Source organism: Mus musculus, chromosome 3 (assembly GCF_000001635.26).
Source record: "Mus musculus strain C57BL/6J chromosome 3, GRCm38.p6 C57BL/6J".
Taxonomy (NCBI): domain Eukaryota; kingdom Metazoa; phylum Chordata; class Mammalia; order Rodentia; family Muridae; genus Mus; species Mus musculus.
Window position 1 is genome coordinate 32,221,290 of NC_000069.6, and position 113,231 is coordinate 32,334,520.

The 113,231-nt window shown below is 42.2% G+C and overlaps 1 long non-coding RNA gene, 1 other non-coding gene and 1 pseudogene across 3 annotated transcripts; 1 reads left to right on the forward strand and 2 right to left on the reverse strand.

Moving 5' to 3' along the window:
* Positions 1-16,241: 16,241 nt before the first annotated feature.
* Gm42201 lies at positions 16,242-105,018 on the reverse strand. Of its 2 annotated transcripts, XR_880745.1 has the most exons (5): positions 104,891-105,018; positions 72,016-72,159; positions 57,893-57,973; positions 18,028-18,245; positions 16,242-16,315 (listed from the first exon to the last, which is right to left on the reverse strand). It is a non-coding gene; the product is annotated as a predicted gene, 42201 (long non-coding RNA). The 2 variants fall into 2 exon arrangements; XR_880747.1 differs by lacking the exons at positions 16,242-16,315; positions 18,028-18,245; positions 104,891-105,018 and adding an exon at positions 53,296-54,081 and having other exon boundaries at positions 72,016-72,870.
* On the forward strand, positions 39,044-39,819 carry Gm37770 (annotated as a pseudogene).
* On the reverse strand, positions 83,862-84,007 carry LOC115489828. The gene has a single exon (XR_003954780.1). It is a non-coding gene; the product is annotated as a small nucleolar RNA SNORA48 (small nucleolar RNA).
* Positions 105,019-113,231: the final 8,213 nt, after the last annotated feature.

Here is a 113,231-nt window from a genome sequence, read left to right on the forward strand (position 1 = left end):
TCTTACATCCTTAGCCATCAGGGAAATGCAAATCAAAACTATTTTGAGATTCTATCTTACACCTGTCAGAATGGCTAAGATCAATAACACAAGTGACAGCAGATGCTGGCGAGGATGTGGAGAAAGGGGAACACTCCTCCATTGCTAGTGTGAGTGCAAACTTGTATAACCACTCTGGAAATCAATATGGCAGTTCCTCAGAAAATTGGGAGTCAATCTACCTCAAGATCTAGCTATATCACTATTGGGCATATACTCAAAGGATGTTCCATCCTACCACCTAGAAACTTGCTCAATCATGTTCATTGCAGCTATACTCATAATAGCCAGAAAATAGAAAAAAATCTAGATATCCCTCAACAAAGTAACAGATAAAGAAATTGTGGTACAATTTACACAGTGGAGTATTGCAAACCTGTTTAAAACAATGACATCACAAAATTTGCAGGCAACTGGATGGAACTAGAAAAAATATCATCCTAAGTGAGGTAACCCAGACCCAGAAAGACAAATATGGTTTGTATTTGCTTATAAGTGAATACTAGCCATTAAGTAAATGATAACCAAGATGTTAGGGATCCCTGCTATTAAGGTCACAGCCCACCTCCTATGAGTAGATGGCCCTCTGAGCTCTGTCCAAAATGGGGGACTCCCTTTCTCTGCCTGACCTTACCTGGAGAGTGTCCCCCAGCACAGGTGCCCAGCCTTGCCTGAAAATTAACCTTGTGCAGAGCTCTCTGCAAGCACTGAATAAGCATACAAGCTCCTCTCTGGCTTCCCACCCTCATGATAATTAGGAATTATGACCAATTAGCCCTTTCCACCTATATCCCTAAAAGCCCTCATATATCCTATCCCTGGAATAATAAAGTAGATTTATCTCTCTGCAGCAGTCTCCAGAAGTCCTTCTGTCATACTTGCAAGCCCCCTGAACCCTGCTGTCACCTCTGCTCTCTGTGTCCTTGCAGCCAGAGGCTAATTACTCCTGGGGAGAATGGAGACCCACACTAAGCTACAATCCTTGGATTCATAGAAGTCAGGTAAAGAGGAGCAATCAAGGGGGGACACATAGATTTCCCTATAAGGGTGAAATAGCATAGATTTTATGGGAAGACTAAGGGAAGATGCGGAAGGGAACAGGGGGGATCAGGTGTTGGGAGATTAGGTAAAGAGAGAGCGTGTGGGGAGAGATGGCTGGAATTGGGGTATTCAGGAGTTGGTATGGAAACCTAGTGCAAAGGAAAGTTCCTGGAATGTATTAAGACAGTCCTAATGAGGATTCCTAGTAGTGGAGAAAAGGAGTCTCAACTGGCCATCTCTAGTCACCAGGCAAGGCTTCCAGTGACAGAACTGGGTTGCATTCAGTTGAGTTCTTGTTTAAGGGAGTTTCACAGAAGTTCCCAAACAACCAGGCTACTGCTCAGACAAAGGGTTGGTCTCCACAAACTGACAGCCCCATTGCCAAGGACAACACCCACACAACTCATTGAACATGCAGAAGGAGATCTGGTGCCTACATGGAGCCTTTACCTCTACATTCTAGTCTCTTTGATTAAGGAAGGTACTCCATAAGCTACTGAGAGAAAAACTTGGATACCAACCCAGCTACAAAAAATTTCACCTACAACCCGGCCTGCCTGCAAAACATGGTACGACAATAGTGGCACAGAACTTGTGGGAGCAGCCAACCAAGGTCTAGTATGATCTTAGGCTCACTCCAAGGCTCACTCCAGAGACTTAAACAGCAAGCACATGACCCACATGTATCTTCCCCACGTCCTCTGTGTAGATATTATAGCCATTAGATTAGTATTTTTATAATACTCCTGGAGACTGTGAGAATGAGTGGACCTCTGACTCTCGTGCCTGCTCTTTGCTCTTTCCCTCCTGTTGGGTTGCCTTGTCCAACTTCAATATGATAGCTTTGGCTTCATCTTGCTATATCTTGTTTTGTGTTTGATTTTTATATCTTATAAGTCTGCTCTTTCTTAATTAAGGATGGAAAGGAAATGGATCTGGAGGGGGAAGGAGGTGGGGAACAACAGTATAAGAAGAAGGAAAGAAAATAATAATCAGGGTATATTGTATGAGAAACAAAACTATTTCCAATTAAAGGGGGAAAATGAATTATTAAAATACAATGAAGCCTTGAAAGAAAGAGATAGACAAGGAGACAGAGACAGACATACAAAGAGAAAGACGAAGGCAAAGAGAGAAAGGTACTGCCCATGGAATTAAAGAGTCTAAAGGCAAGTTTCATCCCTGTGGGTTTTCCTAGGACTGGCCCCAGCCCTAGTATTGCCAAGTAGAGTATCACATAGATCAGGTTGCTGTGTACAGAGGAAAGGAGATAGGAAGTCAGAAGCCTGCTCTAGGCCCCCAGTTTCTTTGGGGAAGAAAGCTCTGAGGATTCCTGTGTTCACTATTTTTTTCTCATCATTGTGATCAAATATTTGATAAGAAACCTGGGGAAGGAAGAGTTTATTTGAGATCCCAGTTGAAAGGTACAGTTCACCACCACAGGAAAATTATGGAAGCGAGACTGAGAGGAGCTGGTCACATTGCCTCTGCAGTCAGGAAGCAGACAGAGTGAACATTGGTGCTAAGTCAGTAAAGATCTAGAATTCTTACAATGGTACCAGCACATTGAAGGTCTCTCTCCCCTCCAACTCAATCTGGAAACTCAGGGCCAGAATTCGTTTCATGGTGATTCTGAATCTCATCAAGTTGGAAATGAAGATGTACCATCAGCACAGCCCTATCTACTACCCCACATGGAGAAGGGCCCCATCCCTGTACTGAAACCCATCTGCCCATCATAGATGAGAATAGACTGTTCCAAAAGCTTCTCTCTTTCCTGAACAGTGTCAGGAACATAGAAACATCAGTCAGGAAGCAGATGCTCACTGGCAAGCAAAACTCAGAGTACCCCACCTAATGTGTAGTAGGTGTTGTGGTCTGGGAATAGCTGCACAAAACACTCAGACACTGATCTCAGTCAAACAGGGATGGTTTATTGAATGCTACACCCCAAGACTGATCAATCAGGGACACAAATCAGACTCCGGAGCTGACACCTGACCTTGCGCTAAAAATTCTATTGGGCTTTTAAGCCTGAGATCTACAAATATCTGTGCCATGCAATTTCACCAATCAGGATTTAGGGATAGGGGACTTCCTTAGAAACATGTCTTTCTTGTACACTTATCCTGTTCCCTTTGGTTGGGATACTCAACTGTGGCAGGGGACTTGCCTTCTATGTAACAGTCATGTCTTAACTTGCCAACCATATGTCAGTTACCCGAGTACATGTCTCTTTCTGCCAAGTAGGATGACAATTCCCAGGGAGGTCTCAGGAACTTAAACTTTACTCAACCCCTACTCAAAATGGAAGTCTTATTCCAAATAGCTTCTTATATTGGTACAGGTCTCTCTTTCTCTTATGTTGGGGTTCATCCCAGGGGCAGCTTATAAATGCAAATATCACTAAAGCTTATACAAGGAAGTGCTGCTGGGTGATTGGTTCAGGTCCAAGCTTACTGTGGGTAACTATACAAAGCAGTTCTGCTGCCTTCTGCTGTGACTGGTTTCCAAAGGCAGAGAACATGTAATCAACTTGGGCATGAAAAAATTTCCTAATAATAGCAAAAAAAGTTCAAGAAAGTTTCTTTATAATATTAGTAACAGCATAAAATGGCAGGCTAGACAAGTAACAGTTACTTAACCTCTCTCTCTCTCTCTCTCTCTCTCTCTCTCTCTCTCTCTCTGTGTGTGTGTGTGTGTGTGTGTGTGTGTGTGTGTGTGTGTGTGTGTAAAATCCCAGAAAATCTTTTAAGATAAAGGATAAGAAACTAAGTGATTAAGCACTGAGCTTAAGGGCTCCCAAAAACATCTTAAAAGCAATTGAGGTGTGCAGTGGAGTACAGAAGAGAAGAGAGTGAGTGTAAGACACACTTGAAGCAGTCGTTGAACTAAGGATACATTCAAGAGTATCCAAGATTGGACCCAAGTTCCTCTATTTTTCCCTAGAGCCAAAACCACTGGGGTCTGATTGCCATACACCTTATCTGAGTATCCTCATACATGCACCCAGGCATTGACCAGAAGTTATGCCAACTTCATCTTAAGGACATAAACATTAGCTATCAATTTGGAAAATGGAAACACTGTTTATCCTTCACTCTCTGTCTCCTGTCTCCAGCCAACTAGAAAGCATCACCATGTTGAAAACATTTTTTTCCCAAGAAAGAAAAGATGGTTATAAATAACCATAATATTCTCTATGATATAACAGTTCCTGCACTCAGAAAAGAATAACTTAAATACACACACACACACACGCGCGCGCGCGCGCGCGAGCACACCACATTTGGTGGGATATTTTGAGTTTTGCCTGCCAGGGAGCACCTGCTTACTGACTGGAGTTGCTGTGCTCCTGACATTGTAGAGGGGGAAAAAGAAAGTTCTGGAACAGTCAATTCTCATCCATGAGTCATTATTGGTTTCTACGACAACTAAAGCAAGAATAAGTACAGATAAAAAATAGGCAGCAATGATTTCTTCTGGAAGAAGACCACTGACATACCTAGATATCAGGAGCACTGATTAGTTTAAACTAGCTTAAACGGTACCAAGCTGGGCAAACTCAGCACAGGCCAGGTGCCATGACCCGGCCCAGTCTTCTTCCCACCATCTACTGTGAGCTTGAAGTGCCAAGAAGGAGCAGAAGAGGTGACTCTGTGGTTAAGAGGGCTTGCTGCTCTTCACAGGGATCTGAGTTCAATTCCCAGCATCCATGCTGAGCCACTTATGACGACTGTAACTACAGCTGCAGGCTGTCCAGCACAATCTTCTGGCCTCCTTAAAATGTATGCACACATACATGCACACGCAGAGACACATACACAAAAATAAAATAAATCCTTTCCAATTAAAAAAGCTTTTATACAATATATTTTGATCCTGTTTCTCCTCTCCAAGTGTTCTCTCTCAAGAAAAACAAAAAAATACAAACAAACCAAAAAGACAAAAAAAAATGTCAAAATGAAAAAAAAAAGGTTCACAAAAACAAAAACATGGATTCTTTGTATTAGCCAACTACTCCTGAGCCTATGGCCTACCCTGGAGTGTGGTTGATGTTCCCAATGATGCTCCTCTGGAGGAGACAGATTTTCCCTATAACAGAGGGTATTGGTTGTAAGTAAAAGTTCGGAATACAAAGTACCAGGCAGGACAGATACAGCCAGTGCCTTCCTCTCTGTCTGCTACACAGCTCCTCCCATTTGCTTGGCCCAGCTCGGATTGGGATGCTCTTCCGGCTCTAGAAGGACATGACTCACATAGACCCAAGTCACACCACACAGCTTCTCATCTGAACAAATAAAGCATGCCACAAAATCACACGATACAAATGACACCATTTGTCATATGTGAAACCTCTGATGCAGGATTTTTCGAATGTCATTGTCATCTCAAAGTTGGGGATGGGTGAGAGAAGAAAATATTGTTTTATCTTAACCAAAAAGATAATGATTGTTGTGTCTGTATTGCAAGGTGGCCACCAGGCTTCTCTAGACATGGTGCCCAGTGTTATTCAGAGACTCCTCCCTGTGCTTCATCAGAGCAGAAGAGGAAGCCTGGTTACAGACACTAAGGATGTCACTGAACAAATGAGAGTCATGAGAGCCGGAAACAGCACACAGTTAGAGCAGAAGCTTCGAAACAATGAACAGGAAGAGAACCCAGTAATGTTGTTGTCCAAAGGATGGGGGTGGGGGTGGGGAACAGCTGGGCACTAACTGAGTCTCTGGGCACTGCAAGGCCTCATCACAGAGGCAGATTGGCCATCCACACCTGTGGTATGTCATTATGTTTACTGCTGTCCTATAGAAAATTGCAGAAATAAACTGCAGGTGCCATGACTTGGTATAAAGCAGTTCCCTTTTGAAAAGAAATTGTGAGTGTGTGTGTGTGTGTGTGTGTGTGTGTGTGTGTGTGTGTGTGTGTGTGTGTGTGTGGCCATGAAGGCCAGAAGAGTGTATCAGGCTCCCTGGAACTAGAATTACAGTCATTATAAGTCATTCGGTGTGGGTGTTGGGAACCAACCTTGGATCCTTTTGAAGAATAGCATTCTTAATGGCTGAGCCATTCCTCTAGCCCTAAATTTTATTTTTATTTTTTAAACATGTGTGTGTATGTGTGTGTGTATATATATACATATGTGTATGCATGTATATGTGTGTGTGCACATGTGTGGTTGTATGTACATACGTGCCACAACATGTTTGTGGAGCTCAGAGACCAATTTGCCAGATGTGGTCCTCTCCTTTCACCTGAGGATTGAACTATTTGTCAGCCTGTGGTAAGCATCTTTACCTGCTGGGCCATCTTAACATGCCATGAACGTGTGGAGAAGTATGATATCTTCTCTTTGAAAACCTGTCCTAACGAGGGCCTGTATCAGTCACTCCAGCCATGCTAGATATTTTAAGATGGCCAGTGTGGAATGGTAGAAAGAACACTAGGTTCAGGGATCCTTGTATCTCAGCTAACCCCACTTTCCAGCTAAGCAAATTCCCTCATACTACTTTGGCATTTTAGTAGACTCTGCCCCGCAGTTACCCAACAACAGCCAGGTGTGCCTGCCTCACTATAAAAGCGGCTGCTTGTCCCCTCCTCTCCCTCTCTTGCTCTCTTGAGCTCTTCCTCCCTTCTCTTCTCCTCTTGCTCCTGTTCCCCCTCTCTAGAGCTTCCATTGCTGCCCCCTCTCAACCCTCAGCTCTTAATTATAGACCTTTCCCACCATCTACTCCCATTTCTCCTCACACCACTCATTGACATTACAGACTAGGTTACACACTCTGACATTTCTTCATGAAATGAAGGGAAGCTCACGGGGAGCCTTTGTTTTCCAGGTGCCTGGCAAATGGTAGGCATGTAGTGAACAGGCATATATTATACCCTGCAGGTATTTCTACAACAGGAGACTCAGCCACATCCTGACCTCCATCCCTCAAGCTCAGCCTGCTGAAGAGAGGTAGCTGGAGGGAAGCAGGCTATTTCAGAAAAGATTCATTCACATAGCTGTAACCAATGGCTTGTTGGGAAAGTATCCACAGAAGAGTATTGGAGGCTCCATGTGGGCTCAAAACAGCTTTCCTAGTCCCCAAGATTGATCTGGCTACAGCCACAGAGGAGTGACAGAGACCCAACAGTCAGTCCCTAAACTGACAGCATTCCCTAGGTAATTAACTAGCTCCCTGGTGGCAGTTCATTACACTGAGCCCCTTCTGAAACAAACGGGCAGCATTGTATGCTTAAGACACATCAGCAATAGGGATTTACCTCAAGGTCATTTAGTGCTGAAACTACCAATGTCTTATACAGTGCCTTGCCCACTAAAGTCTCAATCTATATTACTTCTGACCCAGGACATCATTTTATAGCAAACAAGTGCAGCAGTAGCTGATGCTCATAGAAGCTGCTGTTCTTCCCAAGTACACCACAATCTGACTTGATTCAACAGTGAAAAATACTTTTGAAAAGTCAGAGCTGAGCCAGCTGTCAGTTCAGTCCCCTGTGAGGCTGGAATCCTCTCCAGGAGAATGTGCTGTTTCTCTGGGAAATCCTCAGGCTCCCGAGTTAAACAGGAGCAGCATCCGTTTTGTCTCACGTCCCTTCCCAGGAAAGCTTTTGTTTTTCTTGCCTGTGGCCTCTCATCCCAGCAAATGTATGCTCTATTGATAAAAAGTCTTAGTTTTGAAGGGGAGAATGCTTGCACCAGGAGATGAGGCAGTTGTCTTGCTGAATTGGAGGTCATGATTACCACCCACTCACTTGCTCCTCATGGCTCTGAATCAACGAACAAAGAGGGAGTTATATTGACTTGAAAATTGGGTCTCCATTTCCAAGAATAAATTAAATTACCACTATACAGTAAGGCTAAGAAACCATATGCTTAAAATACAAGAGGTACATTGGGTTTTCTTCTAGTTCGACTTGTGCCTTTCATTAAAAGTAAATGAAAAAAAATAAAGACAACTCAATTCAAGCAGGAATGCTAATGCTCAGATCTTTCGTGAATCAATATTTGGGGCATATTACCAGGTTAGAACCATGATAGGCCAAGCTACACACTGAGGGCAAAGACAAAAGAAATGAAGTATGTGAGAAGGTAGCTAAAAATATCCGTCACAGCTGGGCATGTTGTTACACAGATGGGCATGGTGCCACACATCTGTATTCCCACTACTAGGAAGGTGAAGGAAGATGAGTCTCCATTGCACTCAGTGTCTAAGGTCAGCCTCCGATAGATAAAGCTCTGCCTCAAAAACAAGGAAAGAACCAGAAAGAAAGTTCACTGGGTAACAAGCTTGCTCTCAAGTATAAGAATCTGAGTTCAAATCCCCAGCTGTCACATAAAAAACTGAGCATGGCTGGGCATGCCTGTAACCCCAGTATTGGGGGCAGAGACAGACAGATCTTAAGAGCTCACTGGCTAGCCAGCCTAGTTGAAACAGTAAGCTTCCAGTTCATTGAGAGACCTTTGTCTTACGGCAAGAAGATAGTGATAGAGGAAGACACCCGACTCCCTGCTATGGCATCTCTGTATGTGTCCGCCTGGGCATGCCAAATAGTCATGTGTATACACCATATTCAACAAAGAAAGAAAACTCAGCCATGATAATCTGCAGAAATGAGAAATCTGAGAGTTCTGAGTCCTTCCTCCTTTATTTTTTAATACACCTGTATATAATTTCAAGCAGATATATTTGTTTTCCTCCTTGTCTTATCTCTTTGTCATCTAACATAAATGTGGCGATAGTTAACAGTTATATTTCAGTACCTATGTTACATGCTGTCAAGTACGATGGTAAATGTTACCAAGAACTTCGAAGCTTCTTCAGAGAAGGATGCCCATGCCCCCATTGTGTGCAGAGTAGTTCCATTGTGCCAGGTAGAATGGCCTTGGTGTTATCTTTGGGGTGATTAAGGATGACTTAAGAACATGCAGCAAGTCCCCAGTTCATGAACTGTGACAGCCAGTTTTGTGTAGCTTATCTTAATGAACAATTATATTATCCAATGCTAAGGTAGGTAACACCGTCTGTAATTGGTTGACTCTAAGGGTCCCCTTCCTCTCTCACTCTTGCTCATCCCCTCTTCTTTTCTAATCCTCCTTCTACTTTCATGCCTTTGTGTGACTCGATTGGTTTCATAAAGTCACCTGAAAGAGAGAGCTTAGTGAGAAAGAGCATTTACTGCTCTTCCAAAGAACCCAAATTCCAAAAAGGCAGGTGGCTCACAACCATCTATGACTGCAGCTGAATCACCAAGGGGTCCAACCCTCTCATCTCCATGGATCCTTGCATTCATGTGCGCATACCCACATACTGGCACACACACCTAGCTGCACATAATCAAACATAAGAAAACCGAATCTGTTAAAGTGTTATCTATAGGAGTGTGAATCAGGAGCTCCTTACAAGAACATGAGCAAATAACCCTATGCTACATTACTGAATAAAATGCCTCTTCCTCAGCCAGCAGCTGTTAACCACCAACAGTTTCACAGGGAGAAGTGGGGTGTCCTGAGCTCCCTGGCAACCACTAACACAGCTTTAAGGCCTCAAAATTATCTATCCCAGCCCAACTATCAGGAAAAACGAAGTGGGGAGAAATGCCTGGGGGAAGAGAAAATGTTTATAGGGGAAAATTCCTTTTTTAAAGACTTATTTTTAATAACATGTACAGGCATGTGTTTCTCTGCATGGTTATGTGGAATGAATGCAGGTATATGAAGAAACCAAAGCCACTAGGTATCCTGGACATGAAATTACGGGCAGCTGTGAGCCACCTGACATAGGTGTTCAGAATCAAACTCAGGTCCTCTGGAAGAGCAGCAATTGTTCTAACTGCTGAACTATTTCCATTCTCAAAGTGGAGTATTTTCTAGTTGCTAGTCATGTTAAATATATATCTATATCTTTATATATACATACATATATGTATATATAATGTTGAAACTACTATAAAGTTATGATATACAGATAGATAGATAGATAGATAGATAGATAGATAGATAGATAGATAATGTTGAAATTACCATGCAGCCCAAGCTAGCCTCAAATTTGCTATGTAGCCACTGTTGACGTTGAACATCTTCTTGACTCTACCTCTTAAGTTCTAGGAGTAAGGTGTGCACTACAATGGCTAGATTTACGTGGTGCTAGGGATCAAACCTGCATACAGCTTCATATATGCTAAGCAAGCACTCTACCGACTGAGCTACCTCTCCATGCTCTGAAAGTCCCTTTGAAATGGCGAAAACATGAGAAAGAAAGAAAGAAAGAAAGAGAGAGAGAGAGAGAGAGAGAGAGAGAGAAAGAGAAAAAGAAAGAGAGAAAGAGAGAGAAAGAGAGAGAGAGACGGAGAGGGAGAGGGAGAGGGAGAGGGAGAGGGAGAGGGAGAGGGAGAGGGAGAGGGAGAGGGAGAGGGAGAGGGAGAGGGAGAGGGAGAGGGAGAGGGAGAGGGAGAGGGAGAGGGAGAGGGAGAGGGAGAGGGAGAGCAGGGAGCCGTAGCACAACAGGAAGCACATGGTACCATGATGCAGCATTGCCATCCATAGCTAGTTTCCTGTAAATTCATTTTGAGGGTGTGTAACTTGATGGTAATGCGGTGGCCAGGACCCACTTCTTCAGGGTAAAGCAAAGCATGTGCAATATCCACATCAGATGCTGTCGTCACCCGGGAAGGATCCTTAGGATCATGGATGAAAGTGACAGAAAGTGGCTCTCAATCAGGGAAGTGGCTGGAGATGAGCAGCTCCATACAATGATACATAAGACTGAGATAGCCCGCCACTGTTGGTAGAGGAGTGCACACTGCCCTCATCCTCCCTTTGGTAGTGACATCATCATATACATGTTATTATCAGTAAGTGACAGAGCGTGAAATAAGAAGCTAAGTAAACTAGCTTCTAGTGAGTTCAGAAAAAAATAGTTAATAGTATGGTTTCATAATTAATAAACAAAGTTCTTTTCCAAAAAAAAAAAAAAAAAAAACCAAAACTATTTGGTGCTCAGTTTTGTCAAAACATTCCATGTGGAGACAGCTGTCATATCACTCCAGTCAGTTGGGTTTGCCAGTGCTATGGTGATGATCAAACATAAGCTATTTTATAAAAGAATGAAATACATCTTCTATTCACAGTTGAATCTTCCTTCTTCTAATGTCCTTATATAGGTCTCCAGCAGAAGATGTGGCCCAGATTAAAGGTGTTTGCCACCTGGCCTGTATCTGGGACAAAAAACCAGTACCTTCTGGACATGACAGGAAATCACAGAAGCTGTGATCCTACAAGACCTATACAAGATGAAGCCAGTGACTGTTCCAGCATGGCAGGACAGGTGGCTCACAAGCTCCATCCCTAACTGAAGAAACATGCATAGCTGGTGGCTTCTGGGAGAGAGAAGACAGTGTTTTGGGGTTTTTTGTTTATTTATTTGTTTGGGTTTTTTTTTGTTTTGTTTTGTTTTGTTTTGTTTTGTTTTTTTTTGGTTTTTCGAGACAGGGTTTCTCTGTGTAGCCCTAGCTGTCCTGGCACTCACTCTGTAGACCAGGCTGGCCTCGAACTCAGAAATGCACCTGCCTCTGCCTCCTGAATGCTGGGATTAAAGGTGTGCACCACCACGCCGGGCTGTTTTTGTCTTTTTAAGACAGTGTCTCTCAATTATGGAACTCAGGATGTCCTGTATAAACAGGGCTGTCCCAAAATTTAGACATCTGTCTACCTCTGCCTGAGAGTAAAGGCATGGGCTATCATGCCATGTAAAAGTCGTTTTTCTTTAAGATTGTGGTTCTTGTAGATTGACCAAGCTTCAGTAGATGGCCACTCACACATGAGTATAAAGGCAACACAAATTGGGCTCAGACTTTTAAAAGGATATGAACTGCGAATGAGGAGGAGGAAGAGGATTTGGAAGGAGTTAAGGGAAGGTATGGGTTGGTGAACATGATCAAAACGAATTGTTTGCAAGTGTGGAATTATCAAAGAATACAAAAACATTGCATTTTTTAAAAATACTAAGGTGAAAGGTGGCCAAATAAGATGCTTTGAATCAACCGCTGATTTCCATAGACACATATGCATACATGCATGCTCACCTACAAGCATACAGGTACATGCACCCACATGAACATGCAAGCACATATATATATATATATATATATATATATATATATATATATATATATGTGTGTGTGTGTGTGTGTGTGTGTGTGTGTGTGTATACCCATATACAAATATGATGTAACAAGCTAAATAGTGCCACCAAAGGTATGTGTCCTGTGACACACTGTGTCAAATTGACCTGACTATCACCAATGACTATTTTATGAAATGCTAACCTAAGTTGCTGCCATGATAAGCAAGCCAGAAAGCAGTGTGCATCCATTGGCCTTTGCATCAGCTCCTGCCTCCAAGTTATGCATACAATGAAATAAATTCTTTCCTCCACAAGGTGATTTTGGTCATAATGTTTTATCCTAACAATGGAAACCCTAACTAAGACAGACAGATAGCAGAGGGACAGACAGCAGAGAAAGAGTATGTGGAGACAACAGAATCAGCAATGGATAATGTGGTCATAGATCCATGATGACACCTGCCCCTGGAAACTAGAGGGGTCCCATAACATTCTCCATATGGCCTTCATGGGAATCCAGCCCTGTGGGCACTCTCACTTTGGCTCACAAAATCCAATTCTGACTTCTAGACTCTAAGTCTGAACTTCATACTCCAAAGAGAATGAATATGTACTATTTTAAGATATCGAATTTGTGGCAATCTGTCTCAGTGACTTGAGGAATCTAAGATACATACATATTTTCATAAACCACGTGTATACATTGTATAAAAGTAAGAAAGCCAGGTGTGGTGGCACACGCCTTTAATCCCAGCACTCAGAGGCAGAGGCAGGCAGATTTCTGAGTTGGAGGCCATCTTGGTCTACAAAGTGAGTTCCAGGACAGCCAGGGCTATACAGAGAAACCCTGTCTTGAAAAACCAAAAAAAAAAAAAAAAAAATGTAAGAAACATCTTCTATATCTAAAGAAGTGGGTATGAGCTCATGAAGAACAAGAGGCCCTGGTTTAGTCAGAGAGCTGAGGTCCGATTCTCTCTCCATCATTCATTCTGTGTTTTACCTGTGAAATGGACTAAGAACACTTCTGTACTTTGTTGCCCTGCTAATTAAGGTCAAAGTCTTATCATTGTTCAAGTAGCATTCTGGGCTCCAGGCAAAATGGAGCACTCCCTTTACAAGCAGGGCTCCCCTTCTCTGACCTTAAACACCACACACTCCCAAGTAGCCTTAGTTAGATTATAGGTTCAACTTCTTTTCTCCCATTGAGAACATGTTCAGCTAGCACCTGAGATTCCTAGAATACCTCCCCAGGCTAATGAGGCATCTTGGTACCTTAAGCCTTCAGACAATGACCTTTGTCTATCCTAGATATCCCTACCTCCCAACTCCAAAACTATATAACCCCTGAATCAACCCAACTAAGCTAATCTGTCTGCCCAGAGCTGGTCGTGGTGTGTCATCATTACCATATGTACTCACAGGGCTTCAAACCCCCTGTCCATCACCTCTGCTCCATTTGCCCTCCTGGACTGACATCAGCCGACAATCCCCGAGGGCAAGAAGTATCACAGTACTATATGAAGCAAGGGTCCAAAGTTGTCCACAGTGCAATCTCCAGAGCCTGTTAACAATTTGTCCTATTTCCTAGATGCCTTTCTTTAGATATTGGTCTTGAAATGGAGAGATTCTCCTGTACTGTGGCACTATGACCAGGTAACTTTACATTCAGAGTCAGAGAATGATGAGACAACAGTATCAGACTCAGAAGGAAGGGTTGGAAGAGATGCTGTAGCTGGTTTTAAGCATGGAGTGTGCAGGCAGTGGTTGAGTACTTGCCTTGAGAGAGCCTAATCCCAAGCACTGTGTAGAAGTGGGAAGACCACGAGCCAAGGAACAGACAATTTAGAGAAGCTTGTAATGACAAATACAATTCTTCCCTTCAGCCTCCAGAAGCAACGCATTCTCTGTCCTCACCTTCATTTTAGCCCAGTGAAGCTCACTTTAAACTTCTGATCTCCAAACAATATAACAAATTCCTGCGGTAGTTAGCAAATGCTAGTGAGGACTACAAAAAAGGGACCATTATATGCTGTTGGCAAGAATGCAAATTAGATGCAAATCAGTGAAGCAACTCTGGAAATGAGTGTGGAGGATCCACAAAAGCTAACACCATACCTGCAGTATGGCCCAGCTATACCACTCCCATGTATATAAGAACTGAGTGGTCATGCCAAGAGATGCCTGCACATTCTTGTTTATTGCTGCATTATTCATAATGGCCAAGCTGAGACACCCGAGAAATGGACAAAGGAAACATGGCATAGAGATGCAATGGATCTTTAACCAGTCACTAAAAAAAGAAGAAATTGTCATTTGCAGGAACATAGGTGGAATTAGAATTGTGCTTTCAGTGAGAAGCACTGCTGCTGTGAAAACTGTATCATACTTGACTGGTGGGAATCTGACCTTGGATGGCTTCCCTAACCCCTAAGTTACATTTATGTGTGCACCTTCATTAATGGTACATTACCATACAAATAAATGGGTTCCATTATGATATTCATAAGTATGTGTGCCATTACACTTAACTAAAATTCACATCCCATTTCCCTCTCTCATAGTCTCCCACTTTACTCTCTTGGTCTCCTTCATCCCCCCCCCCCCCAAATAAGACTGCTTCCATTTTCATCACACATGTGCACACACACACACACACACACACACACACACAATTGCTTTTAATCTCATGTTACCATGTATGAGAGAAGACATGAATACTTGTCTGAGGCCACCTTATCTTTTAAATTTAGATTTATTTTATCTTTATTTCCATGTATATGTGAGTCTCCTTCTGTTTGTGTATGTTCATGCATCTGTGAGTTCCCATGGGGTCCAGAAGAGGGTATTGATTGCTTGGAGCTGCGTGGATTGATTGTGTGGAACAAGGTCATGCCTCCTATAGTACCACTCCCTGGGCCAAGTGTATTCAAACCACCACACCTGGGAACCCACAACTTGCCTATGCCTCTTCTGTTCAGCTATTGGCTGCCATCAATCAGAATATAACTTATTCACCAATCAGAAATAACTTGAGGGCAAGGCCACATAGCATCTCTTGGGTCTATATGTGGATTTTCTCATTTCAGGTCTTGGGGGCCTGCACTTACCATTACAATACACAGCAAAAGACCAAATCTCAACAATATACAAAAGAAAGCTGTCTAATTAATTGCTGGTTAGGGGTGTGAGTGTGTGTGTGTGTGTGTGTGTGTGTGTGTGTGTGAATTTGACACAAGCTAGACTCATTTGGGAAGAAGAAACCTCAACTGAGAGAATATCTCCTTCAGATTGCCTGTAGGCAAGTCTGTGAAGCGGGTTTTCTTGATTAATAATTGATGTGGGAAAGCCACACCCACTGTGAGTGGTGTCACCCCTTGGCAGCGGAGCCTGGGTGGTAAAAGAAAGCAGGCCAGTTCACAGTGTTCTCCATGCTCTCTGCTTCAGTTCCCACCTCCAGGTTCCTGACTTAAGGTCCTGCCCTGGCTTCCCTTTTTGATGGGCTCTGATCTGGGTGAATAAGCCGAATAATGTCTGTTCTCTCCAAATTGCTTTTGGTCTGAGCGTTTTATCACAGCGATGCAAAATAAACTGGGACAGCCAGCTGACTCATGGTGGTTTGTTTTAGAAACAGTCACAAACTGACACAACTACAAGCCATCTGGTTTATTATAAACAGTAAAAGCATTCTTGTAATTGTGTCAATCTTATTAGAAAAAGCTATTTTTAAATGAATCTGAGAAGTCACTTATGTATGTATAAGTCAAAAATGCTTCTAATCCATCCATCTGATCTTCAGAAAGGCTTAATTTCAGGGACCATGTTTGTATATGCCATGTATCAGATGCATGCTCTCTCTATGTCACCACAGGATGAGCTACACTTAGAAATACTTGTACTCAATTCCCTGGCTTTCTGACTGTGAAGTCTGTATTGAGTGGGGGTGCATTTAGCCATAAAAGGACATCCTTCAATTTTATCAGAAGGATACAGACTCAAAGCTTCTTTCTTCTGAGAAACTTTCCCAAGTTTTTGGGGGGTGGGGAGGGGGGGACTTGCCTATTTCATTCAAGAAGCCATCATTTCCCAAACACCATGCATATTACCATGAGCTGTGGGAAAATATAAAAAGAAAGATAGGAAGGAAGGAGGGAGGGAGGATGGGAGGGAAAAAGAAGGAAGGGAAAGGAGAAAGAGAGAGAGAGAGAAAGAGAGAGAGAGAGAGAGAGAGAGAGAGAGAGAGAGAGAGAGAGAGAGAGACTTATTAGAACCCCTACCTCTCTGTGTACACTCCACCATCCTTCCCATCTCTGTGGCCAGCCAGTCATTTCCAACCCCAATAGGGCTCATTCCCTATCCAGCCTTCCCAGTCATCTACTCTCCTCTCACAACTGCTCTCCTCTGACCTGCCTCCTGGACGTGGTTACCCACCCCAAATCAAGAAACCCCCACATCTACCATCCTTGCACTTTCTGACTAACCCAGTAACATGGCAAGTGTTATCTTCTTCCGTTCATATTTGGATACACAAATCATCAGTTACAAAACCAAGTTGTTGCCTTATTTTGCTCTTACCTTCCATTTATTTTTCCATAGCAACTGTATAATTACCTAATATCTCACTTCACACATTCCCACAAAAAAAATTAACTTAGGGCTGACAAGATGATGCAGCTGGTAAAGGCACTTGTTAAGCCTGATAGCCTGAGTCCAATGCCCAGAACTTACAGGGTAGAAGAAGACAATGAGTTCCCACAAACTGGTCTCTGACCTCTGCATGCATGTATTCAGGCATAAGGCTCTCTCTCTGTCTCTCTGTCTCTGTCTCTGTCTCTGTCTCTCTCTCTCTCTCTCTCTCTCTCTCTCTCTCTCTCTGTGTGTGTGTGTGTGTGTGTGTGTGTGTGTGTCCGTCTCTCTCTGTCTCTCTCTCTCTCTCTCTAGTAAATACATACGTTCACCTCGGAATTTGTATTCTGAAGCTTGGGGAATCTGGCAAGTTCATCCCCCTCCCTGAACTCTGTCTAGGAAGACACACCTAGCAGAACACCTGGCAAGACAACTGGCAGAACACCTGGCAGGACACCTAGCAGAATACCTGGCAGGACACCTGACCAGACACCTGGCAGAACACCTGAAAGGACACCTGGCAGGACACCTGGCAGGATACCTGGCAGGACACCTGGCAGAACACCTGAAAGGACACCTGGCAGAACACCTGGCAGGACACCTGGCAGGACACCTGGCAGGACACCCTTCCCCACCGCTCTTGCTATCCTCATGCAATTCAGCTGACCACCCTTCTTCTTACCTTCCTGTACCACGATTTCCATTTATACTTACTATCTTGATTCATCTATGAACTTTCTTGAGTTTTTTCTGTTCTTCAGTCAACTTTCCCTCTTCTAAAATATTTAAATACTTAAAATTAAACTAAATTACATCTATTGGTCTTACCTCCTTTTGGTTCTAAATACTTATTGTCTGTTTCTTGTGAACCAGGACTATCAGATACGTTGCCGTGCAACATATCTCAAAGTAGATAACTCATTGTTCGGTAAGCACAGAGAAGCTAGTAGATAATCATGCAACTCATCATAACTACAAAGCCAGCCTATGGCAGAATGTACACTTGGGCCCTGGCTAGCTAGCCACAAACACCTGTGCTAACCACTGCCCAACACTGCCTCTTCCTCTGACTTTCCCTCTCCTTTCTCTTCCTGTCACAGTCAGGTCCTCACTCTTCTGGAACTACTCCCTGAGGACCATTTGTGAAAGCTTTATCCCTCCTTCCTCCTTCTCATGAACATAGTCACCTACTCCTCACCTGGGTAGCTCTCCTGAGATGCAGCTGTGTGCCAGCTATGTGTGGCCCGGTGCAGGTCATGCAGCCAAATGCTCTGTGACCGCCTTGAAGTTTCTGAAGAGAGGTGCACAAAGCATCAGCTGTAGGATGGCTCACATTCAAGGAAGACGGCACCTTCTAAGCCATCCTCATTGGGGCAGCAGGTCTAGGTGCACGAGCTCACATCACCATATGGAGTTCTGCAGCATAACATACAGACACAGTCTGTAAGTCATAAAGCAGTGAGCAGATGACCAAGCACAGGCATGCAAACAAGGGAAGCCTTCCCATGCAGGCTTCCCAGTCAGCCCTTGCTGCTTCCCAAATTACTTGCTCAACTTCTGCTATTTTGCTGTCTGGGTCCTCCCTTTAATCCGTATTTATATGCAGTGCGGAGGATGGTTTGTGTGCTCTTCCAGCTTAAGCAAATTACTCGAAACAGCTTCCTGGCAAACATTCAGATAACACCCAATGGACCCACTACCGTGATGAGGGAATTGTTATTTATTAAGTTGGGGAGAGGTACTATCTGCTTGTTTTTTTACTAAAGGCCTTAATTCTCCTCTTCTGGTTCAGGGAACCCAACAACCCACTCTTTTTGAGACAGGAACAGAACCCTTTGCTCATTATCCAAAATATTTCAAAAAACGGCCAGCCCTTTGCTTCCCAGCAGCATCTTTTATCTGCCCCTGAAAGACTCACAGATGTGCTGGTTTCAGCCAGGGTAGAGAAACTCAAAGGCACTGTATTCAAACCTTATTGGTGCCATGCCTTTCCAATATTTGCTATGTTTCCGTTAACCCAAGAAAGGTATCTTTTAACTTTCCCTTAGTGTATTTAATAACTTTAACAAATACACAAGCCAACGTGGCTGCCAATCCTATTTTTTCGTCATGCCTCTAGAAACCAAGGGCAGAGAGGTTCACGGGTGACTTTCGTACATATTCACACTAAAATTAAAGGCAATGTCTGAAATTTAGTGAAGCCATCACACAGTTGAGAGGAGACAGAAAAGATCTTTGTCTCTATAGAAAGACTTATTCTTCGAAAACCACGTTCCCAGTAGTATGCAGGCATTCACAGTAAAAAGTTAGTAACCAAGCAAGGCTTGATGGTGCATGCCTGTAATCTCAGCTCCTGTAAGGCTGAGACAGGAGAGTCGTGTATTGTAGGATTTCCTGGCCTATATAACAAGACTCTATTTAAAGAAAGGAAAAAAAGGGGCTACCTTGCCAGCAGAGTCTTGCCCACCGCAAGGGCCCACACGGGACTCCCCACGGGATCCTAAGACCTCTGGTGAGTGGAACACAGCGCCTGCCCCAATCCAATCTCGCGGAACCTGAGACTGCGGTACATAGGGAAGCAGGCTACCCGGGCCTGATCTGGGGCACAAGTCCCTTCCGCTCGACTCGAGCCCCGGGCTACCTTGCCAGCAGAGTCTTGCCCAACACCCGCAAGGGCCCACACGGGACTCCCCACGGGATCCTAAGACCTCTGGTGAGTGGAACATAGCACCTGCCCCAATCCAATCGCGTGGAACCTGAGACTGCGGTACATAGGGAAGCAGGCTACCCGGGCTTGATCTGGGGCACAAGTCCCTTCCGCTCCACTCGAGCCCCAGGCTACCTTCCCAGCGGAGTCGCCTGACACCCGCAAGGGCCCACACAGGATTCCACACGAGATCCTAAGACCTCTAGTGAGTGGAACACAACTTCTGCCAGGAGTCTGGTTCGAACACCAGATATCTGGGTACCTTCCCTGCAAGAAGAGAGCTTGCCTGCAGAATACTCTGCCCACTGAAACTAAGGAGAGTGCTACCCTCCAGGTCTGCTTATAGAGGCTAACAGAGTCACCTGAAGAACAAGTTCTTAACAGTGACAACTAAAACAGCTAGCTTCAGAGATTACCAGATGGCGAAAGGCAAACGTAAGAATCCTACTAACAGAAATCAAGACCACTCACCATCATCAGAACGCAGCACTCCCACCCCACCTAGTCCTGGGCACCCCAACACAACCGAAAATCTAGACCCAGATTTAAAAACATTTCTCATGATGATGATAGAGGACATCAAGAAGGACTTTCATAAGTCACTTAAAGAATTACAGGAGAGCACTGCTAAAGAGTTACAGGCCCTTAAAGAAAAGCAGGAAAACACAGCCAAACAGGTAGAAATCATTAAAGAAAAACAGGAAAACACATCCAAACAGGTGATGGAAATGAACAAAACCATACTAGAACTAAAAGGGGAAGTAGACACAATAAAGAAAACCCAAAGCGAGGCAACGCTGGAGATAAAAACCCTAGGAAAGAGATCTGGAACCATAGATGCGAGCATCAGCAACAGAATACAAGAAATGGAAGAGAGAATCTCAGGTGCAGAAGATTCCATAGAGAACATCGACACAACAGTCAAAGAAAATACAAAATGCAAAAGGATCCTAACTCAAAACATCCAGGTAATGCAGGACACAATGAGAAGACCAAACCTACGGATAATAGGAATTGATGAGAATGAAGATTTTCAACTTAAAGGGCCAGCTAATATCTTCAACAAAATAATAGAAGAAAACTTCCCAAACATAAAAAAAGAGATGCCCATGATCATACAAGAAGCCTGCAGAACTCCAAATAGACTGGACCAGAAAAGAAATTCCTCCCGACATAATAATCAGAACAACAAATGCACTAAATAAAGATAGAATATTAAAAGCAGTAAGGGAGAAAGGTCAAGTAACATATAAAGGAAGGCCTATCAGAATTACACCAGACTTTTCACCAGAGACTATGAAAGCCAGAAGAGCCTGGAGAGATGTTATACAGACACTAAGAGAACACAAATGCCAGCCCAGGCTACTATACCCGGCCAAACTCTCAATTACCATAGATGGAGAAACCAAAGTATTCCACGACAAAACCAAATTCACACAATATCTTTCCACGAATCCAGCCCTTCAAAGGATAATAACAGAAAAGAAGCAATACAAGGACGGAAATCACGCCCTAGAACAACCAAGAAAGTAATCATTCAACAAACCAAAAAGAAGACAGCCACAAGAACAGAATGCCAACTCTAACAACAAAAATAAAAGGAAGCAACAATTACTTTTCCTTAATATCTCTTAATATCAATGGACTCAATTCCCCAATAAAAAGACATAGACTAACAGACTGGCTACACAAACAGGACCCAACATTCTGCTGCTTACAGGAAACCCATCTCAGGGAAAAAGACAGACACTACCTCAGAGTGAAAGGCTGGAAAACAATTTTCCAAGCAAATGGACTGACGAAACAAGCTGGAGTAGCCATTTTAATATCGGATAAAATCGACTTCCAACCCAAAGTTATCAAAAAAGACAAGGAGGGACACTTCATACTCATCAAAGATAAAATCCTCCAAGAGGAACTCTCAATTCTGAATATCTACGCACCAAATGCAAGGGCAGCCACATTCATTAGAGACACTTTAGTAAAGCTCAAAGCATACATTGCACCTCACACAATAATAGTGGGAGACTTCAACACACCACTTTCTTCAAAGGACAGATCGTGGAAACAGAAACTAAACAGGGACACAGTGAAACTAACAGAAGTTATGAAACAAATGGACCTGACAGATATCTACAGAACATTTTATCCTAAAACAAAAGGATATACCTTCTTCTCAGCACCTCACGGGACCTTCTCCAAAATTGACCATATAATTGGTCACAAAACAGGCCTCAATAGATACAAAAATATTGAAATTGTCCCATGTATCCTATCAGACCACCATGGCCTAAGACTGATCTTCAATAACAACATAAATAATGGAAAGCCAACATTCACGTGGAAACTGAATAACACTCTTCTCAATGATACCTTGGTCAAGGAAGGAATAAAGAAAGAAATTAAAGACTTTTTAGAGTTTAATGAAAATGAAGCCACAACGTACCCAAACCTATGGGACACAATGAAAGCATTTCTAAAAGGGAAACTCATAGCTCTGAGTGCCTCCAAGAAGAAATGGGAGACAGCACATACTAGCAGCTTGACAACACATTTAAAAGCCCTAGAAAAAAAGGAAGCAAATTCACCCAAGAGGAGTAGAAGGCAGGAAATAATCAAACTCAGGGGTGAAATCAACCAAGTGGAAACAAGAAGAACTATTCAAAGAATTAACCAAACGAGGAGTTGGTTCTTTGAGAAAATCAACAAGATAGATAAACCCTTAGCTAGACTCACTAAAGGGCACAGGGACAAAATCCTAATTAACAAAATCAGAAATGAAAAGGGAGACATAACAACAGATCCTGAAGAAATCCAAAACACCATCAGATCCTTCTACAAAAGGCTATACTCAACAAAACTGGAAAACCTGGACGAAATGGACAAATTTCTGGACAGATACCAGGTACCAAAGTTGAATCAGGATCAAGTTGATCATCTAAACAGTCCCATATCACCTAAAGAAATAGAAGCAGTTATTAATAGTCTCCCAACCAAAAAAAGCCCAGGACCAGATGGGTTTAGTGCAGAGTTCTATCAGACCTTCAAAGAAGATCTAATTCCAGTTCTGCACAAACTATTTCACAAAATAGAAGTAGAAGGTACTCTACCCAACTCATTTTATGAAGCCACTATTACTCTGATACCTAAACCACAGAAAGACCCAACAAAGATAGAGAACTTCAGACCAATTTCTCTTATGAATATCGATGCAAAAATCCTCAATAAAATTCTCGCTAACCGAATCCAAGAACACATTAAAGCAATCATCCATCCTGACCAAGTAGGTTTTATTCCAGGGATGCAGGGATGGTTTAATATACGAAAATCCATCAATGTAATCCATTATATAAACAAACTCAAAGACAAAAACCACATGATCATCTCGTTAGATGCAGAAAAAGCATTTGACAAGATCCAACACCCATTCATGATAAAAGTTTTGGAAAGATCAGGAATTCAAGGCCCATACCTAAACATGATAAAAGCAATCTACAGCAAACCAATAGCCAACATCAAAGTAAATGGAGAGAAGCTGGAAGCAATCCCACTAAAATCAGGGACTAGACAAGGCTGCCCACTTTCTCCCTACCTTTTCAACATAGTACTTGAAGTATTAGCCAGAGCAATTCGACAACAAAAGGAGATCAAGGGGATACAAATTGGAAAAGAGGAAGTCAAAATATCACTTTTTGCAGATGATATGATAGTATATATAAGTGACCCTAAAAATTCTACCAGAGAACTCCTAAACCTGATAAACAGCTTCGGTGAAGTAGCTGGATATAAAATAAACTCAAACAAGTCAATGGCCTTTCTCTATACAAAGAATAAACAGGCTGAGAAAGAAATTAGGGAAACAAAACCCTTCTCAATAGTCACAAATAATATAAAATATCTTGGCGTGACTCTAACTAAGGAAGTGAAAGATCTGTATGATAAAAACTTCAAATCTCTGAAGAAAGAAATTAAGGAAGATCTCAGAAGATGGAAAGATCTCCCATGCTCATGGATTGGCAGGATCAACATTGTAAAAATGGCTATCTTGCCAAAAGCAATCTACAGATTCAATGCAATCCCCATCAAAATTCCAACTCAATTCTTCAACGAATTGGAAGGAGCAATTTGCAAATTTGTCTGGAATAACAAAAAACCTAGGATAGCAAAAAGTCTTCTCAAGGATAAAAGAACTTCTGGCGGAATCACCATGCCAGACCTAAAGCTTTACTACAGAGCAATTGTGATAAAAACTGCATGGTACTGGTATAGAAACAGACAAGTAGACCAATGGAATAGAATTGAAGACCCAGAAATGAACCCACACACCTATGGTCACTTGATCTTCGACAAGGGAGCTAAAACCATTCAGTGGAAGGAAGACAGCATTTTCAACAATTGGTGCTGGCACAACTGGTTGTTATCGTGTAGAAGAATGCGAATCGATCCATACTTATCTCCTTGTACTAAGGTCAAATCTAAGTGGATCAAGGAACTTCACATAAAACCAGAGACACTCAAACTTATAGAGGAGAAAGTGGGGAAAAGCCTTGAAGATATGGGCACAGGGGAAAAATTCCTGAACAGAACAGCAATGGCTTGTGCTGTAAGATCGAGAATTGACAAATGGGACCTAATGAAACGCCAAAGTTTCTGCAAGGCAAAAGACACCGTCAATAAGACAAAAAGACCACCAACAGATTGGGAAAGGATCTTTACCTATCCTAAATCAGATAGGGGACTAATATCCAACATATATAAAGAACTCAAGAAGGTGAACTTCAGAAAATCAAATAACCCCATTAAAAAATGGGGCTCAGAACTGAACAAAGAATTCTTACCTGAGGAATACCGACTGGCAGAGAAGCACCTGAAAAAATGTTCAACATCCTTAATCATCAGGGAAATGCAAATCAAAACAACCCTGAGATTCCACCTCACACCAGTCAGAATGGCTAAGATCAAAAATTCAGGTGACAGCAGATGCTGACGTGGATGTGGAGAAAGAGGAACACTCCTCCATTGTTGGTGGGAGTGCAGGCTTGTACAACCACTCTGGAAATCAGTCTGGCGGTTCCTCAGAAAATTGGACATAGTACTACCGGAGGATCCAGCAATACCTCTCCTGGGCATATATCCAGAAGATGCCCCAACTGGTAAGAAGGACACATGCTCCACTATGTTCATAGCAGCCTTATTTATAATAGCCAGAAGCTGGAAAGAACCTAGATGCCCCTCAACAGAGGAATGGATACAGAAAATGTGGTACATCTACACAATGGAGTACTACTCAGCTATTAAAAAGAATGAATTAATGAAATTCCTAGCCAAATGGATGGACCTGGAGGGCATCATCCTGAGTGAGGTAACACATTCACAAAGAAACTCACACAATATGTACTCACTGATAAGTGGATATTAGCCCCAAACCTAGGATTCCCAAGATATAAGGTACAATTTGCTAAACTCATGAAACTCAAGAAGAATGAAGACTGAAGTGTGGACACTATGCCCCTCCTTAGATTTGGGAACAAAACACCCATGGAAGGAGTTACAGAGACAAAGTTTGGAGCTGAGATGAAAGGATGGTCCATGTAGAGACTGCCATATCCAGGGATCCACCCCATAATCAGCATCCAAACGCTGACACCATTGCATACACTAGAAAGATTTTATAGAAAGGACCCAGATGTAGCTGTCTCTTGTGAGACTATGCTGGGGCCTAGCAAACACAGAAGTGGATGCTCACAGTCAGCTAATGGATGGATCATAGGGCTCCCAATGGAGGAGCTAGAGAAAGTAGCCAAGGAGCTAAAGGGATCTGCAACCCTATAGGTGGAACAACATTATGAACTAACCAGTACCCCGGAGCTCTTGACTCTAGCTGCATATGTATCAAAAGATGACCTAGTCGGCCATCACTGGAAAGAGAGGCCCATTGGACACGCAAACTTTATATGCCCCAGTACAGGGGAACACCAGGGCCAAAAAGGGGGAGTGGGTGGGCAGGGGAGTGGGGGTGGGTGGATATGGGGGACTTTTGGTATAGCATTGGAAATGTAAATGAGCTAAATACCTAATAAAAAATGGAAAAAAAAAAGAAAGGAAAAAAACAAGAACTAGAGATGTAGCCAAGGGTAAGCTACTTGCCTATATGTACTAAGCCTTAGAACTGAAGAAAAAAAAAAAGACAAAGTCAAGTCCACGCCCCTCGGAAAGATGCCGTGTGAAGAAGCCAACCTTAGGGAGTTGGGTAAAGCACATCCAGAGAAGAAAATGGCTCAGGCAGGATTTTGAAGCTCTGGACTTGGGGCAGGGGTTGTTCTTGGCATTGAACTTGAGAAAATTCGTCAAATTCTACTACATATCAAATATAATTGATGAACTCCAAAACAATTGAGCTGCCTGCTCCTGCAGCAAAGATTTCATTGCTGATTTCAACTCCCAGCTACCTCAAAACAAAGAATGAGAACATCTTAGAATGAGCTACAAACCATTCTTAGATACAGCAGAGGATGAGCCTAAGAGCCATTTAAAGTATTTCTGGCTGCCCCATTGTTCCGCTAGTGTGTGTTAGTATCCATGGGGAAAGCCTAGCTTCCGTGACTGTAAGACTGAGGGTCGCAACCTGTAAAGCCTGTTAGGTGGTCACTTTGTGACCTCTTCCTTGGGCTCTAGGGTCACTGTTTGTACGTTTCCTCTAAGACGTCTGACCTTTTATAAACTGGCTTGATAAATAAGCATGGAAAGGATCCAGCCACTACTCTAGCTAACAAAAAAATCTATTATTTCCACTTATGCCAAGAGTATCTAGTTACAAATTATAAAACCCCTTTCTTGCTAGCAAAATAGAAAATTGAAAAACATAGACCCTTTATGACCAAAGCTATAAAGCATAACCAAAGGCATCCAAGAGCTTATCAACTACAGAAACAGCACATTCTTCTAATAAAAATATTTGGTTTTGTACAAAAAGTCTGAATAAATTTATATAGCTAATGAGATGCTCTTCAAATTTTCTTTTTTTTTTTTTTTTTAAATTTATTTATTATATGTAAGTACATTGTAGCTGTCTTCAGACACTCCAGAAGAGGGAGTCAGATCTCATTACGGATGGTTGTGAGCCACCATGTGGTTGCTGGGATTTGAACTCTGAACCTTCGGAAGAGCAGTCGGGTGCTCTTACCCACTGAGCCATCTCACCAGCCCGCTCTTCAAATTTTCAAAACGATTTGAAGGGAGCTTGACAAAACAGTTCTAGACTTCTGAACGCATGAGACAATAAACTTAAAATGTCTTCAAGAGATATTTCAAAAGAAAAATAATTCAGGGAACTACTCTAACCAGGATAAGAGTACAACAGCAATTGCTCAGAAATGAAAGAAGACAAATGGAACTACAGAACAAATGTCCACCTAGGGTATCCAGCCTCGTGAACTAAACTACTGAACTCTTGGACCATCCTTTGCAGACAGGGACTTTTGGACTAGCTGGACCACAGCATGTAAGCCGTTCTAATAAATTCCCTTTTTAAATATATAATACATTCATATTATATATTCATTCTACTATATCCATAATCATGCATAATATGAATATATATTCACTCTATCAGTTCTGGTCTCTAGAGAACCTTGACTAATACAATGAGATTTCCAATTTGGTTTCATTTTAGCTTGGATCCATATTTGGCTTTTTGAAATGAGATCTAATATAGCTCCTGCTGACCTTGAACTCCATAGGTAGCTGAGGATGACCTTGAACTCCATAGGTAGCTGAGGATGACCTTGAACTCCTGGTTCTCCTGAGTCTGTATCCCAAGTGCTACTACTACAACCCTAACAAAGCATAGCTGGATCAGAGACAGGCTTTCATCTGGAAGGGAAAAACAATCAGCTATCACAAATGCTATTACTATAGCTAGCTGACAACTCTATCAAGGATAATGTGGTTGGGGCCAGGACCTGCGTTTGTTCTCCAGTACTCAGACAAAATTCAGATGTGCCAGTACATGTTTGTAATTCCAGTGCCAAGGACTCTAAGACAGGAGGATCCCTCATGCTCACTGGCCAGAGAGCCTAGACTAGCTGTGAGCCTCAGGCTAATGAGAGAGAACCCCTGTCTCAAAGGAAATGAACAGTGTTCCTAAGAATGACACCTGAGACTGTCCTGTAGCCTCTGCACCACACATAATGTGTGCCCCATGCATATGCAAACACACATTCAAACAACACACACACAAGATAGGTAAAGCTCCACTCCAACGCTTAAGTATGAGTCAATTTGTATGATTATTTTCACAAAAACCATAAAATGTATGAAGAAAATTAAGTTTTCTAATTGGAGTTGGGAAAGACTTATTATAAAGCAAACAAAAAATCTGAAACAGAATGAAAATTGAAATTCACTACAAAATGTTAGACTGGGAAATATTCCTAACAAAAATCCTTTAAATATTGGATAAACAAGTTGTCCTGGTTAGTTGTTTATCAACTTGATAGGATAACTAGAGTCGCCTAGGAAGAGAGAATCTCGATTTAGAAAATGCTCCCACCAGATTGAACTGTGGCCAAGCCTGTAGTTCATTCCTTGATTGATCATTGTTTTATGAAGAATGGCCCAGCTCACTATGGGTTGTGCCACCCCCCAGGCAGGCTGAGCAAGCCATGAGGACCCAGTAAGCAGCACTCCTTCATAGCCTCTGCTTCAGTGCCTGACTCCAGGTTCCTGCCTTGCTTGAGTTCCTGCTCTGACTTCCTTCAATGAGGGACTGTGATGAGAAACTATGACCTGAAATCAAAACTGTCATCCTCTCAAGTTTCTTTTGGTCATAATGTTTTATCATAGCAATACAACCCTTACTAAGACATGGATTGTTTTAAATTTTAAAGATAGATAGATAGATAGATAGATAGATAGATAGATAGATAGATAGATAGATAGATAGATTCAAAGTTAACATCCCAACTCAACAAAATCACCCAAACAGAAAAAAATACCAAAAGTAATAAGTAGACAATTTGCCCAAACATTATAAAGAGTTCAAGCAATCAGAAAAGACATGATAACATGCACCTTCTCAATAGAAATGGAATGTCATTTTAAGAGTGAGACACCAGTTTTACTACTAAGTTTAGAAATATTTTTAAATGTATCAAAACTATCTTGGAGTCTGGAGTACTAGTAACTCATTTGCTCTTTATAGTGATAAAAGTGGTCACAAATATTCAGAATGTCTTTTGAACGTATATATAAAAATCCCTCAGAAAGTATAAAGAGCCTTTAAGCCCACAACTGGCCTGCTACTTGTTCTAACAAAATAATTAACACCAGCCAGCTGAAAAGTTAAAATGATGTTCGTTTCATGAGTTCCTATCTTCAAAAGTAGACTAAATTATAAATGTAACCACTCGTGAATATCACTGCATCTTAGTCATCCAGAGCAATGTATCTTGACAGAAAGATATATCTACAATCATCTAAATGTACATGTTTGTCTGGAAACATTCACTGAGGATTTTAACATTTTAAATGCTATTTGAAAATAACTATAAATACAAATAAAAGAAAAACTTAAACACAGAATTGTTTGGAGTCACTTTTAGGTGATTTCCTTTTTTTTTTTTTTCTTACCATGTTCTCTAATACATTTACTTATTTGTGTGTATGTTCATGTGTGAGGGCACATGTGACACGCCATATGTGTGAGTGTCAGAAGACACCCTGGGGGAATCAGTTCTCTCCTTCTTCCATGTGAATGCCTGGGACTGAACTCAGGTCGTTGGGCCAACTAATGCATTGTAATGAACTTGCTTGTTTGTATTATGATCATGTATGTGGTCATCGTGTTCATGTATACACAGGCAGATGCATGTACAGAAGGAAGCCAGGGGTTGATACAGGTTGTCTTCCTTGGTTGCTTTCTACCTTATTTGTGGAGACAGTAGTTTTGGTTTTGTTCTCTTAGTTTTTTGAGACAGGGTTTCTCTGTGTAACAGCACTGACTAGTCTGGAACTTGCTTTGTAGACCAGGCTGACCTCAAATTTAAAGAGATCCATCTGCCTCTGCCTGCTCAGTGCTGGGATTAGAGATGCATACCGCCATGTCCAGCATGAGACAATGGTTTTCACTGAGGCTGGAGTTCACCAATGGTTTGGGCTGGCTAGTGATGGATCTGAACTCAGGACCAAATGTTTACGTGTTCAACACTTTACCAACTGTTCTCTGACTTTTAAGGTCTATTATGAATATGGAAAGCTCTTTTGTTATTTTTCCTCACTATCACCAATGCCCATTTGATACATTGTATCTCATTCCTAAATGTTATCAGTCAACTTCTATAGTCATGGACTTTTTCGTCCCTTCGAAATTTGTAAGTCTATTTAAGTGCTATATTCCTATAATCCCATCACTCAGAAACCTGAGGCAGGAATATGGTGAATTTCCAGCCAGCCTTAGCTACAAAACAAGACAATGTCCTCACACATCTCTATCTCTCTCTCTCTCTCTCTCTCTCTATCTATCTATCTATCTATCTATCTATCTTGACACACACACGCATGCACATATATACATACCACCTAGGAAAAACTTAAAGTGGAATTGGCTCTATCAGAAAAGCAGATATCAAAATTCTCTGTTCACTGAACTATTAAACAAAAAAACCATAGGAGAAAAGTCTAAATTGACCCTAAAATCCACATGAGGTTTGTCTCCCTCTCCAGCCTCGGCCACAGCTATACTGTTCCTTTCCTCTGCCAGCGCACTCCTGCCCTGCTGTTAAATCGGAACCTTCCTGCATTCCCCTCCACCTCCACCTCCATGGGGCGAGAAAACATCTGCAGCACATATTACTGGTTGTTGATATAAACATCTGTAGCAATAGAGACAGAACAGCTTCTCAAAGGGCCCATTCCATCTCTTCCTCCCAGTCAGGCTCTTCACTTTGTTTAACTCCATGTCTCCTCTTTTGATTTAAGCCTTTCTTTATCTGTCTTCTGATATCTTCCCATGGTCTTCACAAAAACACTGTCTGAAGCCAGGGACAAGCCATCTCCTTGAACTCATTCATCAACCCAAAAGAAGCTTCAGGTTTAAATGGAAGGAGTGGTTCCTGAACCATGCACACAGACCTGTTCCATTAGCACTTGCTACACAACATGTGTGAGCAGGACACTGGGAGAACTCAGAGCTCGTAGAAGAGGCATACATAAATTACACAAGATGCTTGATAAAGCAAGTGTGGTGGCAGCAGGGTGCTTAGCGAGTGAAGGTGTCTATTGCCAATCCTGCCAGAGTTGAGAGTTCAAACACATGTAGGAAGGAGAAAACTGGCTCCAGGAGGCTGTCCTCTGACTTCCACATGAAAACCATGGTGTGCACACTAGAATGTGGACACATACACACAAAGTTAACAGAAATTAGTCCATGGGTGGCATCTATCATGATTATCGTCATATTATTATATATGTAATTCTGATTTCCAAGCACATCACCCTGAACACTGCATAAAACAGCTCATTTTATATTATGAAAATACTGTGGTAATATTCACTTACATATGTTTATAGCAATATTCAAGAAATCCTAATTAAAACTTAAGAATAAAATTTTGGAAAAGGAAGAAATGAAACAAAGGCTTTTCTTAAACAAATATTAGTAGTAAATAAATACTACTACCACTTCCAACTCAGAAGCTACATCTCCAGTGTACCACCACCAAACCCAGGCTCCTATGACTAGTTGTCTTAGTTAGCTTTTTATTGTTGCAATGAAACACTATTACCACAAAACACATTAGTGAGGACAGGGTTTATTTGGCTCATACTTCCGTATCACCATTTATCATAGAAGGAAATCAGGACAGGAATTCATGCAGGGCAGGAACCTGGAGGCAGGAGCTGGTGCAGAGGCCATGGAGGGCTGCTGCTTACTGGCTTGTTCCACACGGCTTGTTCAGTCTGCTTTCTTACAGAACCCAGGACCACAACCAGAGATAGCATCATCTACAATGGACTGGGCCCTGTCCCATCTACCAGCAATTAATAAGATGCCCTACAAGCTTGCTTACAGCCTGATCTTATGGAGGCATTTTCTTAACTGAGGCCCTTCTCAGACAACTTTATCTTGTGTCAACTTGACACAAACCTATCCTGTATACAGCGTCTACAAAGACAAGTCTTACAGAAGGAGAAATAAGGAAGGATAACTACACTTGAGAATACCTACATAGATGCAATGGCAGACACTGAGTCTACCTCATTCAGAGAATAGCTTGTCTCTATCATTAGGAAAGAGGAAAACTTAACGAGAAGCTAAAACACCCACAGCCAGTAGGTGGGCCCCACATGGTATCATCAATTGTATTCTTAGCTAAGTTTATTCTCAGTTTAAAGCTCTGTTCAGCAAACTATGACAAAGAAAGACATAGGGGAGGCATTGAAAATAGATGGAACAAAGCTAATCACTGCAAGCACATTACTTTGCTTTACTTTACTGGTGTTGACTTTCCCTTCACAAAAACGTTAGATACATGTAGAGTAGATCCCACTGACCGTGTTCTTCATTGCTTGTGGTTTGAGTCTAGACACCTGGTTTGTTAGCATAAGGTCCAAAATCTGTGCTTAGGATGCAGAATGGCTGTGCTCAGGATGCGGAGCATACAGGGTCTGCTGTTCCCTACAGCAGAGGGATGTGAATTTCAGGACCTATGTGAACAGTATGAATTAGTGATGGCTGGTGGCATTCTCATGAACACCACTCCAGAAATGATGATGTGAACGATCCATCAAGGTCAGAGAGTCAGACAGACAGACAGAGACAGAGAGAGAGACAGAGACAAGAGACAGAAAACAGAGAGTGACAGACAGTCAGAGAGACAGAGACAGACAGAGAGACATACATGCACACAGAGAGACAGAGAGAGGAGAAAGAGAGACACATACAGAGACAGAGAGAGGGCAGAGAGCAACAGAGAGATACAGAGAGAGACAGAGACAAGGTCAGAGGACAGAAAGATAGACAGACAGACAGAAACAGACACACACAGAAAGACAGAAAGCAGAGAGTCAGAGAAAGAGAGCAATATTAGTTTTATTCCTTTCCTGGCTTAACCATGAGGGTCTTTTCAGACAGTTTCCAGTGAGATGAGAAATTTAAAAGTGCAGACACTGAAGGCACTTCTCTAGATCTGTCATCTCCAGGTTGAGTTTTCCTCAACTTAAGCAATGAGCTGCCTGGAATCCATCAATGAAGGGAAGTAGCATTTGAATGTGTTCAGAGAAACAAAAGAGACTAGATTCACCCATAGGGCACATGGGAAATCTTCCTCAATGCAGCAAGAGAACCCCAGCAGAGCTAGAAATTTCTTTCAAGAATCTGAGCCCCAGGGCGCTCAGGGGACACTTCACCTGTACAGTTCTTGCCACATAAACACAAGGATCTCCAGCACCCATACCAAAGCCACACAGCATGCAATTCCAGCCCCAGGAAAGTAGGGACAGAAGGACACTAGAGGCTCAATGGCCAACCCATTTAGCTGAACTGGTAAGCTCTGGGTTCAGTGAGAGACCCTGTCTCAAGAACTAAGGTGGACAGAGACTACAAACATGTGACATTTGCCTCTATATTCACATGCTGGTTCACACACATACATGTGCACACACACATAAACATATCCATGTGCATACATCCCATGCACACACAAAGAATCGAAGGTCCATAAGGACAGAGATTCCTGTATTTTCTATTCGCTGTCTTCTTAGTAGCTAAAGCCAGATATGGAACAACCATAGGCATTCAGTAAATACTGTGAAATTTATTCTATTAGCCATAAATTACATAAAAGGGAGAAAACTAGAGGATCCTGAAGGAAAAGAGATAAGAAGGAGGGGGAAATGAAAGAAGAGAAAATATAAAAGGGCAAACAGAAGGAAAGAAAAATAGGGACAGAAAAAAAGACTCCACGTCAGTAAGTTACAGAAGCAATGGATTAAATAATTGCAATTTACCAAAATAACATGCCGTCACACTACTGATTCTCACAACCGTCAGGAGGTAAGTCTACCCTGGTTATTATGGCTACTGAGGTCTCTGAAGGCTTCAGCTTAAACCTCCTTGAATGGTGGAGTAAATTGCTATCACGTAGAAACACAGATCAAACAGTAGCACACAAATCGCTTTCGATCGGCTACATATCTGCTTTTCAAACTTAAAATACAATATGAAAAAAATGCAGCTAAAGCAATTATCTGGCAGGACAAATCGTATGCAACTGTATTTGGGGAGAATTTTTGAGGTTTTGGTGTCATGTGAAAAACTTTTATTTCTAGCACAATTCCTCTTCTCTTGTAACTTGGGGCATCACTGACGAACAGCAACAAAGAAGTTTCAGAAATAAATGTTGTTTTTTATGTTAGTAGAAAAGATAGGCTTTGAATTGGAGGGCTAGTTCATTGGATAAAGTACTTCTAGTAGAAGCATGAAAACCTAAGCTGGATTCCCAGAACAAGGGACAGTAGCATACACTTGTAATCCCAAACTTGGGAGGCAGAGACAGGCAAATCCCAGAGGCCCTCTGTCTAGGTAGCTAGCTGAACTGATGAATTCCTAGCGAGTGACCCTGACTTAAAAAACCACTTGACAGACACCCCTAGTTGACTTCTGGCCACCACAAGCACGTGCATCCACACACTAGGAATAGTTACATATTTGTCAACTTGACACAAACCAGAATCATCTGGGAAGAGAGAGCCATGGTCAAGAAATTGGCCTATAAGCAACCCATAGGGCATTTTCTTAGTGACTGATGTGGAAGGTCACAGCCCTTAAAAATCAGGCTGAGGATCAAACCATGGATGCTGCTTCAGTTTCTGCCTCCACGTTCCTGTCCTGGTTCCCTTAGTAATAAACTGTTACCTGGAAGTGTACGCTCAAATAAAGTTGCTTTTGGTCATAGTGTTTTATCATAGCAATAGAAACCCTAACACACACACACATACTCATGCACAAGTTTCTCTGTAAATGCCAGGATCAGAAACACAGTGATCTTTCTTCTTGACTTTCCTTTTGCTTGTTGGTAATTAATCAAGAACTATATAACTTAAAAGTGGGGCTGGAGATATAATTCAGGGGTAGAGCACTTTCCTAGCATGGATTAATCTAATCCCTGAATGTGGTTCCTAGTGCTGCAAAAAGGGAAGATAAAAAGTAATCTTGTCCCTCTGGTGTCAAGGAGGGGCATTAGATAGTCAGTCTTTGCCTGTTTTAACATCCCTAGCTTCCCCTACTGCAGAGGCAACCGGCTGATCTGGGCTGAGAAGTTGATGGATTTCTCCTAGGGTAAAAGGTGCAGAGCCACACCCAGCAAATCCAATCTGTTCCAGGTCAGACCCACCTCTTGCCTTCACCTTGGCCACCAGAATAATGAACTGCCACGTAGCCTTTTCTCCAAACTTCCAGAAGTCATTCTTTATTTACAAAGCAAAACTTCTGTACATGATAAATAGCCCCAGGGAATGGTGAAATTACAATCCATCAACACCCCAGCTATGGGAGGAGGAACACAAGGGATCAGCAGGGCTTCAGGATTTTGTGCTGCCTTCTGGATCAACCTGAACAGCGGGCAATGTCAGCATCCACCTGCGGGACGTGTCTTGAGAGGCTCTGTCTCTCCTACACAGTATGACACACCTTTAAACCCTCTAGTTTGGTGGCTTGTCAATAATTAAAATCTTTTACAGAGGAAGAACAGTGAAGGGAAACTATTACTGTGTGGTTTCTGTACTAAGTGCTGGATATACATAAATACAGCAATATAGTAATAAATACATTGTAGCCTCCTACCTACAGCAGAAGGAGCAGAGCCTGGAAAGGGATGGGGCACTTTCCCAGCCTAACATATCTGGCTGAGACTGAGACAGCTTTCCTAATACAGGCATGTTGTTATTCTATCCTACACGGAAAATATGCTACATCTATGCTGATCAAAAACGTGGGATATGTCCCTGAGAGCAGATCTAGCATTATCTGGTCTGTGAGAGGAGACTGACCCTCAAGAAGAAAGCAGAACAGATAAAAGGAAGCAGGAAACACCTACAACAGCTGCCCTTGCCTCCCAGATTCTTTCTGTATGCCTTTGTGGCTTCAGCTATGGACATGAGTTAAGAGTAATGAAGAGTTTTATTCTGTAACAAAAAGGTAATTGTGATGAGCTCTACCCAAGGACCATTGTAGTGAAATTTTTGGTTTCCTTTAAAACCCAATTATGTTATGCAAATAAGATTTTGTTTTAATCCCAGGTGTAGGGTATGGAACTGCTTCAGTTTGTCTACAGCCATTAACTATGGCTAGCTCATGCTGTAGGACGGGCATGATTTTTGCCAGCTGCATATAGTTTAATTCTGGGACTTAGAGATGGAATAAATGCCAGAGCCCCAAGAGGGGCCAGGGGAGCTCTGAAGAAGAAGGCTGCCACTACCTTCTGCTGCTCCTGGCTGCTGCTGTTGTGGTTTGTCAAGTGCTCATGAGCAAACTGAGCAAAGAGAAAAGAAGTTGGAGATATCCTGTTTATGAAGATTGGACTTCCCCCCAAAGAACCCAACGACCCTAATCACCAGGAAGTGGCCTAACAAGATCTACCTTCACCCCTTTCCACTCTAACCTTCTTTCTCTCCTACCTAGTGTTGAGGGGTTAGAAGGGATTAGAGTGGAATAAGGGTTGGAAGGGAGGAAAAGGTTTAAAAACATAATAAAATAATAAAAGTGTACCAACAAACCACTATAAGACAGATTAGTCCTGAGATCAGAGTCTTGACAACTTCTGGAAAAGCAAGTTTTTGATCAATTTATCATGCCTAGGAATAAATACCCTATGCCCAAACAAAGGAATCAGAGAGAATCAGAAGCGAATCCAGGGCAGCTGAACTGTCCAAGGTGGGCACCACTGTTTGAGCTATCCAGTGTGAGCACCACTGTCTGAGCTATCCAGTGTGAGCACCACTGTCTGAGCTATCCAGTGTGAGCACCACTGTTTGAGCTATCCAGTGTGAGCACCACTGTTTGAGCTATCCAGTGTGAGCACCACTGTCTGAGCTATCCAGTGTGAGCACCACTGTCTGAGCTATCCAGTGTGAGCACCACTGAGCTATCCAGTGTGAGCACCACTGTTTGAGCTATCCAGTGTGAGCACCACTGTTTGAGCTCTCCAGTGTGAGCACCACTGTTTGATCTATCCAGTGTGAGCGCCACTGTTTGAGCTATCCAGTGTGAGTGCCACTGTTTGAACTATCCAGTGTGAGCACCACTGTTTGAGCTCTCCAGTGTGAGTGCCACTGTTTGAGCTATCCAGTGTGAGCACCACTGTTTGAGCTATCCAGTGTGAGCACCACTGTTTGAGCTATCCAGTGTGAGTGCCACTGTTTGAGCTATCCAGTGTGAGCACCACTGTTTGAGCTATCCAGTGTGAGCACCACTGTTTGAGCTATCCAGTGTGAGTGCCACTGTTTGAACTATCCAGTGTGAGTACCACTGTTTGAGCTATCCAGTGTGAGCACCACTGTTTGAGCTATCCAGTGTGAGCACCACTGTTTGAGCTATCCAGTGTGAGCACCACTGTTTGAGCTATCCAGTGTGAGTGCCACTGTTTGAGCTATCCAGTGTGAGCGCCACTGTTTGAGCTATCCAGTGTGAGCACCACTGTTTGAGCTATCCAGTGTGAGTGCCACTGTTTGAACTATCCAGTGTGAGTGCCACTGTTTGAACTATCCAGTGTGAGTACCACTGTTTGAGCTATCCAGTGTGAGCACCACTGTTTGAGCTATCCAGTGTGAGCACCACTGTTTGAGCTATCCAGTGTGAGTGCCACTGTTTGAGCTATCCAGTGTGAGCGCCACTGTTTGAGCTATCCAGTGTGAGCGCCACTGTTTGAGCTATCCAGTGTGAGCACCACTGTTTGAGCTATCCAGTGTGAGCACCACTGTTTGAGCTATCCAGTGTGAGTGCCACTGTTTGAGCTATCCAGTGTGAGCACCACTGTTTGAGCTATCCAGTGTGAGCACCACTGTTTGAGCTATCCAGTTTGAGTGCCACTGTTTGAGCTATCCAGTGTGAGCACCACTGTTTGAGCTATCCAGTGTGAGTGCCACTGTTTGAGCTATCCAGTGTGAGTGCCACTCTTTGAGCTATCCAGAGTGAGTGTTTGCTAATCACATGTAGCTACTGAGATCTTGAAATGTAAGTGGCCAAACTGAGAATTGAGTGTGAAATGTTATTTAATTTTGTGTTTTAAATTAAAATATCTATGTTGTAGTTAGTCTTTGCTACTTTGTGGGTTCAACTTTATCCCATGCCTTATCCCTACAGTTTCACCTCCTAACATTAGATAAGAGAAAAAAGATAAGAGGGGGTGGGAGGAGAAGGGAATATCCCTGAATCTAATTTCTTTCCTTTTATTTTGTCTTCAAGCATGGCTACAAACAAACCACAACCAACCTCCCTAAGTGACTAACAACCACCCACTGTGCCTCTCAGGGCCCTAGCATTTATATACCCTCTAGTTCCCTGAATTCCAAATGTCACACAATCATAGAAACTATCTGAAGCTGGCAAGACAACAATTCTGCGAGAGCACAAGACAAATCATAGTCGCCTGCTTCAGTCAGTCCAAAGCAGCCCCATATCCCCAACCTGGGATCAAAACAAAAGCATATTCTTATACTATTTATGTGTTTGTTTATTTGTTTTAAAGAAACCAAAATTCCAGAATTCTCATTACACTATGTGGTTAGGGATTACCATTTGGGAAAGATCAGCTCTCCCACTCCCACTACTCTCTCCTCATGTGGGGACCTTTCTCATGTGGGGACCATTCAGTTTCAACTCAAGCCAAATCTAGACCCATAATGCCAACAAACTGAACGAAACTCAGCAAGTGCCAATTAGGAAGAGAGGTATGGAAGGGTGTTGTGGTTTAACCTTGACTATCAGTGTGCTGTTTGCTTTCGTGCTCCTGAACATAAGCAAAAGCAACTTAGAGGAGAAAGACGTTTATTTTGGGTTACAGTTCCAGAGAAGACACAGTCCACCATGACTGAAAAGACATGGCAGTAGAAATGTGTGGCCAGCCTGTTAATCGTGAAGCAGAAAAAGTCACATTTCATCCACACAGAACGCACAGACAGAGAACAGGAAGTGGAGCTCGACTATGAAACTTCAAACCCCATCCCCAGTGACATGCGTCTAGTAAGGCTCCACCACCTGCAGGCTACACACTCTCCACAAGCAGTGCCACCAACTGGGACAAAGTATTCCAATCCTTGATGCTATGGGGAACACTTCTCACTGCAACCTCTATATTTGGTCCCTGGACCCTTAGGCTCCTGGTCATCTCATAATGCAAAATACATGTATTCCAACTTGGGAAGTCTCTTTAGCCTTCAACATTCTCAAAACTATTCAAAAATCCAAAGTGATTCCTTTTCGTGTTGCCCCCTAGGCATCAGCTATGTCAAGATGAAGCTGAACATCTCCTTCCCCACCACTGGCTGTCAGAAACTCATTGAAGTAGATGACGATCGCAAGCTTTGTATGTTCTATGAGAAGCCCATGGCCACAGAAGTAGCTGATGATGCTGTTGGTGAAGAGTGAAAGGGTTATGTAGTCCGGATCAATGGTGGGAATGACAAACAAGGTTTTCCCATGAAGCAAGGCGTTTTGACCCATGGCAGAGTGTGCCTGCTGTTAAGTCCATGGCAGAGTGTGCCTACTGTTGAGTAAGGGGCATTCTTGTTATAGACCAAAGAAAACCTGAGAAAGGAAGTGCAAGTCTGTTCACAGATGCATTGTGGATGCCAATCTAAGTGTTCTCGACTTGGTTATTGTAAAGAAAGGAGAGAAGGGTATTCCTGGATGGACAGATACTACTGTGCCTCACTGGTTGGGACCTAAAAGACCTAGTAGAATTCAGAAGCATTCTTAATCTCTCCAAAGAAGATGATGTCCACCAACATGTTGTCAGAAAGCCCTTAAACAAAGAAGGTAAGAAGCCCGGGGCCAAAGCACCCAAGATTCATTGTCACATGTTACTCCACGTGTTCTGCAACACAAACACCAATGTATTGCTCTGAAGAAACAACACACTAAGAAAAAACAAAGAGGAGGCTGCAGAATATGCTAAACTTTTGGCCAAGAGAATGAAGGAAGCCAAAGAAAAGTGCAAGGAACAGATTACCAAGAGACTATCCTTACTAAGAGATTATACTTCTAAATATGAATCCAGTCAAAAATAAGTCTTTAAGGGTAACAAATAAATGACCTTGAATCTCAAAAAAAAAAAAAAAAAAAGTCCCAAGTTCCTCTGAAATTCAGGACAACAACCTCTTAGCTATAATCTCTGTAAATATTTTTAATTCTATAATTCCAAGATACAGTGACACATAATATACATTCCCATTCCAAAAGAGGAATGAAGGTATCATAAAAAAAACTATTGGACCAAAGTAGGACTAAAACCCAGCCGGGCAAATACCAAATCCTGTGGCTCTATGTCTTATATCTGGGCCTTCAGTTACAGAGATCTTAGAAGCTCTTCTCCTCCAGCGTGGCTGTCTGCAACATACAGCTCTAGCTTAAGATGGTTCAATGTCCTGTCCACAGCTCTCCTTGGCAGATAACTCACAGATTTGGCATCTTTCACATCTTGGGATCTCCACCAAAATCTAAGCATCACAGCTACACACAGTGGTCTCTCAGGAACTCATCATAGAAACTCCAACTCTGCCCCATGCTGCCTGGCCTTCATGACTCTGTACGCTATGGGGGGGGGGGGAACTCTATGAATCCCTCAATCTTGCACCATTCTTGTGTCCTGTACTGTCTAGTTTTATGTCAACTTGACACAAGCTAGAGCCATTTTGAAAAAGAGAAATTCAATTGAGAAAAATGCCTCTACCAGATGTGCAAAAGCGTGTGATGTTTTCTTCTTTGATGATTGGTATAGGAGGGCCCAGATCACTGTGGGTAGTGCCAACCCTGAGCTGTTTCTATGGTGAAGCAGGTTGACTGTGATCAACGTAGAGAGGAAAAGGAAGGAGTGTGCTTGTACTGAAGAGATACAGTCCATCTCCATCTCGGCAGAGAAGGCATGACAGTGTTGTGGGGTATTCACCGGAGAGGACTGTTTGGACATGGGTTTAATCCAAGGGAAAGTCTTTATTCACTGTGTGTTTGGGATCCCAGTGCAGCAGCTGAGTCTTTCTCAGGGCAAACTTCTTAGTATAAAAACTGTTCTGGATTGCTTTAGTTCACCAGAAGCAAAACCATAGTGCTTAAAAGCAAGGTTAGTACATTTTGAGACTTTCCCAGGACTATGTGGACTTTGATGGATTAGGCCTTTGTTTTAGTTTTAGCACGTGGTGCCGTCTATATTCAGAGTTTTACAGCCTGAGTGATACTTACATCATGGAGTCAGTTGTGCTAAGGTCTCAGGGCCTAACTAAGGTCTAGGGCCCTCTTGCAAGGGCAGAAATATGAAGCTGGCCTAACAGTCGGAAAGCAGAAAGAAAGAGAATGGGCTCAAGGTTAGCCTATAAAACCTCAAAGCCTCATCCCAGTAACATACTCCCTCTACCAAGACTTCACTTCCTTAGGCTCCATACCCTTCCAAGCAGCACTAACAACTGGAGACTGAGTATTCTATCTATTGCATGGGCTTGGGGTCTGCGGACATTTCTCACTCAAATCACCACAGTCATCTTTGCTAGATTTAGAATCACCAAGAAAACACACATATATGTATGTGTGAGGGTGTTTCCAAAATGGTTTGGTATGGTCTTCAGCTCCTAAAAGAAGAGTCACTTTGATCCCCATTTCGTCTCTTCTGTCAGCTTCTACTAGCCTCCTGTACCTTCTTTCATATAATATGTCCTTCTCTTGAGTTCTCTCCAGGCTTGGGAGACAGCCCTTGATCTGGTAGCATCTGCCCTTCCTGTGAGAGGGCTGGCATCTCAGGATCTCTATGGATGCTTCTGTGTCTTAAGAGAATCCTCTAACACACATCAAAAGCCATTTCTAGGGCATACAGTGTCATCTATATCATGGATGACCAGGCAGTAATCTGTTCACTCCACATCTCCATGAGGATGCCATCGGCAAGCAATTTAGCTGGCAGCATTTCTTTTTTATTATTATTACGTATTTTCCTCAATTACATTTCCAATGCTATCCCAAAAGTCCCCCACACCCTCCCCCCCCCCACACTCCCCTACCCACCCATTCCCATTTTTTGGCCCTGGCGTTCCCCTGTACTGGGGCATATAAAGTTTGCCTGTCCAATGGGCCTCTCTTTCCAGTGATGGCCGACTAGGCCATCTTTTGATACATGTGCAGTCAAGAGCTCCAGGGTACTGGTTAGTTCATAATGTTGCACCTACAGGGTTGCAGATCTCTTTAGCTCCTTGGATACTTTCTCTAGCTCTTCCATTGGGGGCCCTGTGATCCATCCAATAGTTGACTGTGAGCATCCACTTCTGTGTTTGCTAGGCCCCGGCCTAGTCTCACAAGAGACAGCTATATCACGGTCCTTGCAACAAACGCTTGCTAGTGTATGCAATGGTGTCATCGTTTGGAGGCTAATTATGGGATGGATCCCTGATATGGCAGTCTCTTGATGGTCCATCCTTTTGTCTCAGCTCCAAACTTTGTGTCTGTAACTCCTTCCATGGGTGATTGTTTCCAATTCTAAGAAGGGGCAAAGTGTCCACACTTTGGTCTTCTTTCTTCTTGAGTTTCATGTGTTTTGCAAATTGTACCTTATATCTCGCTATACTAAGTTTCTGGGCTAATATCCACTTATCAGTGAGTACATATCATTTGAGTACTTTTGTGATTGGGTTACCTCACTCAGGATGATGCCCTCCAGGTCCAACCATTTGCCTAGGAATTTCACAAATTCATTCTTTTTAATAGCTGAGTAGTACTCCATTGTGTAAATGTACCACATTTTTTGTATCCATTCCTCTGTTGAGGGGCATCTGGGTTCTTTCCAGCTTCTGGCTATTACAAATAAGGCTGCTATGAACATAGTGGAGCATGTGTCCTTCTTACCCGTTGGGACATCTTCTGGATATATGCCCAGGAGAGGTATTGCGGGATCCTCCGGTAGTACTATGTCCAATTTTCTGAGGAACCGGTGGCAGCATTTCTGAAGACCCTCTGTATCCTTTCCTTCCTCCATGTTCCTGTTTGAGTTCCTTCCCTGATTTACCTCACCAATAGAGTGTGACCTGAGAGTTGTAATCTAAAATGAGCCTTTTTACTAAATAAGAGATGCAGCAGAAATAGCCATGTTGGCTCCAGCTACCTCAGAAAGCTTGGAATAAAGAACTAAAATGATCCCTAAGGACAAAGCAGAGGCATCATAATCTGTCCCCTGACAGTTTGCTGAGAGGTAGCTGTGTCCTCCAAGTGAGGAAGATGAGCACACATGAAAAGCATGTATCTAAAAGGCCTGGTGTGGAATAGACCTTTGAAAGAACATCTCAAGCACTAACTTTGCACTTGATCGTCAAAATAGATATGTTAAAATGAAGCCATGTCTCTTTTCATTATGTACCTAGCCTTCAACACTAGTCATCTGAGATGGCTCCACAGTTAAGAACACTTGCTGTTTTTGCATATTAACTGGGTTCAGTTCCCAGCACCCACATAGAGGCTCAAAACCATCTGTAACTCCACTACAAAAAGATCCAATGCCCTTTTCTGAATTCTGCAAGCATCAGGCTCTCACATGGCATACACACACACATGCTATTGCCATACACAAAAATAATTAAAATAAATAAATCTGTAAAATGAGGCCACTAGGGTGGACCTTACTCCAGTTTGATACTGTAATGGTTAATTCTGATTGTCCACTTGAGAGGCTCATGAACCAACTAAAAGACTCATTTCTAGACAGGCCTGTGAGGGAACTTCCAGGAAGGAGAGGACCTTCCTCAGAGTGGACAACAACTCCTGGAAGGTGGCCCAGACATAAAAAGGTCTGAAGGAAAAGCACTATAGGTCACCTGCCTCTGTGTGTGTGTGTGTGTGTGTGTGTGTGTGTGTGTGTGTGTGTGTGTGTGTGTGAGTGTGTGTGTGTGTGTGTGTGTGTGAGTGTGTGTGAGTGTGTGTGTGTGAGTGTGTGTGTGTGTGTGTGAGTGTGTGTGTGTGTGTGTGAGTGTGTGTGTGTGTGAGTGTGTGTGTGTGTGAGTGTGTGTGTGTGAGTGTGTGTGTGTGAGTGTGTGAGTGTGTGTGTGTGAGTGTGTGTGTGTGAGTGTGTGTGTGAGTGTGTGTGTGTGTGAGTGTGTGTGTGTGTGAGTGTGTGTGTGAGTGTGTGTGAGTGTGTGTGTGTGAGTGTGTGTGTGTGAGTGTGTGAGTGTGTGTGTGTGAGTGTGTGTGTGTGTGTGAGTGTGTGTGTGTGTGTGTCTGTGTGTCTGTGTCTCTGTGTCTCTGTGTGTCTGTGTGTCTGTGTATATGCCTTCATTCTTCCTCTCCTGCTGCCTCTGCCACCACAGATTCTATAATCTACCATACTTTACTGACATCAGACTTCAGCTTCTTGTGCCTTACAGTGCTAACTAAAGCCACTCTCAGTATGCAGGCAGCCATTGTTGTCCTACCCAATCTCTATCATATAAGAGATATTAATAAGCCATATATATATATATATATATATATATATATATATATATATATATACATATATACACACACACACACATTCTCTCAGCCTGATCCACTAGAGTGTCCAGTCTAGTATAGCTTGTAAGATAAAAATGTAAATACAGAGGAAAGAAAGATTCATCAGCTGAAGATGACCATCTATGAACCAAGAAGGACCCCTATTCTTAAAGGGTTTCTGTTATAGCAGGGATGTAAGACCCTCAGAAGCCCTTGAATGGTTTAGAGAGGGCAGTACAGTATAACCTGATTTGCATTTTTGAAAGCTGGTTTTGTGTGTTTGGTTTAGACCTTGACCCTTTACATTTGTTCTGCTCTCCAGGCCTGGCTCAGCTTTGAGCTCCAATGCTTCATGGAAGCAGGAATAGCTGTGGAAAACAAACAAATGAACAAATAAAAAACCCTATTAACTCTCAAAAGCTCGCCACAGGTCAGTAAACAACCCAGTCTTGTCATGTTTTAAAAGCCTGTACTTGCTCTACCCGGGTCAAGCATGATTAGTTTGCTTCAAATTCACTGCTTTGAATTCCTTAAGTGCCTAAGTGGCTCTAAGGCAGGAACCGGGCAAAGGGGCAGCACATTAACCCTTTCAGGCCACTGGCTTTCCACTTCACTCCTTATTCACCACGGGTTTTTGAATAAATAGTGGGTCGTGGGAGGTAAAGGGACAATTACCTTCATAATCTGGCTTTAAACAAAGTGAGACAGACAGACAGTGCTGAGCCAAACAGGATAACCATGATGTAACGAGGCTTTGAATAAAAAACAGACCAGAAAAATTCACATGCAAATGAGCTGTCCTCTTAGGAGCCAATTTGCTTATTCTAAAAATCCTTCTAGTCACCTAGAAGATATTAGAAGCTGCTACTATACTGCCCTCTCTAAACCATTCAAGGGCTTCTGAGGGTCTTACATCCCTGCTATAACAGAAACCCTTTAAGAATAGGGGTCCTTCTTGGTTCGTAGATGGTCATCTTCAGCTGATGAATCTTTCTTTCTTCTGTATTTACATTTTTAATTATTTTTAATTATCAACTTGATACAAGTTACTTGGTTAGAGTGACTCTTAGCTGAGAAAAAGCTTCCATATCGTTTGCCTGTACTATGTGGATGTCCTACAGCAGCTTGGAGCCGTGTTGATGTCCCTGGCCTGAGGAACCTGTAGGCCATATAAAATATCTTTAGTCTGGGCCACTACCTGAGGCCATAATGATGTTTAGGCCCATGCTACTGCTGGGGTCATACTGATGTGAGTAGCCTGCTCTGCCACCAAAGATCATGTGATGTCTGAGCTCATGCTGCCACCATGTCTCTAGCTTAAGGTGCCACTTAAGTCCATACAGATGCCTTTGGTCGGAGCTGCAGTCTGAAGCCATGTTGATGTCTATGAGCCATGTTGCCTCCAAGGACCATATTGATGTGAATGGCCATGGTGATGTCCAGGTCCACGTGGCCACCAAGAATCATATCTGTGTTCCTGCTACAACATAGGGCCATGGTGATGTGGTCTGTACTGCCTCAGAGACCATGCTGAGGTCCATGGCTCATGTTCAAGCTGGAGACCATACGAATATCTCAAGAAACCATGTGTAAGTCCATGACGCATGTTCCTACTGACTGTAAATAGCAAGAAAGCTACCTTTGCCATGGTTTTTGTAATCACAGACTTTTCCACACATACCATATTCCCCAAGGTAAGGATTCTGAGACTGAATTACATATGGATAAATGTTTAGGCCAATAGCTTGGGCCTGTTCCCTGACTAGCTCCTAACTCATTTATCCATGTTTTCTTTTCTATGAGTGCCTCATGGCTGGCTCTCTCTTCTCAGTTCTCATGCAACAATCTTCCTCAGAGCTCTGGGGTGAATCCTTTTTCATGTCTGACTCTATGCCAGAAACACTCTCTGCATCAGAACTTCCATCTCTCTATTTCCTGCCTATACTCATAGGCCATCAGCCTTTTATTGACAGGTGAAGCTACCACACATTGCATAAAAGATTCCCTCTACAGTATCAAGGACTGCAGGCTCACAGCCTAAGAAGAGGGACACAGAGGTTTCTGTTATAATCCCTATCCCACCCCACCACACCCCCAAAATGTAACAGCCTAGATAGAAGGCCACCAAAGAGAATGCTTAAAAATTGTAATAAAGATGCTGAAGTATAGCTCTCCACAACTGATGGCTTCTAAATGGAATGCAGGAGGGGAAGGACTCAGGTTTTTTAAGGGGCTGGCCGCAGGGAGTGTAACCATGCTCCAGTGAGTATACAGGCAACACAAATTGGACTTGGTTTCTATCTCTTCTAATTCTTCTTCTTTCTTCTTCTTCTTTCTTCTTCTTCTTCCTTCTTCTTCCTTCTTCTTCTTCTTTTTCTTCTTCTTCTTCTTCTCCTCCTCCTCCTCCTCCTCTTCCTCCTTCCTCCTCCTCCTCCTCCTCCTCCTTTTTTTTCTTATCTGGGGCAGGGTAGACCTGGGAGGACTGATCTTTTTATTTTATTCCCAAATCAAATATTATGGAAAATTAACTTACCTGTAGGCAAGTTTATGGTGCATTTTCTTAATTAATGATTAATTTAGAAGGGCACAGACCATTGCGAATGATGTCACACCTGGGCCTAGGCTATACAAGAAAGCAAGCTGAGCAAGCCATGAGGAGCCAGCCAATAGGCAGCATTCCTCCATGTCCTCTGCTTCAGTTCTCATCCTAACCATAGCCATGCTCTCGACTATGCATCTGCTAAATTTCCTGTCATCTAGATAAAAACTTAGTTATTTAACTCAAAAGTTTAAATCTATTGCTCAGCTACTTAAAACAAACAAACAGAAAAACAACAACCAAAAAAAAAAAAGGAAAAAAAAAAAACATTGCCACTAATACTCCCTCTCTACATCCTAATTAGAGTAATAGATATAATGCTGTCAATTTCTCATTGTGGTGGCTTGAGAAATGCCACACCTCCCATAGTCTCTGGTATTTGAACACTTTGCTCCTGGTTGGTGGTGCTGTCTGGGAAGGTTTAAACAGTGTGTTCTTGCTGGGAGAAGTATGTCATTGGGGGAACATTTTGAAATTAAAAGCCTCAAACCACTTGCAGCTCATTCTCTCTGCTTCATGATTGCTATTAAGGATATGAGCTCTCTGTTTCCTGCTGCAGCAGCCACCATGCCTGCAGCTTGTTGCAATGCTTCCTTTCCTCAATGGACTCTGTCCCTTAGGAACCATAAGCCAAAATAAACATCTTCTTCATGTTGTTTTTAGTCATGGTCCTTTATCATAGTAACAGAAAAGTCACTAGTGCTGTTGACATTTATGTATTTGTATAACCTATCAAATTCTTTTTAATGGGTACAATTAAAGTTTATCCTTAATTTTGGTCTCTGTTTAATGGGCATTAGTATTTTATGTTTCTGTGTTTAGAATGATAATTTTCTATTATTCAAAAAAGAGTTCATTTCTGCTGTCTTTTTTTTTTATTAAATAAGTGTGCTAGCTCTGACACCAGTAGTTTATTTCAGGCATATTAAGAACAGATAGATATCTTTGGTTTAAAACATTTTACCATGTTGTTAGAGCACTGAATGCCCAGAATCTTCCAGAATGAGTAAATAACACCTCTATATTAGTTGCTTTAGCTAACCTGAAATCTCTGAAAACTGACATTCTTAATCTGTCCCCAGAATAAAACCTCAACCTAATTTTAAAAACAACAACAACAATAATTTGAGTTAATTATCTTTGTCTAGAAGATTTAGGGGGAAAAAAATAGGTACATGATGAAATAGACCTGCTAACACATACTAGAAGTTATTTCATATGACTTTTACTAAGCAGCCAAGCTAAGAGAGAAAGAAAATCTGTCTCTAACCTTGCAGATACAAAAAGAGTAGCTCAGGATTATGATTCATGAAGACAACCAGCCTCAAAGTGAAACTTGATTGGATGTATAGGAAGCCACAGCTGGCTCCAAAAACCATTGAGACAACAAAGAAAACATCTGGACAGGGAAAAACTGTATGGCTGGGGGGGGGGGGTTCTGCAAAGACCATGGCCAGCAGAACATCAATCTACAAGAAAGAAGTCCAGTTCAACACATCTCAGCAGCTGGTGTTAGCTCTGACACCAGTAGTTTATTTCAGGCATATTTAAGAACAGCTAGAAAAACATGATGATAATTAACTCAGTCCCCTGTGTACAGCAAAGCTTAAGACATAATTATATTGAAACTTTTTATAAAGTACCTCTTCCATAAAGATTGGTTCTATAAGTTGACTGAGAAACAACATTCAAGATAAGGGTGTCAGGAGGATGATTGAGGCAAACATAGGAGTTTGGGGAAACCAGCCTTGGTGATATAGATAGTACAAAGGTCACTAGGCTTTAACCATATCATTCCCAGCACGCTGTGCAGAAAACAGGTTATGCATCTCTTCTTTTAAAGACTCAGCCCTGAATGTTTAACATTCCCAATTTCCCTGGTGCTTATCTGTGAGCACAGGTGACTCTGTGCTTCCTACGGGACTTAAGTTGCCCCTGGAGGTTTTCTCATTCTTAGCAGACTGACCTCAGAGATGAATCTATTCTTTCTCTCAAACCAAAGCTACAGGTTGAACTCCTTGTCATACGTTCATGAAAAATGACTACCATGTAGGTCAAAAGGCAAGTGTTTGCTATCTAGCAGTCCAGTATATGGCCTTCCAGTTTCCACTCTGGGCATATCACCACACCTCAGGAACCACTAATGCTGAAAGCCTTCTTGTTGTGCTCCTACCCTGGCAGACTCTTCAGTAAGCTCATGGTGCATCAGTAATTACCAAGCTCATAAATAGATGATACTTATTGCTCAGAGAGTTTAGTCATTCATTGCTTGTCTCACAAATGTATTTTAGCTGTCTTTCTGTATGTAGCCTCTGCCAGAGTCTACAAAGACAGGAATGAACAAATAAGAGGTTATTTCCATACTCATAGACTCTAGAGCCTTGTATGAAAGAGAAATATTAAAATAATTGCACAAACTGTTATTAGTTGTGTTATATGCTCAGGGTAACCTAAGAGTGTAAATGTCTTCAGGATCCAAGGCTTCTGGATAAGTCAGCACACTAGAAGCTGCCTCCATGTGGCCTACTGAAGGAAAAGAGTCAGTCAAGAAAAAACTAAAAAGAAGAGCTACAAAAATGTACAAAGGTAATGATAGGATTCTAGAAACATGGTGGAGAAGAAGATAGGCAATGCACAGAAAAGAAGCCAGGTCAAACATGCGCTGAGCCTGAGGTCAGTAGGTAGAGCACTCTGTAGTTATCTCTCTGCTGTTCACAGCTAGACATCCTGGAAACTCTCAGAGATCAATGGCCTGTGTGGTGGTTTGAATGAAAACAGCACCCATTGGTTCATGTATTTAAATACTTGGTCCCCAATTGGTGTTTTGGTAAGGATTAGAAGGGTATGGCCTTCTTAGAGGAAGTATGTCACTGGGAGTGGACGTTGAAGTTTCTAAATCCAAACTATTCCCAGTTAGTTCGCTCTTCCTTGTACTTGTGGATCAAGATGTAAGCTTTCAGCTACTGTCATGCCTGACTGCCATGCCCTCTACATGATGGTCATATACTTTGACTCTCTAAAACTACAAATCCCAAATAAATTATTTCTTCTATAAGTTTGCCTTGGTCATGGTGTTTTGTCAGAAACAATAGAAAAGCAACTAAGACAGCCTATCTGACAGATGCCAGTAGATAACTAATACACAGATGGTCTTGAGCACGCCAAGACATGTTTTCTGCATATACAGCTCTCAGTGCTGTGGTTGCTTCCCATACTCACAACAGAATCAGGAAACACTCCAGCTGGAATAGTGCTAATCTCAGGGGTGCATGAGCTAAGTACTCTCAGGAGGACTGAGAAAATCTGTCTTGCCCACAAACTGCAAAGCTCCATGTGGTGAGCAGAGGATAAAAACAAGTACAATTAATTGAATCCAGGACCCAGAAAGCAGCATGGAGGCAAAAAGGAACTGCACAGATAAGAAAGTCATCAGTATGGATAAAATAGTAAGCAACAGATAGGAAATTTCAGCAAGGAAATTGAAATTTTGAGGGGAAAAAAATAAAGTGTTGGAAATGAAAAAACTCAACAAAAACCCAATACAAAGTTTTACCAGTCAGCTCATCCAAACAGACAGCTATCAGGGAGGGAGGGCAAGCTGAGGACACTGTACCCAAACACCAATAAGAAAATAAATGAGCATGACCACAACAGCTAAGAAAGCTGGGATATGATACAGACAGAAAATCTAAAACTCCATGGGGCCAGTTTCTGTTGTGACATAAATACACACACACACACACACACACACACACACACACACACACATACACACTCCTAAAGAAGAAAAAAAGATCCAAGATTTCCTGGAAGTAACATTCAACACAATCCTTAACTGTTTAATCTTTGACTTGAAAGAAAAAAGAGATAGAGGAGGACAGAAAGAAACAGGGCAGGGTACACAGGAGTGTAAGAGCCAAGATGCTGACCATTCTGTCTAACTGAACATGTAAAGTAAGAGCTTCACATGTAGTCATGTGACAATGGACAATATATGTAATCTTTCTTATTCCCTCTATAAAGGGTCTATTTGAGTTTTTTATCTTAGCCATTCTGATGGGTGTAAGATGGCTGTAAGTTTTGATTTGCATTTCCCTGATGACTAAGTACAATGAACATTTCTTTAAGTGCTTCTTGCCCATTCAAGATTCCTCTGTTAAGAATTCTCAGTTTAGCTCTGTACCCCATTTTTTAATTTGGTTACTTTGGTCTACTTACATAAAGAGTAAGGATCATAAGTTTGAAACTTTTAAAAATTCCATCACTTACTATAGTTAGTGGCATGAAAAAGATGTTCACAAACTCATGGTGAATTAAATCACTAATTTCTGCTAAGTTCTGAATGAGTATATGGAACAAGCAATAAATTTTCCTAGTTCTTAATAGCAAAGAGTATTCCATTGTGTAAAGGAACCATATTTTTTGTTTCCACTCTTCTGCTGAGGGGCATCTGAGTTACTTCCAATAGCATGAATAAAGCTGCTATGAGCATAGTGGAGCAGAAGAGGGGTCAGAAAAATTCAAAGATCCTGAGGTGTTGGATAACTTGGAGGGAAGAGTGTTTTCCAGGTGCAACAGGGCAGATACATATATAAACTCACAGCAATTGTGACAGCATGCACAAGATCTGCACAAGCTCTAGCCAGACAAAAATCCCATAATCAAAGGGAGGGCTGAGAATGAAATCCCACCAGTAGTTAAGGAGCTTCAGAGGTTGATAACTTCTGGGATAGAATGAGTCAGTTCCCTTTAATGATGTGACCAAATATAGGGCAACACAAATGGACTCTGAATTTAAAACAAAAGAAGTTGAAAACCCAAAGCTGGGTGGGTAAGGAGGTGAAGGTTGATCTGGGAAGAGCTAGGGACATGGATATTATCAAAATTCATTGTATGAAATTTTATTGGTTACTTTCTTATTGCTGTGACCATGACTAGGGCAACTTATAGAAGAACGAGTTTATTGAGGCTTATGGCTCCAAAGGGATAGAGTCCGTGATGACAGAGCAGTGGTGGCAGATAGCAAATGATGAGAGCAGTAGCTAAAACCCACATCTCAAACCAAAAACAGGATGCAGAGAGCTAATTGAAATGGCATGAGTCTTTTGAAACTTCAAAGCCTACCACCACTTACATATGGCCTCCATCAAGGTCACACATCCTAATCCTCCCCAAAGAGTCACCAACGTGGGACCAATAATTTAAAAACCTATGGGAAATCTCACTCAAATCACCAAAAAATCTCAAAAAAAAGTAATAAAAATATTATTCTTTTTATAAAAAGGATTTTGTTCTTGGGGGTTGGAGCAGTGGCTTAGTATTTAAGAACACTAGCTGCTCTTTTTGTGGTCCCAAGTTCAGTTCACAGCACCCGTATTAGGTACCTCAAAATTGCCTGTGACTTAGTGGCAGGGGATCTAACACCTTCTTCTGTCCTCCACAGAGACCCACACACATGTAACATACACATAGAGAGCCACACATACACATAAATTGGATTTTGTTTCTAATTCTTGTAATGAGACAGATTGGTTCTAGTTCTTGCTTTATCAAGTTCTAGCATTAATGAAAAATATTATCCAGCTGGGAGTCAACTCATTTCCAATCCCAAGTCCATACCTCCTTTCTTCATGGGAGAAAATAAATTAAATCAGAAAAGGAGGGTAAGTAACAAGATGGCTCAGAGCTAAGAACACTTGTTGCTCTTCCAGAAGTTCCGGGTAAGTGTTCCAGCACCCAACTGCAGGGCTAACAACTGTCTGTAATTCCAGTCCCAGGGAATCTAATCCAATGCCCACTTCTGGCCTCTGAAGGCAAAAGGTACACATATACATACATGCAAGCAAAACACCCTTACACATGAAATAAAAATAAATAATTCAACAATAAAATATTTTAAGGACATAGTACAAAAAAAAGTTTGAAAAATTAGAGGAATTTAGAGAAAATAAAACCATTCCTAGAGAAATTCTAAGGATAATTTCACATCTCTGCATAGCCAGAACCTTCGCATGTCTGAGCTGTTCTGAATCCTAAATGTTCAGAGACTATAAAGTGGGGGAGATGGGAAGATGCACGGGGATGTATGTCATTTCAGAATCTCTTTTTAGCAGTCAGTCAATGATACAAATGAAGATAATGCAGGGTCAGAGCTGGAAAGTAGCTCTGGGATAGGGTCAGCACTGATGCTTTGAAACAGGAAGACAGACGTGGTCAAATGATGTTCTCATGTGAAAATGTAGACTGAACAACACACAGAAATGGGAATGCTCAGAAACACAGTCACCTGTCCACCAGCCACCAGAAGTGGGCACTCAGAGGATCCCATCACAAAGGCAAGAACAGAGAGCTCCCAGTTTTAAGAGGAAGCTGTATCTTCTTTAATCACCTCACTGAGAGCATTAATATTTCAGATTTTTTTATAAAAGATTCAGAATGGCTTTTTGAGTGACTACCTCTTTCTCAAGGATTTCAGAAAGAGATAAAGCCTTTCACCTCTAGCTGGCTGGGCTCAATCAGTAGTGGTGCCATTTAAAAAGCAAGTGTTGACCTCAGTGGAATGAAAGGTTATGGGATAGAATGCAACAGAAACAGAGTTCAACAGTTCAGGGTAATATGTGGCGCAGTGCTGCAAGTAAAATAGCTTGAAGGCATAGAAAGAGTTAAATTCCTCTGAATAAGTATTTATTTTTAAAAACAGATACAAGAAGGAAGTTTGACAGGCCATAATTACAAAGCAAATAAACAGAGAAGGGTCATTTGACATGCCCAGGGCCCCTTAACTTCCTGCCCAAGCACCAGATATGCCTGTACTTTGTAAATGTTTAATACATGAGAATCATGGGCCCACATATGTGTGCCCACATTTGATGGTATACACATATGCACACCGAAGAACCATTCGTTGTTTGCATGCCTGTGTCCCCATATCCTTTATTTTAAGACTCTCTCCTGCAATAACATTCAGACTCTTCTGAACCATAAGGGTGACCTTTTGGCTATTAAACTATCACAAAGGATGATCAGAAAAAGAAGACTGGATGCCCATCTTGTCCACTCATTGTTGGCTCAGAAGGGGTTTCCATGTGCATGATGCAGCTGTGCATCCAAAGAGGCTGGGGCTTATCTCAATAAATAAGCACCGTGAGCAAAAAAATCAGGAACTGTGGCTGGTGGGAAGGCATGGATCCAGCCTCATTCAGATCACCTCATCCCCTGCACCTACGTTACTCTGAAACAAAGAATTAAAATGTCATTTCAAAGTGCTGCAGTCTTTTAATAGACCATTAATGACTTGAGCTTTAAAGAGTAATGACTTACATCATCCACAAATATTATGCTTGTATGACATTTTCTACATCAAGATGTGTGAGATATAGAAAAACAACACAGATAGCATAGAAAAAGAGAAAGATGGCCAGGCATGGTGGCGCACGCCTTTAATCCCAGCACTTGGGAGGCAGAGGCAGGCAGATTTCTGAGTTCGAGGCCAGCCTGGTCTACAAAGTGAGTTCCAGGATAGCCAGGGCTATACAGAGAAACCCTGTCTCGAGAAAAAAAAAAAAAAAGGAGAGAGAGAGGGAAAGATGATTGATTGATTGGGAGATAGATGATAGTAGATAGATAGATAGATAGATAGATAGATAGATAGATAGATAGATGATAGCTGATAGACTAGATGAGAGAGATGAGAGATTGATAGATAGAGACTAGATAGATGATAATGAGACAGACAAATTTGTAACCATTCATCCATTCATAGACATATAATATTCCTTTGTGCCTAGATGTATACATATACATGTTTCTATATATGCTGCCATTTCTTCTAGAAATAACTTCTTTTTCACCCTAAGATCATTCCACTTTAGAAAATAATTCCCTAAGAGGACTGGGAAGAGTGGAGGGATGGGAAACTGGAGGGAATGTAATGTATGAGAGAAGAATAAAATAAAAAATAATTCCCTTAGGAATATTTGTAACATTTTCCCAAATTTCCTCCTACTGAAATTATATAATATTTAAAAAGATACTCTCCTTCAAACATTTAATCTAACTACTATCCCTGACATTTTGCAAACATAACCCAGAAATATAAAAATAATATATTACTGCCATGGTACTCTTCAGAGAATAAGAATGATTCCTGGGGGCTGGTGAGATGGCTCAGTGGGTAAGAGCACCCGACTGCTCTTCCGAAGGTCCAGAGTTCAAATCCCAGCAACCACATGGTGGCTCACAACCATCCGTAATGAGATCTGACTCCCTCTTTTGGAGTGTCTGAAGACAGCTACAATGTACTTACATATAATATATAAATAAATCTTAAAAAAAAAAAGAATGATTCCTGAAGTGCCAAAGTAAGCAATGCCAAATAATATGTAATGTGGAAAAAAATATTGTAAAGCTCACAAATTATTCTTCTATTTTTACCACAAAACCAGATGTCAACCCTCTACCAACTATTTACTTCTCGTTAGCCTGCCTGTTTGAACCCCTTCTAACTTGACTTTGTTCTTTCAGTAGTAAACATGTTGTTGTGGATTGAATCTGAAATATCTTCCATTGCTCCATGTTGTTCTCCAGAGGGTGGCAATATTGGAGGAGGCACTCACTCATATGAAATAGAGCCCTAGCTGGCAGAAGAGGGCACCAGGGCTGGTGTTATACAGAGTGTAGCCTGGGCCATAGCTCTGGTTCCCTCTCTTTGTAAGAAAAATATACAATATTCTGATCACTATTATTCCTTCCATGTCTTGCCCACCTCGATGGACTGAGATACTCTGAAACCATGAGCCTAAATAAATCCCTCCACATTACCATAATCAACAATCACTCTGCCATGTAAAAGAACATTAAAATGTATTTATCCTATCTGACTAATTTAGTCACATTTGCTGTCCTTTTAATATCATTTTCTCTCCTCATTCTTCTTCCAACAGTTTAGGAACCACTTCCCTTTTCTGTTTTGGAGATAACTTTGATATTCCACACATGTGTAAGATCACACACTAATCGCTCTTCTGTGTCTGTTATATAATTCAACACACTGGCTTCCAATATCAGACTAACACCAGCAACAAAGAGGCCACATCATTCCAGGAAAAAATAGAATATTTAGTGCAGACCTATAAGGACTAACACTTGGAGGAATTCTATTGTTATTGTTTGTGTGTGTGTCTGTCTGTCTATATTTTATGTGTATGCATTGTATGTCCCTGCCTGCCTGTCTGTTGTCTGTCCGGTGAGTGCATGGGATCCCTAACTCTATGACTACAGGTACACACTGCCACACTCAGCTATTTACATAGGTGCTAGAGATCCAAACTTATTTTTTCATGCTTGCATGCCACACACTATAACAACGGAGTGGATCACAGCTTCCATTTCTATACACTTTGGCATTGTCACATCCTCTGGTTGCTGGAGATGACTCTGCTCATTCTGCTGCAGAAATGAACCCTTCAACCAAGACAACCCTGCACTTCATAAGCCTCTAAGCCCCCTCTCACTTACCCAGACTTCTCAGGAGACATCTGTGTGCCGCCCCATTTGGTGATTAGCATTCCAAGCAGCTGCTGGATCTCTCGACCTAAGCCTGATTCCTCCAAGGCAATAAAACTCTGAGTGGTTTCGTACCTGCTAACCTTCTCCAGCCCACTGATTCAGCCACACTATTCAGCCAGCCCCCATCTGGCCCATGCTGATACCAATTTTCTCTTGACATTCTCTCTCTCTCTCTCTCTCCCTCCCTCCCTCCCTCCCTCTCTCTCTCTCTCTCTCTCTCTCTCTCTCTCTCTCTCTCTCTCTCTCTCTCTCTCTCTCTGTGGTGTGTGTGTGTGTGTGTGTGTGTGTGTGTGTGTGTGTGTGTGTGTGTGTGTATGTGGCTTCTCTGGCTTTGGCTGGGTCATAATTAAAAGGTATCTGAATTTGAAGACTTACATACAAGTTTTTTATATCTTTGGGGCTGGAGAGACTAGCAGAGAATCAAAGGATTTGTTTTGTAAAACCTCACTATAATGGAAAGTTCTATTTATTATAAAAATATTAAGCAGAGAGCATTATATTGTTTTGAATAACATTTAATGTTTTCATAGAACATTTTTTTCATATAAGCAAACCTCATCTTCTGGCATGAATACAAAGCTTAAAATATTCAAATGACTTGTGAAACATAAACATTTGCATCTATTAATTTTAAATATAACCCACAAATTGTGACCAATTTTACAAATAATTTCAAGCAAAACTTAGCATGATTGCATTCACATGTAATCCCACCACTTAGGAGGGAGAAGCAGAGAGTCAGTAGTTCAAAATCATCCTCAGTTACATAACAAGTTCAAGTTCAGCTTACCATATTATGAGCCACTGTCTCTCTAAAATAACAATAACAAAAGCAATCATTTGAAATGACATATAGAAGCAAGGTATGTAAAACAAAATATATAAAATAGGCATAAAACTGTGACCATTTTGATCAATAAAAATTTGAGGGGGAACCTTGTCATGAATCTGTAATTTATGTGTTTTCCTTAAATGAGTATTAATCTTAGCTTTGAGTTTTACAGCACATAATTATAGCAATATTAGTATAGGCCATACCAATTTTACTATCCAAAGAAAAGGAAAGAGAAGGAGAAGGAATGAGGGAAGAACCCATCCTTGCAACAGCTGTGTTCCTGGGAGTGCTGACTCCTCATCCTCACCCAGGAAGCACTTACTCCATGTCCTAGTCTGCTTTCTGTTGCTGTGATAAACACCATAACCAAAAGCAAGTTGAGATAAAGTGCTTATTTCCTCTTATAGATTACAGTCAGTTTTCAAGGAAATCCAAGGCAGAAACTCAAGGCAAGAGCCTGGAGAAAGGAACTGAAGCAGAGACTGTGAAGAAATGATGTTTACTGCTGGCCCCTATGACATGCTCAGCTAGTTTTCTTACATAGCCCAGGCCCACCTGCATAGGAATGACACTGCCCACAGTGGGCTGAGCCATCTAATATTAATCAACAATCAGAAAAACACTACATAGATATACTCACAGGCCAGGCGAATGGAGGCCATTCTTCAATTAAGACTCCCTGGGTGTGTCAAGTTGAGAACCAAAATTAGCCACGGAAACCCTGTAATGACCAAGATATTTCTCAGCCTCAATTCAAAACTCTGAAGTGCAACTCATGATCTGTGATGGAGATTCAATTCCATCCATACCTAGATAAGCCATAAAGACAGAATTCCTTGTTTGCTAATTGTATTTCTATGCTGTCAAACATTAGAAACTGCACAATTGTCTGTTATAACATTTATTATACGGAGATATAAATTAATTAAATGAATTCAGTCATGTTCTCGTTGTCTCAATAATTTGAGCTAAGAACTAAGCATATTTCCTGTCCCCTTTTCCTCACAAACTGTCCACAGAAGAAACTATGAAAATTCTCATTAAAGAACAAAAATCACTGGTTTTAAAATAGTTCATGAATAGAAACTGGATTGAAATAATAGAAAATAGAAATAATAGAAATATTAACTGGAAAATGCTACTCTAAAATCTTATAAAGCAAGGGTAAGCTCTGTGCACTGCTTGCCTAACACGTAACAGATGTTTGATATTCACTTGCTTTGAAAGTAAAGTTCCCAATGAGTTGTTCCAGCATTATAAGACCCAAACACCATATGTAAAGGACTCAAGGATGCCCAGGCATTATGGCAAGCTAGTTGACACTTTACTGCTCTAACTTGTGCACCTCTGAAGGTTTAAGTACAACCTTCCCTTGGCTCACATGTGGCTACAGGATCAGGGATACACATTAAGTGGGTAAATAGCCCCTAGCAAAACTTATTTTCCTTCGCTGTTATTTCCAACTTCCTTTTCTTTGATGACCATTCATTTTAAATACCCAATTATCAGCTCATAGTGTCAAAATTAGATTAGATATAGAGCGCTCCTGGAACTTTTGGTTCTAAAAGCCAAACGTTATGCTATGAGAGCTTCTAATAACAATGGAGCCCCTGTTGTAGCTGCTCATCCCCCTCCTGACAATCTCTCATTGACCAAATATTTCTGTATGTATGTGTGCGCAAGTATGTACGTTTGTGTATAAGTGTACACATGTGTGCACTTGCATTTACCTATATTCATGCATGCATGTGTGCATCTGTGCATGTGTCTGAGCTGAGCATGTGTGTGTTGTTTGGGGAGTGTGTATGTGTGTTGTTTGGGGTGTGTGTGTGTGTGTGTACAGCAGCAGAGTATCTATGGAGGTAAGAACAGTTTCCTACAGTATGGCTCTCAGGGATCGAACTTAGATAATCAAGCTTTGCAGCAAGTGTCCTTAGCCATTGATTTATCTTGCTATCCTTTGGCAGATCATTTTTTTAAAAAGCCATAACATACTCCATGAGAGCTTACTAGTCAAATTCTCCCCCTTCAGGCTGTATGAGTATGGTCATTCACATATCCATTGAGCCTTAAGGTGCCTGAAGGCAGGTATTATATCCCGTAACAGTTACCTTCTTCAAGTTTCAACAGCCTCTAACTTCAGCCTCTTTCCAATGCAATGGAATCCCTTTGCTTATCTTGCATTCTTTCATCTGAATGAACTCAGATACCTCATTCTTCAAATATAATAGCCAAGTGGCACTCACTCCTGAGATTCACGTTTGCCTCCCTCCATCCACTAATCATCCTTCCACTTGCAAGTAAAGTGCATGCTTGCCCTCCTGGTACGCTCAAGAAACTTTTGACACTTGGTGCTAACTAAGCTCATGCCCCAGAAGCTAGGAAAGCAGACTTCCTTCCCTACCCACGCGCCTCACAGTGTTGTTTAACCAAGAGAAGGACTTGACGTTTACTAGTATGACACTCAATTATTCTACTGTGCTCAAACTTCTATGGGTCCGCACTCAATAATTCAGTATGGTCATCTAGTCTTCCTTTTTATGGCTGTGATAGGGGGTGGGATCACATAAGAATCCCTTTGGATTGGGTTTCAATGAATACATAAAATGTTTCTCCTATAAAACATATATTTTCTCTTTTTCCTTTCTGAAAGTTCATCTCATATGGCTGGGAAGAACCAAAGGTTAAATATACCATGATCCTCTGGGTCGTAATAATGTACACGTCTCTCTAGCCTTTGAAAGTCTAAACTAAGATGAGCCATCACCATATAAACCTTATTCTGGCAAAACAATACAAACCTGTTGTGGTTTGAATGTGAAGTATCCCCAGCAGGCATGGGAATGTTTAAATACTTAGTCCCCAGCTGGTAGTGCTACCTGAATGGTTATAGAACCCTTAGAAGATACAGTGTCAGAAGGGGAAGTGGTCTCCTGAGGGAAGGTGCTGAGGTTTTTATAGGCCACTCCACATCTTGGTCTTTCTGTGCTTCCTGTGACCAGAATCCTCACACTCCTGCCACCATGTCTTCTCTGCCATAAAGGACAGTGTCACCTCCAACTTTGAGTCACAGTAAATCCTTCTTCCTTAAGTTGACACTTGCCAGGTATGGGTCACAGATATAAGAAAACGACTAAAGCACTCATCATCTCCCAGAGACACCATTCCTCTTCAAAGTCACTGGAGGACCTCAGAAACACTCCCTTATACATATGGTCCTGCAGTAAGCAAGACCCTGAGGATGCTCACACCTGCGTCTTGTCTCCCCACCCTCATGACATTTGATTCCAGCTTACACTCACACCTGTGTGTGTGTTCACACTCGAGCATTCAGAAGGCAACTTGTGGAAGTGAGTTCTCTCTTTCCACCCTTCCACCCTCTGGGTCCTGGGGGTTGAACTCAGGTCATCAGACTTGGAAGCAAATGTCTTTACTCATTGAGCATCACAGCAGCCCACCCAAGCACTTTCTGAATGCTCCAATGAGCATCCATCCTTCAGCCCATACATGAAAAACATTCTGTGGTCCAATAAGCCTAAGAAACTGAAAACAAAGAACCATTATTAGCTTTGGTTTAATAATAATAATAATAATAATAATAATAATAATAATAATAATAATAATAACCACAGCAATCTGCCTACAGTTGATTACAGCATTTCCTGATTCCTAGAACCCTAGAACCCTCCACATGACAATCCCAGCATCCATTGGGAGAACAGAGTGGGACAAATGTTTGCCATTTCACATTTTTTCCAACCTATCCTAACACAATCATTCCTCTAAGGTATAGTCAACTTTACATTTTCATCTGCTTAATGGACTTCCAACAGTTCCTGTAGAACTTCCCAGGGGTTGGCCTTGTATAAACTAATTGTTCTTTCCTAAAGGAAGATGGACAAAAAAAATTAAGGAGAGAAATTCTGACTGGCAACCTCCGAAGCTTTGAAGACACTGAAGATCTTTAATTCCTCTGCACTTTCTGACCCAGCCAGTGAGATTCTGGTATGATGTCAAGGCAGAGTGACATCAGTGTCACCAGCAACCCACAGATGAGAATAGAGAATGTGGGAATAGGCAGCTGTCACTCTGCAGATTGGCTCATTCCTCTGGAAGAGCCAGTTTTAGAGGGAGCACCAGTGACCTTCCCTTCTCTGAAGACTCAGAGGAAAGGGGCCCGTGCCTAGCCCGCCCTGGTGCCTGTTTCTAGGGTTCTTTAAAGGAAGAGAAGTGTTTCAGAGGGTGAACTGGTCAACCCTAAAAGCCTTTTTCTCAGTATTGATGAGGAGCTCTGACACTCTTAGAGGAAGGAAAGTACTTTTCTCAAGCAAACAGAAAGACAATCTAAGGGAGGAATTGCTGCCCAGATTCTCTTCAGTTGTAGAACTGTGCCCTAGGGATGCTGATGAAAGGAGTTTTTCTCACACCTTTCTGCTTTTCCCAGCAGATGCTGAGCAAAAGAAAATAACACGAGCTTTATAGATAAGTCTGTTTGGAAGGAATCTAACTCAGAATTCAGTTTGGCTGCACTCTGTAGACCTGTAAGAGTCTGCACAAAGCTCTCACTGGGTTCGTTCTGAGGGTAGCATTTCCAAACACTTCCTTCAGGGTGTGTGAGAGTCAAACTTCAGAAATAATTAAGCATCTGAAGAAAGGATCGTCCCATTCAAGACTAAGAAGAATTGTAGGTGTGTGGTGGAGAAACACCAACATACAGCCAGCCTTCTTTCAGCCTTTACTCTGAAGCAAACCAAACAAAATTAAATATTTAAGGAATTCTCAGCCTGAGTCCAACCAATGCAAGCAGAAAAATATGCCAAGATGGCTTTTAAACATAATCCTTAACCCTAGGTCACTCACCCAGGGACACTGCTAATGCCATGTGACAAGTGACAAAAGCAGAGACTGAAGTGACTCCAAGCTCCTTAAAGCTGAAGTGGTGTCAAATATATTTCAGCCTGTATTAAATGACGTAGCTGCATGAACGTGGAGGAAAGCAGCAAATGAGTGAAGAGAAAGCAATGGGTGAGATTCACCCTACAAATTGTCACTCCAAGAAGCTAAATAGTTTCACATGTTGCATTTTTCTAAGTAAAGGGGGAAAAAAAACAAAGCAAGCAAAACATAAACACAAACGCTGCAATATTCCAGAGAATCCCGTCAGGGAGACAAACCTTTGATATCAGCGGCCCATTTTTATAAAATTCTCCGCATGGAATACCCTCTCCCAAAGATCTCCTGGCTGGCACCCCACACAAAGCAATCCCACAGCAGTGAGACTGTCATCATCACTGTCCTACGCTGAGACTGAGCACAGAGTCCTTCCCACCTAGCCCGCATCTCCAGCTCCCTGCCTGGACCACTTCCTAGACAACTCATCTACCCACATCCCACCCTGCTACTCATCCACAGTTCCCTGCCTGGACCACTTCCTAGATAACATCTCATACCCAAGCCTCTATGCCCTCGTGTTGTCCTCTCTCTCTTTGCAGATCACCCTCCTTTCAACCCATCCTCTGGGGAACTAGTCGTAGATCAACTCTTCTGAGCTACAAACACTCCCATGGAGGTGTTCATGGTTCTGCTGGGCTATTTTGTTTCCTTCCTTCTTAATAGTAAATAATAATAAACTAGAATTACTAAGTACTTGCTACTGAACAGGTACTTTCCTTCATTTAATTTATCCCTCACAACCCACCAGGCTATTGCTATTGTTACTATGCCCCATTTTGCAAAGGAGAAAACTGAGGCAACGTGGCTGAGTATGGTGCACTCATCACATCAGTAGTCAGTGGCAAATGTGAGACAGAAACTTCCCAATGTCCGGTGCACTGGCCCTGTGTTGTCACTCATGCTGAGGACGACAATCACAAGGCCTTGCCTGTGTCTGCTCAAAACACAACCAGAGAAACCTACTGAGAGCTTCCTGGGATCAAGCTGGGAGGGACTCCAGGATTGCCCCAGCCAAGAGGCTCATTGTCAAGAGTCAACTGAAGGAAAACCTCATCAGACATTATGAGGTCTACTCAAAATCAGGGAAATAATGAGACTCATGAGCTAAAGAGGAGATGGGCCAATCAAACCAATGAGATGAGACTTCACCAATGTCCCCTTATCAAAAGACAAGTACAGATGTCAGGATCTGTGTCAGAAAGAAAGGATAGGAGAACCCAGGAAGAGGCTGTCAAGGCAGAAACACCTCCTCCTCTGCCTGTGTCCTGGCCGTTAGGAAAGTTCTTTTTCTTTGAAGGATTATTTAAATATCTGCTGATGCCTGTTCCCGAAAACCGGAGTCCCCCTTCCAGGTTAGTAAGGTCAAGTCCATGAGGGGGTCCTAGCTGAGACGGACATGTTTCCAGCCATGTAGCACAAGCCAAAAATAATGAGCTCCAGCTGAAATCTTCCACTTGTTCGAAAGTGTGGGCTATTATGTACCTGCCACTTGTCATTTGCTCGGAATTTGTTTCCTGTTTCGAGCAGAATTCACTGCAATCCACTGGTTCTGTTCCCACTGGCCCGGTTGCATTTTCTTCACATACATGTGACAGGCACGTTTTCAGACCCCCACTCAAGTTCTCTGTCAACTTTGTTGACTGTGAACAATGGTCTCTACTCTTCACATTTTTTTTTTGTGCCAATTCAAAGGTATTTGAATTCATGTTGCCTTCCTTAATTGGTAACTATATACATTTCCCAGGGTAGCTACCACCAACATGAACAAAATGAGTTTTTCTTGAAAAAAAATGGGCCTTTATACATATCATCACTCATGCTGAGGATGACAATCACAAGGCCTTGCCTGTGTCTGCTCAAAACAGAACCAGAGAAACCTACTGAGAGCTTCCTGGGATCAAGCTGAGAGGGACTCCAGGATTGCCCCAGCCAAGAGGCTCAGTGGTATCATTTAATACCATATGACAGATGTATTCTTGAAACTAGAAAATGGCTTCGTGGGTGGACTGTTTGCCTTGCAAGCATGAGAATCTAAGTTTGATCCTTAGAAACCTTGTGGAAATAAACAAAAAGCAGGCCTGGTGACCTTGTTTGTAACCTCAGAGATGGGAAGCTAGGATTCCTGGGGCTTGCTGGCCAAACAGATTAGCCTACTTGGGGAGGTCTTGGCCACTGAGAGACCCTGTCTCAAAATAAAAGGTGACAGTTGATTAAGAAAGACACTTTCTGGCATCCACACACAAGCACAGGAACACACATACACACCTACATACACACATATTCAAAACACACATACAGACATACAAGTAACAATGGAAACAAATAGACAAAAGGGAGCAGAGATGTAACTCAGTTACCAGTTCCATGTCAGGCCCTTGGTTTTAACCCCAGCACCTGGGGTAAAAGGTAAATCTACTGTATCCTGGTCCCCTTTATAAGTGAAAAACTGAAAACTGAAGCACAGAGTTGTTCCCAAATTATCAAGTTCACACAGTTAAGAACCAGAACTATAGGTTGTTGCCAAACCTGACCAGACTAGAGCCCACTGAATGCCCTGTGTGCCAACCTGCGAGTCCTGGCCTTCGTGTGGTTAGGGTGGATCATGTGGTCACATCGCTGTAAGCAGAACAAATTATAAGCCTAAGACATTTGTGTGTGTGTGTGTGTGTGTGTGTGTGTGTGTGTGTGTGTGTGTCCTGAGCTGAGGAAACTTAAGAGTGGTACCTGGAATCCATGAGTTAGGATGACAAGGTCTCAAACTAGAAAAGCTAGATCCAAGAATCACTGTATGACAAGTTTTTGTTTTTTTGTTTGTTGTTTTTTTTTTTAAGTCTCTCACACTATGAAGGAAACATTTTGCCAAAAGAGGAATTTAATAAAAAGCAGAATTGAAATAAGGCCGACTCTCCAGACCAAAAGATAATTGCTTAGACCTGAAAAAAATTAGAAGATGAAAGTAAACAAGAGATGGCTATAAAATGTCTACTGAGACAGTGCTGACATGAGGGTGTCTCACTGAATGATGGACATTATAAGTCCATGGACTTAAAGGATGGTTGGTCCCTTAAACAAAGTAATTGCTCCAAAAAGTGTTTGCTGAATGCTTGGCAGGTTGTCCATGGTCCAGAGTCCTCCTGATCCCACCCTACAGGAGCATGGCAGTGGCGTTAACTCATACATGTTTTTGGTTTGTAGTTGAATGGCTCTGATTTCTTCTTCAATGGTCACACAGCACACATCCCATGGGTGTCATATGAATGTCAATCTCATTGGATCCATGCAGAGGCAGAAGGATGGAGAGGCCAAAGGTAGCTTAGGATACATGGGACACCACCTCAAATAAACAACTACTTGAGTGCAGTGTGAATTGGCTATTTCTAGGATAAAATACAGGTCATGGGTCACTACTTCTCTAATGCCTGTTGTCAAGAAAATAGGGCATCATGGTAATGTATTCACTGCAAAAATTACAATAGCTGAGGTTGTTGTGAATGGCTCAGTGAAAGTAGGACTGGTCACTTCTGTTTGGCAAAGGATAAGACTCTCAGTTTATCCTTCAGTGAATAACCAGGAAGACACCTAAGAAATTCCAGCTTGTCTTTGTTCCGGTTAGCTCTGTCAACCTGAGAAAAGCTAGAGCTATTTGGGAAGAGGACCTCACTTCAGAAAATGCCTGACCACATTCACCTCTGAGCAAGCCTATAGAGCATTTTCTTGACTAATGATTAATGTGGGAGGGTTCAGCCCATTGTGGGTGGTGATCGCCCCCAACCCGAGATAGGCGGTTCTGCGCTGTATTAAAGAGTGGCATGTGTAAAACCTGGGAAGCGAAGGAGTAAAGACATTGTTCCTTTGCTTACCTCCAGCGTCCAGCCTTGAGTCTCTGCCAGACTCCCCCAGAGATGGAGTGTGCCCTGAGAGTTTTAAATGGAAATAACTCCTTTCCTCCCCAAGTTGCTTTTCGTCTTGGTGCTTTATAACCATTATAGAAACCCTAACTAAGACACTGTCTTAAGCCCAAAAACATTTAAAATTCTTGAATTCCCCACCCCACCCCACACACACACCCTTATTGATAAATAAGCAGTAAATCTAAAAGATTAATCTGGGAAATGCTTTCGTTGAAGATATCAGAGTAGCCTTGAGTTCATACTGGGGTCACACCAAAGGCACAAGGAACCTGTACTTCACAACGAATGGGAAAGCCCACATTATTAAAAATAAATGCAGTAGATGAAACACAAAGCCATGAGAATCCATATGTGCCCACTGATGCTTGAACTAGCCAAAGTTCTCCAGACACAGAAGTGACAGAGTGTGTATATGAAGAAGGCTTTATGTAAAGTCCTACATAATGATAGTCTCAAATTAAGGGATATCTACAACTTTAAACTGCAGGCCCAGGAAAGCTGGTTGTGTGACTCCAGTTCAGTGGAAATCCAGGCCAAAGGCCCAATAATTAGGACGATGGATGTCAAGAGTCGGAGAAGGTGGGTGTCCTGGCTCACACAGGAGACAGTCCAACTGTCACCAGTTTATGCGGATGAAATTATGTCACCAACTCTGATAAGAGAAATATTATTCCAGCTGCCAATCAAATGCTGCCTCTGCTGGAAACACACTCTCAGACACACTCAAAACAACCCTGCCAGTAATCTGGGTATCTTAACCCAGGACAAGAATTGAGCAGGGTCAGGAATCCTTATTAGTCCTCGGAGGAGGGTGAAAAACTCACTCAATGAGGTATGTGGGTACACACCTACAATTCCAACACTCAACTCAGATGGGAGCAGGAGGATCAGAAATTCAAGATCATCCTCAGCTAGCAGGGAGTTCAAAGACATCCTGGACTCTACCAAAAGTAGAATAGGAACCAATGTCTTATTCTGAAAACTTGTATATGAATAGAGAGGCTAAATATTGCCCTGCCTTATACACTAACTGTAACAGTCCTCTTAGTAATGAAGGGATGTTTCTCTGGTGGGAAGGAGGGAAATGGGTCTACAAGGGAGAGAAAGGGAACAATACATAGATTTTTAAGTTGAATGGAATGAATAGACACACCACAGCCCAATCTCTAAGGTTGTTTTACCAAAATAATCTAATCTGAATTGAGTGCCCCCTCTAAACCTAACAAACTACAAATTTTCAGAAAATATAAAGATCAAAGGAACATGCTAAAGTGCAGCAGGAAGGTGGTTCTCGCCCATACTCCTAGGAAGATCATGGATTCAAGGTCATCTCAGCTACATAGCAAAGTCAAAGTGAGTCTGGAGTATAACAGACCATGACTCAACACAAACAAAACTGCTAGAGTATAAAATGTATTGAGAAAACAAAATAAATACAGATGGGGAGACCTGGGAGAGACGAGGGATACAGTCATGGTGATTATGAGAGAGCTGGAAACCTTAACACTGTCGCATGATGCATGGAATTAAGGTTCTGTTGGATTATCAGTAATATTGGTCTGGTTTCATGTGTGTGCACAATGCATACGAATCTATGTTCTAGGCATATGTATATTTGGGTACTAGTGCATGTGATAGTTACAGAGATGGATGTTGGATGTCTTCCTTTATAGATCTCTACATTCTTTTGTTTGAGACATGTTCACTCACTGAACCTGGAGCTCATAGGCTGGCTACGCTGGCAGGTCAGCGAGATCTAAGATTATAGGCACGTGCCACTGTGCCAGCTTTTACATGGGTCCCCATGCTTCCATAGCAGGCACCTTACTAAGCCATCCCCCTAACCTAAGTGTGGCCTTTTTAAAGGATGTTCAGTCTTTTTACTGAAATGACATGTCTGGAGTTTACTTCAAACTGATACTGCCTGAGAGTCCAAGAATTAACACAGAACCTGCCATTGGTTGCTGATAAGTTGTTGAAAACGGATATTCACTTTTATATGATTGTTTCCATTTTTTTCTATTCTCAAAAGCAAAATGTCATTTTATATGGCTAGGAGGATGGCTCGGCAGTTAAGAGCAGAGTATTTAAGTGCAGTTTTCAGCATCCTTATGGGACAGCGCACAACTGGCTGTAACTCCAGCTACAAGGAATCCAACACGCCTGGCTACCTCAGGTACACGAGTACACACACACTACACCTATACATGTACACACACATACACACACACATGCACACACACATACACACAAATAAATCAATAATCTTTAAAAATCAGTTTGGGACTAGAAATACAGCTCAGAGATGTAGCCTTGGGCTGCATACACAAAGCTGTAGATTCAATACCCAGCACTAAAGGGGGGCAGGAAGTTCTTTTAAAAATATTCTCATATGGGACAGGTGAGATGGCTCAGTGAGTCAGGTGCATGCCACCAAGCGTGAGGACCTGAATTACTCAATTCCAGAGGCCAGAATGATGGAAGGAGAGACTCCTGAAGGTTATCCTCTGACCTCCAAATATGCAGCATGGCACATGTGTCCCAAGTCAGACACACACACACACACACATTCACATCACACAAGTATGATTTGTAACAACTTTTCATGCACAAAATAAAAAATACACTAAGAACGATAGGATTGTTTTTCTTGTGGAAGCGAAAAAGGCTGATACAAACCAGCCAGGCAGCCCTAGACGAGCCGTACAAGGACACAGGCTGCTCTTAACAAAGGGAAAGGGGTAAGCTAGAATCTCTTGTGTTTTTGTTAAACTGAATTCCAGCACCAAACCAAAACCTGTCTAAGCTCAGAACCGGCTGTGTTGTCTTCACTCTCCTGAAGGACAGTCTGGGCTCCAGCATCAGCCAGCAGCTCTGTTGGCCTTCGATGCACCTCCTACTACTGCTGCACCACCTAGAAGAACTGCTCAAGTTGGGGCCCATCTGACCCTGTTTCAGTTGAGACCTCCAGTCTTTTAATGGGAATATGTTTGTGTGGGGGCCTTTAACATCCCTCAAATACAATCATAAATTAATACATTTACTTGACATCTTTATCAAATCTACTCAGCTTCGATTGCACGGTGTGATCTGGCAAGGTCTAAAAAATGAGTTTTCTGTCCTAGTTAATAGAGAATTCTGGCATACATTAGATGTAAATTGATATTTCCCAAATTACACTTCGATTTTTTTAAATATGTTATACTCACATAAAGCCAGGGAATCATGTGTGCGAGAAGCCAACACAGCACAGCTAAGTAACCCAGGCTCAGCCCCTCAACTACCACAGCCCCCCACGGCAGCTGGGGGGGGGATGGGAGCATGCTGTCCCACCTGCTTTATGTGGTAGTTTTGTATACAGCTTCATTTCTTAAAGGTTTTCACTAAATTACTTCATTTAAAAGTCATTTATTTAAAAGGAAATTGGGAATTCCACAGTACCTCAAAGCAATGTTACTATAAATATTTCTGCCCATAGCTGCACAGGAATCCCGGGTAATAAATCAATGCAGAACTAGCGTGCTGAGCATTTGCTGAGAATATTCTGTATAGCATGCAATCTTTGCAAACTGTTAAAGCACACTTCTTACCTTGCTTCAAAACTGACTCTGTCTCCCCCAGATCACTACTTTCTCTCTCTCTCTCTCTCTCTCCCTCTCTCTCTCTCTCTCTCTCCCTCCCTCTCTCATCTAATTAACACCAAGGTAAAACCATTCTTTCTTCACAGTGAAATTTCACAGGATCCAGATGAACTCTGGGGATATCTTACCACAGTGGGTTAAATCTCTGTAGAACTGATAATTCGCTCAGCAGGTAGGAGCCCTTAGCTGCTATGCTACCACAAAGACCAGGATTTGAATGTGAACACCCAAGTTAAAATGCCAGGTGTGGCAAAGCATTTGCCCCCATAGCTGGCTGCTAGCCTTGCTCCAAGCTCACTCAGTGAGAAACCCTGTCTCAAGAGTGAGTCAGAGAATACAACACCCATGTCCTCCTCTGGTCTTCGGGTGTGCATGCATGTGCCATGTGCGTGTGTCCATATGCGGCGTGCATGCATGTGTGTGTGTGTGTGTGTGTGTGTTTGCCATGGCACATGTGTGGAGGAGGTTAGAGAACACTTTTATGGGGTCAATTTTCTCTCTCCACCGTATGGGCACTGAAGATGAAACTCCAATTGCCAGATATGGCAGCAAATAACCATACCCACTGAACCACTGAGCCACCCTGAATTTTCTATTGTTTTCTATTTTCTCTTTGTTTTCCTATTCTATTGTTTTCTATTATTATATTTTCTATTATTCAAATAGACTCCCTAACTCTAGAGAACAACAGACCTTGGGGGGGGGAGGGGAAGTCCTGCAAACCCAGTTTTTATGTGTGGAAATAGGTCCATTAGTGTCTCACTGGAGAGGAAGAAAACACCAACACATCAAAGCAGAAAACGAAAGAAGATCCTGAGGTCGGGAAGAGATGCTGAAGAGTGGGAGGGGACAAAGCAGGCCTGAGAAGGCAGGGCAGGCGACTGCCTTGGGTTTCCAGTTCTGTTCACACAGGTGTTTCTGAGCCCACCCTGTGAAGTGCTCTCTGTTCTTAATTCTAACTCTGTTGGGTACTGCTGTCAGGATGCCCCAGGTGCACATCTTAATTGTATATATGCACATATAGATTAAGAAAAGAAAAAGACAGGTTTGGATCCCCAGCACCCATGTAGGCGCCAAGGTGTCAGGATGTGTTTGTAATCCCAGCATCAAGGACACAAAGACAAGAGAATTCCTGGGGCTTGCTGGACAGCTCCCCAGTTAGCAAGCTCTAGGTTCAGTGAGGGTCCCTGCGCAAGAAAATAGGATAAAGAGCAACCTGACTTTGACCTCTGGCCTTCACAAGTGCACACGCTCCCAAGTACAAACTCACACACACACACACACACACACACACACACACGACCAAGGAGCCACACTGCCAGGCCAGGCTTTGGGACAGAGCAATAATGCCCTTTTAAGGTTAGAGTTAACTGTCTCACTTGAACTTGCAAGTTTCACCTGAGATAAGGTTTTAAAAGGCTGCTTAGAGACATCACACTTACACTATTAATAAGACTAAGAACTTTTCTTTTCAGATTGAAAAGAGGACGTTAATGTGGCAACTGCCAAAGGTTGATCCATGCCCTGACCATGATGCTGGGCATGCCACACCCTTCAGTGAATAAAGGAGCCGTCACAAAGTCACATCTGGTTAGGCTTTAGAATGAAATGGATTCACTCCTTTTCCACAAATTCAACATTTTAACTATTATTTATTCTTCAGTCAGCATTATGTAATTACTAGAAATGAGAATTCAGAGCAGGAAACTATGAGATAGTGCTCAAAGTTTTGGGATATGCTTAAGAATATAGAATTCTGACGAAAATTTAAATCTAACTCTGCATGTTAATTAAGTGTCATCTGCACACATATTTACACACACACACATTCAAGGGCTGAACTGCCTATCCTAAGGGACAGTGAGCTCCTAGCTCTGAACCTTCATCTTTCTACCGTAGCACCTGGTCCCTTCGAGCACACGTGAGAACATCATCTCCAGCACTGTTGTGCTGTTAAGGCCTGTGCTTCTGGGAAGTGAAGGGAATCAGGTGGTTCATTATACTACAGAAAGCAATCAGACCTCCATTTTCTGTGAAATTGAGAGGACGCTTGAGACTACGGAGTTCTTAGATGCAAATAGCAAAGGGATCCTGACTCATTCGGAAGGTACAAGGTATGTTTGAAACTACTATCTTACGGCTTCCTAAATCACCAGAAACTGTGGGAACGCAGAGTAGTAGATCAGTCAGGGAGAAGCAATTTACGAAGCAGCTAGGAACAAAGGGGACATCAATTATAGAGCATGTGGGTGACTCACCTGTCCTGAAGCCACTGCACAGCAGGCCTGGGCAGCAGGAAGGCAGGTGAGGAACTTGTGTCTGCCTCCCCAGCTGCATCCATGGAAGGCAGAGTTTGCTTCACATACAGGGAAGGGGCCAGATCCAGGGACACACCCAGCTAACTGACAGACAGAAGGAAAGAGAAGTGAGAAAAGAAATACAGAGACATAGGTAGATAGACATGGCTGGATGATAGATGATAGACGAAAGACAGACAGACATATGATATAATGGATATACAGGTGATAGATGTTAGGTAATAGGTACATAGAGGATTGATTGATGATAGACAGATAATAGATAGATGAATGATATAGATATAGATAATACGGTGATAGAGAAACAGATGACAGACAATAGATCAAGGAAGATAGATTAAAAATAGATGAAAGATAATAGATAAAAGATAGATTGATAAGTGATAAATAGGCAAGCAGATAATAGGTAGGTAGGTAGGTAGGTAGGTAGATAGATAGATAGATAGATAGATAGATAGATAGATAGACAGACAGACAATAGATGGATCTTTTTTCCAAAGCAACTATTTCAGAAAGTTAAATGCATTCATGTTTGCAAAAATTAAGCCAAAATGATCATGGTACATTATCTAAACTAATATCACTAATAGTGTGAAAAGCCCTTTTTAATAAATCTATATGAAGGTTCACCTAAGGCCATTGCTCTTGTCCTTTGAACAATGGAAAATGAGTAGTGTGCACATTTAAAATTTGTTGTTTTCTGAGTCTCACTCAGTAGCCTACGCTGGCCTCCAGTGCATAGTCCTCCTGCCTTAGCTTCCTGAATGCTGGGATTACAGACTCATGACAGCATGCCCAGATGTGTGGAATCACTCTTACTAAACTAATAGTGGGACAAGCTCTTTAATCCTCCCTGTGATTGTAAACCAAACCACAAGTGTTCTGATACCTTCCAAGGAAGTACACCCAGCTAGCTTCTCATCACATTCAGCAAAATGAAACCTTTTACATGCTAATTTTACTTACGTAGTTGTTTTATAAACACAAATATTTCTACTTCTTACATACAGTATGCACAAGTAAACTCCGTTTTATTTCTTTAAGGAAGTGACACAGTTGCAGAGCACTTTGGCATCTCAAAACACCTTTTTCCTCTTTCCAACTCATGTGTTTGCTTCCTGGTGAGCCTTATTGCTGTCAACTAGTGGCTTCCTGTAGCTTCCTCAGCTCTTGCACCTGCTGGGTTAATTTATAATACTTAGGGTTTTTTTGGCAAGCTTTCCTTCCTTTCTCCTAAGATACCCAAGCTCCATAACCCTTAATTTTGCAAGTTGATTCTGTGCCCAGCTACAATCTATAACTGGAGATAACGTCAGATTTGGACATCTAGTCTGATGAGTAATTCTGAAACTGGTGGCTATACTTTGATTTATTACATAATATGTATAGGGCATGTGTAAAAGCCTTATGTGAGTGGGTGGATGGATAGATATGAGAGATAGATAGAGTGATAGAAAAACAGATGACAGCCAATAGATCAAGGAAGATAGATAAAAATAGATGATAAAGTAATAGATCAAAGATTGACAAATGATAGACAGAGAAGCAGACAGACAGACAGGAGACAATAGATAGATCTCATTCCCAAAACAACAATTTCAGAAAGCTAAATGCACTCATGTTTGTAAAAATTAAGCCAAAATGATCATGGTTTAAGAAAGAAGAAACATGCAGATGTGGACCTGGTATTATAAAAATGCAAGCTATGCTTTTTTAGCAGAGAGAACTTACAGCACAACTAAGACTACCTCTTGCATCTCTTTGGGCAGGGGTAAAGAGTCCTATGGGCATCGGTTGCTTTCCTCTTCACTGTGGCAAACTACTGGACAGAAGCGACTTCAGAGAAGAATTTATTTTGGCTCACAATTTAGAAAGTGGCAGTGCAACATAGCGGGGAAGGCATGGCACTGGGAGCAGGAGGTGGCCAGTCACAGTTGCATTCCCAATTAGGAAGCAGAAAGCAATGAATGCCAGTATCCAGTTATCTTTTTCTTTTCTCCTTTTTATTCAGTCTGGAATCTTGCCCCATGGGTCTTGCCTCCTCAGTTAAAACTCTCTGAAAACACTATCATAGACATGCCCAGAGGTGTGTCTACTAGGTGATCTTGTATCCAGTCTAAACACACCCTCTCTTCACAGGCTTCTAATGCCCTGCCTACAGGGCTTTTTCTCACAGAGTATAATCCATGGACCATTCTGCAGCTGAAGTCTATGTTTCTCAAGACACACATTGCCTATTTGCTGAGGGATGAGCAACTACATGACTAAATGTAGGGTAGGAGATACAAACTTTAAAGACTGGCATACATACTGCTATTACCAAGTTCCAGATACCATGCTCAGATTAGTATATGAGCATGGACAAGCATACTGACTACATAGAAGATACAGTGCCCCTTGAATGTAAATATACCACAACCTCTGCTCTTGGAGCATTTTTTTTCAGTCTACAAGAGTTTATTGGTGGCTTCTCTTAGAAAAAGGCTTCCTTAGAGAAGCTAGTTTCATAGAAATGAAAGAAAGCTGAGATCCACAGAGAAAAGATGCTCATAACCACTCACTAGTAAGTGATAGAGACAGAAACCAGACTCAGGTCTCTCTGAGCCCAACAGTCCTATGATCTTTGCATTATGAGAAATTGACCTATTTATCTGTATACTCCTGATACAAGCCATCGGAGTTTCCTAGGGCGGCCAGAACCAATGACCAGAAATTTGATGGCTTATAATAACACAAACTGGGGCTGGGGAGATGGCTCAGTGATTAAGAGCACCGACTGCTCTCCCAAAGCTCCTGAGTTCAAATCCCAGCAAGCACATGGTGGCTCACAACCATCTGTAATAGGATCTGACGCCCTCTTCTGGAATGTCTGAAGACAACTATAGTGTACTCACATATAATAAATAAATCTTTAAAACACACACACACACACATACACACACACACACACACACACACACACACACACACACACACACACACACACGAGCCGGGCGTGGTGGTGCACTCCTTTAATCCCAGGACTCGGGAGGCAGAGGCAGGCGGATTTCTGAGTTCGAGGCCAGCCTGGTCTACAAAGTGAGCTCCAGGATAGCCAGGACTATACAGAGAAACCCTGTCTCGAAAAAACAAAAACAAAAAAAAAAACAAAAACAAAACAAAAACAAACAAACAAACAAACAAAAAAACCACACACACACAGTTCTGGAGGCCAAAAGTCTCAAAGCAAGCTGCTAGCAGGTTGATCCCTTCTGGGGAATAGGAAAATCTATCCCAGGCCTTCGTCCCACGTCTGGGTGAGGGTCAGCAATCCATGATGCTCCTCGTTGGGAGATGTACCATTCCAGTCTCTCCCTCCGTCCTCTCATGACTTTCCTCTGGGTTTCTCCCCAGGTCCATATTTAAATCACCCTTTCCTTTTTCTTAAAAAGATATTAATCATGAAGCTTAGAGTAACTCAGATGATTTCATCTCAAGAATGTTAATTACATCTACAAAGACCCTAATTCCAAGCATGACCATTTTCACAAGTACCAATGACTCATCTTCTGGGGGGCAAGGAAGATGCTTTTAATTTGCCTTATCACACACATATTTTGGTTACAAGTCCGTCTTTCATTGCTAACTAGACCAGGGTTCTCAACCTGTGGGTCTTGACTCCTCTGGATGTCAAATTACCTTGTCATATGGACACCTAAGACCATCAGAAAATAGAGATATTTACATTAGGATCCACAGTAACAATTAGTTATGAAGTAGCAACAAAATAATTTTATGGTTGGGGGGTCGCCACAACATGAGGCACTGTATTAATGCTGCGGCATTAGGAAGGTTGGGAACCAACGAACATCTCACTCTGAAGCAAGAGTTTCAGAACTGAATGCAGACAGCTTGGGTATCAGGTAACCTTCCAGAACACTGAAGAACACTGGCTTACCAAAATCAGGATTACAACACCAACCCAGCCTTCCCTGTCTCTTCACTAATTCTGACGGAAGTTTTGAGTGAAGGGGTTTTTTGTTGTTGTTGTTGTTTTGTTTTCCTCTCCAAATTAAGCCACCTCCTCCTACGGAACTCCTGTTCCCATGACTGCCAAGCTGTCACAAGGTGGAAGTGAAAGCGACTCAGCAGATCTGAAATAGTCATACATCTGCCAAATGCCTTTGGTCAGCATCCAGATTTCTAAAGTGGTTGGTTTTGATACCATTGTCCAACTGAATTTGACCTTGGGCCTACTTTAAGTGTCCCTCCATGGCCCTTTTGAAATGCCCACCCCTTCGCCCACATAATAATATTGACTGAAAAGTGATCTTCCTTGAGACTTACAGAACCCAGAACATCTGGTTTGCCTTGTTAACATCCCTGTTTTGCCTTCACATCTATGAATATGTCTGTTGAAAAGGAACTACAGGAGCAGATCTAAGAGGCCAAGGTCCATAGTGATGTTCCAGAAGAGAGAGAGGAGGCATGTGCCTTGGGTGATGAAGACCCCACAGAGCATACAGACTTTCTTCCCTGACTTCCCTTAACTTCTCTGGAGATCCCTTAGTAGCCTTGATCCAACCTGAAGATGGAGCTCTGTAGGACCTTTGTATGATGGTCATCCCTCGTATAAATATAACCCTGGCTACTTACTCTGAGCACCCGACTATTCCCCTTTGAACTCTGTACCATACCTTAATTCTGCTAACCTCCAGGGAAGGAGTGGGACCAGTGCCTCTGAATGCTCAGTCTGCACAACTAGGGTGAGACCAGATAGAGAAAGGTGGAAATGATGCTGCCCCACACCCTTTGGGCTTGCTTGTTTTCTACTCTTTCTCGGTATCTTGGTAATGAAAGAAAAGAGAATTACCTAAACCTGTATTTGTTCAGAATAAAAGCAAGAGTTCAAATGCATATATTAAATATCCATCCATCAAAATGAAAATTGCTATAGTGATTGCAGATTATTCTATGCACAGAGGAAAAACTCACCTATTATTACTACTCATAGGCTGCACTGATTCACTTTAAATATTTATGAATATTTTTTACACTTCATCAATATATAAACCTATCATTATGAAACCTTTTCATAACTCTTCTTTCTCTGACTAAGAAAATACTCCTGTTTGTGATACTGACTCATTTAGAATTGACTTGGGTGCTACCAAGGAACAAAGTAACTAGATCTGTTTCCCAATCTGTCCTACCTGCCCATTCCCACTATAAAATGCAGCACATTGCAAATTGTCATGAGCTGTTTAAACTCGCCAGGAAGCTGGTTTTGAAAGCCGGGTAAGTCCCCCCACCCCTGCTCCTCCCCCATCTCTCTCTCTCTCTCTCTCTCTCTCTCTCTCTCTCTCTCTCTCTCACACACACACACACACACACACACACACACACACACACTTCAGATTTAAGCATGATCATTTCTTAATGTCCTCTGAGGTCCCTTTTCCAGGGACAAGGGCTGGCTCCCTGGCTTTGTAATAAAGAAAAAATGCGTCAAGGATATTAAAACATTGTGTGCCTGAGAACAGATAAAAGGAAAATCCCTTTCCAACAGATTACTCTTGTTTATCCCATGGTATAAAAATGCCCATGGTGGAACCAAGAAGCCAATTTGTCCATAGAGAGACACCAGGATGAGGACTCCAGAGTATCTGTGTCTTCCCCAGTAGATTTTTAAGCCTACTTTGATGAAGTTGCCTTTGTTTCCCAGTCAGGCTACTCTGGTCCTCTTTGCTGGATGGTGTATGCATGACTTTTGTGATGTTTTACTATCTATCATCTTCATATTTGCTCTCTCTCTCTCTTTCTCTTGTGACATGGTTCAAACTCATTCATTTGAAACTGAAAGAATGGCTTCCAAAGATGATTCTCTGTACTGTCCTAGGCACACATCCCACAAACACAACTACATGATATCGTTTCCTTCAGAGACTACAAACTGGCAATACCTGGATTTTTAAAAAGATTCTAGGTCTTTTGTATCTTTAAAAATATTTATCTAAAAATTAAGAGGACACATATTTCATATAAGATATGAACACCTTCCTCTGTATGAGATAAAAAATCTGATGACTTCAAATCTAATAGGGACACCATTTTAGGCAGGGCAATACATCTAATACAGTGCAATTCTCGCCCACCCCTGTTGTCTCTCTAACACTGAGAATGAAGGTCCACTATCATCAATATTGCTTTCCTTTTCTTCTTATCACAGATACATATTCATCCATAAAAATGTCTTTATTAAAAATGAGAACTGGGCCAATAAGATGGCTCAATGAGTAAAGGTGCTTGTGGGCAAGCCTGGACTCAATCTCTAGGACCCATATGATAGCAAAAGAGAACCCACTCCTGCAGGTCCTCTGACCTCCACACTCTTCCTGTATCCCATGACAACCACACACAAACACACAAAAGTAAATAAATGAAAACTTTTTTAGTGGAATGAAAATAGAAACTCAGAGGTTATCCGCTCCTGATTTTCTCTAACATTAGCTACCATTCTCATACATCGATGCTACAAATCATGGTACTTCAGCAGGCTGGTTTGAACTAAAGAGAGCCTCACAAGCAAGATGTCTCTCCACTCCTCCCCATTCTTTCTCTCAAAGCATGGGAAACAAAGATCTCTGATATAGTGGTTTGAATGAGATGTCCCACAGAACCTTGGACATTTGAACACTTGGTCCCTGTCTCATTACTGTTCGAGTGTATAAACCATAGAGACAGCATGACCAAGGCATTTTAACTCAGGGCCTGCTTACAGCTTCAGAGTTTCAGAGGGTTACTTTATGATCATCATGGCAGGGAATATGGCAGAAGACAGACATGCACTAGAGCAGGAGCTGAGAGCTCACATCCCATCCATAAGCAGCAGGCAGAAAAAGAGAAAAAGTATGACTTGGCCTAGTGTGAGCTTTTGAAACCTCAAATTCCATTCTTAATGGCACACCCCTTCCAACAGGGCCACACCTCTGGGTCCTTCCCAAATAGGTCTACTAACTGAGACCCAAGCATTCGAGCATATTTGGGGTGGGGGCCTTCTCATTCAAACAACCACAGCCCTCAATTGATATCATTATTTAGGGAGGCTTGGGGAGTGCATCATTATTGGAGGAAGTAGGTCACTAGGAGCAGACTTCGACACTTCAAAGCCTGCACCATTTTCAATGTGCCCCTGCCCTCTTTGCTCTGTGATTGAGATTTAAGATCTGAGCAATCAGCTTCCTGTTCCTGCTGCCATGTCTTTGTTCCACCATCACAGATTCTTACCCTCTGGAATCATAAATCTAAATAAACTCTTTCTTCTTTAAGTTGCCTTAGACTCTGCAACAGAAAAGTTACAAATACACCTATGATGACTTACTGTGATTTTCGACTCAAAAATGGCTTTGTTAACATTCGAGTCTTAACTGAGTAGAAAAGTGTTGCAGGATATTTGACCACACTGTGAACCCAAGGCTCAGTCCTAGCACATACCTTTAATTCAAGAACTTTCTATTTATGGTAAACAAGATTGAATAAGGCAACCATAGGTCAAGAGTAGAACAAGCAATCAGCTGACAGGGAATAAACACAGGGAAAAAAAAACAGAGAAGTGAGGAGAATGAGTAGAGAGGGACACGAGAAGTAGGAAGGAGGGACATTAGGTCTGAAAGTGTGGAGGAGAAGGGACGTTCTCCTTCTAGGATATCAGCTGAGGAGGACGGTCAGCTGAGAGCTTTCTCTGCCTCTCTGAGCTAGTAGGCTTTCACCCCCACATCTAGTTCCTGAGTCTTCATTTGGTAGAATCAAATGACTGGGACATTGTTTAAAAATAACAGAAAAGTACTAAGTCTATCCTGTAACATCTGTCTGCTGAACCAAATAAGGGACAAAAAATGAGAAATTCATCAGCTTCAGAAGACCTCTAGGAACTGGATACCAACTTCACTCTGTCCAATACAAACCCAAGCACCTGAGTGACACCGTCCTTCATGTCTTGGCCTGAAGAAATGAAGCACTTTGACTCCCTTTCTTTACTTTTGTCATGTGAGTACAAATCTCTGCTCCCCACAACTGCAGCCTCAGTTTCCACCCAAGATCTCACATAACTCAAGTAAGTTTTTTCAGAATTGTTGTGAACCTGTCCCCATGATCTCATAAAACAGGAAATTTAACCCAAATGAAACAAAACTAGGGCTGATGCTCCAGCCAGAGGAACATCGCTGCAGGCTGTTTTCTATCCTTTGTGCCCTCCCATTTCCCTTAAAGATCCTACATTTGCAATCTAAATTGCTATGGTTCCCATTTCCTTCCCCTTGTCCAGATAGCACATGAGACAACTAAATCATTGTGTCCCCAGGATCTCTCTTTCCTAGGGTGTCTTGTGCACGTAATGATCTTGTGTGTATTTTCTCTTGGTCATCTACTGTCAGTTTAGTTCAGCATTTAGCTATAAAATCTCCAGAAGAGGGAAACAGGTTGGCGAGGTGGCTGAGTAGGTTAAAAACACTTGTCACACATCCCTGATGATCTGAGTTCAGTCTCCAGAGTGTATGCAAAATAACCTTGATCTGGCGGCTCTATAAACACAGCCCTGATACCTCTGTGGTGAGATGTGGAGGTGGTGAGAATATAGCATTACTGTTACAGTACAGTACACAATTAGCCATGGTACAGCAACAGAAACAAGGGAGGCCCTGCCTAAAATACAAGGTGTGAGAAGGCTAAGCTGATTTCATGAAAGGCTTCAAATTGGCAGTTTAAGAGAGGAGGCCTAAATCTCTGTTTCCAAAAACTGGGCAATTCCAGACAACTTGATGCCTCAGAAGCTGCCCTGCCCCCTGGCCTGAGACAAGGACAATGGGTCAGCAGCAGTTTTCCAGACTTTCTTAGCTACTTCCTCAGCAACAGTTTCCAGACTTCCCAAGCAACAGATTCCAGATCTCCCTAGCAACAGTTTCCAGTTCCTATGCCCCAGTAATGGAATGTCCGTAGAGATGGACCCAACAGATTAAGATAGAGGTCACCTACCCCAGAATTCTCCAATGTGCTTTAAATCAGGCCTGTGAGCTCATTTGGTTGTCTATCTTGGTAATGGGAGACCCCAGCATGCTGGAGATCTACAGAATAAAACACTCTTTGCATTTACATACTATTTGAGTCTGGGATATCATTCTTCAGCAAATCATAGAACCTTATAGGTAAAAGAAGAGTCAACTCCCAAGACATAGTCCACTAACCTCCACACAAATGCTATGGTATGTGTGAACACACACACATACACATACATACACACATGCACAAATAAAATGAATAAAAGCAAATTTTAAACAAATATTGAAGAAGGAGAGGGGAAGGAAGAACAGGAAGTTCCTTATGCCCCTACCAAAATGGCATTTGAATTTGTGTCTAATTTTCCATATGGATTAGAATCAAATAACTGGTTGGGAGGGTTAGGTTTGAGACAGATTTCACTATGCAGATCCTAAGTTCATGGAAAAAATGAAAATAATTATAATACCTACTTTATAAGCTCACATGAGCCTTGGAACACACATACACACATACATACATACATACAGAGAGAGAGAGAGAGAGAGAGAGAGAGAGAGAAATGCTTACAAGTTCCTGAGTGGCAGGAATATCTTTGTTATCATAATTGGCCCCTTTAATAACACTTGAGTTTACACTAATGAAGTGACACAGAGTAGAACCTCTAGCCTGCTTTTTGGCAGGACAGTCAACAAGAAGACCAAGTGACCAGAGGCTGGAAATCTCCTTCCTATGTACTTCTCTCCACGATATAGATGGAAGCTCATTAATTGAGAATTTAATGAGTTTACAGGATCTTGAACACTAGAGATGCTCCATTTTCCTCCTGTCCTGTGGCCCATGTGTCTTTTTGTTATATAGCAATATTCTCCTAACTGAGACATTCTACCTAGGAGGAAGGCAGCTAAGAAATATACAACTCCAAAGTCCCTGCAAATCCCTGAAGCTTACAAGATTCATCAGGCTCTTCCCTATCCAAGATCATATAAGCCATAAGAACTGCTAGACATCAATTTCCTGGTGTTGCACTTGGGGAACTATTCACCTTGTTTTTTGAGACAGCGTTTCTCATTGGCCTGAGGCTCACTGATTTAGCTAGGCTGGGTAGATAATGAGTCCTAGGGAGCCACTGTCTCTACCTCACCAGCTCTAGGATTATACACACATGTCAACACATGAAGCTTTATTACCTGGATCCTTGGGGTCAAACTTAATGCTCTGCATTGCAAAGAAAACACTTTAATAACTAAGCTATCTACATAATCCATGAGTCATGTTACCTAAGCCGTCTACACAATCCATTAGTCATGCTACTTATATCAAACTATATCAACAATAATGACAGTGCCACTGTATTTTAATGCCACCTAATTTTGAGTTATCTCTATTTTACAAATTTCTCCTTGTAAAACTATTCTTGGGACTAGAGAGAGAATTAGAACAGTGGTTAAAGACACTTGTTGCTCTTGTGGAGGACCTGGGTTCAATTTCTAACAGCCACATGGTAACTCACTACCATATATAACTCCAGGTCAAGGGGATACAGTGCCTGTCTCTAACCTTTGCAAGGACCAGGCAGTGCATGCATATGGTGCACAAATATACATGCAGACAGAACACTCATACACATAAAAAAGGAATATTTTTAAAGATTTTAGTGTGTGTGTGTGTGTGTGTGTGTGTGTGTGTGTGTTCTTTCCTACTCCCTGCCCCCATTTATCTAGTACTATAACCTAAAAAAAAAAAAACACTCCTCACTGAGTGGAACACTAGCTGTTGGGTTCAACAATTGCAGGAAAAGCAACTATGTAAACATGAGTCCCAGGACTCCCTAATCGCTAATCTTCCATCACTTTCCAAAGCCTAGAATAGCTAATGATCTTCAGATAGCACTGAAGTGCAGACCAAGGTCTCACTAGTCTTGTTGTTTAATTAAAAGTGGGATAATGTTTAACTTGTAAGAAAACAATGTGTTGATCTGAAGAATTACAGAAATTGGCCTCAGAGACAAAGTCAACTGTCAACACAAGGACTTCAAAGAAGAGAAAGAAGAACACAAGCCCTGGCTGAGAAGACCCCTCCAGTCATGTGATCTTCCCACCCACTGTTCCCTGCATTCCTTTTCTTCTCCATAAAAGTGCTCTTTTGTTCCTGTGTTCCTTGAAATAGTCTTTGTTTAGCGGCCAATAACCCTTCTTGGGGGGGGGGGGGGGAGCCCTTAAAAAAACCTGTTTTCTATCCTGCAGCTCTGCCACTTAAGTGTGGGTTCTCAAGAAGTGAGTACACAGATGAGTCTGGTAAAGACAGGAAATGTGGGCTGTTGAGAGTGCTCAGTGTTTTTAGAGTGCTTTCGGTGCAACCATAAAGACCTGAGTTTGATTCTAAAATGATCCACACAGGACAGTTATTGACAAGCATGCTAATTAAGCCAATTAAAAACTTTAGAGGATTACTTCTACCAGAGACCCTACTAGGCATGGAGTGAATCAAGGGAGAATTGATGGTGTCTAAAGTCTACCTCCATCCAATAGGCTTATCTATTATAGGCTCATTTCTCATCTGATTAGGGTCATAGCACCCAAGGCAGCAGTCCCTCCCACCTGACTCCTATCATCATTGGACTGCATAGCATGGTGGCAAGCAAGTGTCTATGGCCCGCCTGTGCCAGAGACTGGAGGGCATGTCTTTGGGTAGCATAGTGGTCCTCTGTCTGTCTTCCTCTTCCCACACTGCACTGCCTGGATTTGATTTGATTTTTATGAATCCTATGCATAAAACAGCTGTGGCCACCAAGCCAGGCATCAAGCTAGGATGAACAAAGGACTGCCATCTGGTCTGCCCCTGACTGATGTAAGAACACCACCACCACCAAGGTGACTCTTTTTGCCCATTGCCAGGAGGAAGATATGGTCTTAAACAAGGCAACAAGGCAGGCAACCTTCTGTGGTAGGTTGAATAAGAATGGCCTCCATAGTTTCAGATATCTGACTACTTAGTCTCACCAGGGCCACTATTTAAAAGGATTAGGAGGTATGGCTTTGTTAGAGTAAATGTAATACCATGGGTAGGCTTTGGGGGCTAAAAAGCCCATGCCAAGCCCAGTCTGTCTGTCTGTCTGTCTGTCTCTCTCTCTCTCTTTCTCTCTCTCTCTCCCTCTCTCTCTCTCTGACTGCTCTCCCCCCCCCCTCTCTCTCTGACTGCCTGCATGCTGCCAGGCTCCCTTCCAAGTCCATGATAATATGATAATGAACTAAACCTCTGAGGCTATAAACAAGCCCCCAGTTAATGCTTTCTTTCATAAGAAAAGACACATTGGTCACAGCTATACAGTGGTGACTAAGATATCTTCCAAACATAATCACAGAGGGGTAAATTCTGCCTTATAAAAGGTAAGTTTTGCCTTAAGAATGGCCAGGGGTAAAAGCTTGGTCCAATTTCCACTGGTTTTCAAAATTAATTTAGAAAGGGTGGACTTAATATTCCTGTTCATGTGTTCAACCTTTCCAGAGCTCTGAGGTCAATAGGTCCAATGAAGCTTCCAGATTACAATTAAGGCTTTACTGACCATTGGAGCTATGGGCAAAATGAAGGCAGGTCCATTATCTCATCCAACTGGCAGTAGCAGCCTAAGCCTAGGAATAATCTAACTCTTAACCACTGCCATGGCAGTCTCCCTCTGGATAACAAGGGCTTCCACCACTCTTGCAAAGTTGTCCACAAACACTAACAGATAATTATATCCAATGTAAATGGGCCTCATCTCTATGAAACTGACTTCTTATTTTCTACCAGGGGCTGGTCCCCTCACACGAATGATGAGGGCCAATTTCGCCCCTTGCCTTGGATTGACTTGTATACAAGAGAGACATTTAGAGGCAGCCTGCTACCTCTCAGAGATGCAGAATCTGGTGCCTGGAATATAATGATTCAGTTATCCTGATGGTACCCAAATGGGTAGCCTGGAGCAGTTGGCACACCAAAAGCCATCCAAGGGCCTCAGGGAGGATAATTCTTGAGTTGGATTCTAGGAGCTGGCCTTATTCTCATCTTCCTGGGAATAGGTGGTTTGGGGAAGGAGCCATGGATCAGGCAAAGCAATGGGCAAGCAGCTCTACAGGCATCCCTGCTGCTTTTCAGGCTGCACAATCTTCCCTCCAATCTCCTTGCCTTCAGATGTGTTACTATGTGATGTCTCTTGTGATGACTAAAAGCCACCTCCTTGAAGAATCAGACCACTGTAAGGAAAGTGAGAGTTTTTTTCTGTTTTTAGCCTTTTTTTTTTCTTCAGCAATCAATAGGTTTCTATCTTTATAAAGCATGTCGTGGGAATGAAGGATATCAAAATATACCTGCAGGCTGTATAAATGCTTATTTATCTGTCCTTTCCCCAACACAAGGCTTGATTGAGAGCAATCAACTCTGCCTTCTCAGCCTTCTGTGCCATATGGCAAGTCTTGTACCATATGGTAGTGCCCACAGTGGCCCACTGTATAGTTACTGCTGCTCCAGCTTTCCTCCTGGTTGATGACCAGGTTTTTTCTATTGGTAAACAGATTGGCCTCTGCTTCAGGCAAGGGAATGTCCTGGAGATCAGGGCAATTGGCCTGAGAAATGTCCAGCAAGTCCTCACAGTCATGGAAGGGGACCTTGGGATTGTCATCAAGCATCATTGTCACAGAGTAGAGACTTTGTATAGCAGCAGAAGTGAGACAGCATTGAAGAAGCAACAGGCTCTCATACTGAGTGATTCTTGGACATTTGGCATCTATTGGCATTTGTCCATTTTATGATGGTTTTAACAGCATGAAAATCATTAAATTCAGATTCTGGTCCAGCGTAAGTTTGTCAGCTTCCTTCCCCAAACCAGGAAGAGGGCTCCTATCCCACACCACCACCTAAAAAGAATCTCCCAAATCTCAAGGATATCCCAAATCCTTTGGGCCTCTTTCTCTTTTCTCAGAATCAAAACTGAATTCAGTATGTGGACTTCCTTCCTAAAAGTGTTAGAAGGACTCTGGTTCTGTATAGGGAATATAGCAGTCACTCCAGACATCAACAAACTCAGTGAGAGAGTGGGGCCCTAGAATGTTTTTCAGAGAGCATCTCCCTCTAACCTCTTCCAGCCTGTCAAGGCCAAGAGTGAGGCTGAGTCCCACAGATCAAGGGGGATCTCGCTGGGGCCTCCAGTTAAATTATTCACATAAGATAGTTACTGGCAACCACACTGATTAAGCCAGTTAAAAGTTTTAAGCTTTTTTTCTTATTGATGGCCAGACCAAGAGTGGATTTGTACCTCTGAAAAGTCTCTTGGTGTCCAAGCTCAGGAGTACAGAGTTTTTAAAGGCAAAAACCGCAAAGACCATAAGTTACACCAAAATTAGATGAGGGTTAGAGTAACTCTGAAACATTCGTTTCTGATAGAGTATACCAATTAGATAATAGCATACCAGATGTTTAAAGATATATCTTTTCTAGTTATTTTAGTTTACATTGATTATTTTGGTTAATGCATCTGGACATGTTCAAGGCCATGGAAATCTCAAATATGTTACTAAGGTAGATATAACTGTTGTGGGGAAAAGGGTAGAGAGCTGAGAACTGTCTAAGCAAACACAAAATGGGGTCAAAACAAAACTGTAGTCATTTGAACTCCAACACCTATGTAACAAATGGAGCATTTCTTTTCTTTTTTTTTCCATTTTTTATTAGGTATTTAGCTCATTTACATTTCCAATGCTATACCAAAAGTCCCCCATACCCACCCACCCCCAGCCCCTACCCACCCACTCCCCCTTTTTGACCCTGGCGTTCCCCTGTACTGGGGCATACAAAGTTTGAGTGTCCAATGGGCCTCTCTTTCCAGTGATGGCTGATTAGGCCATCTTTTGATACATATGCAGCTAGAGTCAAGAGCTCCGGGGTACTGGTTAGTTCATAATGTTGTTTCACCTATAGGGTTGCAGATCCCTTTAGCTCCTTGGGTTCTTTCTCTAGCTCCTCCATTGGGAGCCCTGTGATCCATCCATTAGCTGACTGTGAGCATCCACTTCTGTGTTTGCTAGGCCCCGGCATAGTCTCACAAGAGATAGCTACATCTGGGTCCTTTCAATAAAATCTTGCTAGTATATGCAATGGTGTCAGCGTTTGGATGCTGATTATGGGGTGGATCCCTGGATATGGCAGTCTCTACATGGTCCATCCTTTCATCTCAGCTCCAAACTTTGTCTCTGTAACTCCTTCCATGGGTGTTTTGTTCCCAATTCTAAGGAGGGGCATAGTGTCCACACTTCAGTCTTCATTCTTCTTGAGTTTCATGTGTTTAGCAAATTGTACCTTATATCTTGGGAATCCTAGGTTTGGGGCTAATATCCACTTATCAGTGAGTACATATTGTGTGAGTTCCTTTGTGAATGTGTTACCTCACTCAGGATGATGCCCTCCAGGTCCATCCATTTGGCTAGGAATTTCATAAATTCATTCTTTTTAATAGCTGAGTAGTACTCCATTGTGTAGATGTACCACATTTTCTGTATCCATTCCTCTGTTGAGGGGCATCTGGGTTCTTTCCAGCTTCTGGCTATTATAAATAAGGCTGCTATGAACATAGTGGAGCATGTGTCCTTCTTACCAGTTGGGGCATCTTCTGGATAAATGCCCAGGAGAGGTATTGCTGGATCCTCCGGTAGTACTATATCCAGTTTTCTGAGGAACCGCCAGACTGATTTCCAGAGTGGTTGTACAAGCCTGCAATCCCACCAACAATGGAGGAGTGTTCCTCTTTCTCCACATCCACGACAGCATCTGCTGTCACCTGAATTTTTGATCTTAGCCATTCTGACTGGTGTGAGGTGGAATCTCAGGGTTGTTTTGATTTGCATTTCCCTGATGATTAAGGATGTTGAACATTTTTTCAGGTGCTTCTCTGCCATTCGGTAGTCCTCAGGTGAGAATTTTTTGTTCAGTTCTGAGCCCCATTTTTTAATGGGGTTGTTCGATTTTCTGAAGTCCACCTTCTTGAGTTCTTTATATATGTTGGATATTAGCCCCCTATCTGATTTAGGATAGGTAAAGATCCTTTCCCAATCTGTTGGTGGTCTTTTTGTCTTATTGACGGTGTCTTTTGCCTTGCAGAAACTTTGGAGTTTCATTAGGTCCCATTTGTCAATTCTCGATCTTACAGCACATGCCATTGCTGTTCTGTTCAGGAATTTTTCCCCTGTGCCCATATCTTCAAGGCTTTTCCCCACTTTCTCCTCTATAAGTTTCAGTGTCTCTGGTTTTATGTGAAGTTCTTTGATCCACTTAGATTTGACCTTAGTACAAGGAGATAAGTATGGATCAATTCGCATTCTTCTACATGATAACAACCAGTTGTGCCAGCACCAATTGTTGAAAATGCTGTCTTTCTTCCACTGGATGGTTTTAGCTCCCTTGTCGAAGATCAAATGACCATAGGTGTGTGGGTTCATTTCTGGGTCTTCAATTCTATTCCATTGGTCTACTTGTCTGTTTCTATACCAGTACCATGCAGTTTTTATCACAATTGCTCTGTAGTAAAGCTTTAGGTCAGGCATGGTGATTCCACCAGAGGTTCTTTTATCCTTGAGAAGAGTTTTTGCTATCCTAGGTTTTTTGTTATTCCAGATGAATTTGCAAATTGCTCCTTCTAATTCGTTGAAGAATTGAGTTAGAATTTTGATGGGGATTGCATTGAATCTGTAGATTGCTTTTGGCAAGAGAGCCATTTTTACAATGTTGATCCTGCCAATCCATGAGCATGGGAGATCTTTCCATCTTCTGAGATCTTCTTTAATTTCTTTCTTCAGAGATTTGAAGTTTTTATCATACAGATCTTTCACCTCCTTAGTTAGAGTTACGCCAAGATATTTTATATTATTTGTGACTATTGAGAAGGGTGTTGTTTCCCTAATTTCTTTCTCAGCCTGTTTATTCTTTGTATAGAGAAAGGCTATTGACTTGTTTGAGTTTATTTTATATCCAGCTACTTCACCGAAGCTGTTTATCAGGTTTAGGAGTTCTCTGGTAGAATTTTTAGGGTCACTTATATATACTATCATATCATCTGCAAAAAGTGATATTTTGACTTCCTCTTTTCCAATTTGTATCCCCTTGATCTCCTTTTGTTGTCGAATTGCTCTGGCTAATACTTCAAGTACTATGTTGAAAAGGTAGGGAGAAAGTGGGCAGCCTTGTCTAGTCCCTGATTTTAGTGGGATTGCTTCCAGCTTCTCTCCATTTACTTTGATGTTGGCTACTGGTTTGCTGTAGATTGCTTTTATCATGTTTAGGTATGGGCCTTGAATTCCTGATCTTTCCAAAACTTTTATCATGAATGGGTGTTGGATCTTGTCAAATGCTTTTTCTGCATCTAACGAGATGATCATGTGGTTTTTGTCTTTGAGTTTGTTTATATAATGGATTACATTGATGGATTTTCGTATATTAAACCATCCCTGCATCCCTGGAATAAAACCTACTTGGTCAGGATGGATGATTGCTTTAATATGTTCTTGGATTCGGTTAGCAAGAATTTTATTGAGGATTTTTGCATCGATATTCATAAGAGAAATTGGTCTGAAGTTCTTTATCTTTGTTGAATCTTTCTGTGGTTTAGGTATCAGAGTAATAGTGGCTTCATAAAATGAGTTAGGTAGAGTACCTTCTATTTCTATTTTGTGAAATAGTTTGTGCAGAACTGGAATTAGATCTTCTTTGAAGGTCTGATAGAACTCTGCACTAAACCTGTCTGGTCCTGGGCTTTTTTTGGCTGGGAGACTATTAATAACTGCTTCTATTTCTTTAGGTGATATGGGACTGTTTAGATGGTCAACTTGATCCTGACTCAACTTTGGTACCTGGTATCTGTCCAGAAATTTGTCCATTTCATCCAGGTTTTCCAGTTTTGTTGAGTATAACCTTTTGTAGAAGGATCTGATGGTGTTTTGGATTTCTTCAGGATCTGTTGTTATGTCTCCCTTTTCATTTCTGATTTTGTTAATTAGGATTTTGTCCCTGTGCCCTTTAGTAAGTCTAGCTAAGGGTTTATCTATCTTGTTGATTTTCTCAAAGAACCAACTCCTCATTTGGTTAATTCTTTGAATAGTTCTTCTTGTTTCCACTTGGTTGATTTCACCCCTGAGTTTGATTATTTCCTGCCGTCTACTCCTCTTGGGTGAATTTGCTTCCTTTTTTTCTAGAGCTTTTAGATGTGTTGTCAAGCTGCTAGTATGTGCTCTCTCCCGTTTCTTCTTGGAGGCACTCAGAGCTATGAGTTTCCCTCTTAGAAATGCTTTCATTGTGTCCCAAAGGTTTGGGTACGTTGTGGCTTCATTTTCATTAAACTCTAAAAAGTCTTTAATTTCTTTCTTTATTCCTTCCTTGACCAAGGTATCATTGAGAAGAGTGTTGTTCAGTTTCCACGTGAATGTTGGCTTTCCATTATTTATGTTGTTATTGAAGATCAGTCTTAGGCCATGGTGGTCTGATAGGATGCATGGGACAATTTCAATATTTTTGTATCTGTTGAGGCCTGTTTTGTGACCAATTATATGGTCAATTTTGGAGAAGGTCCCGTGAGGTGCTGAGAAGAAGGTATATCCTTTTGTTTTAGGATAAAATGTTCTGTAGATATCTGTCAGGTCCATTTGTTTCATAACTTCTGTTAGTTTCACTGTGTCCCTGTTTAGTTTCTGTTTCCACGATCTGTCCCTTGATGAAAGTGGTGTGTTGAAGTCTCCCACTATTATTGTGTGAGGTGCAATGTGTGCTTTGAGCTTTACTAAAATGTCTTTAATGAATGTGGCTGCCCTTGCATTTGGATCGTAGATATTCAGAATTGAGAGTTCCTCTTGGAGGATTTTACCTTTGATGAGTATGAAGTGTCCCTCCTTGTCTTTTTTGATAACTTTGGGTTGGAAGTCGATTTTATCCGATATTAGAATGGCTACTCCAGCTTGTTTCTTCAGACCATTTGCTTGGAAAATTGTTTTCCAGCCTTTCACTCTGAGGTAGTGTCTGTCTTTTTCCCTGAGATGGGTTTCCTGTAAGCAGCAGAATGTTGGGTCCTGTTTGTGTAGCCAGTCTGTTAGTCTATGTCTTTTTATTGGGGAATTGAGTCCATTAATATTAAGAGATATTAAGGAAAAGTAATTGTTGCTTCCTTTTATTTTTGTTGTTAGAGTTGGCATTCTGTTCTTGTGGCTCTCTTCTTTTTGGTTTGTTGAGGGATTACTTTCTTGTTTGTTCTAAGGCATGATTTCCGTCCTTGTATTGCTTCTTTTCTGTTATTATCCTTTGAAGGGCTGGATTCGTGGAAAGATATTGTGTGAATTTGGTTTTGTCGTGGAATACTTTGGTTTCTCCATCTATGGTAATTGAGAGTTTGGCTGGGTATAGTAGCCTGGGCTGGCATTTGTGTTCTCTTAGTGTCTGTATAACATCTGTCCAGGCTCTTCTGGCTTTCATAGTCTCTGGTGAAAAGTCTGGTGTAATTCTGATAGGCCTTCCTTTATATGTTACTTGACCTTTCTCCCTTACTGCTTTTAATATTCTATCTTTATTTAGTGCATTTGTTGTTCTGATTATTATGTGTCGGGAGGAATTTCTTTTCTGGTCCAGTCTATTTGGAGTTCTGTAGGCTTCTTGTATGATCATGGGCATCTCTTTCTTTATGTTTGGGAAGTTTTCTTCAATTATTTTGTTGAAGATATTAGCTGGCCCTTTAAGTTGAAAATCTTCATTCTCATCAATTCCTATTATCCGTAGGTTTGGTCTTCTCATTGTGTCCTAGATTTCCTGGATGTTTTGAGTTAGGATCCTTTTGCATTTTGTATTTTCTTTGACTGTTGTTTCGATGTTCTCTATGGAATCTTCTGCACCTGAGATTCTCTCTTCCATTTCTTGTATTCTGTTGCTGATGCTCGCATCTATGGTTCCAGATCTCTTTCCTAGGGTTTCTATCTCCAGCGTTGCCTCGCTTTGGGTTTTCTTTACTGTGTCTACTTCCCTTTTTAGTTCTAGTATGGTTTTGTTCATTTCCATTACCTGTTTGGATGTATTTTCCTGTTTTTCTTTAAGGACTTCTACCTGTTTGGCTGTGTTTTCCTGCTTTTCTTTAAGGGCCTGTAACTCTTTAGCAGTGCTCTCCTGTAATTCTTTAAGTGACTTATGAAAGTCCTTCTTGATGTCCTCTATCATCATCATGAAAAATGTTTTTAAATCTGGGTCTAGATTTTCGGTTGTGTTGGGGTGCCCAGGACTAGGTGGGGTGGGAGTGCTGCGTTCTGATGATGGTGAGTGGTCTTGATTTCTGTTAGTAGGATTCTTACGTTTGCCTTTCGCCATCTGGTAATCTCTGAAGCTAGCTGTTATAGTTGTCTCTGTTAAGAGCTTGTACTTCAGGTGACTCTGTTAGCCTCTATAAGCAGACCTGGGAGGGTAGCACTCTCCTTGGTTTCAGTGGGTAGAGTATTCTCTGCAGGAAAGCTCTCTTCTTGCAGGAAGGTACCCAGATATCTGGTGTTCGAACCGGACTCCTGGCAGAAGTTGTGTTCCACTCACTAGAGATCTTAGTATCCCGTGGGGAATCCCGTATGGGCCCTTGTGGGTGTCAGGTGACTCTGCTGGCAAGGAAGCCCGGGGCTCGAGTGGAGCGGAAGGGGCTTTTGCCCCGGGTCAGGCCCGGGTAGTCTGCTTCCCTATGTACCACAGTCTCAGGTTCCGCGCGATTGGATTGGGGCTGGCGCTGTGTTCCACTCACCAGAGGTCTTAGGATCCCGTGGGGAATCCTGTGTGGGCCCTTGCGGGTGTCAGGCAACTCCGCTGGCCAGGAAGCCCGGGGCTCGAGTGAGCATTTCTTTTCATGAACGCCTACAATGACTACATCGCTGAAGAAGTTGAAGATAAATGGGTTGCTGAGGCTTGCTGGCTGCCAGGCTAGGGGGGAAAGTGAACTCCAGATTCAGAGACATACTTTGCCTCAAAAATAAGGCAGAGTGGGGCTGGAGAGATGGCTCAGGGGTTAAGAGCTCTGGACATTCTTCCAGAACTACTGACTTCAAGCCCGATAATCACATGGTAGCTCACAGCCACCTAAAACGGGATCTGTAGCAAACACATAAGTAGATGCTCACAGTCAGCTATTGGATGGAGCACAGGGCCCCCAATGGAGGAGCTAGAGAAAGTATCCAAGGAGCTAAAGAGATCTGCAACCCTGTAGGTGCAACAACATTATGAACAAACCAGTACCCCGGAGCTCTTAACTCTAGCTGCATATGTATCAAAAGATGGCCTAGTCAGCCATCACTGGAAAGAGAGGCCCATTGGACACGCAAACTTTATATGCCCCAGTACAGGGGAACGCCAGGGCCAAAAAAATGGGAATGGGTGGGTAGGGACGTGGGCGGGGGAGGGTATTGGGGACTTTTTGGATAGCATTCTAAATGTAATTGAGGAAAATACATAATAATAAAAAATATTAATAAATAAATAAATAAGACAGGATCTGATGCCCTCTTCTGGCATGCAGGTGTATATGCATAGAATATATAAATAAAATAAAGCTTGCATGCAATGACATGGACAAGAGATTACCCCTTGCCACTTGTGGCAGGAGGGAGAGCTGGCCCCTAGGTCCTTAGGTATTAACGGAGGGAGTTTCATTTTGGCTAAGAGCTCCACAGTCATTTACTCCATTCTTTGACCAATTATGAGGCCTTATCTGCTTCCCAAAGAAAAAATGAAGCCTCTCTGACCAAGACTGAAAGCTGCCCAGATTTATGCATAAAACAATAAATGTTCAGAAGGCGATTTGACCACATTTAGCCAAACATTAGTAGGTTCTTCCCTAGAGTCTATGAACTCCCCAACCATAGGCTTTTGACCAGGTTAAAGTACTAGGCATGAAACACCTATAAAGTCAGGTCATCATTGTACCAATGTGCATATCTTGCCTAAAGGCTGGTGTTGTAGCACATAGGGCCCAGCACTGGGAAAGATCAGTGAAGTCTTTCCTCCCCCAGCAGCCTGCACAGCACCTCCCAGTGCTGTGGAAAATAACCAGAGGGGAGGGAGTCTCTCTGACCTGCAACTAAACCTCATTTTTATTGTTTAACCATATAAACCGAATAATAGGAATTGGTACTAAAATATGTAACCGTTTTCATTAATTCTTCAAGTTTCCACTACAGTTCTACAAAGATTGATGCTAAATGTAACTAGAATCCCCTTAAGCAACTTTGTTTCCCTCTGTTTTGTTCCTCTCCAAAAATATGCATTTAGAATTAATTTCCCCTCCGTGGTCCAAAAAAAAAAAAAAGAAATCTTTGTTTAAATGGTTAAGGATTTATGGCAGAGCGGGAGCTCACAGGGAAAGAAGACATGAGCCTAATACAAAGGAATGTGCAAACATCAGTCATAGTATAATAAAGAAGGAAACATGGGCAGATGTTAGCTTCAGATGCATAGAGCCAGCCCATAAGTACCCTGAGCAGGAAGTGCATGGGCATGGGCCAGAATACAGCCAGATATGGTATCTGCTTTGGAAACAGCTTAAACACTATCTAGCAGAACAGAAAGGTCCCTAGATCTCAGCCATGACAAGTACTGAAATCTAAGCCCACCGGAAGAGCTAGGGCCTTCTGGTCCCTTGTAGCCAATGTTTTGAACTTCAGAATAATTAAATCACAGTCTCCAGGGAGCCCCAGGCCAATGCTAGACTTTATATTGAATGATCTGATAAGACCTCATGAAACCAATCACCTCAAAATGTGCAATATTTTTAATGTGTAAGTTCTATTTTTAATGATCAAGCAATGTATGATGCAGCCATACCTCCTCTTTGCCTGAGACTGTTTGGGGGAGAACAGTAAGGCTCAGAAATGACATCTCATAGAGCAAATATGATTTGGGTTGTCTTTTCCTGAACATTTAATAATTCTTGGATGTTCTAGATGCCCTCATGGAAACAGAGGTATTACAACAATCAATTCCAAGTTTCAAACAGGGCCACTAGAGAGGCACTGCTCCTGTTACCATGAAGATTATAGAAAGTTCAGAGGCTAACAAGAAGCAGAGTTTTTGTCACCATGCCAATACCTGGCCTGCTTTCAAACATACTTTGCCTTTATTAGATTCATCTTCTAATATCTGAATTAAACCCCATTAGATGAAAAGACTCAGGACAACCTGGGAAAGAAACTAAGTGTGTTCTCCTGCTTTTAAAGTGTCTACTTATCAGGCTGGGGAAATGACTCAGTGGTTCAGAGCACTGACTGCTCTTCCAGAGGACCCAGGTTCAATTCCCAGCACCCACATTGCAGCTCACAACTATCTCTAAGTCCCATTCCAGGGGATCGGACACCCTCTTCTAGCCTCTGCAGGTACTGTCTGCACATGGTACACAGACAAAATACCCATATGATAAAATAAAAATAAATAAAATCTCAATAAATAAAGTGTATATTAAGGGATCAGTGGTTAGAGTGCTCACTACTCTTACCAAGGAGTCAGATTTGGTTCCCAGTACCCACGTGTGAGCTCGCACTGCCTGTAGCTCCAGTTCCAGCAGATCCAATGGCCTGTTCTGGCCCTCCTCAGGACTTGCACATACATGGTACACGTAAAAATATGTAGGCACGCATATACAGAATAATAATAAATAAATCTTTAAAGTGAAAGATCAAAAAAGCATAGAAAATCAAATTACTGAAAAATGTAAACTAGCAACGTATATGCCTTAGCAGAATGGCAAAGGGTTCCAAAAGTAAACCAAAGACAGACTTAGACCAAGCAAGACTTGGAGGGCAAATAATGTGAAATGCATGCTAAAAACCCTGGTCTTTAAGCCTGACTTCAGCACTCACTGCCTGGGTAGCCCTGGACGGTAAGTAATGCCATCAGACCAGACAGATCAGCTGAAAAACTCCTTTCTGCCTTTGGCTCAGTACCCTGCCCTGCCCCCGTCTCTCCATACTCCCCTCACACAGACCCTCTCCCTTTCCCTCCCTCACTCTCTTTCCTCCCCTTCTCCCCTCTTTCTGTCTTCCTTTATTTCCCCCTTCCTGCTTTCTTCCTTTTCTCAGTAGCGACCTGAAGAGCCAGCATCTTAGCCAGCAGAAGACCGGCAGGTACAAAGAGCCTCGACCAAGTTTGTTACAGCTGGTCCCCACTAGAACTCTGAAGTCCCTTGAAGCTAGAGAATGACACGACATTTTTATTCATTTAAATTTTCAAAACTATTAGCAGAATCATGCCATCAGTTCACTTAGAAAAGCAAACATTACCTTTTTTTTTTTTTTTTTTTTAATCAAAGGCGGGTTTCCTTTTCTAGAATTCTAATCAAGTAAGCCGTATATAATGAGTGCATGGTGAGCTGCCCTCTTCTGTTCGTAGGCAGGCAGTGCAGGGCAGGCGGCAAACGTTAGCTCTGCGCAGGGCTTCACAAGGTAATGTGGACACAGCAGGATTTTAACATCTAGAATATTCCTACTGACCTCCAGCAACTGGAATATCCCGTTATGCCGAGTGGCTCCTCTTTGCCAGTTAAGAAGTACCCGTTCCTCTCTAGGGTGGCTGACCAGCGAGCTCTCTGGACCTGCAAAAGAATCTTCTCTTCCCGGTGAAGTAGAAAACATGACCTTGGGCTAGTGGCTCTAAGCCTGATTTCCCTGGGCTACTGAAGGAACTCACCAAATGTGTAAACCATGTGCCTCCCCCTTGTTGCTCCCTTTCTGTGTGCTTTGTCTTCACACTCACTGCCTAGAAGCTCGGAAAATGAAGCCAAACTGCTAACGTGTTCACACTCCCGCCAGCACCTTGCCACATGTGCCGCCCCACCATAACTTCCTCCGTGTCAGCGTGCAACTGACAGAGCAGTCAAGAAACAGACAAGCAAGGGTACGGGACCAAGCAGCTGCTGCCGGTTGCGTCTGGGCAGGAAGGAAATGCAAAGGAAAAGGGAAACTGAGGCCACTGAACCATCAGCAGAAGCTTGGGGCTAACGCTCCAGTCAAGACAGAGTTCTTCCATTGTAAGCCCAGTTGGTTGACTTCTTTTCTCAGTTACTCTCATGACCTTTCTTCCCCAGAGTCCACTGAGGTGTTTTCATAAGGGCTCCTTATTCCTGGAACACACTTTCCTGTGACTATCACCAACTCTAACGCCTTTTCATCTTCTTTACTATATAAAGCCATTCCACCTAATGCCTTAAGACCGTTAATCTTGACAGAGATCAAAGCCAATTGCATTTGCTTTAAAAACATATTTAAGTCGTCTCCAAAACCAAATATCTTTAACATTGAAACCCCATCCTTGGATCAGAAGAAAGTGCTGGAAAGCTTTCTGCCTCCCAGCCGCACCAGCTAGATTCCCCAGTTGATACAAGTGCCTACTAGGAGAAAACAAGAGTCTACAGAACCTCTCAGCACGCAATGTGTTGAATCTACTAAGTGATCCTGCTTATTAGTTAATTAGAAAGGCAGCAAGCTTAAAAGGGACTGGGGAGATGGCTCAGTGGGTAAGAGTGTTGTTCAGTAAAGCATAAGGACCTACGTTTAAATTCCTAGCGCCTATGTACGGGAACGCATGTCTATAACCCCAACACTGGGTCAGAGGCAGGCAGATCCAGAGATTCACTGGTCAGCCAGCATAGATTGAAGGAGGAGTTCAAGTTCAGAAAGTAAAACCCTGTCCTAAGGGTTACTTAAAGCAGAGAGTGAAGGAAAAAGACATCTGATGCCTTCCTATGGCACAACCACACACTCACATATATGCAACACATGCAACAGCAGAGGGTGTTTATATGCATGGTACAGATAACATAGTGAGACAGATAAAAGCAGTAATTGCCTACTCCTCCCACATGCATGTAAGTGGTCTAGACCCAATGTTACACCCTGTCTACTAGCGCACCTGCAAGTTGGAGATGGGCTATTGTTATTCACGTATTAGTTCACCTATATTTCTTTTTGAACATCTATCTCGTGCCTTAGTCAACTAGACTGAAAAAATGACCCAATCAATGGGACTTTTATAGCTGCCCATTCCCACCATCTTCACCCTTCTCACTCTCTAGGAAAGAAAAAGAGGAGGAAGAACAGAAGAGTATGAAGCCAGCATTAAGAACATTTAGGGCTGGGCTGCCTGGCAAGCATGAAGACCTGAGTTCAATCTCCAGACTCCATTAAAATAATAATAATAACAAGCCAACCCAAGGTGGGCATGGTGGCACAGGCCCTTAGTCCCAGCAGAGGCAGGTACATCTTTGTGAGTCCAAGGCCAGCCTGGTCTATAAAAGTTTCAAGGTGGCCAGGGCGGTTACACAGAGAAACCCTGCTTCAAAAAAAAACAAAAAACAAAAAACAAAAACAAAAAAATGAGAGAAAGAAAAGAAGGGAGGAAAGTAGGGAGGGAAGGAGGGAGGAGGGAGGGGGGAGGGAGGGAAGGAAGGAAGGAAGGAAGGAAGGAAGGAAGGAAGGAAGGAAGGAAGGAAGGAAGAGGCCAACCAAGTGGCAGGCACTCGTGACACTAGCAATGTTGAGACACAGGCACACAGCTGCTCAACCACACCTACACACTCACACAGAGAGGTGTGGGGGGAGGAACAGTGCAGAGGCTGGCACAAGCTGAGTGAGGGCAGACCTTGAACAGCAGAATGATCAAGCCACAAGCCCCACACTCCAGTACCTGCTCCTCAGCCTTCTTCACCCCTGCTTTGGGAGCCAAGAAGATAGCTTCTTCAAGCACACTGTATGGAACATGGCACTCGCCTTACAAGACATGTGGATGGCCTTCGAGAAACCAGAGATGGAATGAGAAAGGACAATCGATGTACTCAGTTTGTATGTACAAGATGCAAGTCGCAGCACATCCCAGTGATCCTTAGCTCTTGGTAGGCACAGGCAGGATAGCAAGTTCAAAGCCAACCCGGGCTACAGTGCAAGGCCTTGTGGGGGGAGGGGCTCATGAGAATAATTCATTTTAGAAATGATGGAAGAGGCCAGGTATGGTGATGCACACCTATAATCCTAGCACCTAGGAGGCAGAAGCAATGGCATCACACATTTGCGACCAGCCTGGGCTCTCTATCAAGACACTGGCTCAGAAAGACAGAAAAGATAATCAGCAATTTGACACTAATAGAGCTTTCTATTATCAAGGTATGTGCTCCAAGAAGTTCAGTTAGATCTCACCTCATTACCCACTTCAGACAGGGCATCAGCAAGAGATCAAAGCTATGGTTCATTAGGTTTACCTGGAGACATAGGTTATAAAAGCATAGCGGGTATACAGGGATGGGGACAGGGTTACAGAAGCATGAGAGAGTACTTACCGGAGCATAGTAGAGGTCTTAAAGGAACATGGGGAGAGGTGACTTGCAAAAACATAGATGACTCAAAGGCAGCTGCACCAATGAAGAGCCCACCCTAGCATGGATGACAGCTCACAAAAGCTGCTTCCTGGCCCTCCCTGTCCAGCTTGCAGACAGACCCAACCCTCAGCAGTTGCTTACTGCTTTATATGACCCTGGGAAAGGGTCTTGTATGTCTTGTAAGATCTCTGAGATCTCTGAGTCTTAGGAGCCTCCTGCCCTCCAGGAGGAATATTTTAATTCAGAGGAGGTATGCGCACAGCGCCCCGTCTAAAAGGTACTCACCATTATTACTTTCCTGTAAGAAAGAAAGTGTCAAAGAATGCATGGACACTGGACATTCTCCATAAGAATGTCACCTAACAGGAAAAGGCCACTCCCATCAGTGAGCATGCATGCATGCCTTACTACTTCTAAGCATCCATTTCTCTGTGAAGATGCTGGCTAAAATGGTTTTCTTTCTTCTCCTACAGTGTTCCCTCCTTGCAAATATTAATACCATTGATGTGGAAGGCTCAGCATCCACTTTTAGCCTCTTTTCCTATGGTACACCACTCTCTACCACATACTCCACACACGTGTATAGCATATGTTACATTACTTTTTCTGGGGAAATGTGAACAGGTTATCTCTTCACACCAGATAGGGAACCAAGAACTGATCAAAGCAACAATTCTATCCAAGTCCAGCTTAGGAAGCCAGGGAGTTGGTGCAACTTACAGAAGCATGGGTAAGGGGTCATTTCCAGGAGCATGTGACTCAGACACAGCTGTATCAATGACAACACCCACCCCAATGTAGGTGATGAGCTCCTAAATGCCATTGATGGATTCCAGCGTTCAATAACCTCCCGCCTTCCATATACTCTGCCTGCCCACCAAAATAATGTGCAGCTGGAAGGAGGGAGCAAGGAGCCACTGGAAGCCCCAGTGAAGGTCCTGTGACTCTTCCCCCTCTCCTACAAAACTTAGAAAGCACTGGGTTATCTTGCTTATTTCACTGCCATGACAACAGGGCCTACATGTCAGGACAGCAATCTCTGCTCCATGATAACCAGTGGTCATGTCATTTCCAGAGAAAACAGCCCAGTAGAACAACATATATACTATCCTACCCCTGCTCTTGGGATCAGTAACTGTGATTGTTGATCTGTATAGCTGTGAATTTAGCTAGGCCAATTTGGCCACCAGTGAGTCAAACACACGCACTCGCCCAGGAGCAATCTGGATTCGCAAAGAAAGACACACACACACACACACACACACACACACACACACACACACACGTGTGCGCACCAGTTAATTTTAGAATGTCTTGGCTAGCTCAAAGGTTAGGCAGTTCTAATCCTCCCCGCAGCTAGCACACATTTCCCTCCTGCAATCCTGGCTTAATGCCCTCTGATTCTATATTTTATCTTTGTTGCCCTGGCTCCTTCTAGGTGGCTCCCTAGTCTTTGCTGCCCAAGACCCTTCTGGGTAGCCCTTTTCAGGGTTGTATTCCTTCTCATGGGTCACATTTCTTCTCACCTACGTCTTGGATGATTTTCCTTCTGCAGCTTTAAATCTGATCCGTCTCCCTCCAAATCCTGGCAATTCTTCCTTCCTATCTTCTAGATCCAAGCCTATGCAATCTAAAAGTTCTGCCCTCCTCTCTCTACCCAGCCATTAGCCATTGGATCTTTATTGATTGATCACAAACCAATTGGGGACAAGGACCTTCACCATTTGGAAACGCAGATTCCTGATGAATTCAAAGCATTAAAACCAATCCCCAACATCTCACCTTTTCTGTACAAATTAAAAACAGGATCTTCTCTTAGACATATGGTTATACTGCTTGAGCATACCATAACAATTATGTAAATTACAAAGTATGATATGTAACTAACATTTAGTCTATCATATTTGTCAATTAGATAAAGTACTCTATCACCTATCCTAACTAAAGAGCTTATAATTTTATATTTGAATTGTGCTCTTATTTTAGCCTCTATCACCATCTGAAAATGATCCTTTTCACTCTATATCAACTGTCTCAGTGCTAAACAACTTGAGTTTGATTATGAGGAATAACTAGTCTTCAACCCAGTCAGAAATCTGAGAATGAATTAAAAATTACCTGAATATTTAGGAAGCACAAAAACATAGCTTCCAAAACTTAAGCAAATTGGAGAGACAGCTGACTACCTGGACAGTCCCTATTCCTCAAAATATCAAAGCACCTGTCTTTAGCCTTTTGTCCCAGAGCCATCTTGCTGACCCTGAAATGAAGTAGGAATATGAAGGACTAGTTTACCCTGTCTTGACAGAGCTCAGCAGTCAACTATCTGACTTCTGATTGTCCTTTTTGGACAGTATATTGTCTGTAGATGATATAGGCAATTTCTGTCTAATGGCTACCTTGCCACAATAATTAACTTCGCCTGGAGTTCAATATCTTCTTTGAAACTTGAAGGGGATACTGTCAGGAGCAGACATGTCTCTAGTCAAATTTTCTAATAATAATAAAATGATTAAATTTCAAATCCTGTGGATTTCTGATGCTTCTGAAGAACATAGATAGATAGATAGATAGATAGATAGATAGATAGATAGATAGCTGAACTGTTAAAACTTGATTACTCTTAGCTATTTCTAATTGAATAATATTGAATTGAATAATAATTAAATCAGAATCTATATAACCATGAGTTTACTATCTGGCTCTTAACTTGCATTACTTAATCATCCTAAACAGTTTGTAAGAGCAGCTATAAAAGGACTGGGTCAAAGCCTTATGTTCTTAAATGAGTTGCAGAGGCACAATGCCTATCTAAGAGTAACAATGTTAATTTCAAATTTTGTATCAATATATAAAGATTTATACCTATGGCAACCTTAAATATATATCAATATATAAATTTTGTACCAATGGAAGAAATTATCACTTCAATTTTACATCAATTACAAAGATTTCTATCAATGTACGATTATGACTTCACAATGCTTTGTTCACGAATAATATTAGTAATCCATCCTATCTATTTCTTTCAGTTCAAAATTATGACCATTTCCAAATTATCCCTTAAAATGGCACCCTATCTATAATTTGTAACCATAACCGGACACCCAAACCAAAGGAGTTATGCTGACGACTCTCCATGATGTCTTCATGCTGAAAGTGACAAGAAATTATTTAAAAGGGTAGGGAGGAGTAGGAAAATTAGAAAAATTGGTTAGACTTAAGAAAGCTAGCTTTAGCATCTATTATCCACTCTCTGTAGTCTTAGAAGGCTCAGGGCTTGACTGAAGTTCTGACTGGATCCATCTGAAAGGTGGGATGAGGTGAGATTATCCGGAATCAGGAGCAATTTCCGTTCTGGAAGCAAGTCTCTGGACAGCCATCAGGATGCAGGGGCTGGAACAGCAGGTCACTTCAGCATCTCTTAGGATGAATCTTGTCAAAGCTGTCTATCCTGTAATATATGAATCTCACGACCAAAATTGTTTTACCATTAAGATATTCATATGGGTTGTGTAGGGTGTACAGATCAGTTAAGGATCAGTTAACAAAGTTTTTGCTCTTTGTTTGAGCAGGTAAAAGACAACTATCTTTCTTATGAGTTAATTTTATCAATAACCAATTGTAATAAATCTCCATTCCTGCCATATGAAGGAGGGCATGAAGAATCTTAAAGATTCCATAACCAATAAGACTTATTGACTCATTTAAGCTGAAGTTTGAGGTAGAGACATTTTTATATCTAAGTCAGTTACTGGGCTGTTTCCATGTCAAGGAACCAGCAGATCAAGTTTCCTGTCCTGTTTGACTTTCTCAAAATTTTTTTTTCAGTAGTCAAGATCCTCAGGGGGTCGTCCCCTGCCATATCTGATCCATATCATTCTGGAAGGGGTCCAGAGCCTTTTCTCCTTTCCTCTCAACACAAATACAGAGCCTCTCTCCTAAAATAGCATCTCCTTGGTCCAGTAACCAGAAATCATTAAAGGCATAGCTTGACCTCTCTCCAAGAACACTTTTAATATAACCACTAAACCATATAACCATACACATTTTGATAACAAAAGCAATTCAAGGCAATTAAACAATCTTTCTTAGTTAGGGTTTTACTGCTGTGAACAGACACCATGACCAAGGCAAGTCTTAATAAAACAACATTTAATTGGGGCTGGCTTACAGATTCAGAGGTTCAGTCCATTATCATCAAGGTGGGAGCATGGCAGTATCCAGGCAGGCATGGCACAGATAGAGCTGAGAGTTCTACATCTTCATCCAAAGGCTGCTAGTGGAAGACTGACTTCCAGGCAACTAGGGTGAGGATCTTATGCCCACACCAACAGTGACACACCCATTCCAACCAGGTCACACCTATTCCAATAAGGCCTTCCAACACCTCCAGATGGTGCCACTCCCTGGTCCAAGAATATACAAACCATCACACAATCTAAACAAATATTAACCATTGATACAGTGCTTCTTCAGCATCTCCTACTTTTCAACCTATAAGTTAAGATCAAAAGCCTTGACACTTTATGTATACTTAAATCCTGTCTGCTATGGAGATTAATTTCTCTGTAGGTACATGTCAGTATGCTCCTTTCTCTTTATATAATTCCAAGGCCTAGCTTTCTACTGTCTGGGATAGGTCAGGCTCCCTATCCCTGCTTCCCAATCTAATTTTTAAGATCGAAAGCCTCAATATTTAGTATCTATGTCTATTTACTGTATAAGCCTATTTCCAGGCTCTACTTATGTTGTACCAGGCAAAAGCAGTCCCAGAAATCCCATGTGGACCACGTTCAAAGATTTTGAGAATTTGTCTTGTCAAGACTTTTAAATTTCTTTAGAGTATTTTTTTATTCAATATCCCTAACTTCTCCCTTCTGTGGAGCTTAATATTTCTGTATACTTAAGAACATTTTAATAATTACCATTATGCACTCTTCTATTCTCAAAGGAATTAAATCAAATTTGTAAATCTATCCTTTATTTATCTGGTAGCTGTTGTGGATAGCCCTGGAGCTAATTATATTTTATGTTAAATCATTTTAAGAGATCTGGAAGTGGCTCCATCATTAAGAGCATTGGTTGTTCTTCCAGGGGACCAAGGTTCAATTCCCAGCAAACACAGGGCATCTCACAGCCACTTGTAACTCCAGCTCCAAGAATCTGTTGACCTCTTCTAGCCTCTATGGGTACTGCATAAAGATGGTGCACGGGCTAACGTGCAGGCAAAACACACATGTGTGCACACCACACAGACAGACAGACAGACAGACAGACAGACTTTAATCATTCTATATGCATGCTCTTATTTGGGTTTTGTTTGTAGTGCTGGGGATTGAACCCAGGGCCTCATGTACCCTAGGTGAACAATCTACCACTGAGCTACATACTCACCTCGTTGAATTCTTCTTTTTTGGCCACAGATGACCCTGTCAATATTCTTCACAAGCCCCAACATTACAGGTCTTAAGGACAACTACAAGGTCCTCACTAGAAAAAAAAAAAACAAGAATATGGAGGCTGGAGAGATGGCTCAGCGGTTAAGAGCACTGACTGCTCTTCTGAAGGTCCTGAGTTCAAATCCCACCAACCACATGGTGGCTCACAACAACCCATATTGAGATCTGAAGACAGCTACAGTGTACTTAAATATAATAATAAATAAATCTTAAAAAAAAAAGAGGTTCTCCTTTTATTAAAAAAAAAAAAAAGCAAGAATAAGAAAACATTGAGATCTCAGTGAGGGTTAGATGAGAAGAGACATGATCTTTGCAAAATTCCAAAGTGAGAAATGGGAACTCTTGGCTTCTGGGGAAGAGTCAGGAGCATTTGTGCAGCAAGACCCAGGGCTGCAGCAGTGCCCTGCTAACGAGCAGTGTCCCAGCCATTAACTGACCTGCTAAGGGGACTCAGGCCTCACCATGATCCACAGCAGACTGCATAGAACCTGGTCCAGGAACACAGTCAGCTTGTGGTGGCACAGGCAGGAATGGTCTGCTCAAGAAGCAGAGGCAGGAACATCAGAGGTTTGAGGACAATCTTTAGCTGGGCATGATAGTAACACCTTTAATCTCAGCACTCAGGAGGCAAAGCAGATATATCTCTGTGAGTTCGAGGCCAGCCTGGTCAACATGACAAGCTCCAGGCTGCCAGGGCTACATTGTAAGACTCTACCTTAAAAATAAGACCATAGGGAAAGGCAGAAATTTTTTCAAGAAACTAGTTCAAGAGACAGATTAATTCAAATACCCCAAAAGAACACTTATTAAAACAAAATAAAGCTGTAAATGCTGATTATTATTGGTTTTGAGTTGTGTTTGCAAAACAATTTCACTGAAGCTGCAAGTCCCCACAGGCCTATTCGCCTGTGACCTACATTGTTGACAGCTGATAAAACGACATGGTAGTCAAAGAGCCAGGGTTTCCTCACTGCTGTAAACTAAACTTCACTCAGTTTACATGACTTTGCATACAGGCCTTCCCACTTTCTGTTTGTATGTGTATATTTGCATGCTGTATATAATTTTTAAATAAGTATATCTGATGTATACAGACCAAGTTTTAAATTTTATCAATGTGGTAATTTTATTTTTAAACCTCCATAATGCTGGTGAGTTTGTTGAAATTCAAGATCATTTTCAAAGAAATTATATTTTTAAATCAAACTTCCATTTTGCCTTCCAATTCATCAAAGATCTTTCAATAATACCCAGCTGTGAAGAGTGGTGAACTTGTTGTTCCTCCAGGCTGCACTGGGAGTCAAGATCAGTACAGATGTTCTATAAACACGTGTCAGGTGTGGGCTGGAAAATGATTTCCTACTCTCTCATCTTGTAACTTCTGCCTTAAAACCCTGGAAAAATAACTAAGAAACTAGACCAATGTTATGGGGGAAAAAAAGCAGGACAGGCAGAGACATTTCTAGAGACTGGTTCAAGAGAGAACTGGATTAGATACACACACACACACACGCACACACACACACACACACACAAAACCAACAGAAAAAAAAAAAACAAGAAAATAGGACAGAAAATCTGCTTTAGTATTATTGCCTGCATTGTAAAAATTGACAAAATGTCAAGAAATAAGAGATTGTTTGGATAAATCAAAGTCTATTAAAGTAATGTTTTATGATTGTATAATCACTGAACGTGGCGTTCTAAAGCCAGGAGTGGCAGCATCCAAGTGTAATCCCAGCACTCAGGAGGCTGACAGAGAATGATTAGCAGGAGTCTGAAGCCCACCAAGGATATTGTCTTAGGGTTCTACTGCTGTGAAGAGATATCATGACCACAGCAAGTCTTATAAAGGATAACATTTTACGGGCTGGCTTACGGGTTCAGAGGTTCAGTCCATTATCATCAAGGTGGGAACATGGCAGCATCCAGGCAGGCATAGTGCAGGAGGAGCTGAGAGTTCTGCATCTTCATCTGAAGGCTGCTAGCAGAATACTGGCTCCCAGGCAGCTAGGACAAGGGTATTAAAGCCCACACCCACAAGGCCACACCTACTTCAACAGGGCCACTCCCTGGGCCACACATATACAAACCATCACAGGGAGTTCTTAATATACACACGGATCTTCCACAAAGATGGGTTTCATTTGAGATTTCAAAGTCCCTCTATGTGGGAAGTTATGAGATCCTTCACACAGCTTTCCTCAGATCACTTGATATATGCTTGGTGCTTTACAAGTGTCAGCAACTAAATCAACTAAGAACCAAGTGTTCATGAAGTAGAACAAAAAAATTTGCTCACATGTTCTGCTACTTTACCGAGTTAGAAATTCCACTACCAGGGCTGGAGAGATGGCTCAGTGGTTAGGAGCATTGACTGCTCTTCAAGAGGTCCTAAGTTCAATTCCCAGCAAACACATGATGGCTCACAACCATCTGTAGTGAGATCCAATGCCCTCTTCTGGTGGGTCTGAAAATGGCTACAGAATACTCGCATACATAAATAAATAAATCTAAAAAGAAGGAGGAGAAGGAGGAGGAGGAAGAGGAGGAAGAGGAGGGAGAGGAGGAGGAGGAGGAGGAGGAGGAGGAGGAGGAGGAGGAGGAGGAGGAGGAGGAGGAAAAGAAAAGAAAGGAAAGGAAAAGAAAGGAAGAAAAGAAAAAAAAAGAAAGAAAGAAATTCCACTACCCATTTGTCCTGGTACCCTGTCTTAGTTAGGATTTGCATTGCTGTGAAGAGACACCATGACCAAGGCAACTCTTATAAGGGAAAACATTTAATTAGGGCTGGCTTACAGTTTTAGAGGTTCAGTCCATCATCGTCATAACAGGAAGCATGGCAACATGAAGACAGACATGGTACTGGAGGAGCCAAGAGTTCTACATCTTGATCCAAAGGCAGAAGACTTTTTCTTCCTCACTGGGCAGAACTTGAGCATAGAACCTCCAAGCCCACCCCACAGTGACATATTCTGCCAACAAGGCCACACCTATTTGAACAAGGTCATAGCTCCTAATGGTATCTTTCCCTGTTGGCCAAGCATTCAAACACATGAATCTATGGGGGGGGGGGGTCAAACCTATTCAAACCACTACACTCCCTATAAGCAAATTCAAACCTTATAAGTAAAGCCAGGATTTGTGAAGAGAATTCCATTAAATCCAATGACACACACACTATAGCCATGTCAGTCACCCTAAATCTTGGGCTGTATTAGAATTACCTAAGGTGCTTACAACAGTCCCTAGACACCCAGGGACATGGTGGAGTAAGAAGTTCCTGAGGAAAACTTCTCTGCTTTGCTTCAAGTCTCCAGGTAATTCCAATTGCTACTAAGTGTGGGAACAACTGCTCTAACTTTAATATGACCACAAGTCACCTGGGGTCTTCAATAAAGACAGGTTCTAATTCCACAAGTCTACAGTGAGACCTGGGGCCAGTATGTAAGTTCCAAAGCACTGGAGTAAGTTTCTAGATTCCTCATACAAGCCTGTAGGAAAGAGGCAGCTAGAGAGATAGATCAACAGTTAAGAACACTTGCTGCTCTTCCAGACAGCCTAACTTCTCCAGGAAACCTGATGCCCTCTTCTGGCCTCCTAGGGTACCCACAAACATTACTAACAAACAAACACACACACACACACACACACACACACACACACACACATACACACACACACAGCAAGTCTTTAAAGAAAGAATAAAAGAGATTCTTATCTGTGTCTCAGTTGATGGAGGACTGGCCTAACATGCTGAGCCCTCGTCTGACCCCCAACACCAGGCATGGTAGCACACCCCTATGATCCCCACACTTAGAAGTAAAGGCAGGAAGATCATGAGTTCAGGGTTTTCCACTGTTATATAGGAAGTTTGAGGACAGCCCGGGCTACATAAGATCCTCCTGTCTTAAAGAAGATCATTTAAAAAGAGAAAAATAATTTATCATAGATGTGTTGAAGTATTTGCTATGAGGAAATACTGAATGGCCCCTGTGTGCCTACTGGCAGAGGAAAAATTATAGTGTGTTCAATAAATCACATGGAAATAAGGCAAATAACAACACTCAACAGACTACATATCATTAGTCTATAGGTACTGAAAGAAACACCGAACTCAAGAATATAAGTCGAACTGTGAAGGAAAGGATGAGCCTCTTCTGAAATGGAAACTTCTAGTTTCTGTGGAATTAGTTATGTCAACTGATGTTTTGCTGGGGCACACAGGTAGAAGGCTGTCTTGCTAAAGCAGACACGTGAAAGAATGTTTTTCTAAAGTAGTCACGGGTAAATGGATGTTTTCCTGGAGCAGACATGTGAAAAAATGTTTTCCTCACGCAGACACAGGTGAAAGGATGCTTTGATCCAGCAAACACGGGAAAGGACCTGTGATGAAGGAGTATGAATATGACCCCACAGCCAGTGGGAGATGAGCACTAAGCTTTGCTTTGGTTTCCTCCACCTCTCTATTCTTCACTAACAACACACATGTATTGGATTACCTTACAAAATGTTGTTGAACTCAACTTGTGGCTCAACTCATGGCTCAACTCGTGCCATTGAGAGAAACTCACCCAAGGACTGTTTGTAAGATTCCTCTAGCAGCTTGTCACTTGCAGCAGTCTTGCCTCAGGCCAGGTGGCAAGCCTTGCAGTTTCTTCAGGATTGAACTACAGTTGCTGGGTTTGTGCCTGGTGTCACCTGCAGAAAGGACTGGACTGCAGCAGATGGTTCATGTGTGGTATCTGCCTGCCCGAGAGGACTGGTCTGCAGCTGCTGAGTTGTATTTGGTGTTTGCTACAAGACTGAACTGCTGACCAAAAAGACTGAGCTCGCCTCAAAAGAACTATTGCTGACCAGATCCAATTTCCCATCTCCTAATAACGTTTCCCTTCCACTACCTCTGCTGGGTGGTAGGCTAGAGGAGAGGTTGAACTCTTATTAAGAGTAGGTTGCAAAAATTTATGTTTACACTCTTCTAAATCTGTTTTCTTTGAAAATAGAACAAAATAAAGCAGTCTTAAGAGAGGGCTGAGCTCTCTGTGCTATGGGAAGACAGGTCTACTTGATTATCCTATACAATCTGCATGCATTGAATGCATTTTAATTCTTCATTTATGTGGGGCCGTGGGTGTGGGGGGGAGGGGGAGGGGGAGAGAACCCACGTCCTGCTAGAGTTCCGATGCTCTGGGCAGGTGGACACAGGAGGACTGCGCACACTTTCCATGCTGTGTTAAGCCACTGACCCCACATGTCAGGTGGTGGACAAGGGGCAGCCCAACTCCCAGGTTCTTGGTCTCTGGCATCCCACACTGGATACGGCAGAGGAGCTGAGAACAGAATAGGGGCCCTGGGGATGAAGGGAGGAGAGGGCAGGTGGCGCTGGATGGTTCCCATCGGTGAGAGTCCTTGGTCAGGTCCATGGCTGGAGCACAGGATGGCCTTCTGGCAGGTTAGACTCGGCTCATTAGGAGAAAGCCCATCCCATCATTCAAGCATGGCAGGCCTTGATGATCAAAGATGGTCGATGGTTTTAGAGCTTTATTGTAGAAAGACAGGGAGAAAGGAGAGAAGGTAGAAAGAGAGAGGCTGGCCATGGCCACGTGGAGAGAGGGGGTAAAGGATAAAGAGAAGGAGGGCTAGAGAATAAGAAAGGTGAGAGCTTAAGAGAGCGAGGAGGGGCCAAGCAGCCCCTCTTATAGTGGGCTGGGCTATCTTGTAGTTGCCAGGTAACTGTAGGGGGGGGAGGGGAGCATACCTGGCTATAGTCAGGTAACTGTGGGGGTGGAGTCTAGCCAGAATGTCAGAAGCTTGGGACATTACCTGACTGGTAGTCACAGAATTATGGACAGGCACCTGATTCTGGGAATGTGGCTCCACTTTCCATCCCTAGTAGATTTCTCTATTGGGTCACCTGAGCAAGCCCTATTCAACCAAAATAGGCTGCCTATCACAGTCCCACAGACTTATATATACCTTCATACACTCATATGCTTAGAACTGTCATTTATAATAGCCAAGGGTAAACAGAAGGAACCAAAATGCCCACTGATGGATGATGGGTAAGCTCTATGTACCTCTACATGCAACGGAGTACTATGAAGGCAATTTTGGCATGTAGTCCAGTGCTGAGAGAACCTTATGCTTAGAGAAGTAAGACGAATAAGGCAGGGAGCGACAGACTTCCCCTGCTGTAAGACTCCTCAGGTAGTCAGCTTCATAAGCTCAGAGGGCAGAATGGTGGCCACCAGGCCCTGGGGAGGGGAAAACGGAAGGTCGTGCTTGATGACGTTTCAGACTGGGCAGATGAGAACCACTGAGGGGCGGGATGGTGGTCATGGCTACACAACAAAGTAAGCGGATCTGATGCCACCTTAAAAATGATTACAGCAACCCATTCTTTTATGCACGAGTTACTCACTTAAGTCCTTAACTTTAAAAGTCAGAATAATTCCCCAAACTAAAAAAATGGGTTATCATGTAAGAGAATACACACTCAAAGGTCAAGCCACACTGCTGGCTGTTTGTCATGACACACTGGTGTCACCAAAAAGGGCAAACAGACCAGCTCCAGAAACTAAAGAACTAGAGTAACTGACAGCTCAAGGGATGGGAAAACAGCTTAAGGGATGGGAAAACAGAGTGAGTTCAGGATCTAGCTTGTCAAAAAGATAAAAGAGAAAGTCATTTTTAAGATACTCCTCTAAATGACCTACAGTACAAAGGAAGGGATGGAAGGAACTCTCGACCAGGCCGGCCTCGAGACAGTGAGCACTGGGCATTAGCACCAGCCTTTTCCAAATGTCCTGTCTCCTGAGCTGCAACTCACTGTACAGAAACTATTCTGCCCCTGCCCCAAACACATCACATTCAGGAAAAGCTTAGAGCTTCAAACTTGGTTTTTATGCTGTCCCAGTGACTCACTCTCACACGCTGTGCCTTTATTTCATTGTTTTTCTCACTTCCCCAGTCTTTTTTTTTTTTTTTTTTTTTTTTGAGGATCTAATTCCTTGCTCCCGGTGTAGAGACTTGCACTTACGATCACTTCATTCTCAGGTCTGTTCTTCTTGTCCACATGCAGCAAAATGTGGAGTGAGGGGGTTGTCTGGTTTGGTTTTTAAATAAAACAGGCATTCTGAAAGAACTGTATTTGTTTAAAATAAAATAGGCATTCGCCACAATAATTACTCTAGCAGCTTTATCAAGGGAAACATTCACCAATAGTTATTGAAGACACTATGTCTGAATTTTCAAATGAACCTATGTTTTGCTGCACTTACCAGTAAAACGCATATCCTCCACATTTTCTTAAACCTAAATCCTGACTTTAAGCTCCTCACAATGGCTAGATGCAAGCTTTGAAGAGTCCACACGGTGGCGCTAAATACCTATGGGCCAAGTCTATAACCCAGTGAACTGTTATGAAAATCAGAGCAAAGGAGCCTCTGGCAAACAAGGATTAGATAATGAAGCTAATATGAAAGCCATCTTGTTCTTGTCTGGAGGGAAGGCTGCCGTCCAAAATACATTTGAAGTTCTAATTACATACCTAAAAACCCAAATGGCAAGCCTAACTTACCAGCTTCTCTCTCTTCCAAAGGCAGGTCTACCTCTGGTCGCAGAGGTAGATTCCAGGGCCAGGTACATTCCAGGGCCAAGTACACATCTCATGTATGTTAGGGGGTTACACGTGTGTTAGACACATTTATATTAAGATTTTTTGTCTCGGTCCTATTAACACTCTCATTGCACTGCAATAAACTGTCTTCATTTCTAAGTTCTCAATAGTTTGAGTATCCCACAAATAGGATAAATTTTTGTGCCCTGAGCTCAAAAGACAAGTCTTAAAGCTCTTCACAAACACTGGGTGCGGCCTTCACACTCTCCTATCAGGTCACCAGTGGCCTGGGAATGTCCGGTGTGGTCTTACAGGCAGCTGTGAGGCATAGGCTGGGGCATGACCTTGGACTGAGGGCCAAGGTCCCCATCTGGGAAAACCTAGAGCAAGGAAACCTGCAAGGCTCCTGGGACTTAGGCACCTCTGATGGCCCTCCTCATCCCATCTTAAAACTTACAACCTACTTTTCAAACAGACATTTAAATTCAAAGCATGATGCATGCACTCCACAGCACTCCAAAGACTCTGTGAGGACTGCATTCCAGTGACTATGTCCATAACCCCATTTCATAGGTGGAATGCCCAAGAGATGAGTGAGCGTCTGCTCTCTGATGTGTTTCTTTCCAGGAGCAGGAGTTGTCATTCTTCTGGGTTCATTCTC